The sequence below is a fragment of the Pipistrellus kuhlii genome, unplaced genomic scaffold, assembly GCF_014108245.1.
Source record: "Pipistrellus kuhlii isolate mPipKuh1 unplaced genomic scaffold, mPipKuh1.p scaffold_m20_p_1, whole genome shotgun sequence".
Taxonomy (NCBI): Eukaryota; Metazoa; Chordata; class Mammalia; order Chiroptera; family Vespertilionidae; genus Pipistrellus; species Pipistrellus kuhlii.
Genome location: NW_023425404.1, coordinates 146,065,499 through 146,187,394, shown reverse-complemented (window position 1 = coordinate 146,187,394; position 121,896 = coordinate 146,065,499). Strand labels below are relative to the sequence as shown.

Below are 121,896 nucleotides of genomic sequence, written 5' to 3'. Positions count from 1 at the left end.
AAAAGCAGTTATAATAGCTAGTAGCGCTGTGATTTTTAAAATCGGAGATTGGTTAGGCAAGACCGGACAGCTATAAAACTCCTTAGCTCAGCACAGAATTTGTTGCCAAGGTAAACTATCTCTGTACACATCCAAAAAATCTTTATTTGCTATCCTGAAATTTTGTCCTCGTCAGAGATTTTGGACAGCAGACAACCTGAGGTGGCAGTCAACCACTCCACGTGGGAGTGTTTCTTGCAGCATCTGCGGAGGCTGAGCTTTCCTGGTAGGATCTGACCAGAGGAGTTTGGACGCTGGGCTCTCCGGGCCCCACATATCTACCCGGAGCCCCAGCAAGTCTCTTCTTCCGGTGACCGGGGCCTGATGACTGGTCCTCAGACGGGACCTCTGAGTAATTACAGGGTTGGCCTTGTGGCTGTCTTCCAGGAAATGGCAAATACCACTTGCCCTAGTGTGTCCCCGCAGACTGCACTCGGGGACAACAGGAAACAAATGCCATGTAAGGACATCCTGTAGCAGCTGTGGACAACTGAAAGGTGGACATGTTCTCTGTCACCATCGCCATTTCCCCTTTCTCAGTCAATCTGAGGATTATCATGAAGTGAAACTTGTGTTTCTACAGTGATCTTCAAAAGGACCTATGAGAACTTTCACACCAGAATTGGGAAGACTTGATTTTGACCTTCCTCTTACTTACAGTGACTCTGAGAATGTTTTTGCAGCTTTTTCAACACTATTATCTGACTGCCAAGGCTCCTGGAAACTTCTTCAAAGAGTTCCTCTGCTTTCACCATTTATTTGAGAGAACATTAGCTTGTGGCCAAAAACAAATTTTAAAAATATAACTAGGGTTAAACTTATCAATTGCAGAAACCAACTTCTCTCTGAATTGTTAAATTTGGATGTGTAATGTGAAATCGGAGCAGGAGAACAGGAAGTCTGTTGTTTGTGGGGAGACAAGTCAGACAGGATCTTCTCAGGTGTCCGCACCGTCTATTGCTCTTGGCTACTTGTCCTGTTTTCCTACCACAGGAGAGAACGTGGGGGAGTTGCAATGTGAAAAGAGGCCATAGCAGGAAAAGCTTCGGGACGCCCTGGAATACTATGTGGCCATTAACAATGAATTAGAGCTAATCCGGATGATTTTCAGGGATTTCCACACATTATTGTTGAGGAAAGAAAAACAAAATGCAGGAGAATGGGTGCTTTATGGAGCACTCAGCATTGGTCTCTCTTGCGGGTTGAACATTAGGCAGGAGTAGTAGCTAAATCAGCATTGGTGAATAGGAGCATAGGCTGGGCACATGCATTGCCTCTCTCCCTGACACAAAGCTACTTCCTCCATTCTCCCATTGTGCTAGCAGTGGGTGGCTGATGACAGAGGGTTGCTGATATCCACTGGCCAAGTCACATTTGCCTACATGGTTGTTTGGTACCCCTTTCACGTTGGTGCTCTTGGATGCTGTTTGCATGCATCACATATATTATGAAGCATCTCAGACCTCATGCTCAATCTCTAATGTTCACTATATACCTGTTTCCCAGACTTCCTTTTCCCTGATATTCTAATTTTTCTCTTTTTAGAATGAGTTGAACAGTGTCTCTCCAAAATGTAACTTTATTTGGAAATATTGTTTTTTGTAGATGTAATTAGTTAAAAACTTTGAGATAAAATTATGACAGATTTAGAGTGGGCCCTAAGTCAAAGTCTGGTGCTCTTACGTAAGAGGAGAGGACATGGAGGGACACAGAGGGAAGAAGGCAGTGTGATAATAGAGGCAGAGATTGGAGCAGTGAATCTATAAACCTCCTGGAGACATAGCCACTCAACCTAATACATAGAAACAAGTACAAGGGAAACAGCCAAAATGCAGAGACAAAGAAACATGTCACAAATGAGAGAAATAGAAGCAAGCAAACTACTGGATACAGAGTTCAAAACAATGGTTATGAATTGCTCAAGAATCTTAATGAGAGCTTCAATGGACTTAATGAGAGTTTCAAGAGACTTAGTGAAACTTTTAAGAATCTTACTGAGAATTTCAAGGACATAAAAAAGGACCAGTCAGAAATTAAGCATACACTAACTGAAATAAATAATAATTTAGCCCAGTTAGTGTGGCTCAGTGGTTGAGCATCAATCTATGAACCAAGAGGTCATGGGCTCGATTCCTGGTCAGGGCACATACCAGATTGCAGGCTTAATCCCCAGTAGGGGGTGTGCAGGAGGCAGCCAATCAATGATTCTCTCATTGATGTTTCTATCATTCTCTCCTTCTCACTTCCTCTCTGAAATCAATAAAAAATATATATTTTTTAAAAGGATAATTTACAGGGATTCAACAGTAGAGTAGAAGGTTCTGAGAATCAAATCAATGATTTGGAATATGAGGAAGAAAAAGCATTTAGAAAAGTAAAAAGAAAAAAGAATTAAAAAAATATGAAGATAGTGTAGGAGCCTCTGGGAGAAATTCAAGCATACCAACATTCATATTATGGAGGTGCTAAAAGGAGAAAAGAGAGAGCAAGATATTGAAAACCTACTTGAAGAAATAATGACAGAAAACTTCCCCTACCTGATGAAAGGAACAGACTTACAAGTCCAAGAAGCACAGAGAGCCCTAAACAAGAGGAGCCCAAAGAGGCCACATCAAGACACATCATAATTAAAATGCCAAAGGTTAAAGACAAATAGAGAATCTTAAAAGCAGCAAGAAAAAAGCAGCTAGTTACCTTTTTTCTTGACTGTCAGCTGATTTCTCATCAGAATCTTTGCAGGCCAGAGGGATTAGCAAGAAATATTCAAAGTGATGAGTAGTAAGAATCTACAACCAAGATTACTCTACCCAGCACAGCTCTCATTTAGAATTGAAGGTCAGATAAAGAGCTTCACAGACAAGAAAAAGCTAAAGGAGTTCATCATCTCCAAACTAACATTACATAAAACACTGAAGTATATTCTTGAAGAAGAAGAGGAAGAAGAAGAAGAAGAAGAAGAAGAAGAAGAAGAAGAAGAAGAAGAAGAGAAATAAAAACATGAACCACGAAATGGCAATAAATACATATCTCTCCACAATTGTATCTAAAAATAAAAATAAATAAGGAATCTAATGGACACAATAAAGAGATGAATAAAATAGAATAAGAGGTATGGAAAAATGGAATACACTGATGAATTTCAGAGGGAAGAGAGGAGGGGGGTGGGAAGCATTGAACCAAAGATATAATATGCATATATGCATTATCTATGGACACAGATAATAGGGTGGTGAAGGCATGGGGCGAGGTGGGAACCATGTGGAAAGAGGCAAAGAGGAGAAAATGGGGCACATCTTTAATATTCTAACAATAAAGATTAAAATAATAATATTGCTCAATGAAATGCCAAGGATCATCAATGCCTCAACTTAAGAATCATTGAATTAGAGTCTGTTATAAATATCATTATTTAACCCTCTTTAATAATAGTTCCATTTTGCTGACATTGTTTCCAATATATTGAAATTGAAACTGAATAAAAATAATTAGAAAAAAATGTTTAGCACAAAAGTATCTTCTTTGATCTTTCTGTGTATATTTTTAAACATTTTGTTGAATTTTCAATAGTTTTTCAATTTATTTAATGCTTTCTATATGCCAGGAATTATTTTAAGCATGTTGTATGTATTATTCATTTAATGTTCACAGAATCCTCACGATGTATTCATTAGTATTTCCACTTATTAACGGGGAAACTAGGGCATAGTTTTCTGCAACTAATAAGTACAGTGTTGGGTTGTCAAAGTTGTCTAATTTTTTAGCTCATGGCTTTACTTCATTTGCAATATTGTCTTCAGTAAATACCAACACAGTTAATGGAATAATGTCCTAATATTGTCCTACAATAATGAAACTAGAACACAGAACACAGAAAACACTTTTTTTCTCTCACTAAAAAGTGCAGAAGTTCTTATTGACCCATATTTGAAAGTTTTTTGTCAAAATACTTTGGAAAAACTTGCTGCCTTGAATATTCAAGGTCTTCCAAGTTCATGATTATCTGCTCATAAATGCTAGGAGGAAAGATGATTCATTGCTGCTTAAATTAAAGTGCAGCAGCTTCTTAGCAAAAACAGCCCCCGGTTAGTTGATGACTAAATCTAAATGCCATATAGAATATGACTTTTTATTTTTAGGGGTCCCAGGAAGCAAATATATCTAGGTACAAGCACATTACCAACTCTCATTGGGATTTGCCAGACAGCATAACTTAAGCATCTTATTTTGAGTTTAAAGAACTTGGTCTTTTTTCCCTACAAATGTCACACCGCTTGCTTTCATACCATGCCTTTTTGTCTGTGGTTATTAATTTCTTCTAAAGTACATGGATAGAAACTTTTGCTTGAGTGAAGGAAGCTTTTCCAAACTCCTATTTCCTTTCCTTACCATATTCCATAGTAAAACAATAATTTTTGAAAAAAAAATCTCAAGTTGCCTTTCCTCTTTCTACAGCTATTTTAGTATTTCCAGGACTTGAACACACCCACACCCACACACACACACACACACACACATACACACCCCACAATCACCATCTCTTAAAAAACAGTCTTGTGAGCTTATACAGTAATTTCTCTATTCGACAGTTTTTCCCTTCAAGTGCTGTAATAAATTTACCTGTCAGGGCATAAGCAAGATAGGCTGTTTACTATTAGTTAAACTCCAGGTCATCCTTTTTTGTCTTGAAACAGTTTCTGTTTTCCCTCTCATTGGTGCTGTGAAATTTGCAATGCCTGGACATTAAGAAGTGGGTTCCAGGCCATGTACATATTGCAGATTTTGTTTTGAAACAACAGTTTGGCAAAAACCACTAACCTTGTGACACATGCTCACCTATTCCATCTTGTTAAAACAATGCTGGGGACCCTGTCAAGTGATTTCACAACCCATAGTTGGGGATGGCCCACCCACTCTTTGTAAGGTAATGGGGCACCCCTAGCATCTCAGGATGGGGGCTTTCCACTGGTCTGAACATCAGAACTACTCGTGGAACCTTTCAAAAGCACAAATGCTGAGCCACATGTAGGACCCACTAAGTCAGAATATCCAAGGAGTCATGAGGCAAGTTTAAGGAACTTTTCACTGGACAGCTATAGGAGTGCAATTGGACTGGGGGAGTGGCTAGAATGGGTTCATTTGTCACTGAGAAGTGAAATAAGTGAAGTGCAGGGGTGGGTTCAGATTTTGTGATGCCTGAAGCTTATATAATTTTGGAATTCTTTTAAAGAAAAATAATACAAAATTAGGTAAGAAAAATAAGAGTTTTTGTAGAATGAGAAAATAATCACAACAAATTACAAAATTTAAAAAGCATACACATTTCACAAACAGAAAATTCCTCAGAATATTTTTTATTAATTAATGCCTTACATGCCTCTTAAATTCTTTTTTATTTTACATTTATTCAATTTATAGTCTGACTTATCTGTAGAGAGAAGAAAACAACTATATGGTCTTTCATTTGGCATAGTTGATTGAAGTTTATTATTTATTGATGATAGTTGAGAAAACATTCTTCTAGCTTCCCAACTTGCTATTGAAATATCATGTAAAAATTTTAGATTGCTGTCTGTATTACTTTTCCAGGGCTCACCTAACAAAATAGCACAGACTGTGTGGCTTAAACAACAAACATTTATTTTCTCACTGGAGGCTGAAAGTCCAAGAACAAGATGCAAGCAGGTTTGGTTTCTCCTGAGGCCTCTCCCCTTGACTCATAGATGGTCACTTTCTTGCTATGAACACATATGGCTGCACCTCTGTCTTTGTTGTTTGTGTCCTAATTTCCTTTCCTTATTGACACACCGGTCAGGTTGGATTAGGCCCATCCCAAGGACCCCACTTTAACCCTATTACTTCTTTAAAGGCCATATCTCCAAATGCAGTCGCATACAGTGGTACTGAGGATTAGGATTTCAACATATGAATTTTGAAGGGTCTCAAATCAGCCAATAACATTGTCAAATTTGGAAAAAAGATCTCTCAAATTTCTTTCATTCATGAATATAAAGAGGTCAGTATATTAAACTTTCCCCCATGTAATGATTAATTGTAAATACTCTGAGTTGGTGACACATTAAACTAGTTGGTGTCTATGTCTTAATTATATTGATTTATTGTTATATCTTTGTAGATGTCAAATCAGCAAAGAGAAAGTTGAAAACATTTTTCAATGATTTACTTTTTCTCATTACTTAGTTTTTCAGGCCATCTAAGTGTCTACTAGTTACTTATATTTGAAATTTATCACTTTCTCTTAATTAATTTTTGCTTTTGGTATAATGAGAAAAGGAAATTACAGTTCACTTCTCAACATTGGATTTATTTCAATGTATTTCATTCTCATCTTTACTGCTTTTGTGTTATAGTCAATTAATTTTTATTTTATACTTTCCTTTAGTTATAGATCAAATGCATTTAAATTATAAAAGAAGTTATGCCTTATATAAAAACCAAATTAGAAGATTTAATTTCTCACTGTTTTAAAAAATCAAGCTAAATTTCTTGCCATTTTCATTAAAAAAAAAAAAAAAATGACACCGGGTGGCTCAGCTTGTTGGTGTATTGTCCTGTGCACCAAAAGGTTGTGAATTTGATTCACTGTCAGGGCACATTCCTAGGCTACAGGTTCAATCCCAGGTCAGGGCATCTTTGGGAGGCAACTGATCTATGTTTCTCATTCACACAGGTGTGTTTCTCTCTCTAAAAATCAATAAAAACATATCCTCAGGTAAGGATTTGACATAAATAATGTATGGTGTTTTTTTTAAAATTGTATATACTGCATCATTGAGTATATAATCTTGACAGGAAAGAACTGCTTTGAGAAGATATAGATGAGACCTGAATCCCCCACTACCGTTTTGCATGTCTGATGTTAAAAGCCCTTTTCCAGACTAATTTCTGTCTCCTTACATTTCAACCCTTGCTTCTCAATGCCGACCCACATGCCTCTGGGGCTGTCTCTTAACTGGCTCTGACTCTGCAGCCTCCAGAGGCCAGGTGAGCTGGCTCCGTGGTGTTAGCGGTATTTCTGGAGCCATTTCTCCACAGGAACAGCTAACAATAACTCCACTCTTCACAGAAACCAGTGTGAACCACATGAATATCCCACTCAGCTCCAAATGAATGTATCCCCATTTCACCTTTTATTTTAATTAGACTCCAAAAGTTCCTGTGGCCACACAGCGTCAGCGCACATCAGGGAAGTCAGAGGGGAAATTAAAAATGAAGTCTTCACTGATTGTGGTTAAAGCCTCTCACTTTTGCATATTTCAGAAAATCATATGACCACATGGACTTACTGTTAGGGCCCCTTCCAGGGCTCCAAATTTTAAGCTCTATTGTCTTCATGGAAATCAACGCCATTTGCGATTTCCACCTAATACCATGGTTCCCAAGCACCTGTCTTCAAGTTTGTGCCAGTCCATGACATAGGTTTCAATGCTATAAGATGAAATAAAAAGGATAGAGACAGTCACACACACACACACACACACACACACAAACACTGAGTGGTCAGATTATTATGCATTCAGAGATCATAATAATCTGGCTAGATTATATATATATATATATATATATATATATATATATATATATATAATCACTAGGGTTGTCAACTGTTCTCTTTTGAGAAAGACTGTAATTTTTAAATAAGAGTATATTCTTCCTATTAATTTGGTGTTAAAATATGCTTCCTTATTTGAAATATGTGGTGATAATAGAGAGTAAAATGTAAGGTTTGTAAAGTTATGTCAGTCCTTTTGCCTCTCAGGTAGATGGCTTCACTTTCTGCATGTGTGATCAAGGGGAGGGAGAGAAATGGAAGCCTGCACAGGGCAATTTAAGGGCAAGCTTAGATGTGCAGTTGTCTCTTTTGCACACATTCTTTTAACCAGAGCTCAGTCCATGGACCTACTCCAGACGAATGAACAGCTGAGAACCGTGTGCTCAGGAAGAGGATGCATTGGTGGAGATAGCATTTTCTCTATCACACCATCGTTTCTCAAATTCTAATAAAGTTTTAAGCAGAAGTAAGAAGTGATCATGTTTTTAGGTCTCTTGTCTGATTCATTACCTTTGACCACATACAGTGAAAACCTCAACAACTAGTGTATCTGTCTTCTACTGTAATCTACCAAATTATCACAAATAATGGCTTAACACAACACTAAGTTATTATCTCTCAGTTCTATGGCATGTCTGAATTCTCTGTTCAGGGTTCTACAAACCAAAATTAAGTGTTGGCAGGAATGTGTGCTTTTCTGGAGGTTCTGAGGAAGAACTTACTTCTTTTTTAAATTTAACAAATCGTATTGTTCAGATTATTACAATTGTTCCTCTTTTCCCTCCCACAGCTCCCCTCCACCCAGTTCACACCCCACCCTTCGCCTTATTTCCCTATTCCCCGCCCCCCCCCCACTGTCCTCATCCATTGGTGTATGATTTTTGTCCAGTCTTTTCCTTACCCCCACATACACCTTTCCCCCTGAGAATTGTCAATCCACTCCCTTTCTATGCCCTTGATTCTATTATATTCACCAGTTTATTCTGTTCATCAGATTTTTTTTATTCACTTGATTTTTAGATTCACTTGTTGATAGATATGTATTTATTGTCCATAATTTTTATCTTTAGTTTTTTCTTCTTCCTCTTAAAGAATATCTTTCAGCATTTCATATAATACTGGTTTGGTGGTGATGAACTCCTTTAGCTTTTTCTTATCTATGAAGCTCTTTATCTGCCCTTCAATTCTGAATGATAGCTTTGCTGGATAGAGTAATCTTGGTTGTAGGTTTTTATCACTTTGTTTTTCTCTTGCTGCTTTTAAGATTCTCTCGTTGTCTTTTGCTCTTGGCATTTTAATTATGATGTGTTTTGGTGTGGTCCTCTTTGGATTCCTTTTGTTTAGGGTTCTCTGCGCTTTCTGGATTTGTAAGTCTATTTCTTTCACCAGGTTGGGGAAGTTTTCTGTCATTATATCTTCAAATAGGTTTTCAGTATCTTGCTCTATCTCTTCTTCTGGCACCCCCAAAATTCTGATGTTGGTACACTTGAAGTTGTCCCAGAGGTCCCTTACACTATCTTCATATTTTTGGATTATTTTTTCTTTTCCAGTTGAGTGTTTTTTCTTCTTTGAATTTCAAATCTTTGACTTGATCCCTGAGATTCTGTAGTCTGCTGTTAGATCTCTGTATAATATTTTTTATTTCAGTCAGTGCATGCTTAATTTTTAGTTGGTCGTTTTTCATATCCTCGAGGGTCTTGCTAAATTTATTGGCCTTTTCTAGAAAATTCTTTAAAAACCTTATAGCCGTGGTTTCGAACTCTATATCCAGTTGTTTGCTTTCCTCCATTTCTTTCATTTGTGATCTGTTTCTTGGTCTCAACATTTTGGCTGCTTCCCTGAGTTGATAGAGTGGCTTTGTGTGCTAGGTGACCTACAGGGCCCAGTAGCTCAGCCTCCCCAGTTACCTGATGTGGACACTCTTGGTGTACCCTTTGTAGGCTGTGTGCATAGTCTTATTGTAGTTAAACTTTGATTGTTGTTGGTAACACTGGGAGGAATTGACCTCCAGGTCAATTGGCTGTGAGGATTAGCTATGTCTATGCTGGGGGAACTTCTGTGCTGAAGACACCCTATGAGACAAGACTTGCAAAAGCCTCTGTGCTCAGCTTGGATGGGACAGAGCATACAGCATTGGTTTCCCATCAGCCTTGCCCTAATAGGCCCTTGTGTCTCAGTGTTCTGTGGTAATCCCTGCAAGCACCTCTGAGAGAAAACCTCCCTTGAGTTCCACCCACTCCCCGAATGAGTCTGGGTCCCCAGAGTCTCACCTGGAACTGGAGTTCAGCACAGTCGCGAGCTTTTGTCTCCCTCCTGCTTGAGAAAGCCAGTTGTGCACTCAGTTGCCAGTCTTCTCCGCGTGTGCAAATGCATGCGAGCCTCACTACCACTGCCTTCTATAGCTCCTCTTAGTCTCAGTGTGCTTTTCTCTTTCCTTCGAGTTGTATAATTCCCACTCAGCCAGCCTTCCTGTGGTTCTGGATGATGTCCGTTTTGTCTTTTAGTAGTAGTTTTGAAATTGTTGTGTGAGGCAGTAGTTTAGGTGTCCTCTCTGACTCTTAAGTGCTCAGGTAGTTACCTTGGGCCCACCCAAATTATCTAGATAATTTCTCTACTTTAAGGTCAACTGAGTTGTATCCTTAATTATGCATGCAAAGTCATTTTTTTTTTTTTTTTTTGCCATGTAAGGTAACCTATTCGTGGGTGTATCACTAGGTGTCAAAGGTCATAGGGGCCACTATTTTACCTTTCATATTTAGTATCCCCCACGGATAGCCTTCCTTCTCTTTTTACTTATTTTTCAAATACACTAGATACCAACACCACCTTCCCCCGCTTCAAGCACCTTGACAGCCTTGCAGCCTGAGGTTCCGAATGTTACCAGGATTTATCCTCTGTGCAATTACAGGTGCATGCAGAGGAGTGGGCTGGTGTGTCTCACCATGGTCGTGTGGGGACTGAAGGGAGGAGTCTAGTGCTGAAATGGTGGTGCTGAGATTGATTCTTCCAATGCAGAGCTTGATTCTTCCCTATTTTAAAACACAAACTGGCCATGCTATGGAGCGGGTATATTTTCAATTTCACTCTCATTCTTATCCTAACCCATGGGACCATGAAAGTAAGTAAAAAGAAAAGGTCCCAAGATAAAAATGATTTTTCTAATACTAGAAAAGATTATTTCTGGAATTCCTAAAAAAATAAAAAATAAAATAACAAACTTATGTTTCATATACTTCCATATCCCAGGAGGTCTCCAGAAACCTGCAAACCTCAGTCCAAAGTATACAATAGCACTGGCTTTTCTCCTCTGTCCAAGTGATGGCGTATGCATAAGTACACTAGGTACGCATTTCTGGCATACCTCGAAGCAAGCTGATTGCCAATATATGGGGCTTGTAGGCAAGAACAACCTGTTACATGCTCCTTTGTAACTCTCAGGGAGCTTTTCAAGTTGCTATGAACATATTAAAATTGGATAAGGTGTAGTGTTACCATCGCAAATTATAAGCATATAAAATAGAAAAAAAAAATCATAAAATGAGGCCTGTGTGTGTTAGAAAAGCTATCAAGACCAGAAAAATAGCAGATTCATGCCACGTATTTGGACAGTTGCTTTACTTGTTATGTCTACACTCCAGCATGACTGGTTGTAAAAGGGTCTTTTCTTGTTCTATGCCACTAGTTTATATGTTTTAAGAAAGCATCATGTAAACTGCTTCCCATAAAAACAGTATTTTCATAGAAAAACAGTGTTTTTATAGACAGATGATTATAATTTTTGCATTGTCTTTCAAAACTAGACACACCATTTGACTCAAAGTTAGAGATTTATCTTAAGGCAAACACACAAAACTAGCAGGAGAATCTGAGTGCTACTGATATAGTCAAATGGGCACATCCTGTAGAGAAATATTTGTTATAATCGTGTTGCGTGGCAGTGTATCTTTCTGAGATTTTTGCTTTTCATTAAATTGGTTTAAGATTCTATCTATATAATGAAGATGCTTACTTTTAACTTTTTAAATAAGTTATTGTGAAATAGTCCCAAACTTACAGGACAGTTGCCAGAACAGATAAAAGAGTCCCTATAACCCTTTCACCCAGATTTCTCGAACATTATTATTTTACTTCATGTCCTGCATCACTCACACTCAATATCATTAGTCAGTTTCTTAATCTTTGCAGATTAACTGCAGAAATGATGTCCATCACCCCTGGATACATGTGTATTTTATAAATTAATGACATCCACATATAAAACAACCCACAGTTCTCCAAATAATCATGTCAACATTGGTAAAATACAGCTGTCTAACCCTAAGACCTCATTCACATTTTGCCAAGTGATTCTTTTCCTTTTTGATTCAGGATCCTATCCAGGAAAATGAGTTGTACTCAGCTGTCTTGTCTTTTAAGACACCTTCAATTTGGAATAGTTCCCACTCCTTTTATAAAAAAAATTTGTTTAAAATTGATTTCAGAGAGGGGAAGGAGAGGGGGAGAGAGAGAGAGAGAGAGAGAGAGAGAGAGAGAGAGAGAGAGAGAGAGAGAGAGAGAGAGAAACATTAAAGATGAGAGAGAATCATCGATTGGTTGCCTCCTGCACACCCATTACTGGAGATCAAGCCCTTCACCAGGCATGTGCCCTGACCAGAAATCAAACTGTAATCTCCTGGTTTATGGGTTGATGCTTGCCATTGAGCCACACTGGCTATGTAATTTCCTCTCCATATCTGCCTTTCACATGTCTGACAGTTTTAAAAAGCAGAAGCCTTACATTCCATAGGAAATGATAATTTTCTAGAGAGACATCAAAAATGCTTTATTCAAAGTAATGTCCATCACTAGCTACACATTTCCCCATCTTTCAGGTAATTTGTGGATCCCGTCCCAACAGAACTATTCTTGTTTTGAGGTAAACTATTCAGAGACCCAATTTTCCACTTCTTCATTTGTTTTGAAGTGCTGCTCAGAAAGTGCATGTGCCATCAATCAGAACAAGTGGTAATCTGAAAAAGCAAGGTCTGGTGAATACAGCAGGTGGGTTAATACATCCCAGGCAAGATCTTTTAACGTGTCTTTAACTGGTTTTGAAGTGTGTGATGGTGAAGCAAAATTACTTTGCCTTGTCTTCAGGAACATTCTGGTTGTTTTACAATCAAAAAATGGTTCAAATTGATCATTTGTTGTCAGTAGTAATCAATATTAAGGGTTTCACCTGGTTTTAGAAGCTCATAATACACCACACCTTCCTGATCACACCAAACGCAGAGCATTATCTTCTTTACAAAGCGATTTGGTCTTGCGATGTTGATCGTTGACCTTGATCAACCCATGATTTTGTGCATTTTGGATTCTCAAAATATATCCACTTTTCATCGCCAGTCATAATTTGATGCCAAAATGACTTTCTTTCATGCCATGAAGCAACATTTTACTGATGACTTTTTGGTTTTCCATTTGTTTTTCATTCAGTTAATGTGGCACCCATTTTTCTTTAAAATCTTTCCCATTGCTTGCAAATGATTGGAAATTGTTTGCTAAACAATGTTTAATCTTTCTGCAAGTTGTTTTTGAGTTTGACACACATCTTCATCCAATAATGCTTGTATTTGTTGGTCTTGAAACTTTTTCGGGTGACCTGGATATTCTTTGTCTTTCACATAGAAATCATCAGTTTTAAAGCGTTTAAAACTTGTTCATCATAAGCTTCCCGTAGTATTCAGCAGCACTTTTCTTCAAAATAAAATTATGAATTAAAACTTCCCGCAAATGCTCTTTTTTTTGGGGGGGGGGGATGGAATTCGACATTTTTAAGCATAAAAATTTCTATGATGTTAACATCTTCAGCAAATTTGACATATGAAGTTTTGAAGCTTGCTATCAATACAACAAAATATAATAGCATGCGTATCAAATCGCATATATATCAACATACGTGCAACTCCATCTATTGAAAAAATCTGCATTATTAACTGGTACACCTAGTATATCTGTAGGGACTCATGGATTCCTAATTTATTATTGGTTGTAATTTGTTACTGCCATTATTTTGATGTTCAAACAGGTTCCCACCAGTGGAAGTCCTTCCAGGCTGGTCCCTGTGGCCCTGTGGCATGACCCCATCATTCTTTGAGTATTTATGTGCTTTCTGACACAGAAAGACATTGCAGGCTTATTTTATATTTTACTAGGGGCCCAGTGACAGAATTGTGCACCCTGAAAGGAGCTGTGGGATGTGAGGCTCTGGTGGGCATAGTGGCAGGTCTTGGCCCATCCTCCACGCCCCCCTGCCCAGCTCCTTCCATCATGGCTTCGGGACGTTTGTCTGCGGCAATCCTGCTCCCACTGCCACTGTTCCCATGTGCTGATGGCACCAGTGCTGGCAGCAGGTGCAAGGGCCAGATGGGACCACTGCATGCAGGAACAAAGAATTTTCAATAACCACCAGAGGCTCGCCCGGATGACAGAGACCGGCGCCTTGCCTTGGTCTGGCACCCCTGCTCACCTGCTCCACCATCCTGCCACAGCCGATGCCCACCATGTTCTGTGCGCATCCCCTGGTGGTCAGCACATATCATAACAACCAGTTGTTTGGTTGTTCCACCTTTTGGTCTATTTGCATATTAGAGTTTTATATATATATTGACTTGCCTCAGTCCTAGAATCAGCCATTTTTCAAGGATATTTGATATTTTCCCCCCAGAGGAGAATGGTATTTACAACTCAAAATCTGGATATTTGGTATACTCATTACTTTTGGGGTATCATTGCTTCTGGGCTTTCTTAGTAGACAGAGTTAGGATTATATAACTATGCATATAAATACACATATACATCTATAAGTACTTCTATTCCTGTCTTTATATCTACATATATAAAAGCCTAAGTGATCTTTACAACTGGAATGACTGAACCAATCAGTTGACCAGTTGCTATAATGCTCACTGACCACTAGAGGGCAGGTGCTTAATACAGGAACTGCCCCTGGTGGTCAATGTGTACCCATAGCCAACCTCCCATGGCCGGCCAACTTCTCCGGAGTTCCTCCCCCTGCTAGACCTCGATTGCTGTCCAGGCCAAGGGACCCCACCCATGCACAAATTCATGCACCAGGCCTCTAGTATGTACTATAAAATCATTACCTCACATTGTCACCTCTGATTCTAATCCCATATGTAAATACAATATCTCCTAACCAGCTGGTGTCCTGCAATTGAATTAAATTATGACACTATTTATCTGAAGTTAGCATCTGATCCCACAAGCTAAAGGCTCAATTTCATAAGACTGCCCCCATCTCAAGGTCAAGGCCTTCCATACTTCTGGCTGACTGACTATAAATCAGGGTTCCTCATGTCTCCTTACTTAGGTTTGATAATGTGCTATCACTGCTCACAGAACTTGGGAAGTCATTTTACTTACTGGTTTATTATAAAGGATACAACACAGAAGCAGCAAAATGTAAGAGATGCAGTCATTGAGCAAGGTATGGGGAGGAGGGTAGGGGAATGGAGCCTCCATGCCCACTGGATGCACCACCCTCCAAACAATTGGGATTTACAAAACATTTCAATGAAAATCCCTCTCATTCGATAATAGAATGACCATTTCAATTAAGCCAGGCAATTGTAGAGCAGGCACCTCATTCATCTAGTTCAGCTCTTCTATTTCAAAATATGAAAACTGAGGCCAAGGGCCCTGAAATGACTGTTGCTGTGGTCCTTGCATCTATTCATGTAGATGAGACATTAAGTGGAAAAGAGAAGAAAACTGACATTTAAGTTACTGTTTGGGGGCAGACACCATGCCGAAAGAGTTTATATTCATGATCCTGTTTTACTTCCTAAGAATTTTTGCAGGTATTATCTCCATTTCACATCCAAAGAAATTAAAGCTTGTCACAAGCCATAAAATTAGTAAGTAATAGAGTAAGTAATAGGTTCAAACTCTGTGATTCCAGGAGCAATCAGCTTTCTACAATTCACTATAAACAGTAAATATTACACTGTAACCCAAATATGCATGCAAAGTGAATCAAACCTTTAAATATATATATATATATATTTACTGTGTGTGGTGTCCTATTCTATTCTTTCATCACAAAAACACTGATGTTGGTTCTATAATCTATTAATGGGTTGTGACCTGCACTGAGTGGCCAGATTATTATTATCTCTGAACGCATAATAATCTGGCCACTCAGTATATATATTAGGGGCCCAGTGCATGAATTTGTGTATGGGTGGGGTCCTGCCAGCCTGGCCATGGGGAGGGGACATGAGCAGTTCACTGGCCTGCCTGCTGGTCGAACTCCTGGTTGAGGGGACAATTTGCACATTAGCCTTTTATTATATAGGATATACACTGAATGCATAATAATCTCTGAACGCATAATAATCTGGCCACTCAGTATAAAATTCAAAAACACAGCATGGTATTTTTCCTTCCCTATCAATTATATTAATATTTTGGAAGCCCTTTCTCTTCAAAGCTTTATCAGATCTTACATACGAAAAGTAAAAGAAATACTATCTTAGCTAGTCTTTGCTTATTTAAATTCATAATAGCTCATGCAAAACATTGTATAGCTTAATTCTTCCTGTGGCTTTAGACATTTTAACTTTTTTCTCTCTCTTTCCTTCCCTTCTTTCTTCCCTTCCGCCCCCTCCCCCGCTTAACACATTTCTGTGAAGGGGAAGATACAACATTAAAATTAAACCCTGTTATTTCCTGAACTGACGGGTGGTTTGTTATTTGAGGAGAGTCTAAGCCCATGTCTATAACAGGCAATCGTAGGCAAGTTATCCACTGATTTACATTTGGCTTAAAACCCTCCCTGAGTGGGTGTTTGGGTGGTAGAAGTGGTGGAGTTGGGCTGTGTATCACTTACCCTGGCAATACTCCATGGGATAGAGTGTGCTTGGGTGGCCTGGCATTCCTAACCCATTTCCTGGTGGGTGCCATAATGTGCCCATTGGAGTCACCTATATCATCTATTCACCATTCTTCCTTGAGTGATGGGAATTAGGGACTTCAATTTCTTGGCCCACTGTGGGATTGCTTTTAGAACCCGGTAACACCATGGGTCTGTCAGTACTTATGCTAGGTTTTAATTATGATTGGCATCGATAATCATCTGTGTTTCAGGAACTGCATCAAACACTTCACACCCATCATCATTTTTGAATTCTCATAGCAGCCCTGTGTTGAGGGTGTAGTGATATCATTGCACATTAGCAAAGACTAGGTTGGCAGGTGACTTTTTCAGTAGGCACTTAGAAGGGTAGGGGAGAGTTGAATCAGAAAATGCAATGAGGAAGGAAGTGGTAGAGATGACGTTTATACATACACACACACACACACACACACACACACACACACACACCAAAATAAAAATTTTGCTGTCCAAGTTAAGCCTGCCTTGCTTTCTTCCTTTTCTGACCTTGTTTGTCTGCAAGAGGATAAAGTATTGCATTGTAAAAATCTTTATTTGTGGAGGAATGATTTTCAGTTAGTGTTGCCAAATAAAAGATCTAAGCACCAATTACTGTGGTAGAAAACTAGCATAAATTGCCAACTTTTTGTGATGATTGAGAAGAGGTGTGAGTACAGGACATTTAAGTCATCTGCACAAAGTCAATACGGAAAGCAGAAAAAAATAATTATAATTCAGGATATGCCCTCTGTATCCAGGACATCTGGCAACCTGATCCCAACCATGTCTCTGGCCCTGCTTCTCCGTGACCTTCCCCGTCAGGCTCAGGGCTTCAGGGTTTTCAAAGTGGATTTGCCCCAGGTGAGGCTTGATAGTGGAAGAAGTTTCAAGGCAGATGAAAGAGTTACTCAGAGGTTTGCATCTAGTCCCAGCTGAGCAGTTCTGCTGGCTGCAGCATCGTCCTACACACCAAAAAGGTTGGGGTTTGATCCCAGGTCAGGGTGTGTATGGGAGGCAATGATCAATATCTCTCTCTCTCTCTCTCTCTCTCTCTCTCTCTCTCTCTCTCTCATCAGTAAAAACATATCCTTGGGTGAGGAATTTTTAAAAAGTTTGAATCTAAGTAGTGGCATGATGAGATGTACATTTTAGAAAGATCACTCAGGCATCGGTGTAAGGGGTTTGGGAGCAGTGCCCAGAGACTGCAAGCAGGTGCATCTGTTAGGAGTCATAACACTCAGTTGGAGAGAAAGAATGAGAGCCATTATACTTTTGTTTTCACTAAAGATTAGTAAGTTACTTATAGTATTGAATAAAATACCTGTCAAAGTTTGGGGGTCTTATTTAAAAGGCATCACTTTGCCAATAATCCTAGGATAATTTGATCAGTGACAAAGGACTCAGACTTAGTGAAAAAACATGAAATTAATAATAGCTGCCACTGTAAGGAGTTATGTGTGTGTGCTGGGCACTGAGCGGTGTTCCATGTATTACCATCACAGTGTCATTAAGAATTAAGCAGTTAATTCAGCGTAGTGGCTCAGAGTCAGGTTCTAAGGTCAGAATTCTGGGTTTCAAATCTGGGTCTGTGCCACTTTGGGATGCAGTTTCTTTATTTCTATGATGTAGATATCTGTGTTATCATGTGTGATCATTTTAAGGATGGTGAGATAAGAAGCTCAGGTTGTTGTGTATATATTAGTGCTCAATAAGTTAACTATTATAACACAATTATACAGATACAGATGAGAACTGAATCTTAGATGAGGTCACACAGTAAGTGACAGGTAGGGGCTGACCCAGATAGATTTGACTTCAAAGCCACTAATCTTAATTATTACTCCCCAATAGCTCTCAATATCAAAGACACAGTTTTCAAATATATATATATGCAAATGAAAAGAGAACAGTTGAAGTATTCCTTTTTTTTCAAAGGAAGAAAACATTATGTGGTCTAGTAACTGTTGTATTTTCAGTCATAATAAGACAATAGAAGCTAAGACTGCCCCAAAGATATGTCTGTTACTTGAGGTTCAATCATAATGTCTTTTTAAAATAAAGAGATTTCAAAGACGTTATGCCAACTGTAGACTTGAGGGAAATGGAATAAGAAAATATAGAAGAAATGGTTGCCATTTAAAAACAACAACGATGGTTGCTTTTCTACAAAAAATTAATATATCTGTTTTCCCAATTGCACTGGCATTAGTTCAATAGTGGACAATTAAATTGAAGGTGTTTTTTTTTTCCCCTCATTTTTTTTTTAAATCCTCACCAGAGGTTATTTTTTATTTTATTTTTTTTAAAGAGAGTGGAAGGGAGAGTGAGAGACAGAGAGAGAAGCATTGATGTGAGAGAGCCAAACCAGCTAGGACTGAGTTGAAGGTTTTTGCCTTTTAAGCTCTCACCAATCAAAGATGCTCGGCTGGGATGTTATACGTCTGCCCCCACAGAGAAGCACGTACCTTCTGATGATTTGTGAACTAATTTGAGTCAACTTGAAATCTCTGAGTTGGAACATTCTCTCAGGATCTGCACTGCTATTGTTATTCTTGCCTTAGTTTTCGCATTTGGCTCAGCTACTGTTTTTCCAAATTTAAGAAAACAGGAAGGCAGATAGTTCAAAGTCATGGTAATAGAGTAGCCACTAGGTTGAGTTCCTTTCCAAATTCTTTCCTTAAGGACAGAATAACAATCCCAATTGAGGGTTTTTAGATAACTTGTTTAGTTGCTAAATGGATATAGATATTTGAATACAGATCTTAAATTTTGGTTTCCATAATCCATTGAGGTCTAGGTTTCCTTTTGGGGAGCCCTTATTAAAGCCATAGTTTTAACTTATCAATTTACAGGATTTGAAATGATTTAGTTACATTTTCTCTGTAACAGCTTTATTGAGGTGTAATTGACAATAGACTGTATAGATTTAAAGTGTACAATTTGATGTTTTGACATATATATATATATATATATATATATATATATGAAACCATAACTAAAATTAAGATAATGACAAGTAACTATAAAAATTTCCTTATAACCCTTTATAATCTCTTCCTTTCATATATCCCCCGACCCAGGCCCCATGAAGCCACTGACCTATTTTCTTTACTATAGATTAAAATGCATAGCAGGTAGAATTTTCTTTTATCCTCATTTGAGGATATGTTTTTATTTATGTATTTTTTAGAGAAAGAAGAAAGAGAGAGAAGAGGAAAAGAGAAAGAGAAAGAAAAAAGAGAAAGAGGAAGAGGAAGAGGAAGAGAGAAACATCAATCGGTTGCTTCCAGCACAAGCTCTGACTGGGATAAAATCCAAAACCTGGGTATGAACCCTGACTGAGAATTGAACCCCCTTTTGGTGTATGGAACGATGCTCCAACCAACTGCCATCCAAGTAGCCCCCCCCCCTTTTTTTTTAGTGAACTTTGGTGGTTTTACACAATTTATCCATTTCATATGAGTTATTGAATTTATTGGTATAATGTTCTTCATAGTATTCTCTTTTTATCCTTTTAATGTTTATAAAACCTGTAGTATTTTCATCTCTTATTCTTTATATTAATAACTATGTCTTCTCTCTTATTTATCTGATTAACGAGGCCAGAGTATTATAAATTTTATTGAGCTTCTCAAAACATCAACAACCAATAAAACAGGCACAGTTCACTAACCTCCATTGGTGTCTGTGTGAGAGTGAAGGTGTTGCACATTAGCAAAAGACTAGGTTGGCAGGTGACTTAACTCCAACAATAACCTAAGACTACTTAAAACTTGGTTAGATCTTTTAAGCCACTCACATAAACTTGCTGTCTAAATAAAAACAAAATACTTGCTATGAAAACACAGTTTCAAGGCAGATCCTCTTTCAATTCTCCCCTCCAACTTTACTCCTTTCCCTATAATAGTCTTCTATTTCATCCTGTAGTTATTCTGTACTACTGTTGGGTAGTAATATATTAGTGGCCTAACATGGTTCATATCTTTTGATGTTATAACGTACAGAAATATCAGATTATCCATGAAAATTTTGAACAAATTCATGGAAAGACATAGATTGTCAAGCTTCTAAACTCACAGATTGGAGAAATGGTTTAGAGATTACAGTACCTGCATCATAGCACATGTCAGGGGCTCAAGACAATGCTGAGTTCAAGTACCAAAACTTTCTGCTAGGAATATGGCCTGTTTTTCTATTTTGTCTTCCACAGCTGACAGAAAACAGCTCATGGAGAGCTCAATCTTTTGTCTGAACATCCTTTTGCACGTCTAAGTACCTCACAATAAATTTCGGTATTTTAAATAATCTATTTTTAAAAACTTAGTTTGAATAATAAATTGATGCATTTTAAAACTTCACATCAGTGTCTGGGTCAGAGAGAATTTATGGAGTTACTATTTATAGATTGTTAAAGACACCTCTTAGAGCAATATCCAGGCTGTTGTATGTGGACATTTCTGGGATTATAGCACAGAAACTTTAATACCCACCTCAGGAATGATAGGGATCTTAAATAGGCAGTCATATTTACTAAAGAAACCTGGAGTTTTCTTAGATTGCCAACCTTAGTAAGACAAGAAATGTCAGGGTGACAGAGCTTAAGTGGCTCTTTTCAGATATGTTACACTGATTCTCTATATTTAAAATGCAAAACAGCCTCCCAAAGCTATTTAATTAAGTCAAAGTAAGTCTAGTCCCTTTGGAACCAAATGGTTCAGTGAGCAAATGCCTATCAGCAACTGGAGGGAGCGGAGGAAGTTATTATGTGCTTCACAGTCATGGTGACATGCTATAACCCTATATCAGGGATCCGAAACAGTGATTGGTGGAGAAAATTATCAAACTGAGTTTAAATTTCGGCAGGTACAAAATTATCATGCAAAAGTCTAGGACAGTGTGCCACTCAGTCTCCAAAGAAAAAGATAAGAAACCCTGGATTTCCAAAGTCCCTTTGAAGGCTTTTAAGGTAAGGTGAAACATCCTCTTTACTCAGAATTGACAGGTACCTTTAGAAAGAAATTTGAATTTCAGAGAAGCCAACTAGATTTTAAGATGTGAATAACCCTGTATGACTAGATTTCCCCCCTCCTCTTTTGACTTGTCAAATCAAGAGTTTGTATGAAAAGATCTTGAGAAATTATGTGGTAAGGAATACTGATTCCATCTAGCAAAATATTGCATTACTGAAGAGCAGGTTTTTTTGTTTTTTTTGTTGTTGTTTGTTTTTAAATAGCCAGTGTTAAAATATCAGTTGCGAACAGAAAGAATATATGTAAGATGAAGCAAATATTTGAAATCCAAAATCTTAACAACAGAATGAGTGATTAGAATATTTTATGTATATCTCACTAAAGTGTCATTACTGTTATTTTTATTCAGAAAACCCAGTTTTGAGAACCATGAGCCTAGTTAAATTAATTTTTTTTTTAGTCTCAATGCAATGTAAGATGTGATGGAATTGAATGAAAAAGAAAAGAAACAACCTCTGCCTTTTTTATTTATTATTATTTTTTAAATTATTGTTTTTTTAAATCCTCACTCAATGATATGTTTTTATTGATTTTCAGAGAGAAAGGAGGGGAGAGAGTTAGAAACATTGATGCGAAAAGCATCTATCACTCATCTCCTGCATGAGCCCTGACTGGGGATCAAACCTGCAACCTAGGTATGTGCCCTGACTGGGAATAGAACCCACAAACTTTTAGTGTATGGAACAATACTCCAACCAACTGAGCCACCTGGCCAGGGGCTCTTTCTCTTTTAAATAGTAACAATATTTAAATACTGACTATGTTAAAAAATAAACATGAATTTGATGTAACACATTATGTTATATTTATTTCAAATTTTGTCCAATAAACTCAGTGATAGGGCCCATGTCTGTCTTTTAGGGCTCCATATCTGGCTCACATTAGATCTTCAAATGCTTGTTGAATTAATGAATGGATCTCAGTTTACATATAACTTCTTGGTCCCTAAAAAAGCTATTTAATTAAGTGAAAGTAAGTCTAGTCCCTTTGGAGCTAAATGGATCAGTGAGCAAATGCATATCAGCAAAAATTAATTAATTAATTTTTTACCAGTTGAGTTTAGGGCTTTAAGAGCTACACTAAAAACACTTCTACTCTGAATAGCTAGAGATGCTGACCTCTGTCAGACTTCTACAAAATGGTAGGTTTGAAAAAAGAAAGATGCATTACTAACAAACTGGCAAACTGAGGTGGAAAATTGATCATCTGGTGCTTTGGTTAGTTTTGATAAGAAATTAGATAAGGCAGGTTTTAAAAATCCAGCTTGGACTTCCACACAAGGCTTTAATTAGGCTTTGCTTTTCACTTAAAAAAATTGTCCAAAAAAACTAGATAAAATTTCTAAATCTCATTTAACTTGTGACATGAAATAATCTGGAGGGGGTTCACATACTTTTATTTATTTCAGGGAGGAAGGGAGAGGGGGAGAGATAGAAACATCAGTGATGAGAGAGAATCATCGATCGGCTGTCTCTTGCATGTCCCTTACTGGGGATTGAGCCTGCAACCTGAGTATGCGTCCTTGACCGGAATTGAACCAGGGACCCTTTAGTCCCCAGGCCGACACTCTATCCACTGAGCCAAACTGGCTAGAGCGAGGCCATTTCTACAGGAATCTTTCAAGCCATTGCCCTACCTGTGGAAACAGCTGAACACCAGCATGCATCATTCAATTGTTTGGAGTCGATATGAAAAGGAGCTGATGTGGTCAGCTTTCTGGGTTGCAGTTTAGAAACGGGCTGCATATAACCCTGGCCTTCACTACCGGTACCTTTCCAGGACACCATGGCCCCTCCAAATCACAGTGTAGACTGGCCTTCGGCAGACTCTCTGTAATAATTAGGGGTGAGACTGCAAAGGAGAGTGTAACTCCTGCTTACTAAACAGCTGCCCTTCCACATCCAAGACCAGAGCTCTGCAGTATACTTGTCCTGAGCTCACCTCGGCCCCGCTTTTCATCTGCAGCATTCTGGAAGGAGGTCTTGGCTTTCTGCTGAGTGGTCACCAGAGTCAGCACTTTCTTTCCCTCTCTCAGTAGCTCTGAAACGGTGCCCTCTCTCCTGTGAAGAAATGCCAATGACTCTATGGCAGTTGATGTTCACTGATGCTTTATGATGTTTCCACTATCAATATTAAGTCCAATAAAGGCCGTTTTATAACATGCAGCATTAGAAACTATAAACCCAGTGGAAGGTCATGAAATAGGAGTAAAACTCTCCTTTACTTTTTTACAGTAATGGAATCATTACATCAAGCAATCAATTCGCAATATATGGGAATTTAAATTTTTTATTCACATGGACTATCCAGTGCCTATTCCAATGTATCAAAATGTATAGTCAACCATTTTTGAATGTAAATTCTATCAGGAATAAAGGGTCATATGTTTACAAGTCCCTCATAATAATTGCTATCATTTATTAAGAGATTGCTCCATACCCAGGGCAGTGCCAGGTATTCTTATTTTAGTATCTATTCATCAACAATATTCAGAAAAGGTCTTTTTATGTGCTCTGTGTTGGACTACAATGATTACAATGATTCTCCTGGGTCTCGGGAGCTCTCAGTAGGGCAGGGGAAGGTGCAAGGAGCCAGGCTATTTTAAAACAGCACAATGAACACTGAGAGGCTCTCTGTATACTTTTCTTAATTGTCTGGCTGAAGGTTTTTTTTTTTTATTCACCTCCAGTTTTGAAAATCTGACAATTTCTGTAATTATGTTTTCTGTGTACTTCATCTGGAACGCCTCATCTACAGAAATTGGATCTCTGTGATCATTTTCTGAATTCATTAACTGTTTTAATAAATTTAGGTTTTTAGCTTTGGGAGAAAAAAAAAAACCCACCAAAAACAGTACAATAGGCTGCCTACCAGTGAGATGTGCAGAAGCTGCTGTTGGTAGAAAAGAGACACTAAGCATCCTCAGAAAGGAGCCAGAGAAGGCTTCTCAGAGAAGATTTTTCTGCTAAGATGGCTGGAGCAATCCTGGGGCAGGCATTATTATTATCCCAGATGGAGGAAACAAGGCTGAGTAAAGTGCTTACATTTGTCAAACTCACACAGTAAGTAGCAAAGGTAGAATTTAACCCAGGTCTCTAAATCCAAACTCTATGTTCTTTCCATGAGCCTAGGCCCCCTCATGCCTGTCCCTTACAGTCTAGCAGAATCCAAATGTATGAATCAAGAGAGGGGACGACAAGTGCTTCATCTTTTAAACACCATCTTAGTACAATTAGTTAATACTTGATTAAAACTATTCAGAAGAGACAGATAATCCTTACTATTAAGAACAGCAGAAGGACATAGATTATGGTTATGACTTTGTGGCTCTGTGGCTGTTTCCCTTCGCTGGCAGAGGCAAACAAGTCTAGATGGTTCCATCGGTGATGGGCCTGAGGAGCCCAAACATCTCCACGGCCACACCAGGGATGTTCCGAACACGGAGTCCTGGCAGCCACCTTCTCGGGCTTGATAAATACTCCTTGCCCGAGAAAAAGGCAAATGCTTACAAACCAAGTGAGACATTACTGTGGTTATTACCTTTTGTTCTGTAAATAATGTTGTGCTATTCTCTTTTTTAAACAGCCATTAACGAATATTTCTGAAGAAAATGAAGATAATCATATGTTTTTGCATTTGGGCAGCAGCATGGGCCATTCCGGTAAGGATACCATCCTCAGGAAACCTCCGTACTTGGTTATCTCTTTTAACCTAACATAAATATAGAAGACTTTGCAGATAAGTTGAGCCTAAACATTTAGATTTGCATGAAAGACTTGACAGGATAACTCTGGGGGGGGGGGGGTGTCTCAACAAAACCAAACATGACTCCAAGTTCATGCCCCTATTCCTCCAATCAAAACTCATGCTGCTCAGAAGGATTCTCATTTATTTATTTATTTTTTAAAATATATTTTATTGATTTTGTACAGAGAGGAAGGGAGAGAGATAGAGAGTTAGAAACATCGGTGAGAGAGAGTCATCGATCAGCTGCCTCTTGCACACCCCCCACTGGGGATGTGCCCGCAACCAAGGTACATGCCCTTGACTGGAATCAAACCCGGGACCCTTCAGTCCCCAAGCCGATGCTCTATTCATTGAGCCAAACCGGTTTCGGCAGGATTCTCATTTAAAAATTCATTCCGATCAATTTACATTCAATCCCCATAAATCATGAAGATTTTGTTCATCTTTGCTCATGTGCTCTGAATTGCACTCTAATATCAATGAAATCTGTATTGTTTAGAAAGTTTTCAAGAAAGAAAAATAGCATTTTTTTAATATGGGGAAAAATTAACATTTTACTCAGAGTTATTTTTTATATGTTCACTGTAGAAAATTTGGAATATATAAACCACACCAACAAAGAAAAATTAAGAAAATTCAACCATTTGTAATTTTATTAGCTAGCTGCTATGTTAACATTTTTTATATGCTTTCAAATACCAAATGCTTTGGTATTGATGTGATTGAGAATTTTCTCAATTATTTCAAATGTGCTTCTGAGGACACATAGTCTACTACTTTTTTATTTTTATTTTTTTATGAACTGGCTCTGGTCATACCAACTATCCTCCTGGGGGTTTTGGCCAGGATTATACTTAGGGTAGGTCTTGTACTTTGAAAGAGGCTTATTGAAAGGAAATACCCAAGATCTATCTTTTCATCTTTAGAAGAGACTGTTTCTCTTCTATAGTTGAGACGAATGGCTTAATTCTTCAATAAGATTGGTAACACCATTGTGAAAACTACCTTTATGCCAGTTTAAATTCCACATAAACCCTGTAAAAAGTCATTTCTCTTTTCCACTTGATTAGAGCATATGTTGGCCTTTGTGTTATATCTCTCCCCTTTCCCCTTCCCCCACACTTCATTTAGGGGAAAATGTGTGTGTCTGTGTATGGGAATGCATGCAAAATAAGAATGTTTTTGATTTTCATAGGTTCCTCAAATCAGGCCATTGGAGAGACATGCTGTTGGCCAATCTGTGAATTTAAGTCTTCCAGAAAAATTAAAAGTGCCGATACAGGTATAGGGTATAAAATGTGTTCCTAAAATGTTTTTAGATTCCATTATCTTCCAAAAAATTGATGCTCAGCTTGTTAGTTTCACAATGATATTCACAATTTATTTTGAATTGTTTCTTTTTCAGGATGAGTTATATGCTAATGATGCCACCAAAGAAAGTGGTGCCCCCATGCATGAAAATGAATTGGGAAGGCAACAGTCTACCAAAGATGGTTACCAAGTATCAGGAGATGGCTCTGAGTGGGCAGGAGTAGGAGGGAAAAGTTCTTCTACACATTCCATGTCAGTAAATGGAGAGGGGCATCCTGAGGATCAGAATGGGGGTGAAGAAAACCCAGAAACATATGGTCATGATGGAATACATTGTATTAGGGGACAAGCAAGCACTATTGACATGACTGGAGCAGCAAATGGGAGCAATGTTAATGGAAATACTGATGAGAATTCTGAAAATGGGGGTGTTGGAGATGCAAGTCAGAGTGAGAATGGCACTGTTGTCGAAGATGAACATCAAGCGTCTGGAAGCAGTAATAGTACAGGTCATGAGGATGGCATAAATGGGAATTCCTGTACGAATGAGGGTGATACAAGTGCGATGACACCTCAGAAAGGAGGTGAGAGAAATGGTCATGAGGAGGCAGGGGTAACACCAGGGGGAAGCGGAGCTGGCAATAGAGAAGATGCTGGCCTCGATAATTCTGATGGGAGTCCCAGTGGAGATGGAACAGATGAGGGTGAAGACAAGGGCTCTGGTGATAATGAAGGTGAAGAAACAGGAAATGGAAAAGATGGCACTGATAACAGCCAGGGCCAGGAGGGTCAGGGTCCTGGAAAAGAAGATGACAATGATAATAGCTTAGGTGAAAATTCAATTAGCAGTGAAGATGATGACCCTGGAGACAATGAAGATCCACATGACATGGATGGAGACAATGCCTCTGAGAGTGAGGAGAATTCCCATAGTATTCTAGAAAAAGATGATAGCCAAAGAATAGAAGGCATCCAAAAAACCAATCACAGAGAAAAAAATGGTGTGGATAATGGAATTAGCAAAGAATCAGAGACGAGTACCAATGGGAAGAGCCAGGATAAGGTTAGTTTATGAAGTTAATTTTTTAAATAGCAATTTAAATTTTCTCTTCCACCCAACTAAGGGTAGCACAAAACACAATCATGACAAGCATTCATGTATTTTAGTACCCAAATTACTTGAATATCTGATAGGAAAGCCAGAGTTCTTACTACAATAGATTTTGATATACAACAATTTAAAAAATATTTTATTGAGTTTTTACAGAGAGGAAGGGAGAGGGATAGAGAGTTAGGAATGTTGATGAGAGAGAAACATTGATCAGCTGCCTCCTGCACACCTCCCACTGAGGATGTGCCCACAACCAAGGAATCAAACCCTGGACCTTTCAGTCCGCAGGTCAATGCTCTATTGAGCCAAACTGGTTAAGCAATATACAACAGTTTAAAAAAATGAAACATTTCTGAAAATTTGGTTAAAATTCTAGAATAGTCTTAAGTTAAATAATGTCTGCACCATAAAAGATCCTACTAGGTGAAATATGTGGGTGGGTTGTTATATAACTCAAACACTAGAGCACTTTCAAGCACTGAATCTAGCACATTTTCACAAAAAATGTTTCTGAATCACTGGAAGCTGACCTTCTGTTTCACTGGTCACTTTTCTCAGTGTTCCTCAGAGCAATGCAATTTTGCAGTATACCATTCATTAATCACCCATTCTTTTATCCATTCTTCCATAGCGAATAGAAATTGAAGGTCCTAGCAGTGGCAATAGAAACAATATTACCAAAGAATCTGGGAAAATCATCGGCGATAAAGAGAGTAAAGGACAACATGGAGTGATTGTGGGCAACGGAAATGTCCAGACACAAGGGGAGACTGACAACAGGCAAGAACCTGGCCAGAAGTCAGAACCTGGGAACAAGGTTGAACATGGCCAAACAGGTAGTGAGAGTAACAGTGATGGCTATGATAGTTATGAGTTTGATGATGAATCCATGCAAGGAGATGATCCCAACAGCAGTGATGAATCTAATGGCAATGATGATGCCAATTCTGAAGGTGACAATGACAGCAGTAGCCGAGGAGATGCATCTTATAACTCTGATGAATCAAAAGATAATGAGAATGACAGTGATTCAAAAGGAGAAGGAGATGAGGACAGTGACAACACATCAGATGCTAGTGATAGTGACAGTAATGGCATTGGTAATAATGGGAGTGATGATAGCGAATCAGACAGCAGCAAAGGTAAATCAGACAGCAGTGACAGCAGCGACAGTAGTGACAGCAGTGACAGCAGTGATAGCAGTGACAGCAGCGATAGTAGTGACAGCAGTGACAGTAGCAATAGTAGTGACAGCAGTGACAGCAGTGACAGCAGTGACAGTAGCAATAGTAGTGACAGCAGTGACAGCAGTGACAGTAGCGACAGTAGCAATAGTAGTGACAGCAGTGATAGCAGCAACAGTAGTGACAGTAGTGACAGCAGTGACAGCAGCGACAGTAGTGACAGCAAATCAGATAGCAGTGACAGCAGTGACAGCAGTGACAGCAGCGACAGCAGTGACAGTAGTGACAGCAGTGACAGCAGCGACAGCAGTGACAGCAAATCAGATAGTAGTGACAGTAGTGACAGCAGTGACAGTAGTGACAGCAGTGACAGCAAATCAGATAGTAGTGACAGCAGTGATAGCAGTGACAGCAGTGACAGCAGCGACAGCAGTGACAGCAGTGACAGCAGCGACAGCAGCGACAGCAGTGACAGCACTGATAGCAGCGACAGTAGTGACAGTAGTGACAGCAGTGACAGCAGCGACAGCAAATCAGATAGCAGTGACAGCAGTGATAGTAGTGACAATAGTGACAGCAGTGACAGCAGTGACAGTAGTGACAGCAGTGACAGCAGTGACAGCAAATCAGATAGCAGTGATAGCAGTGACAGTAGCGACAGCAGTGACAGTAGTGACAGCAGTGACAGCAGTGACAGCAGCGACAGTAGTAACAGCAAATCAGATAGTAGTGACAGTAGTGACAGCAGTGACAGCAGTGACAGCAGCGACAGCAAATCAGATAGCAGTGACAGCAGTGATAGTAGTGACAGTAGTGACAGCAGTGACAGCAGTGACAGCAGTGATAGTAGTGACAGCAGTGACAGCAGTGACAGCAGTGACAGTAGCGATAGTAGTGACAGCAGTGACAGTAGTGACAGCAGTGATAGCAGTGACAGCAGTGACAGCAGTGATAGCAGTGACAGTAGCGATAGTAGTGACAGCAGCGACAGTAGTGACAGCAGTGACAGTAGTGACAGTAGTGACAGTAGCGATAGCAGTGACAGCAGTGACAGTAGTGACAGTAGTGACAGCAGTGAAAGCAATGAAAGCAGTGACAGTAGTGATGAGAGTGACAGCAAGAGCAAGTCTCCTAATGGCAACGACCATAGAAGTGATAGTGACAGTGATAGTGAGAGTGAAGGCAGTGACAGTAATCACTCAACCAGTGATGATTAGAATAAACAAAAACCCCACAAGATTTCTTGTGTGAACAGTTTGGTGAGTGGTAGGAAATAAAGATTTCCAAGAAAATAAGGAGAAGGGAGAAAGAAACAGGAGACATGTAAACAACCACAGAATTAAGCCAAAGGGATGGATTCGGTCCAACTCCCAACTCCCTCAGAGAATCTGAATGTGTGACCTTTGGTACATGTGTGTTAAAATATATCCTGAAAAGATTTTGCTAAAGGTGTACATCTAAACATAAAATAACAATCAAAGTATTTAATACTTCATACAGAAACCTCAAGTAATCACATACTACAGGATAACTTCAATTCAAATGCCAAGTGCTTTAGAATGTGGCAAGTAAACATTTCTTATAAACAGCTTGTGACTTTGCCTTACTCTTTTGAGTAATTATATTTTCTGAATAGATGGTCTGCTCACTGCTGAGTAAAGAATGCTGTTACTATATCCACCTTGACTACTAATTCTTTACTTGTTCTAAGAAATGTAACTGTAACATGAAAAAAAACCAGCAATATTTTAATCTTTTGGAGAACAATCTTTGTAATTATTGAATAGAGTAATTGTAAGTCAGGGAAATTCTAAAGAGTGTTAGAGAGGAATCAAAAAGCTGATTTAAATAAGACCTGGTGGAGGAGAGCAAGAGGGGGGAGAAGAGGAACATTTGTAATAATATGAACAATACAGATTTATTTTAAAAAAATAAACGAATAAATAAATAAAACCTGATACTTAGTATTACATTCCTGCAAACCACTGGAAATTGAGCACAAAGTCCCTAAAACTATTGACAAAACTGGAGCTGTGCTTAGAACAGTGTCTTGCCTCCAGTAGCTACTTTCCAAATAGCAATAAATAAATGAAGCCAAGAATGGACGTTGGGTGGGGTGGAGTGGGGAGGACAGTGGTGTTCAGTTTTGAACTCTATTAAGTGAAATCAGTTGTCTTCTTCCTCAATCTCACAAAGTCAAACTTGGTTCACATTTCCCTTTTAAACCCCCACAAACCAAAACTTCTAGATCAGACCTTGAGACTCTCTTCTCACTTTTAATCTCTTTAATAAAGCCAATAGTTGCTGGTGGGTAGTGTTTGGAAACTACTCTTTTATTATTTGAGTCTTATATGTAGCTAAAATATGAGCATGGATCTTCAGCCTTTTCATGAGTGAGGGTAATTTTTAGTTTTGGGATGAAGCCCAAATGCTAGAGCGTGAGGATCTTAAAAATGTATGAGCCTACACTGTCATATTTCATAGGGTGGAGGTATACTTTATTACTCAAACTAGGACACTTTTGAGAGTAAAAGAGGTGCTATCAATAATTACTTGGGGACAGGGGGTATAAATTGGATTGTTCAGGGACACTGGAGATCCAAAGAACATAGCCATAAAACTTTAGGGTTTATTTTCAAGATTTAGTAGCGGTGATTTTTCATTTCCCTCTTTTTCCACGTAGGCAATTATTTTAGGTTTGCTTTACTTCAAAGTTAAACTTCTATATAGGGAAGTGTCAGATGCAACCTTTTAAATGTTAATTTTCAACAGACACTAGTAATTGACAATTTATGCTCTAAGATTAGGCTTATTTTACACAGAGTTTCTATAGGCTGTTTTTTCTGCCTCCTTCCTCCCATATGCAAGAGTTTCTTAGTTAAGAGATCAATTCAGCAAGGAATATTTCTGAAGGCTTTAAAACACTGCTACTCATAAACTACTTATAGCTCAAAAAATTTGAAATTTTAGTGTTCAATATATGCCAATCATGCAAGTCACTTCCAACTTCATTTGTGAAAGTATGCTCTAGGTTTTGATTTCCTTTAAACTTCAGGTTATTTTTAAAAAGTGTATGAAGTGCAGCTTCCAGTGTTTGTCCCACCTATTTCAAAAGGTTCTGATGAGCACTCAGTCAGGCAATGGATATGAAACCCTTTGTAAGCTGTATAAGATATGTAAATGACAGATAATGAATTTTGGTGTTACAATAAACATCTGTTTATATGATTGTCCTCAAGGAAATCTTCCTTTATCTTAATAAGTTTGTGTAACATGTTTAAAAATTAACTTTAAAATAAACATATATCTTTCTTGATTTCAGAAAGGGGAGAAGGAGAGAGAGAAACATCAATGACGAGAGAAAATTATTGACTGGGAATTGAACTGTGACCTCCCTGATTATTGGTCAACACTCAACCACTGAGCCACAGTAGGCAGGCAAAAATGAACTACTTTTAATTGAAAAGTGAATTTTTATATATAAAAATTCAAACACTATGAAAAGGTATACAAAAATATTAAATCTACACAGTCCTAGACTCCTAGTCCTCTATTTCTCCTCCCTAGAGGCAATTCCCATTACTAATATCCTATTGAACTCTCCAAAAATATTTTACACATATAAGCATATATGTCCCTTTTAAAAACACATGGAAGTCTACTATGCATAATGTATTTTTTAACCTAAGAATGTACCTTGAATAAAACACAGATTGATAATCTGTATTGCATTTCATTCTATGAACTGCCATAAGTATTTAATCTCTGCCTATTTTCCCATTACTTTCTGAGCCATTCATGGAGTGAATTCTGCAGGCGTTACTGGAGTCAGTCTAATAGTCCAAGTTGGATCAATTTTCAGCCAGTTTTAATAAAGATTTCATCTTAAGAAGTGTTTCTGGGGGTGGAAGGTGTTCAGAACTTAAAGCTGATGCCAGAAACAGTGAAGGAAGACTATGATCCTGATTTTCTTATGTGATAATATTGGCATCAGCCTCTGGATTTTTGAGGCAAAAGTAGAGACACTTTAAAAGAATGTCTCAAGAGTAGATCCTCGGTACACAGGAAGTCTGGTGTTAGAAAACACAATTGGTTTGGGGTCATTTTCTAGAATAAAATTTAATAAGCTATCTGCTAATATTGTCCATGAGAGTAATTTTTTAAATTGCAGGTTGTCACTAATTTTTTAAAAATAAATTTTTATTGATTTCAGAGGGTAAAGGAGAGGGAAAAAGAAAGATAGAAACATCAATGATGAGAGAGAATCATTGATCAGCAACCTTCTGCACAGCCCCTACTGGGGTTTGAGTTCACAACCCATGCATGTGCCCTTGACCAGAATCAAACCTGGGAACCTCAGTCTGAAGGGCTACACTCTATACACTGAACCAAACCAGCTAGGGCTTGTCACTCATTTAGTAAGTACTGATATCAGTTTAGTGACTTATCACCAACATTTTATAAAATGAAATAATAAAACAGAAGAATCATAGTGTATCAGATGTAATGCTTTGTGAAACTTGACATTTATCTCTATATAGTACATACTAGAGGCCCATGAAATTCATACCAGATAAAGGAAGCTCAACACAGCAACCTCTGCCTGGGGGTCAGCATGAAATTCATACGGGGAGGGGGGGAATCCTCCTCATCCCAGCCTGCACCCTCTCCAACCCAGGACCTCTTGAGGGATGTCCAATTGCCAGTTTAGTCTCAATCCCGGGGATCGAGCCTAAATTGGCAGTAGGATATCCCTCTCACAATTGCGGACCACAGGATCCTAATCACTCACCTGCCTGGCTGCCTGGTCACCCCTAACTGTTCCCCCCCCCCCCCCCCCCCCCCCGCTGGCCTGGTCACCCTATGCAGCCTGCTGTTTAGTCGTTTGGTTGTCCCTCACTGACCCCCTTCCCCCACTGCCAGCCTGGCTGTAGGCAGCCATCTTGTGAGGACATGATGGTCAATTTGCATATTACCTATTTATTATATAGGCTATACACACATATGTCTAAGTATGCTTATACTAGGACATGATGTAAAATGTCATTCTGATTGTTGGTTGTCTTAAAAAGATTTGATTGCCATTGGTTGGGTAAAGCATTATTATTGCTAGTAATCATTTCATATTTACTTTTCACATGTACATTTCTTCATACAGCTAAGTTTCTTTCCCTCTTTGAAGCAGTGTTTAAAAAACAAAAGGAACATAGGAGTAGTGGTGTATTTATAGAGAGTGAGGCAAGAGTGGTAGTGGTATGGGTTTCTGGACTGATTTGTGCTGCAGTAAAGGAGGTAAGGTAACATGGTCATTTTTGAGCTGGTTCTCAGAGGTCATCTTGACCCTGACCCTGAAGTTTCTTCCACACCTGCTTATACCACAAATAAGGAAAGGTAGTAAGGGTGTGTGTTTTGTTTTGTTTGTATAAAATCTATTTCTTAAAACAGATTATAAAAAGATAACCTTAGGAGAGTCATAACTCACTATAAAATACATGTAAAATTATTAACTGGGATGGAATTTCCCAGAATTCAAACTTGCTTTATGGTGTGTAATGGAAGTTTTGAAAAACCTTAGACTAAAATAAGCTGGAACAATTTTCCTCTCCCTAAAAGGAGCAGGAACAAAATGGAATAGTTCGGTCATAGATGAAAATATCGTGTCCTCACAGGGATCCTTTGACTGCTGCTCACAGGCAAATCCTCTAGAGAAAGAAACAAGTCAACAATACAATGTTCCCAAACCCTCTGCTCTGAATAGAGATCTTGGGTTCACATGCTAAAAAAGGGAGAAAAAAAGTAAAAAAAAAAAAAAAAAAAAAAGTAATTCCTATGGGGCACTCACGTAGTTCAGGAAAATGGTCTAGTCCAGTGGTCGGCAAACTCATTAGTCAACAGAGCCAAATACCAACAGTACAACGATTGAAATTTCTTTTGAGAGCCAAATTTTTAAAACTTAAACTTCTTCTAATGCCACTTCTTCAAAATAGACTCACTCAGGCATGGTATTTTGTGGAAGAGCCACACTCACGGGGCCAAAGAGCTGCATGTGGCTTGCGAGCCACAGTTTGCTGAACACAGGTCTGGTCTAAAGATCACTAACACATTAGACTTCATGTGTTTTCCATTAGTTGGCAAGTCTACTCTAGCACGAAGCACTGCATTTACAGAGTGCTGTATCCCAGCCCCCTCCTTCACTTCCAAGTCCATTATTCTGGGCATTGCCATTGGATATACCCCTTCTTCCTTGACTCTTTTCTTATTTTTCTCCCTAGTATTTTTTCTCTTTGAGGAGATGAAGAAATGTCTGGGAGGAAATGCTTTTTCCTTTGTAAAATTTACTTCCCAGGCATCTCCCTGGGTGAGGCCCAGGCAGACCTCTGAGGCAGAGGTTGCTGTGTTGAGCTTCCTTTTTCCAGCTCCTATATTGCAGACAACCAGCTGGGTCCCAGCTCCTGCCTCCCTAGTACTTTCCTGAATTGAAACTACTGAATGTTTCCTTGCCACTCTAGTTCCACCTCCCTGTCCTCAGACCAATCTGAGCTGGAGGCAGATACTCAGGCTCTCACAGAGCAGCACTTAGTCTTGACACCAGAGCCCATTTACTTCTTGTCTTATTCTAATAGCCTGATTCTAGAAGGTGGACTCTTACCTTGTTCCCACATGACAATCCCCGTTGATCTTTCTAATGGCTTCCACATGGCTTCCTCGTCTCTCAGTAGTATGCTGATTATAATTTTTCCCAGCCCAGCCAGCCTGCCAGGACCAGGTACAAACCTATTGTCTGACACAGTCAGGCTTATTGATCCAACCCAAGGAAGGAGATTGTGCATCAGAGCAACCTTGGGCATCTCAACAAACAAAGGAAAAGACACAACTACTACAGGGTTTGGGGAAAGGGTGGAATTTAGATAATATTTAAAAGTGTGTGAGAGGCTCAAAACAAAGCAAGCTGTGGCTAAAGGGGTCAACCTCAGGTTTGGACTATGGAGTAGATGCAGGTTCTCGCGTCCTTGGAGAGTACCAAGTGAAGATGGATGTGGACTGTTGTAGCCCCAGACCCCATATCTGACTCTCTGCTCCTAGGTTATACGTTGAGAATGGTTCTCTGTGCCAAACTATCTTAGACCCTCCAAGCAAATGTGAGGTGTTTTATGTTTACTGATATTTTAAAAAGCAAAATATTGGATAATCTATAGTTTCAGAGAATACAGCTTCCAATAATTTATAAATCAGGAATCATTTATAGTAGGGGGTTGTTATGACACTTTACAGCTTCAGTATCCTTGGGAGAGATATCTTCTGTTAAGTTTGCAGCTGACTATGTGTCCACTCTGATTTTTGGGGAGATTTTTACATTCTCAGTCTGAGCTCATTTTTACTTTCTCAAGAACTATGTTTCTGCTAAAACCAAGACTGCTTATCTTGCTAGTCTTTACCCCCCATTCCTCCAAGCAGAATTCCCAGATGTCCAGCTGCTCTTTGAATATTGCCCATTCCAGCATCTGTTGGACTTTGCATTACTCCCATAAACTGTGTTTCTATTTTGCTGATTACTAGACCATGAAAACACATTGCCATTTCCTCTTAGTGCCAGTGTTCTGAACACAGATTTCCCTCTGTTTAAATCTGAGTGTGGCATAACTTTTCCACTGCCATTTCTCATCTGTCTCATGTAGTCCAGGAGGTCCATGTTCTGTCTCTGTTCTGTCTATTCCATTCTGCTACTAGGAGCTCATCACTAATAGGTCAAGTTCTGGTGTTTAACAGTTCCCATCTCTAAGGTGAATTCGAGTCCTCTTCTAAATTTCCAGGTTGTTGTGCACTGATTTCATAGATTTTTCCACCCCTCATGAGTCTCTCTGACTGTGGGTTTCTGATTTATTGAGATATTTCTCCTCACCTTTTGTGGTTTGTCTGAAGGACAGTTAAGAGCCTGATGTTTATAATGGGTTCTGGGCTTTATCTTTTGGTAAAATTCAAATATCCACCTCTCACTCTCTGCCAATTGTTGGGACTGAATTTCATTTTGAAGAAGGTAAATGAGTAATGTAGCCAGTGTGTTCAACCAAAGAATCTTATCCCAGTCTTCTTCTTCATTTGTACTAGACCTAAGACAAACAAAATAAGAACATTCTCCCCCCACCCCAAAAAAAGAACAATCAGAAACAGAAAAATAAATCCACAATAGTCTTCATGGATCTATGTTTTAGACAGTGAAAGTCTGATATGTAGAGTCAAAATTGTCATTGATAAGTAAAGTTTATCTTAGACTTATCAGTTAAGTAAACAACAGCTCAATAATATTGGGGCTGTGTATAGATAACTTTGGTCACACGTTTTCTTCCTTGTTTTAATTACCTATCTTCAGAGTAGTGTTTGATGGAGCAATGTTTGATGGTGGCTAGAGCTTTGCAACATGATTGCTAATTCTAACTTATTAGAGCCTTTGAAACATTTTTTTCAACCTGCATATGTCTTTAATATTGGTATCAATGCTAATCAAAGTGTGACCAATGGAATAGTTACAGCCTATAAACAATTTGTTAGAGCTCAGAAATAGAGAAATTGAGAGTAAACATTTATAATCCTTATAGCAACTTGACACTGCATGAAATTCAAGCATGATATTTTTTCTAGTAATTCATTTTCATTGTATTTTTATAAGCAGAAATTCAGGAAATGTATGGGAATGGATACTTAGGGTGGGGAGTAATGGTAGAATAAACATAAACTTGGATCAGACCGAATTTATTGTTATGTGCTCACTAAGTAGATAATCTCATCTAATGTTGCAGCTTGATGGTTAGGAAGGGCTCTAAGGGCTTGGTTGATTGGTTGACTGAAACATGGACCAAAGGTGGCTGTTAGTGAGTGAGATGGAAATGTTTGGCTCCCCTTGGTTTGATGTAGTGACAAGGATTCAGAAACTTAGGGAGATTGGGATGCTGTAGTGGTGTCATTTAAAAAGTATTTACCTACTCCGGGAGGGTCCAGCAGACACAGCTTTCATCACTACTCTGAGAAAGAAACTTGTTCTTTGAAGGCCAGACCTTACATGAGAACCAGAGCCATTCAATTTGAAAACTTAAATGCAATAAGGGTAATGGATCTTGGAGGCAAGGTCCAAGTGACAGTCCTCAACTGCCAAAGACAAGTTGGTGTGGTTACTATAACTGACAGCAGAGTCAACATAGTAATCAGAATAGTTTGACTTGCACAGACTGGTGGCATTGACTAGTTAATCATGGTGTTCCTAGAACTGAAATAGATGGTGAGCTTACTAAATTATTACTTCCTAGATACATGCAGAAAAGTTCTACATCAAGTGAACAAAAGTCTAACTCAAATAAAAACAGAGACGTGTATACAGTCCCTCAATCAATTCCCAGACTTGAGACACTGTGTGTAGGTCCCAAACCTCTTGAATGAAGGGGAGACCAGATTCCTTTTAGGTCTTAAAAAAAACCCAGAATACTACCAAAAATTTACACCACTTTCTCCCAAAGATATCTATGACATTTCATGAAGGAAACCATACATCAATGCAGGAAAGGAAATAATTGGACCTGTAGGGACCACTCGACACTGGCTCCAAATGGACACTAATTCTAGGAGACCCGGGATGTCACTGTGGCCCATCAGACAGAGCAGGGGCTTATGGGAGTCAAATGATCAATGGACTTTTAGCTCAGTTCCATCTCATGGTGGGTCCACTGGGTCCTTAAACCCATCCTGCGGTTATTTCCTCAGTTGCAGAATGCATAATTGGAGTAGACGTACTTAATAGTTGGTAGTATAAGCACAGTGATTTCCTTACCTGTGGAGTGAGGGCTATGATGGTGAGAAAGGTCAAGCAGAAGCATTAAAATGGACTCTACCTAGGAAAATACTAAATAAAAAATGAGGCTGCATTCCTGGAGGGTTTACAGAGATTAATACAATCATCAGGGACTTGAAAGAGTCAAGGGTGATGATTCTCATCACATCCCCATCCCAACTCTCCTATTTGTCCTGAACAGAAAATAGATGGATATTGAAGAATGACAGTGGATTGCTGTATATTTAATGAGGTGGTGACTTCTGCAGCAGCTGCTATACCAGATGTGGTTTAATACTTGACCAAATTAACATATCAACTGGTATCTGGTATGCAGCATTGCTCTATCCAAAAAGATGACCAGAAGCAGTTTCCTTGCATCTGGTGAGGCCAGCAATAAACCTACCTTCACTGTATCTATAAACTCTCCAGCCCAATGTCATAATGTAGTTTTCAGGGATCTTGATTTTTTTGACATTTCAGAAGGTATCATACTGGTCCATGGCTTTGATGCATGGATGACTCTGTGCTGACTGGGCAAGGTGAGCAAGAAGAAGCAATTCAGTGTTTCCCAAAGTGGGGTACACGTACCCCCAGGGGTACGGGAAGAGTTTGGTGGGGATCGCTGAGTTTGGTGCTTATTTATTTCTACTTTCTCATGAGTATGAGGGGTACTCAGCGTTACAAAATTTATAGAAGGGGTACACATATGTCAAAAGTTTGGGAAACACTAGATTATAGAGTCTAAATTATTGGAAAGACATTTGTGTATCAGAGGGTGGGAAATAAAGCTTACTAAAATTCAGGGACCTTATAAAAATTCAAGACCTCAGTGGAATTTCTAGGGGTTCTGTGGTGTGGGGCATGGTGAAATGTCCCTTCTAAGATGAAAGATAAGCTGTTTCAACTGGTGCTTATAATCAAGAAAGAGGCATAATGGCTAGTGGGCCTCTTAGTATTTTGGAGGAAATATACTCCTCATTGAGTGTGTTCCTCTGGCCCATTTACTGCCTGACCCAAAAAGCTGCTATTAATAGTTTTGAATGGGGCTGAGAAGAAGAGGAACTCTTCAACAGGTCCATGTTATTTTGCAAGTTGCTCTCCCACTTGGACCATCTGATCCAGCAGATCCATTGGAGATTAAAGTGTCAGTAACAGATAGGGATGCTGTTTGGTGCCTTTGCAGGCTCCTATAGGAGAATTGCAGTATAGGCCTTTAGGACATCATCTGAAGATAATTACCTTCTTTTGACAATGAACTCTAGGCCTGTTACTGAGCCTTTATAGAGACTGAAAACTTGACCATCAGTTACCAAGTGCCCTGAGCACACCTGAGCTCAGAAAACATGAACTGAATGTTTTCTAAACCATGAAACCATAAAGTTAGGTATGCATAAAGTAAGGCAATACTCCATCATCAAATGGGAGTGGTGTATATGTGATTAAGCCTGAGCCCTGAAGGAATAAGTAAGTTACATAAAGGAGTGGTCCAAATTTCCATGATCCCCACTCCCACTACATTACCTCCTCTCTCCCAGCCTATACCTGTCCTCATGGTCAGTTAACAGAGGAGGAGAAGACTCAGGGCTAGTTCACAATGGGACAATGGTTCCATTGAATTGGATGTTCTACAGCTTATACAGGTACCACCCAAAAGTGGGCAGCTGCCTGCCTTCAGTCTCTTACTGGGATGTCCCTTATGGAGAGGGGTGAAGATAAATCCTCCAATGGGCAGGACTTTGGGCAGTGCACCTTGTTGTCCACTTTGTTTTATTTTGACTCTTTTCTTTTTTTTTTTTTTAACCTAAAACAGCAATTTCAAATGGTTCTACTTAATTAATAATATATATGAGGTTGGGCAAACCTATTCGCTTCTTAAAAATTACACAAAGAAAGAAATATATTTTTACAAAGGTTATCAAAGGAGTCTGTCTGGCCCTAATGATATTATTAGACAATAAACAGAGAAGTTATTAGGGCCACCTAGAGAAAGAAGAGAGAAGGAAGTTGAAGAGAAGAACAAAATGTAAAATTTTTAAAAGTTAAAATGTATTCATTAGGGTAGAAGTAGCATTAGAAAAGATTATTGAAAATAGGATTAGGAAATATTGTAAAATGAGCACATAGATCACAACTGATTTTTATGTATGCATTTTTTATGTGTTCAGGAAAAGAACCTAGTAGACTAATAGATATTCTATTTGTAAAAGAAGGAAGATTTTTGGCCTACTTTCAATGAAAATAGAGAAAAGCTTTGAAAGGGTTAACAATTTTCATATCTGTATTTAAGTAGATATCTCTAATTTGGTTCAGGTGGATTCTTAAACATACAGATCAAATAAAAAACTGAGGACATGATAATATCATATAAAAGTTAATGCATATCTAAGTGAAGTGCTTACCCATCTATGTAATAATTATTGTCGTCAAAGGTGTTAGTGATTATTATGCTCCCTCTCATCAAATTCAGATACCCCAGTGTGGCAAAACACAGTTGATGTAACTGCTATGTGAGTAAAAACAAAAATCCATTTACCACTAGCTTTCTTATTATCCTTTGTCATATTGATGATGAATTTGTGAATATTTTGTACATATATAAATTAAAATTAGAGAAATATAATACATCATAGGCTAGTTTGCCAAAATTACATTCTTTTAAAAAATATATTTTTATTGATTTCAGAGAAGAAGGGAGAGGAAGAGAGAGGTAGAAACACCAATGATGAGAGAGAATCATTAATTAGCTGCCCCCTGCATGCCCCACACTGGGGATTGAACCTGCAATCAATGTGCCTGACCAGGAATTGAACTGTGATCTCCTGGTTCATAGGTCAACATTCAACCACCGAGCCATGCCAGCCAGGCCAAAATTACATTCTTTATTAACAAATAAATATTTATTAATAAAAGTAAGAATAAAGTATTTAAAGGCAATATGCTCTACATACACGTTTGTGTCCAGAACCAACACTATATGTCTGTCATTTCATGGTATCTAAGATGCTTTGATACCATAACTTTATTGATCTTATTAAATATTAACAAAGGTTTTCACACATCTCTGTCATGATTGCCACTAGTCTATCACAGATAGTCAGATGCATCTTAAGAGACTTTAATATATCAATATATATATATATATATATATATATATATATATATATATATATTGATTATGGTATCACATAATTGTCCTCATTCCCCCATTCCCATCCCAAACCCCTCCCCACATATGCCCCCACCCTCTTGTTGTCCATGGCCATTGGTTAGGCTTATATACATGCACATGCACACAAGTCCTTTGGTTGATCTCTCCCTCTTACCCCCACCCTCCCCTACCTTCCCTCTGAGGTTTGAGAGTCTGATCACTGCTTCTCTTTCTCTGGGTCTGTTTTTGTTCATCAGTTTATGTTGTTCATTATTTCCTCTAGATGTAAGAGATCATGTGATCCAAGATATACCCTTGTAAGAACCGAATCTGAAACAAGCCATAATGGTTATGCTGAGAGGCAAATGAATCAGTCTGTAGTGAGTTCCTTTCTGGGCCAACAGTTCTTTTGAGTCCCAATTTCAATGTTAAGCAGTTCCTTATGTGTACATGTCAGCCATGATATTTCAGATCTGGTTGGTCTATAAATGGTGGTGATGCAGGTCCGACCGTCTCTGGTTTGGTCCTGGGCATCCTTCAGCTACACGCAGCTGCTGTCTGCTAGTATGGTGAGGCGTTGTCAACGTCTTCCATCTCTGAACTGTTTCTCTTCTGTCTTCATGGCTGGAGCACTTCTGTCTATTCCTCTCTGTTGCAGGAATCCAGATAGTCTCGGAGTTGTTTTCTGAAAATATACAAATAGCCAAAATCTGTTTGGCTCAGTGGATAGAGTGTTGGCCTGCGGACTGAGGGGTCCCAGGTTCAATTCCCATCAAGGGCATGTACGTCGGTTGCAGGCACATCCCCAGTGAGGGGTGTGCAGGAGGCAGCTGATTGATGTTTCTAACTCTCTATCCCTCTCTCTTTCTCTCTGTAAAAAATTTAATAAAATATATTTTTTAAAAAAGGAAATGTACAAACATATTCTTGACAAAAAGTTAATAAAGGGATATTTTCTATAAATTTGACTTGGGATCCTTTCCTTCCCTTCCCTTCCCTTCCCTTCCCTTCCCTTCCCTTCCCTTCCCTTCCCTTCCCTTCCCTTCCCTTCCCTTTTCCTTTCCTTTTCATTTTCATTTTCTTTTCTCTTTCCCCCCCCAAATGATTTTCCTCTGGCTTGTTTTGACACCATGTATGTATTTTCATGGGTATCTTGCTGTTAGCGGTTTGAATGAAGGTTTATTTTCTAAAGTACAAATTTTTTAGATGTAATTTACTCGCAGGATATTTTTCCTTACATGATATTTTCCCACTGTCACCCCTTTTAAAATTGAGCTACTCTTTTCCAGACTAATCTTTTTCATTTTACAAATTGAGAGTTGACTCTTTTGGAATCCTTTCTTTGGCTCATGGAAGTCTTTAGAAAGGAAGGCTCAAGTAGGACAACTTGGAGAATTGATGCTATAAGTCATTATTTTAGATTGGCAAAGAAAAACAATGGACATGATGTATTCAGAATTATTCTTTTTTATTCTAGTACCAATTTTATCCAAGGTCAGAACATCCTGAGGTTTCCAGATTGGAAAAGATTCAATTCCTGTGGTACACTGAAATCAATCTTTTTCAAATAACTAAGTTCAAGAATTGTAAATTCCCAATCTCCAAATAGCGAGTTTCAATTTTTAAATGTTCTTACAAATAGGAAAGCTAAAAATATTTTTATCCACTCCCAAACTTCAAAACAAAGAATTAATTATCTTCCATTGTAAAGAAAGTATTTATAAAAACTAAAAAAAAATTCTGAAATAAAAATATTTACAATTACTTGTTGGCTTAAGATTAGAATGGTAAAATTACTTTACTAGTATAAGCTCACAGAAGAGCTATTTTTAATGGTCATATTCAATGTTAATGTCCTAAAAACAGAAAATTCATCTTAAAGACTTTTTATTATGAAATATAACATACATACCCCAAAGCATTAAACAATTGCACAACTTTAACAAACCATATAAAGCAAATGCTTGTGTAGGCGCTAATTAGCAGTTTTACATATTATTTTGGTTTTGGTATCATGAATGCATAAACTCATGGATTTAAACATACTTGATATGTGACTTGTTTTTTAAAAATCATATTTTAAAACTTTTATTGTATGCTGAAACCGGTTTGGTCAGTGGATAGAGCGTCGGCCTGTGGACTGAAAGGTCACAGATTCGATTCCAGTCAGGGGCATATACCTTGGTTGTGGGCACATCCCCGGTGGGGGTTGTGCAGGAGGCAGCTAATAGATGTCTCTCTCTCATCGATGTTTCTAACTCTCTTCCCTCTACCTTCCTCTCTGTAAAAAATCAATAAAAATATATTTAAAAAAACCTTTTATTGTAAAAATAACTGCAGAGACAAAATTTCTCAAAATGAATCTATAGCTTAATGAATTATTATAAGGTGAATAATTTTGTAATTATCATCCAGCTCAAGAAGTAGAACATTGCCAGTCACCCTAGAAACCCTTCATGTGCTCCATCCAACTAAACCATTTTTATGTCCCCAAAAGTAATAACTGAATTGTACAGAAATCACTTCCCTGATTTTTAAAGAGTTTTATCTCCAAGCGTGCAAACCTAAAACAATAACCTAGTCTTGCCCATTGAAAAACAATTTCTATGTATTTTAAGTCTGAAAAATCATTTGCTACACTTCTATTTCTTCTCTTTCTTTCCTAAAAATTAATCTGTTGAAGACTCTTCAGTATTTGAATTGTAGAGCTTCCCACAATCTATATTTTACTGATTGCACACATGGTGCAATTCCAAATACTTCTCTGTTATCTGTATTTCCTTCAAGTTGGCAGCTGGATCCAGACATTTAATTGCCTTGGATTTGCTCTGTTTGGCCATCTATAGGTGATATTGTGTTGTTTTGTCAAGAAGCATACAGTTTGGTTGTCTCTCTTTTTTTGTGAGTCAATGATGTACAATACCCAGATTGGTTAATTAGTTAGGAGTTGCAAAATGGTGAACTCTATTATTTTCTTTTAATATGTTAATTGGAACTTTATGAAGATTTGTTTTCTTTCATCTCTAACTTGGTTCAGTTCTTATGGGACTGGACATATGCCTCATTGTTTTCCATTACTTACAATATTTATATGTAATATGAATTGGACCCTGTGATATCCTAAGATGACCAATTATTGTTTTATTTTTTATTTTATTATTATAAACTTATGGATTTAAAATAATTTGATATTTGATTTAAAGATTAATTAACAGAAACCTCATGTAAATTGGAGTTGGGAGGGCTTTATGGGAGCTCTCATGCTCTATTGCTCATCATCAATTACTCCAAACATGAGGAGATACATTTTCCACCTCCAACAGCAAGATGTTTTCTACTCTACTACTTAAGCAGCTAAAAGGATCTTCTACAACTCAGCCAATGAAAATCCATTACACTTCCAATGGTCTTTTTGTTTATAATAGCCCATCTATCTGGGCTTCCCCTTTTCTCCATAAAAGAACATTTATCTCCTTTGTTCTTAGGACTTGTGTGTAGTTTGCCATTTGATCACATATTTAAAATAGCAATTCTTTGTTGTTCCCAAATAAAACCATTTTAGTGGAGAAATACTTGGATGTACAGGTATTTGTGTAAGGTCAGCTACAGGTTTCAGTCTATTGTAACTAGAATAAGTCCTTGCTTAACATCTGTCAGTAGGTTCTTCAACTTTAAATGAAATGACATATAATGAAACCAATTTTACCATAGGCTAATTGATATAAACAGAAGTTACATTCACACACCACCCCATCAACATCATAATGAATTAATGTTGAATGAAATATTGTTCAAGGATCTGCTGTATTATCTATTTTAAAGATTACATTGTTCCATCTTTGGTAGTGGAGGCCTATTTAGGTTGGCTGCTGAGTCTCTAATAGTCTTTGATAGCTTTCCTGTAATCTGGTATATGAGGATGTGCCAGACTTACCTTGTACATTTCTTGCCACAAACCTGGAATCAACTAAATCCCCCAAAGACCCTAGGCACTAGGGTGCTAGGGACACCAACTACTATTGTGTTTGTCATTGTTTTTACATGTCTATAGGTTCAGAGTTAAGAAATACATGGTGTGTATGTGTGTATTATTTATATAATTCCTGTGAAATTTCTTATTTTTTCCATTTCAATTCAGGATTACAGGATTTTTTACTTTCTCTCTACTGTATCAAATCTGTATTTCCTTTCTTTCACATTGAGAATTCTAATCCTCAAGGACACATTGGTTAAAAGGTAAAAATATAATTTATAATTACTAATTTACTTTATCCCACAAATAACACAAAAACCATTTTTAAAATAATATTATCATCATTGGGAAATTTGAAGTTCTTTATTAATATGTGTTTTTTAATCTCCTCATCTTTTAAAAAAGTTGTACTATATCTATGTTAAATATATGCCATTAAATGTTATACTCTCTCTTTTTTTAGCATAATTTTATTTTATTTCTACAAGTAAGTCTGTTTAATGCTTACTACCTATTCTTATGACAATTTCTTTCTCATCATTTTGGTTGTTTGAAGCTTATTCTCTAGTAGATTCTCCAGAAAGTTTTGAGAAAACTATATTCCCTGAGTACTTCATGTTGGTTATAGTCTCTTTGAGTTCTTAATACTTAAAAATTAGTTTTTCTGACTATAAAAACGTTGATTTACATTTTTTACCTTGAATGTCTTAAATATGCTATTCCATATTCTCATGGCATAAAACATTGTTGTCAAGAGGTCTTATGGTAATTTACTTTCTTTTCCTCATAAGTCACTTGCTCCTCTTGCCTAGAAGCCAAAAGGATTATTTTCTTTATCTTTAATTGAATTATGTTTTGGAGTTTATGGGTATAACTGTCATGTAGTGTAATAACCAGTCTTCAAAATGGCCTCAACATTTCCTCTGCTCCTTATACTGTGTACTAGAGGCCCAGTGCATGAAACTTGTGCAGGGGGTAGGGGAGTGTCCTTCAGCCCAGCCTGCATCCTCTCCAATCTGGGATATCCCTCTCACAATCCAGGACTGCTGGCTTCCAACTGCTCGCCTACCTGCCTGCCTGATTGCCCCTAACCCTTCTGCCTTCCACCCTGATCACCCCCTAACCACTCCCCTGCCAGCCTGATCTACACCTAACTGCTCCTCTACCAGCCTGATTGCCCCTAACTGCCCTCCCCTGACAGCCTGGTCACCCCTAACTTACCTCCCCTGCCAGCCTGGTTCCCCCCTTTCCCTAACTGCCCTCCTTTGCAGGCCTGGTCCTCCCCAACTGCCTTTCCTTGCTGGCCATCTTGTGGTGGCCATCTTCTGTCCACATGGGGGTGGACATCCTTGACCACATGGGGGCAGCCATCTTGTGTGTTGAAGTGATGGCAATTTGCATATTACCTCTTTATTAGATAGGATTGTTCTTTTCATCACATCAAAAGGTCGGCAGTATTTTTCCTTCTGAATTTGGGATGCTGTGACTGATTTGACCAGTTGAATGTGGAGAAAGTGACATTCTCAGTCACCTAGTGAGAAAACCAAGCTACAGAAGAAGCCGTATGAAGGAGAACAGAAATGCTCAGAATAACAGCTCCCACTGAACCCCCAGATAACAATCATGTGAGAGAGCTATCTTGAATATACTACTTCAGTTGAGTCTCCCGACATATAGCTCCAGTTATAAGAGATAATAAAATGATTGTTGTTTTAGGATACAAAGTATAGGAATGGTTTTTAATGCAGCATTAGATAAATAAACATTTAGTTTGCTGTAAATGTTGTCCATAGTTTTTAATTTTGTTATCTAATTGCTTTATCTATTTGTATTTGGCGATTTGGAGAGATTCTAAAACCATGTCCTGTTTTAGCCTCTGCCAAAATCTTCCCAGAATCTGCTCTGACATAAGATTATAAGGTTCTTCCAGGATAGACCTCAGTCAAGGCCTATGAAACCACGAGGAAGTGTAATTCAGAGCCAGAACAGAACATAGGGAATTTATAGCTTCCCCATGTGAGCTTTGTCTTCTAATCAGCTTTAGGAGGAAATAAACTCATTTCTCCTCAGTTTCTGCCCCCTAATGCCTTGCAGTTCGAATTGAATGAATTAAGAATCATTGTAGCACTGGCCAGTGTGCTTGATGGCTGGAGCATCAGCCTGAGCACCAAAGGGGTGCAGGTTCAGTTCCCCATCAAGAGCTCGTGCCTGGGTTTCAGGTTTGATCTCCAGCCTGGTGGGGGCGGATGTCGGAGGAAACTGATCAACATGCCTCTCTCAAGTCGATGTTTCTCTCTCTCCCTTCCTTTTTTCCACTCTTTCTAAACATCAATGAAAAAATATCTTCTGGTAAGAATTAACCAACAACAAAAGAATTCATATGTTTATATTAGATTTCTGGATAAAATTGGGTGCCCAATTCTCTAGAACCAGATTGGTAAGAATATCAGATAAAATTTCCAACAATCAAAAAACTTTCCAAAAAAAAAAAAAAAAAATCAGAGTGAGTCTCGTGGGTACTACATAATTTGACCCATAATTTTTAAAGCCAATCAGTTCAGTCCTTTATAAAAGTATTTATGGAGCAATTATGACCCAGAAACTAGGTATTAGGGTACTGGGTATGCACCAGTAAGCAAAACAAATATCCCCAATCTTGAGGAACTTAAATTCTAGTGACTTACAGTCTTTAAATATTTGTTCACTGATTGTCCTCTTGTATCTTTAGCAGACTCCTTTGAAGTGCCAACTCCACTTTCAGATTCCTACAACAAATACATTCCCTGAAGAGTGTTGATAAGTAGCATTTTATCATTTTCATTACATTTTCAGTGATGATAGAGAGTCCATTGGAAATTGGTTTCTCTATCAGGGGTGGAGAACATCTGGCCCATATGCTCTAATAGGCCCACAAAATCATTTGGTCTGGCCCTGCCAAAGCATTAGGAGTTAATTAAATGTTTGACTAAATATAGCAGGCTAATTATATATATATATTTTATAATTTATTTTAAAATTATTTTAAATAATTTTAAAATATATTATATATATATATATTTTAAAATATATTTTATAATATATATATATTTTAAAATATATTTTATTGATTTTTTACAGAGAGGAAGAGAGAGGGATAGAGAGTTAGAAATATCCATGAGAGAGAACATCGATCAGCTGCCTCTTGCACACCCCCCACTGGGGATGTGCCCGCAACCAAGGCACATGCCCTTGACCGGAATCGACCGGGACCTTTCAGTCCACAGGCTGACGCTCTATCCATTGAGCCAAACCGGTTATAAATACTCAATTGGCTGTTGGCAGAGAAAAGGTTCCCCTCTCCTGCTTTAGAAGCTACCCAGTTAGTCTTCTCCTTAAGCCAATTCTGATTTCAAAGAGTCATCAGAATTAAAACCAAAATATAGCAAGCAGATAGGGGAAATAATGAGTTATTTAGATTTAAATTACTTTTGGTTAACAACAAAAGTTACTTAGGGTGGTACTTTAACATTTCTAGTCAGCGCAGCATTCTGTAACTGGATACTTCATTAATTAGTGAAAAATTTGGCCGAAACCGGTTTGGCTCAGTGATAGAGCATCGGTCTGCAGACTGAAAGGTCCCAGCTCTCTATCTCTCTTCCTTCCTCTCTGTAGAAAAATCAATAAAAATATATTTTAAAAAAATAGTGAAAAATTTGGATCTGTATGTATATATGGGGGAAGGGAAATGAGAGAAAAAAAACAGATGAGTAATAGAGGTGGTTAAAAGGAAAAGAAGGAAATGAATGAAAGCCCATATTTTCAACACCGACAATTTAGGCAAATCTAGTATTTTAGTAGGTTCTCCTTGTACAACCTGGTAATGTACATTAACAGGAAACTTTCTACCCACTCCTTGACTCTCCTTTTCCCATCCTTGCGTCTGCTGGGATCTACCAGTGGGTGGAAGATATTGTCATTGTTTATAATGTTCATAAGGCTGCATGGATGTGAATGACATATATTTAGAAATCAAAATAAAGCTTTAGGAAGATCTTCAATTTAATGGAAACTAGTATAGTCATTTGGGAACCACAAAAGTTTTTTAGGGAAAATCTGCCTCTGCAGGCTGGAGGAAGTGTGGGTGTGCTAGAGTCCCAGGGACACCTTGTGATGTCAGTCACCCCCAGCCCTAGGTTGATTGGCTAGGAAGAGCTGAAGCAGTGTTTAAATTCCTGCACCATGGGAGAAGTGTTCAGAACGTCAACAGAAGAGTGGTTTTGTTGGGTATCAATTTCCTTTGTGAGAACTTCAGCCTGATCATCAAGATTTTTTGGGACAAATCTTTGTGAACTGAAGATGGTAAGACATTTTCATGGTTTAATTTTTTAAAAATAATTTCTGCTGTGTTGTTTGAAAATTATTAAGTGTGTGTACATGTTGAGAGGCATGTCATGTGGAAAAAGATGGGTAAGACTGTGCCTTGGGTAAAAATGACTCTCATTTTGTGTGTGCCTGTTGTGTATGCCATAGTAAATGATGATATTAAAATGACATAAGTCAATAGAACCAGGTGTTTTTCTCAGTGTACTTTAAAAAGATCTCCGCATAGTACTTTTGAAAAGGAAAGTTTATAGAACAGGAGGGCAGGTGGAAAGTAATTCAGAAGTTTAGCTTTAATTAACAAAACAGATCAAACTTTTACATTTAGGTTTCATGGATATAGTAAGGTTTATTACCTATAAGACATTATGAAAGAATCTAAAGTAGACTGGCAGGATTTTAAAAATATGGTGTTTGAAGTGAAAAACATTTAATGCTATTCATCTACAGAGCATCCAATAAAATTCATTATGAACTGAGTAACTAAAAAAAGATACTAAGACCACTGAAATAAACCCAGAGTGTGATAATTATAATGTTTTTGTATTGTTTAGCTGGGTATTTATAGTAACACGATGCCTTGCATACTATCAGAATTCAGTAAATGTTGAATGCTATTGTCTTTAAAACATTTTCTAACCAAAGGATTTGTATGCATGCATATGAGCATAACCAATGGACACAGACAGTAGGGTGTTCACAGCATGTGCTGGGAGGGTGGGAGTGGCCATGGAAAGGTAAATGAGGGGAAAAGGAGACTCACATAAAAATAGACAATAAAGAATTTCAATTAAAAATAAAAATAAATGACAGCTTTTAACTGGTGAAAAAAAAACCATTTTCTAGTGTAGAATACATATTTTTTAAAATATATTTTTATTGAGTTCAGAAAGGAAGTAAAAAGAGAGAGAGAGAAATAGAAACATCAATGATCATTGATCCACTGCTTCCTGCATACCCCCTACTGGGGATCGAGCTCCCAACCTGGGCATTTGCCTTTGATCAGAATTGAACCTGGGACCCTTCAGTCCACAGGCTGATGCTCTATCCACTGAGCCAAACCAGGTAGGGCTCCATATGTATTTTTATTTGCTGCATTTAATCCACTCAATCTGTGTTGGAAGTGTCTGTCTTCTATGGTGAGGCAATGCATTCTAGATGACATATAGAAGATTCCATGTGTCATAGCAACACTTCTAGAAACCTGTCTTTTTCAAGAGCATTAACATCAGGTAAACTATACATTCTGTTTAATTGATGGCCAAGTAGACTATTTTACTTTGATATGGTTGGTTACAACATGTGGACAGTTTTCTAAAGGGCATTAGTCAGTCTACTTGCCTAACTCAAAATGGTGATGTGGACCAATGGGCCTCAGATGCTTAGAGGTCTTCTAAATCTATCTGATTTGGGGAACCTAAAAGTTATTAAACTGTGGTTGAAGGTATATGACATGGGATTGATTATAATTGATCTCAAGACAATTATAATTAGCGAGATGGGACATTTTTATTGATTTATTGGTTTGTTTTTCTGAATTTCTGATAGAATTAATGTCCTGGTCAAACTGCACTTTATTTTCAAAGAGTAATAATCAAACGAATTCTAGCTAATGTTCTAGTTAGTTGTGTTCTGGGTAATTTTCCTCTTATAAGACCAGCTCATTATTGTTATTACATTCTATTGCACTCTCAGCATAGTGTTTGGCACATAAGAGGTACCCACAAATATTTGTTGACTACCAATGAAGGGATAAAGTGTTCATTAGTATTACTAAGAACAATCATGCTAAGCCAAAACCAAGCTAAAATAAGCTTGATAGATAGAGTCAAAGATTTTTCCAAGCTCTTTGTTCCTTCTTTTGGCCTATCTCTTCATTGTAAATTCAGTGAATTAAGATATATACTTTAGAAGTGAACATTAACTTTGAGGAAATTCAAGAACAAGTTTCCTTACTTGAGAGCACAAAGAAGTTTAGGCTATCCTTGAGGGTAGCCAGAGGGAGAAGGAACTAGTATTGCCCTCTCCAGATCCTAATTATTTTCTATCTTTTCAGCTCTGGGAAAACAATTAATGAAGGTTGAAAGTCTCTAATACGTACACTGCCTTCCAAACAGGTGGAACTCAAATTGAGGTTGTTGATTTCCTTTTGTTCCATGCGCTTATGATAGAATAATAGGGATGTAGGAGTGACATTTACCAATAACTGAAGAAGAACTTGAGGTTCTGGATTTATATCTTTCAGGCTTGCAGCTATTTTTCTAATTTATTACTCAAAATAGGACTATTGCAGATGAGATTGTAGTCTGTGTAGGGTGGTAACAAAAAAGTTTATAAAAGTCTGGAACTCTCATTTGAAAATACATTTCACAAAAGTAATATTTTAAAATATAAACAACAGTAATTAAAGAATATATTTCTTTTTAAAAATATATTTTTATTGATTTCAGAGAGAAAGGGAGAGGGAGAGAGAGATAGAAACAGCAATAATGAGAGAGAATCACTGATGGGCTGCCTCCTGCACTCTCCTGACTGGGGATTAAGCCCACAACCCAGGCAAGTGCTCTGACTAGAATTGAACCATGACCTCCTGGTTCATAGGTTAATGCTCAGCCATTGAGTCATACCAGCTGAGTAAAATCTGACTTTCTTTAATCCTTGATGGCAGGTGATACTCTTTGGGAGGTAATGTCAGATCTCTCAGGACCCAGGGCTATATTTTATTCTTATCAGACCTCCATTTGGGAAATTATTACTTTAAGTCAGGATGTTAACAGTATTTCTAGAAGCATAAGCATATTAGTGCATCTTGTGTTTCATGATAGTCCATTCCTGAGGAACTTGACCACTGGAAGCATATATTTCCTTTATTTAAAAAAAAAAAAAAAAAAAAGAACATCTGTAACATTCATTGGTGTAGACCACCTCCTCATTTTTTTGTTGGTTTTGATTTGTTATTTGGATAAGAGAGAAAAGAAAACACAAGAACAAGAAGAGAACTTAGTATTCATTGGCCTTTTATCAAGGCTGGAATATTTTCTAGTTTTCAGAGCATCAGGAGATCACTACCCTATTCAAATTTCACTTTGAAAATTAAAATGGTGAGCAGCTTACTTTTCATTTGACCTATGAAGCCAAAACCATTGGCATGCAGTTATTTTGAGAGTATCATATTTAGGGAAAACTTTCCTTTCCTTAAGAAATAAACCTAAGAACTTAAAAAAAATGTTTTGAGTGTGGAAACCAAAGGGAAGTGTAGAGGAGGGAAATTCTACTCTCTTAGGACTTCAGCCGGGCCTAAGAATTTAATTGACTTTAGACAGAGTGTCAGGCAAAAGCATATAAGTTTTACTAAATTCTTACATGGACATGGGAGCCCTCAAAAGAGAATGAAAACCTGAAGTGACCATCACAGAAAGCTATTATACTTTTTAGACAAAGAAACAGCACATTTGTGAAGAATTAACAAGAAAGGGTTTGGGGGCTTTGGGCAATAAATTGTGCAGAAGTGAAGGGAAAATAAAGGTTAGTTTAACTAGGCTTGTTTGTGCCTTGAGGCTCATCTCTGGAGGTAAGATGCCTTCTTTCCTTATGGTTCAGAGAAGTCTTGCTCACATGGGAGTTTGAGCTCCTATTTTCAGGGAGAAGAAGGTGGATCAGTGTGCTTTTATTGCATCTGCTGTTTCTCAAGTGCCTTTAGCTCAAAATAAGTTTCATGTCAAAGAGGCATATTTGGGGATGAGATTTTCTGCTTTTCTTCAGAAGTAATATCTTGCTGAATTAGGCTAGTTTTAGGTGCAGTTTTATTAGGCAAAGGATTTTAAAAATTTAAATAATATCAAAATGCAAGGACTAATATGACCTATATGGAATTAGGATAAAGAAAATTGCAGACAATAAGGATGACAATGTTCAAGAGGGATACTGCTTGTGACAGAAAATAAGGGGCACTGCTGGACCGCTTAAGCATATAAATATAGAAATGAGGGATATGCTCAGCCTCCTATTTTAGGATTTCTATTGTTTTCTTGAATAAATTGAAAAAGAAGATGAAATGACTTCTCAAGCCCAATGCTTCAGACATTATTTAGCATATCCAGACATTTTTGAGCAGTGTACACTTATTTTCTCAGATCAAGGGTTAAAATCACCTAGAGTACCTTAGAAATAAGCTCCATGCCTATTCCACCCCCAGTAAAGTGATTACTTACTCAGCTGGGATTTGTGCATTGATATACCTTCAAATCTCCTCAGAGAAACGAATGAACAGACAAGGTTGAGAATCTCTGCCTTTGATCTTTTGTCACTAGTATGGCATGTATTTAATACTTGAAAAAACAAATAGACAATAGTGAAGTCTGCAATACACTTGCAGGATTTTTTCCCCCCAACATGTATGGAAGTCTGACTAACTGGTTTGTTAGGGCCAATGACTTTCCTTTTAAATCATTTCAATAACTCTTTAGCATCTAATACTTTTATTTTAGAGATAGAACAAGTTGCTTTCCAACTTACCAGTGCTTGAGGTGTGAAATGAAGCCTCCAGAAAAAGGCAGTTTGATTTGGCCTGTTTCATTGGCCCTAACAAACCTAACTGGTTTGTTAGGGCCAATGACTTTCCTTTTAAATCATTTCAATAACTCTTTAGCATCTAATACTTTTATTTTAGAGATAGAACAAATTGCTTTCCAACTTACCAGTGCTTGAGGTGTGAAATGAAGCCTCCAGAAAAAGGCAGTTTGATTTGGCCTGTTTCTTGGAACATGGTTCACAAGCACAACCAAGCCTCTCGTCTTCCTGAAAGCCTGCAGTACTGTGAATGACACTAAAAAAAATTGAGCGTATTCATGAAGAATGTGTGACTAAATGTAGCATAGGAGATATTATGAGCTTCCTAGAGCTGTGATACGAAGCCTGACATAGTGCACTTCTTGCAGATCGCGAGGAGGAAAAAAAAAAAAAAAGGCAAAACTGATATATTTTGTGTAGACATTATTATGAGGTTATATGTGACTGAAAAGCCACTGTGTGTGTGTGTGTGTGTGTGTGTGTGTCTGTGTGTGCGGGCACGCGTGCGCATGTGATGAGTTATGTCTTAAATAGGAAAAAATTGTTAAAAAGTTGAAGCTCCTATATTTTTGTACTCTGGAGAAAAACATCTGTCTTTCATCACAGGTGAAGGTGTCACATCCAGCTATGAAGACCAGCATCCTGCTTATGTTCCTTTGGGGGCTGTCCTGTGCTATTCCAGTAAGTATCAGAACAGGGATATCTGACACACACACACACACACACACACACACACACCTTTTATACCTAAAACTTCACAATTTTCACTGGCTATGAGCCAAGGTATGTTCCAGTCAGATGAAGACAGTAGTTTCTTAGGAAGTGCTTTCTTTGAAATATCATCTGAGTTATTCCTTATGAGCTGCCATTCATATAGCCACAAGTCTCAATTTTCTTCCTCATAAGCAGTGGCTTTCAATGTGCATCCCTAGACCAGCAGCATCAGCATCAACTAGAACGTTGTTAGAAAGGTACATTCTTGGTTCCTACCATAGACCTGCTGAGCCCGAGTCCAATGATGGGCCACAGCAATGTGTTTTAGCAGGTCTTCAGATGATTCAGTGTTTGCTAAAATTTGACTACCACTGTTCCTAATTAAGTAAAGTGTTAATAGCTGCTGCCTTGGAAATTTCTCTGTGGGCTGACCATGTGAACTAAATTTTCTAGGTAGCCAGGTATCAACATCTTGAATCTGAGAGCTCTGAAGAACGGAAGGTGAGTAGAAATACGATTTTTTGAAATATTTTTATTTTAATATATTATTAGTATAAGCAAAATCATCTCCACTGTAAATGTTGAAACTGTTAATAATTTAATGAACACATCAATAACTTCCGACATAGGTAGTAAGAGCTATAATTTCTAGTTCACATAAGGAAATTTAGTTCATATAATGCTTCAATTATACTAGTATAATTTGTTAAGGAAGCATTTTTTTTCCTTTGGCTTTATTTTCATAATGGATGTGTATCATAATGCAAGGGGATGGTGAACCAAGACTGCCCTTGTAGGACTAGAAATGTGTCTTACCAGATGTCTGGATAGGAAGAGGATCAAGTCCTAGAAAGTGAAAAAAGAAAGAATGAGCGGGTACTAGAGTCTTTGGAAGGAAAACTAATGTTAGTTGAGTGTTGACTTTGAGCAACCTGATCGCTATTAACTCTCAGTAACTTAAGAACCACTTCCAGGCATGGTTCTGTGTGCTTTGCATATATTAACTTCCTCAATCTTCACAGCACCCAATAAACTAGGGGTTGTATTTTATTCTCATTTTACAGATGGGAGCCCTGAGACATAGAGACTCACCTCATCTGTCTGGGCTATACAGTTACTAAGTGTGTAGAGCCAGACTTTGAACCCAGATCACTCTGGCTCCAGAATCCACATTCTTCACCAGGGTGTCCCATCCCTCTCAGGAAGGTGTAGGCCTAGGAGGGCAGTAGTTTCTCAAGATTGGAACTATGAGTAAGAGCTAAGACTTGATGCTTATTAGGAGTGTTTTGTTCATTATCGTGTTTCCCGCTGTATATGATGCAGCTTGGGCACAATGCTATTGGTGGTAGGAAGATAATGTCAGAGATCTGAGATGCGGCCCTGCTCTTCCCTGAGGCTGGAAAGGACATTGCAGGATCCTTTCTGGTAATTTACCTCAGACCTGTCTGTAGGCTGGTTAATTTAAAAGCAGCCACTATAGTTCCTGGCACTCCTTCAATCAGACACTCCACGAGTACAACAAACATGCTGTGTTCTCAAGCCCAGTCTTGGTATGAGAAGAACTCCAATGTCTGGCTCCTTTCATCCCTTAGTTCCAAATAACGAGTAGAGTCTGTCATTGTGCCTGCCTGCAGTGTCACAGGGCAAAGACTTACTAGTAAATGAGTGCCGCTCTTTCTTCCAAAAAGCTACCAGTATCTCCAGCTTAGCACTGCTGGGAGGCTTGTTGAAAACCTGTTGATAGCTCCTCCCTGCTCTACTTTGTCTTCACACCCATCTCTCAGCAGCTTTGAGCCTCATGGGACTTTGGGATTTTGCCTTGATCAAGGGGAAGGAGGAGAATAGGTGGAGAAAGGGTATCAGAAGTGACTCAGGCATTTTTAGAGTTCTTAGAAGATTAGAGAAAGTGAAATAAATCAGCCGAACCGGTTTGGCTCAGTGGATAGAGCGTCTGCCTGCGAATTGAAAGGTCCCAGGTTCGATTCCGGTCAAGGGCATGTAACTTGGTTGCGGGCTCATCCTGGTAGGGGATGTGCAAGAGGCAGCTGATTGATGACTCTCTCTCATCGATGTTTCTAACTCTCTATCCCTCTCTCTTCCTCTCTGTAAAAAATCAATAAAATATATATATTTTTTTTTTTAAAAAAAGAAAGTGAAATAAATCAGAACTATACGTAATTTTCAGATTTAGAATTTGTGTTTTATTTTGTGACCTTATGTGATGAGAAAGATTTAATGGCTTTCTCTGTTCAGTTTTGTCTATTACTGAATTTTATAAAGTAGGTATTTTCAATGGATCATTAGTTTATAACATATTGAACAGTTCTCACTATGTTTCTACAGGCACTAGCTGAATTCATCCTCATAGAAATCATGTGGAGTAAGCACAGTGGTTGCTAATATTCTTAATTTATGAATAAGAAATGATATCAAACATAGGAAGTGAATTGTCCAAATTCACATAGAGTGGACAACCAATGAAATTTACCTGAGACTTAGGGGTTTCCTGGGACACAAGAATTTCAGTGCTAACACCAAGATGTTGGTTTTCAGAGCTAAAACCCAAACCAAGGCACTAATTGAGACTTAAATCTGGGTCCTGAATTCCTGCGGTGTTTTTCCTATCTTACATTTCCTCTAGGTTGTCCAAACACCCCATTTCCAAGAAAGTAAAATTTTCTCTAAGTACCAGATATACAGAAACCTTCCAGGTCTTTTACATCATAAGATTTTTCTCAGGCCATCAGTCATCTCACATTCATATTTAGCTATTTCTTCATAAAATGTCATTATTAATCATGCAAATTCAAAATATATACAGAGAAACTTTAAAAAAAATTACATAGAAGTATTCTAAATATTTGTGATGGCATGAATCATTTGTGAAGGTATAACTTGTTTTCCTTCCCTTTTTTACAGGGTAATTTGGCTCAGACACAAACACCACAATGGGTAACTATCTCATTTATTTGTTGTTGTAAACATCTCATAAAGTAACTTTAACACTCTTCCCATCACCTCAGGCCATTTGGAAAGTTGTAAACCCAAACCACAAGCAATTTATGTGCATCATATTTTTTCCTTTCCTCAGGAATTACTAAACAACTTTTGTTTTTTTCCTTTTAGAAGAGTAGTGAGTCATCAGAAGAAAGTAAAGTTAGCTCAGAGGAGCAGGTAATTAAACAGACCTTTCTTAACTTTTCAGACTGTTTAGGAATGGAAGGAAATGATGTTAGATTAAATTACCTGGCAACTGTTCTAAATATAATATTTTCTAACTATTGGTTATGCTGACTAAAAAGACCCATAAAATAAGAAGGGAAAAATGAGTGGGAGGATTCAGATGTGCACATGCTGTTCATTCCATATTTGTCACTGGAGCCAGATTATAGACATTGTGGCCCTAAATATCCCTCTAGTTAAAAAGCACGCGCACTCGCACACACATACACACACACAGAAAATGTTCAGAGACTCTGTTAGACAAGCAATAGTTCACTTGTTGATTAAAAATGCTGCTTTTACAATTAGAGCAGTTCAGATCAGGTAGAGAAAAGTGTTCTGGCTAACATGACATGAAGTGTCTGCTGGGCCTGGAGACCTCCTTCATGTCAGGACTCTGTTAAGGAGAGAATAGGAGAGCCCTGAAGAAAACAGAATGAAGAGGGGCTCAGAAATGACTTTCTCTTTAAAATAGTTTGTGGTCCTGGGGTTGAGAAAAATTGACTTAGCTCATATCTCTAATAAAAAACACACCTGTCTTTCTTCTTCTTTCCCTCCTCTCCCTTCATTTCCCTAAGACTAAATGTCATTACTTTCTTAGCTGTCCTATTATTTCTGACCAAACTGAACCCAATGGGGCTCCAGAGATTCCAGGAACCAGGTTTTTCTCTGCAGTTTTGACCCATGTTTCATTTTACACTCGACCGCAGTAGCAAGATGAATTATTAGGCTTTGCACCACTATTGACTAAAGGTTTTTCAGAGGAACATTCAAGAAATGTGTAAGCACAGAGCTGCGAAATTGCTCTTTTCTGCAGATGCAGTGACTTATTACCCCAGTGGTCTCTGTGCTCACACTAGGGTAACAGTCTCTGTTTGAGGAGGGTGCTATAGGTGCCTGATGAGGTATGGAAAGCTAAACTGATATTTGGTTCCAGCATATCAGTGTAAACTAGTGACGGGAAGAGATCCCATCATTTTGTACTCCCGATTGGAAACTCAGACATTGATCAGTAGGAACATGTAGAAAAAAGGAAAAATGTTGGCAAGAAAGTTCTAAAATAGGATATGACAAAGAGCAGATTTTCCAGACCTCAATGATGATGACTCACTATCCTTCCTTCTCTGTGTAGAGCACCCCATTGTTTTATTTATGGGGATAATCTGTGTGAGCTCTTAGAACCAAGCTGCCTGGACAGTCATGCTATGGCAGTCTTCTAGCTGAACCTTTCACGGGCATAATAAGATATAAACATGGTTTGAATGAGATAGATACCTTATTGCAATACTTTACTTTCATTTTAGCTAAAGGTTTCATCCTCCTGCCTTAATATATCCACCCTCTTCCCCCAATTAATTAGAAAAAAAAAAAATTGGGGTCTTTTAAAAATCATTCAGTATTTTTAAAAATTTTGTCTTAAACCAAATATTTTGGTGAGTGAGCATTATAAACCAACTCTTTGCAACAAAAAATTCTCTGAGAGTTTTATTTAAGAAATCATACTCACAATATAATTTGAGGTTTATAAATGTGATTCAATAAAGTTTTTCGAGAACTTTTTGCAGCATGAGTGAATTATCTTACCTAATAATAGACAAATATGTAAATTGACTGTACCTTCACTATGCCCACAGCCAATCAGAGTAATTATGCAAATTAACCCAACAAAGATGGTGGGTTAATTTGCATATGCAGGTGCAGAGGGGGGGAGGGGTGGGACGCCTACTATGAGGGGGTGAGGGGGATGGTGGAGGGAGTTACAGGAGTGGTGCTCCTGACAGAAGTAAGGACTTGCTGACTCCCAGGCAGCTAGGAGTGAAGCCAGGGGAAGGAAGGCCAATTCTTGCACAAATATCGTGCAATGGGCCTCTAGTGATAAAATGGAAGGACTTGATTTTTACCTCTTCTTCCTTGCTTTTGAACCTTTGGTAGAGATGTTATGGATCAGTAAAATTGACCATGGTTTAGATGAGGGATACAGGAGGAAGAAAACAGAAAGAACCTAGATGGATACTAGACAACACAAACCCTCTATATCACCTCCTAAAGTACTGACCATGTCTGTTAACCTCAAACTCCAGGTAAATGAAGACCCAAGTGACAGTGTCAAATCAGAGGAAGGCCTGCACCTTGCGGATCATCCATATGCTCATAGGCCAGCTGGTGGATTTTCTAGGAATGGAGGAAAAGAAGGAGCTGATAAAGATGATGATGAAGATGACAGTGGAGATGACACCTTTGGTGATGAGGACAATGGCCCAGAACCTGAAGAGACACAAGAGGAAAATACTAGACTCGATAGTAATGAAGACTCAGCAGATGCCACACAGTCCAGGGAAGATAGTTCCTCTCACGGAGAAGACAGTGGCCAAGATACCACCAGTGAGAGCAGGGATGTTGACAAGGAGAGTGAGAGTGAGGAGCACTGGATGGGAGGTGGCAGTGAGGGAGATAGCAGCCATGGGGATGGATCTGAGTTTGATGGTGAAGGAATGCAGAGCGATGATCCAGACACCATCAGGAGTGAGAGAAGTCACTCCAGAATGAGCAGCGCCAGTGTCAAATCAAAAGAATCAAAAGGAAATAGTGATGAGCAAGCCAACACTCAGGATTCAGGTGAGAGCCAATCAATGGAGAGTCCCAGTAGGAAATTTTTCAGAAAGTCCCGCATTTCTGCGGAAGATGACAGAGGTGATCTTGGCAATAGCCGAGAAGTCAAAAGTGACTCCATGGAAAACACCAACTCCAGAGAAGCTGGCCTCAGACGATCCAGGAAAAACAGCAGGAGTGAATCTCAAGAAGATAGTGAGGAAAATCAGTCCCAGAAAGACAGTCAAAATGAACAAGACCCCAGTAGTGAGTCTAGTCAAGAGGTTGACCTCCCATCTCAAGAAACCAGTAGTGAATCTCAGGAAGAGTTATTGAGTAAGTCCAGGGGTGACAACCCAGATAATACCTCCAGTCACTCAGAGGACCACAGTGACTCCACTGAAGAGGACAGCTTGAGCACACCCTCCAGTTCAGAAAGCACATCCACAGAGGAGCAAGCTGATAGTGAATCCAGTGAGAGCCGCCAATCCTCGGAGGAGAGCCCAGAGTCCACCGAGGATGAGAACAGCTCTAGCCAGGAGGGCCTCCAGTCTCACAGTGCCTCCACAGAGAGCCAGAGCCAGGAGAGCCAGAGCGACGAGAGCCAGTCTGAGGAAGATGGCGGCAGTGATTCTCAGAACAGCAGCAAATCACAAGAAGACAGCAACTCCACTGAGAGCAAGTCAAGCAGTGAGGAAGATGGCCAGTCAAAAAACACTGAGATAGAAAGCAGAAAACTAACAGTTGATGCTTATCACAACAAACCCATTGGGGATCAGGACGACAATGACTGCCAAGATGGCTATTAGCACCAGCTTTCCTAAGAAGTGGCTCTCAGGTTAAGGAGTTTGGAGAGTAGGGGAAGAATTATAACTATAACTTATTGACGCTTATATCAGAGGGATAACTGAAGGCCACTTCTTTCTGAAAGGAATTGCTGGACATTGTATTTGTTTCTAGGGTGTCACCAACCATAAAGGTTTACATAAGTTGGAATGACACCAGAACACACTCAAATGAAACTGGAAGCAAGGAAAGATGTACATTATAGCTCCACAGCTGAAATAGTTCCTAACTCATGAACCTAACAAACAGTTATTGAAATTCTATTATGTACCAAGCACTGTGCGAGGTGCTAGGGATATTAAGAAGCTCAAGGCTTGTTTCTTGCTCCTGAGGAGCTTATAGGAGGATAAATAAAGCTAAAAAGCTCTAGAGGAATACATATGAGGGAAACAAAAATGATTGCAATACTATGTGGTGAGTGCTGTAACAGAGGTATGAACAAAATTTATGAGAGCATAGAAGAGGCCAACCAACTTTGCCTTGGAGAATCAGGGAAGGGAGGGCTTTGTAGCAGAGAAGAGCCTGGACCAGATAATTTCATAGGATTTCTTCATTGAAGATGAGAGAATTTCATTTATTCTTGAGATAAGCAATAGTAAATCCTATATGGTGGAATGTTTAGTTTGTGAAAGCACTTTCAAGTTATGAAGCAGTGTGAGATATTTGGATTAACAAAACTTTTTTCCAACTAATTTATAATTTTTGATACCTTTTGTATGGCACTCCCATAAACATCACCTCATTGACTACTGCTGGTGATGTGGAGGACTGGATGGGGAGAGTGGGAGAAGAAGAGTCCTCTTTAAAAAGATAACTTTTAGCTTTATTTTTTCTAAAATCAGTCCATGTGCAATGCTAGAAAAGCTGTCTTCTGAGTGCTTTACATATGTTGCACATAACAAAATTGTATCTCTAGAATTCAATTGATTTTTGCCAAATTCCCTTTGAAATGTTACCTCAACATAAAATATTTGTTTTGTAATAAAGATGATAATATTCCAAAGTATGTGCTTATTTTTTTTATAGTGATATTATCAGGCTGTCTTTATACTAAACAACTCTTCCTTTAAAGCATCACAAAAAAGTTTATTTTTTTCTTCCATTAAAATGAAAAATTTCCTTAAATTATTTTAAAATTATATTTTATTAATAATTCAGATAGCATTTTGATAAAATTACTTTACATGTTTTGTTTATGCCCTGAATATACAATACCTGTTATAGACCAGGAGAAAGAAAACACATTCTCAACTTTTTATGAGGCCATGCCAAAGGGTTGCAGTGTTTGAATATAAAATTAGTTCTTGCTGGTCTTTTAGATTTGACTTTTATATAAACTCTGGGAATTATAGGGACACATTCCTTATATTTTTATTTCTTTGGAGGAACCCACTTAACTTCAGCACTTCTACTTTCTGAGTGTGCTTTCAGCCACATTTCTACTTAGAGTACATGGACATTTCTTTTCAAATTTATTAAAAGAGTCAAGAAGACTTCATAACTTTGAGTCTGACCCTTCTCATTTTTCACTGTCCCCTCACAATGTCAAAGCAATGGAGCAGTGGTCACTTGGGGAGATCATATATGTATACACACACACACACACACACACACACACACATACATACACAGGATGGGGCAAAAGTAGATATACAGTTATTTGTCTCAAAAATAATATAATAAAAGATAATGCTAATAATAATAATACAATAAACTTCTGTGTTTCATGTACTCACAAATATATGTGTGTGTGTATATATATACACACACACACACACACACACACACACACACACACACATATATATATATATATATATATATATATATATATATATATATATATATATACAGGGTGTCCCAAAAAATGTATAACCACATTTTTCTAATAACTCAATTGATGTTTCTTTTCAGATATAACCCATTAGAATCAATAATTATTCAAAGTGTTAACAAAAACAAACTCATTGAAACCTGTAAAGAATTTTATAAGTTTATTTGAGCCAAACTTTCAACATATGCCGGGAAGCAAAACCTCAATGAATTGAGATAATGCTCCGGAGAATGGTGGGTTACATTTGTATTTATACATTGCAATCAAAGGAGGGACATAGGTGGGTTACATGAAATTCATTGGTAATGGATTAAGGAGGTGGGATAAAGCAAAGTGGTGGGAAACCCCTGGGATTGGATAAAAAGTAAAATGATGGACACATACTTAAGTGAGGACTGGAACAATTAACGTGACAATGAAGGAATTTGTTGTATCTGTCCTGGTGCCCAGAACATCTGCTTGTGCCCCAGGGGCTCCAGAAAAAGCGAAGTTACAAGTTACTCAGACATCTCATGGTATGTTATCTGAGAGGCAAAAAGGCAAATGGCTCAGAAAAGATCTAAGTTGATCTTTGTCAGGGAAAATATTGGCCTAGGACATGACTGCCCACTATAACCTGTTATTAGTTAAGTATTTACTTTTCTGACCATCTTTTGTGGTTATTTTAGGTCTCTGAGTTTGCAAAACTGCCACACAGGCCTCCTCTGAGCTTGTGGCTCCTTTCGTCCACAAAAGTGTGTATACATTTTTTGAGACATCCTGTATATAGAATTTAATTCAGCACATCTGGAGTGAAACTCAGAATTCTGTATTTTTTAAATGGATCCGGGAAGATTCTGATGTAGCCCATTCACCTACCTACATTTGGATACACTATGAACTAATTACTGTATCTGGTTCTATTAATATTAACCCACAGGTTCTTCTCAGGAGACCTGCTTCATGCTCAGACTTCTGGGTGCCTGAGGCCAGATTCTAACCACTCAAACGCCTTACCTCACCCAGGTGGTTGTATGGAATGAACACCTAATTAAAAAGGAATTACCCTCTAGGCTGGCCAGCAACATCAGAACAGGCATGTTGCAAAGTCCCTACCGAAACACAAATGATAGTGGATTGAGGTCTAATCTGATCTTCCCTCTCTGGAAATTTGGATGTTGAGAGAGAGAGAAGTTAGAAAGTGGTCTGAACAAAAAAACAGGAGGAAAAACACCAAGAGACAAAATAACGAGAAAACACAGGAGAGCAAAACTGAAAATCATTGAGTTCTGGATGCTGAAGGGCAAAATCATAATACTGTTATTCTCATGCTTGGTTCTTGACTCTCTTATTGCTCCAGACTTTCCAGACTTCCTGTGACTTCCTTCTTCATAAGTGCTAATTGTATCCTTATAACACATCCAACTTGGTTAAGGCAGCCTGTGTCAGTCTTTGGTCCCTGCAACAAAAAGCCCAATGAACTTAGACTCATAAACTTAGCTAGTGCTTTGAAGTTATATAACTCCTTAACCAAATTAACTCACAGGACTTTTAGAAGGAAAAACAATGATAAGAATTTCAGCTATGATCATGATAATCTTAAGCAGATGTAGGAAGTTTTAAGTTTTTATCAACCCATTTTATGTACTAGGTATAGATTTTGGTCCATTTTACATTAGAAGTGGTATAAAAATATTATCCCAAGGAAAGCTAGCTGGCTGGGCTTGGTCTAGAGCTTTGAAGATGTAGAAGTTTCCTCATGGAGGCCCTCATTGAAGTCTACAGTCCGTGAGTCTATTTGGGAAGACAAATCACAATCAGAAACCAAATTTTAATTTGTAATGGAAAATAATAAGAATTATAAGACTATAAGATGAGCATAAGTGAGAACAGGGAGAATTATGTGACATGAATGCTTACTAGCACTGGGCTAAATAAAATAGTGAATCTATGATACTCCATGGGAAATCTCACAGTTGGAGCGTAAATGCTAGAAACCAGTCTCCTCCTCTCTTAGAAAGTGCTCACAAAATCTATCATCAAGTCTTGGCTTAGTGACCTTTAGTTTTCAAGCTAATTAGGGCTAATTCACTCTCAGTTTGGTTTTTGTGGAGTCCTGTTGGCCTGGAAGCCATTGTTTCTTTTCCAGGTTATTTTGCATATATATGTAGATCTTAAAATGTAGTTTCTAAATAATAATTAGTTTGTTTCTTCTAGTATTTGGGTAAGTTGGGCAGTCTCTGCAGCTTCCAAATAAATACAAATTGGTAGGTTTGCAATATATGATCTTTCTTATGTTGAGGTATATTGAATCTATTTCCACTGTTATTTTTTCATAAGTAGGTGCTGGGTTTTTTTAAAAATGTTTTTTTCTAAATCTATTGATATGATCCCATGGCTTTTACCTTTCCTTTTGTTTAGGTGGTATATCACATTAATTAATTTGCAGATATTGTACCAAACTTGCAACCTAAGAATAATTCCCATTTGATAAATGGTGTGTAATTTTTTAATGTATTGCTAAATTCAGTTTAATAATATTTTTTAGAATATTTTTGGATCTGTGTCCATCAGGGATATTGGTCTATAATTTTCTTTCTTTGTAGAGTCTTTATCTGGTTTTAGAATTTAGATAATGCTAAACTCATTAAATGAGGTTAGAAGTCTTTCCTCCTTTTGAATTTTTTGGACCAGAGAATAGATGTTAGTTCTTTGAATGTTTGCTAAAATTCATCCATGAAGCCATCTGCTCTAGCACTTTTGTTGGTTGGAAATTTTTAGATTACTGCTTTGATTTCATTGGTCATAACTGGTCTGTTCAGATTTTCTGTTTCTTCTTGATTCAGTTTTGGTAGATTGTATGTTTCTAGGAATTCATCCATTTCATCTAGTTTATCCAATTAATTGGCATATGGTTGTTCATAATATTTTCATACTCTCCCTTATATTTCTGTGGTATCAGTTATTATTTTTCCTCTTTCACTTCTGATTTTACTTCTTTGGATCTTATCTCTTTTTTTTCCCTCTTCTTTTTCTTGATGAACCGATCTAGTTTATCTTTTTCAAAGAACCAGTTCTTGGTTTCATTGAACCTTTGTATTATTTTTTTAGAATCTATTTTATTTCTACTGTGAACTTTATTATTTCCTTTTTTTCTACTCACTTTGGGCTTTGTTTACTATTCTTTAGGTGTAAGTTTAGAATGTTTATTGAGGAATTTCTTATTCCTTAAGGTAGGCCTGTATAGCATGCTATGAATTTCCCTCTTTGGATTGCTTTTGCTTTGTCCCATGGATTTGGGGTTGTTGTGCATAAACTTGTAATTTAGTGGAGAAATTTATTCTTAATTCCCTCAAAGCTTCCAATGATGATATATATATGACAAAAGATTACTATAAGCAATTAAAAAAAAAAGAAATACCATGGTGATGTTGAAAAAACTAGCAATACTGATGTCCAAAAAAGGGAAGCTTATACTAAAGCCTTTAGCAAACATGACTTAAGGTACAGCAAAACTGATTCAGTCACTGATATTGCCACAAAGCAATAAACACTGTGGCTGTTACTACTGATCCCATTGGTAATTACTCTAGATTCTATCAATAATACTAGTACTACAATAATACTGGTTCTACTGATCCTAGTTGTCACTGCTGCCAGAGACCATTCTCTATGTAGCTTGCTTCACTGTATCACGGTTCTCAATTCAAAGTCTGTGGTAGATGCATAAAGTTGGCAGAGCTTGTAGTATGTACCCATGCACTAGTTATAAAGGATACTAGAAAATATATTTTCAGCTTCTATATCACAAGATAAATTTTGTCTCTCACCCAAACATATAAGGTGGTAATATATGTACCACATGTGGGAAGGAAGTTCAGATGCTGGGTGAGCAAAATGATTAAAAAGTGTCCCACTTATGTGAAGAAAATCCATGTCCGTGCCAAAAAAAGGAGCAGCATTGATACCATAGGAATGATGAAGTCAACTTCCATGGCTGTGGGTGTGATCCTTGTTGGTGAAGATGAAAGAAGTAATATCAAGGGCATGCATGGAATACCAAGCAATTCTCACAGGGAGCAGAGGGGCCTTGGAATAAGAGAGCTAATATTTATTAAGCAATCAGCCTGCTCCAGATCCTGTGCTACATGTCTCACCTTGGCCAGAGTTCTACGAATTCCACTGATGGAGATAGAGGTTAGAGATTTCATCTATATGTTCCCAGGCTGCTGTGGAAGACAGGGAGAAAACCTCTCATTAAATAGAGTCAAGGCGCTCCAAAACTAAGCTTAATGAGGAAAGGTATATGTAACCCCCTGAAAAATTATTTGTTCAATTTTTGATATAGAGAAGCCCAAATATATTTCCATCAGATTCTCAAAGAAGTCCATGACTAGGCTTCTGGAATCTATTCAATTAAATAAAGGAAATAATACAGATAATCATAATATCTGTCTACCTTGTTTGGTGGAACTATTGCATTTGGGGAAAACCCAGGTCAGTGTGGATGAATAGACTTGGAAACAGCATGTTTCATATTATATGCATTTCTTGCATATTATATTAAAGCTATATACAAAGGAAGAGGGTTAATCATAGACTGTTTTTGAACAAATGAATATAAATTTTAAACTTTTCAAATGTTAATAGGACACATAACGAAAATAAATGTTTTGAAAATAAAAATTTAAACCTATAGTTCCTTTGTATTCTAAGTATATTTAGATTTTGGGTTGTATGTAGATGTTATAGAGAATGATCCCTAATATTTATTCTACTGTTATTTGTATTAGTGATATAAATCTTTGGGTAGGGCCCATGACTGGCCAGATGCAGACTTCATTTCCCAGGCTTCCTTGCAATAAATAGGCACACATATAAGCTGAAGTGACATGCTCTGCCTCTTTCTTTTCCTCTTTCCATTGACAGGAAAGTAGCAACAATTGTACCAAAAGTACCCTTCTCTTGGCTATTTCATGAGAGAGAAATGAACTTCAATTTTATTTAATTCACCGGGATATTTTTCTTACAGCAACTTAATCTACATTATCATTAACACATGCATGCATGTGCATATTAAGTCTGTATAAGTATAATTTAGAGTTCTTACCATAAACACTGAGTAATGTTTTCTTTATTTATTAATTGAGGGAAATGCGTTCTTCAATTTGCTCTCACATAATTTTTGCATACTCAGTAGTCTTTAGTTATCTAGATGAAGTTGATTTTCAGACTGTGAATTACTAATGAGGAATACCAAAAAGACACAAAAGAATCAGCCAAAATGAATGAAATATTTAGCCTTTGCAAATATGGGACTTGGAGAGAATTCCCCAGCATATGTATTATTCTTTGGGAAAAAGGATGTTGTGCCAACTGCTAGATACCATTTAGGAAATTTCTATATTGAGGACTAAAATTGTTGGTCAGAATTTCAAGTTGTGATGATTATTTAAGTACAATATGCAAATCTGCCTGCTATAAATGAATGCAATGAAAATGAAATACGAATGTTAGCTTGCTTTCATTCCATTGTAAGCAGTTGACTAGCACCGGTTCCCAGCTTCGGCTGCACATCCCCTAAGAAGTTTTTGTTTTGTTTTGTTTTTTAAAGTCTTCGCCCAGGCTGCCTCAGAGATTCTGATTTAACTGGTCTGGGTTTGGGCTTCGGCACTGGTAGTTTTTAAAAGGCCTGGGTAATCCTGAAGGGTAGCCAGCATCGAGAACTCCTGCTTATAATAGAACAGTTCGTTCTAGAAATGTTGGGCCATGCTTGAGTCCAAGGTCTGGCTTCAATTTCGGAGATAAAGCACTAAGCGAACTCTGATCCCATTTTGTATGATGAGTTGAATTCTGTCAGGCACACAGGCTGGTTGCTTCCTCTGCCAGCACGTAAATAGGGCCAGTGTTTGAGTAACTGTAGCATTTAGCTCTCATCATCTCCTGGATGGTGACGAGTTAAGACATAACAAGTCATCAAAAAAATATGCAAAGATATTTTTGCTGTTTGGTAAAAAGGTCAGTCAGAATATAGCATCTCTGAGTTTTGCTCTCACTAGCTTTCTCTCAGCATCTGTCTTGTCCTCAAAATAAACCTTACTTAAGCTCGTGGATGGTTTCCCTCTGTCCTTGCACTGCGATCCAACAGATGGAAGAAATTATAGCAGGAGCAACAGCTACAGACTGTAGAGCCCATGGCCAGACACACAATACAGAAAGCCTGGCTTCCCTTTGTCAGGAGATCAGAACTATTATTTTAAGCAACTGCATATAAATGCAGTGTTTGGTCAGAGACTTTATTGTGTAACTGATATGAAAGAGACCATTACCATCCTTTTCTGTAACACAAGCCACCCTTAGAAATTGTAGGTCTAGCAGATTGTCTGGATGTCCCCTGTGGGGTAGGGAGTGTGCAGGAAGTCTGACTGCGACCTTGATGTTGGGCCCACATCCACTCCCACCCCATAAAGAACTTCAAAGCTCCCTCATCTCCTTCCTGAGGTGGGTGTTTCTTTACCCTGTCTTGCCCTCTACACTCCCCAGTCAATACCAAACTATGACAATAAATAGAGCATTTACATAGGTGGAGAAAGGGCAAAACTTGCTCTGCTTTAAAATGGCAACACTATTAGTATTGGAAGTTTTTTGTTTTTGTTTTTTAAATATATTTTATTCATTTTTTACAGAAAGGAAGGGAGAGGGATAGAGAGTTAGAAAATCAATGAGAGAGAAACATCAATCAGCTGCCTCTTGCACACCCCCTACTGGAGATGTGCCCAAAACTAAGGTACATGCCCTTGACCGGAATGGAACCTGGGACCTTTCACTCCGCAGGCCGATGCTCTATCCACTGAGGCAGAGCTTCCAGTAATAGGTCAGGGCAGCAAGAGAAAGTTTTATTTGTCCTTTAGATGTTTCACTCTGAGAGTGTCAAAATGCCATTGTCCTTTATCCTGCTTTATTTAGGACTTAAAGATATGAATTACCCTCTATATTTTTTCTGCTGCAACTTCACTAAGGGGATTATGCAATGGAACTGGTGACCCCAAGGGATGAAAAAGGACTCAAATAATGGAGGGGATAAAAGAAGGGAAGGAAGAGGAAGGCCAGAGAGAAGGGACCCCCTCATGCCCATGGGAATTGGGTTCCATATAGGCTAATCATTGTTTTGAGGGACAAAGTGAAGAGCTATTTGTATTTTTCCATGGAAATTGTACGTGTGTGTTTGAAGGGGTAGGGTTAAGATTTTCTTTCCGGGAGCAGATCATACCTTCCCATCTTCTCAGATTTTAAGGAGAAGATTGAGGTGGGGGCATGGGGTCACAGCAAGTCTGAGCGATTTTTGGCAAATTAACACCTGATACACATAAGATAAGAGGCTAAGGGAAGGTCCTATACAAGAAAGTGGGGCAGGATGCTTCAAACTTTGGCTCAAACTAGATTCATGAGGTTCAGAATCTGATACAGAGCAAGGGCACCACAGAGAAAAGATGAGTGTTCGCCATGCCCCAGTTCACCCTGACAGGATTTAGCATGAAGAGTTCCAGCTGTGGATGCAGCACAGCGTGACCTCAGGCCACCACTTTGTTTCCATGCATATTTTTCTATAATTGCAATGATAGTGATTTTTAATTTTCTCATCTAATTTACACATTTATTTTGTTAATCCTCACCCAAGGATATTTTTGCATTGATTTTTTTAGAGAGAGGAAAAGACAGAGAGAAACATCAATGTGAGAGAAACATATTGATTGGTTGCCTCCTGCATGTACCCAGGCTAAGGTTGGGGCTGGAGAGGAGCCTGCAACCAAAGTACACGGTCTTGACCAGAATCGAACCCAGGACCCTTTGGTCAGCAGGCTGATGCTCTAGCCACTGAGTCAAACTGGCTAGGGCTAACTTACACATTTCTTACATTTTACAACTTCAAAGATATAATAAATTATTAAATTACTTCCACATATTCTTTTTCCTTTTATTATTTAAAATGAAGCAAAAAGGAACATTATGCAAATATTGTTTTGCTACTTAGCAACCTTAGATTATTCACTTAAATTTACTCAAGAAGAGACCATCCATTATCAAGAACAGCAACAACAAATCGTCCCTTAGGCAAAACGCCTTTTAATTTAACTTACATGCATTTTCCCAACAAGTCTGAATGGAGAATCAAATGTGTCTTTTTAACCTCTTCTATTGCAAAACACATTTAAGTAGGCTAGAATTGCTTGATATAATGTTGGTAATTTTTAAAAATATATTTTATTGATTTTTTTTTTTACAGAGAGAAAGGGAGAGAGATAGAGTTAAAAACATCAATCTGAGGGAAATATCGATCAGCTGCCTCCTGCACATCCCCCACTGGGGATGTGTCTGCAACCAAGGTACATGCCCTTGACCAGTACGGAACCTGGGACCCTTGAGTCTGCAGGCCAACACTCTAGCCATTGAGCCAAACCGGTTTCAGCTAATGTTGGTAATTTAATGGTACTGGCTAGAATAAAAATGTAAATAACTCAGAGAACAGTAATACGATCACTGCAGCATTTTAAAAGCTATAATTCAGTAATATCATTATGATCTAAAAGATGAGTCATCATTTAGCACAACTGTAATTTACGTACATTTGTTTTTAAAAAGCAGGATTCTTTCCTTTTTCATTGAGAAATTCACATGTTATTAGTGTTTTTTTTAATTATTGTTTAAAAAGTATTACATAAACTATTACATATGTCTCCTTTCTCTTCCATTGACCTTTCCCAGGGCCACCCCATTCCCTGGCACATGCCCTCACCCCCCTAGTGTCTGTGAGTTTATGTGATATTTATCTTTCTCTGACTGGTTTATTTTCACTTAGCATAATGCTCTTCAAGTCCATCCATGCTGTTGTGAATGGTATAATTTCTTTCTTTTTTACAGAAGCTTAGTATTTCATTGTGAAGATGTACCACAGCTTTTTATTTTACTCCACTCATCTGCTAATACGCACCTTAGACTGTTTCCAAATCTTAACTATTGTGAATTGTGCTTCTATGAACATAGGGGTGCATATGTTCTTCCTGATTGGTGTTTCTGGTTTCTTGGGTATATTCTTAGAAGTGGGATGACTGGGTCAAATGGCAGTTCCATTTTTAATTTTTAATTTTTTTTTCATTTTTAAAATTAAGGTTTTATATATGTACATATCTTACCATACTGTTCTCCACAGTGGCTGCACCAGTCTGTGTTCCCACCAGCAGTGTCGAGGGTTCCTTTTCTCCACATCCTCACCAGCACTTGTCCTTTGTTGATTTGTTGATGATAGCTATTTTGACAGGTGTGAGATGGTATCTCATTGTCGTTTGACTTGCATCTCTAGGGTAATTGGAGACTTAGAGCATGTTTTTATATGTCTCTTGGCCTTGTGTATGTCAACCTTCAAAAGGTGTTTATTTAAGACCTTTACCCAATTTTTTATTAGATTGTTTATCTTCTTTTTGTTAAGATGTATAAGTTCCCAATAAATTTTGGAGATTAGGCCCTTACCAGAAATAACATTGACAAATATGTTCTTCCATGAAGTGAGCTTTCTTGTTGTTTTGTTGTGGTTTCTTTTGCTGTGCAAAAGAAAAAGTAGGATTCTAAAAGATGGCTTTGAACCCTGAAGTTTCAGAATATTTTAATAGAAAATCCAGCTCTGTTACTTTTCTAATCCCCAGCAGGTGGCAATGTTGCTTGCTGTTGAGGTTCCTGAGAGACTGGAAGAGTCTGGAATTCAGAGCACAGTGGGCTGGTCAACCTGATAGAAATGTGGCCAGCTATTGAGTTAGAGAGATGCAGCCACTTGTTTGCCACTAATAATCTTTCAAATTATTTCTTACAGTTCAGTTAGCTTTACTTATGGAAAACTTAATCTCCCCTGCCCCCAACCCATGTCACCTCTCCCTACAGCTGTACATTGATTCTTTTTGATTATTGAAGAAATCTTTGTTCCTTAAATTGAAAATGTACCTGTCAGTGACATGTGGGATGGATAAGAATAGTGAGAGATGAGAAGCAGAGACAACAGTTAGGAGGATCCCATAGTGTTTTAGGTAGGGCGATTTAAATTACTTAAGGAATTTAAAAGACAATCATAGGGAAACCAAAGGATTGGAGTGAGGAGCAGAGGCCTAAGGAACAAGGTAACCAAGGAAGATGGCCAGGAACCAGATCTCTGCTTCTGATTTTGTCTCTTCTCCTGCCATGTACTTGATTCTCTCTCCCTCTTTGAAGGCAGCACTCTCACTTTCTTCAGTGCATGTGGGAGATGCATGGCCTACCCCTAGGTTTTCTGCCACAGAAACTATTTTTTTTTTTTTAATCAGTTCTCGGGAAAGATTTGATCGGCCTGGTTTGGACCACCACCTGGTCCAAATGGAATAGGAATAAGTTGTGTAACATGGACGTGCCCTGTGCATGCAGACAGGAGAAGCAGGTAAGTTCCTGGAATATGGGGGTTAGGGGCAAAGGCTGCACAGACCTGAAAGAGTACATAGGGAGGTCTAGGCATAGGTAATGGTGTACTGTGCCATGGTGACATTAAGGAAATAATGAAAAGGGGCACAGATAGGAGAGGTTTGGGGGAAATAATTTGTAGGACATGGAGAATGATTAGATAGAAGATGAAAGGAAGCATACAAAACCCTTAAACTGAAATAATTGGAAACAAGAAAATAGCAAAGGTGGAGATAGGGGGGAGGTGATGAACACAATGACTTGATGATCAGATCAGTGGTTCTCAACCTTTCTAAATGCCGCGACCCTTTAATACAGTTCCTCATAATGTGGTGACCCCCAACCATAAAATTATTTTCATTGCTACTTCATGACTGTAATTTTGCTATTGTTATGAATCATAATGTAAATATCTGTGTTTTCCGATGGTCTTAGGCTCTACAGCAGTGGTTCTCAACCTGAGAATTTCTACCATATTCCAGAAACTGACCTGCTTCTCCTGTCTGCATGCACAGGGCATGTCCATATTGCACAAATTATACCTAACCCATTGGGACTAGCTTTGGCTAGTGCCTTCTCTCACCACACCCCTTTACAACCATGCTTTCTGAAACAATTGTTGATTTTCTTTTTCCTTATTTTTTAAACTTTCAATTCCTCTTTAACTCACTGCAATATGCTCTGTGCCTGTCTCCCATCTTTGAAAAACATTTATATTTTTATTGATTTCAGAGAGGAAGAGAGAGGGAAGGAGAGATAGAAACATCAATGATGAGAGAGAATCATTGATTGGCTGCCTACTGTACATTCCCCACTGGGGATCAAACTCTCAACCTAGGTATGTGCCCTGACCAGGAATCAAACTGTAACCTCCTGGTTCATAGGTCGATGCTCAGCCACTGAGCCATGCTGGCTAGGCACATCTCCCATCTTTAAGAAGAACAAAATGACTTTATTGCTCCCACGTACTCTGCCAACTAACCATTTCTTTGCTCCTCCTTGTAACAAAATACAATTTCAAATTTGCCTTTTAAACTCACCTTAAATGAGGTGTTGCCTCTCACCCATAGTGAATGACATTAAATCTGATGGCCAAATCTCATTCCTCAGCCTGCTAGACTTGATGGTAGCATTTGACAGGGTTGATCATTAGCTCCCTCATGATCCATTTTCTTTACTTGATTTTAAGGATACCACAATCACTGTTTTTTTTCCTACCTCATGGACCACTTTGCCCAAGTGCTTCTGTTGATTCTTCCTCTTTTCCCCAGACCCTATCTTTGGAGGTTCCCAGGGCCCAGTCCATTTGTAGTCATTTTCTCGTCCACATCCACACTCACTTCCTTGATGAGCTCCCTCTGTCTTATGGCTGTAAATACCAGGGGTGTGATTGTAGCTTTTGCATTATATCGATATCTATAGTCCAGATCTCTCCCCTCGATCTATATTTATGTACCAACTGCCTAGTCACCTCCTCCACTAGGACATTTGACAGCTTATCACACTGTGAGTGAACACCATATTTCTGCTCCTCCCAAACTTGTTTTACCCACATTCTCCCTAACTCAACTGATGGCATGTCCATATTTCTAGTTCCTCAGGCCAAAAGCATTGACTCCTCTTTTTCTCTCACTCTCTCTTCTGATTCATCAGAAAATCCTGCTGGAAATTTGAGAAAGTATCTAGGAGCCACTCTCTCACTCCTCACACCTTTGCCACCTGGTCTCACCAGCATCTCTTACCTGGATGATTGTAGTAGCCTCCTAATTTGACATCCTTCTTTCCACTCTGCACCTATCGTCCCCTCCCCCAAAAGTTTATTCTCCAGTGTAAACCCTTGAAACAAGGATCAGATCATGTCATTCCTCTTTTCAAAACCCTCCACTGGCTTGCCATTTTGCATAAAGTGAAAGTCAGAATCCTTACAATAACCCACAAGGTCTTAGATGACCTGAAATGTTTGACCTCATCTCCTATTTATTGCTTTCTCCTTGCCTGCACTGCTCCAGCCATTCTGGCTTTCTTGCTACTTCTTATATATGCCAGGCATGTTTAGAGCCTTTCCATGAGTTATTCCTTCTGTCTGAAATGCTCTTCCAAAATCTTCATTGCTTCCCCCCTTATCGCTTTCTAGTGTTTGTTTAAATGTCACCTGACAATGAGACATACCTGGACCATCCAACTCCACGCCCTCCTGTTGCCAACCCTCCTTCTTGTCCTACTTATTTTTTCCATAACACTTTTATCAAATTTACTTCTTACTTGGTTAACACATTTATTGTTTATTGCTGAGAGTGCAAGCTTCATGATGATAGTGCCTCAGGGTAGGGAAGGTGTTCATTAAATGCACTTTGAATGCATGTTATTTAACATGGTCACCAAAAATCTAATTTACAAAGCCAATTGCCCATTTCATTTTTAATTTTACTACTTAAAATTAAGATGATGGACCTCTCCTTATTTTATGACATTTTCCCCTCTCTAATAACTATTTTTTTTTTCCTACCTGACTAGTCCTCACTATTCTTTTATGGGCTTTTCAATACGGATGTTGTCCTTGATTCTATACACCCCCCACCCGCTTCGCAATCTTATCCACTCATCTATGCTTCAATTATGATTACATTTCTTCGGCCTTGCTATTTCTCCAATGTCCTACAAGGCATCATTTCTTGAATCTTTCACAACCATCTCATCCTTAATAAACCCAATCTGAACTTATCACTGAGACCTACCTGCTCGTTCTCTCTCTTTTTTTTTTTTTTTTTTTTTTTGTCTCTGTGAATAGCATCATCATTCACACAGTTGTCCAAGCTGGAAACCTGAAAATTGTTCTCTATTACTTTTTTTCTTTACACTCCCTATCAAATCTAATTGATCACATAGTCATGCCAGTTGTACATTCTAAATATTATGTAGTATGTCCTTCCACCATTGCAATAGTGTTCAAACTATGCAATGATGAAACTTTCTTGTGCCCTGTCCTCTGAGCTGCTGCCAGAGAGGTCTTCCTAACAGCCAAGTCTGATGGTGCTTTTCTTTACTTAACATCCTTGAATGGCTTAATTTACATAGCCTACCAGGCCCCTGCCTTCAGTCCCTCTTCTTTCCTTACCTGTCCTTGAATATCCTTTTTTGATGAATTAACCTGTTATCACTCAAATTTGCCATATGTTTCTCAGTTTTGTGCCTTTCCACAGGCTATGTTCTGTGCTGGAAGCATGTTTCTCACTTTGTGGTTTTCCATGGACTATTTTCTGATCTTGAGGCACACTTCCTCCTCCTCTTGTCTTAGCAAAGTCTCCCACATCTTTCAAAAGTCATCTTAGTCATCTCTTCCTCTATGAAGTTTTCTTTGAATTTCTTTTTCAAGTAAAGCTAAGTGCTCTATTTTTTTTTATTCCTATAGTATTGTAGTCTTTATGAGAATTGCTGTTTACATATATGTCTGTACTTAGAGGCTTTTACAGCTGTAATTATGTGTCCCTCATCATTGTATTCCCACATACAGTAGATGATTAATCAATATCAAAGTAAAGAAAGAAGGAAAGAAACACCACACACTTTGAAAAATTATTGTACTAGTTCAGCCTCCATGCAGAAAGCTTCTTAAAGAGTATAAGTTGAAAATTAATGGAAAAGAGCAAAAGAATATTTGTAGCAATTATTTCATTACAAGATTTCTTATGATAAATCATGTTCTTGTAAATCCTACTCTACTTCTTTTAAAGTTAAGATGGTCAATTGGTCTGCTATACGGGATAGCTGAACTCTTTCTTAAATGTGTGTAAACTTCTCCCCAACCTTTAGTTAATCATCAAAACATATGTATCTGTCTTTAGTTCAGCAACATCAAATCTCTACCCTCCAAGTTATTAGATTAGATAACAAAAATATTGACTTGAAATTTCTGCTAATTCTTAACAGTGGGTATGTAGTTCATTATTTTTTTTCTAGATCTTCTACTTTACTCTCCTCCCAAACAAGATCATACCTATCCTATGAACTTTGATTGCATAGTTTGACCTTCAGAGACTAACTTTTACTGAATGCATGTAGAAAAGTTACATGAGATAGTTATGTGATTTGACACTCACTATTATATCTATTGTAGAGAATTTTTGAAGGAAGTAACCTCCAATAGTCCCTCTTCTGATGATCCACAGAGAAATTGCTTTGTTTTATTACTTGCAAATGTTTGTCTCTTGGGAAACCACTTTATTTTAATCTCATCCACTCTATGAATCCTGTAACCAATAACATTTTATCCTCTTTTCTGCTACCAGAATGTTTAGACATACCTGAGGCCCAACTTTAATAAGTACGTAATAACTTATGACTTAGATTTTTTAATATACTAATCTTATAATTGGTTCATTTTCCTATTCTTATTTCCTCCACACTCAGATTTTCTCATCCATTTAGTTTCTCCCCACTTGTATATTTTTCTAAACTGACTCAAACCCTTTTATACTAATAAAATAGGGCTAAAATAGATAAAATAAAAATACAACTATCTCATTAGGACTTCATGATTCTTTTAGGGAAAAATAATTCACTACAGAATTCAAGTGAATATAGATTTTTTTTTCAGCAGCCAGGAATCGCAAGACACCTGGGGTAGAAATTTATTTATCTAGGCCCTATTTTCTAGGGTATCATCTCAATTAAATATTCCCAGCATTTTGGTATTTCATTTCCCTGAACAATCATCATAAAATGACTTGGTAGAACATATAAAAAACAGCCCTGTTCTTTACAAACTCTCTTGCAAGTCATGCTGTACCAGCCAGATTACCAACATGTCACTGAACCCACCCACTGTGATTTTTCTTTTTCTTTTTTTTTAAATCTAAGTTTTTTCTTGTTTTTGTTTTTTTTGTTTCTTTTTTACAAACTCTATGTTGAGGGCTGACTTTTAATAGATTGCAGTGAGGGAGTCTACTGTGATTTTTCTCAGTGCTGTGAGGACTGTGGATTGTAATACTGGATGCTCCTTTGCATTCTGGCAGATAGTCACTGTTATTATATGAGATGAACCATGACAACTTGTTCTTCTGTTATTGGACTGTTATGATCAAGAAAAGGAAAGAATGCTCATAGAATGAAGGCTTTGACAAAAATTCCATAGTTTGGATGATTCTAGTGGTTAGATTCCTGGATAAGTGATCCTCTATTGTACTTCCACCAATTAATGAAATAACATTTATTGCAAATGCAGTATTCTAGGTGCTTTACATGTCCTTACACATTTTTAAATTTAATTATTACAGTTAATTAGTGAAATACTATTATTTTCGTTGTTATGGGTTAAGAAATTGAAGTTCAAAGGGGAAAGAAATATATTTTCCTTTTACCCATTAATCAAAGGATAATGACTTTGGGTATCGAATTTCAAATTATGTAATCCCCAAATCATCTTCTTTCCACAATACACTATTTCTTTTGATTCATTAATCCCAGCAGGTAGCAGATAACCACTCACTCAAGAGTGTAACTGAAAAGAAGGAGATCAGGCGATTACCTACAGAGATATGGACAGGGCTAGGGACCCTAAAAAGATGGTGAGGTACCTAGGAACTAGTGATAGTGGCACACTTAGGTCTGAAAGCTTCCGGGGAGAGAATTGTGTTACCAGAGCCCAGTGAGATGCTGAGCAACCTGCTAATATGTTTTATTTGTTCTTTATGTACTTGCTTATACACACCTGGTCTCATATGCCATGTTCATGTAATAACATAATGATGCTATACAAGTCCAACTTTATGATTTGTGAGATAAATAACACGTCCTTTTTATTGCCACATGAGACAAGGATTTTCTTTAAGGACATCCTAGAGACATTCTGATTCTTCCCCAAACCTTTTGGTCAATGGGTAAAACTATAAATTTATCTTAAAAAAAAAATCGAAGCTCTCCCCGGCAGTCAGAAGTAGCTGTATCACCCTCATAGATAAGTCATTATCATGGAAGCTACTTGCTCTCCCAAGCCTTGTTTTCTACTGGTATTCTGACCCATGCTACAACCCATGGCAATTGGAGTTAATAAATACCTCTGCATGTCATAGGTTACCTATGGCATATTTCTTCTCGTTAAGGAGATTATCTGCAGCGCATGGCAACCAATCCAGAATATTTTTTGAAGGTCTATTTCCTGGGATCATGCCAGTACCAATCACTATATCAGGCAGAGTTCAAGGAAGACGCAGATAGCACCATAAGAAAGATGAAAATGAAGACCACATACTGAAAGGATTGTTTACAAAGGTATGGGCAGGGAATAAATACAAGGAATGGTGAGTTAGGTTTTTGCGACAGTGAGAAGTTGTAACAGTGCAGAGACCTGAAGGGTTAAAACAAGTGCTGGAGAGGATGTGGAGAAAAGAGAACCCTCGTGCACTGCTGGTGGAAATGTAGACTGGTGCAGCCACTGTAGAAAAGAGTACGGAGTTTCCTCAAAAATTTAAAAATGGAACTCCCATTTGACCCAGTAATTCCACTTCCAATATCCCCCAAAAAATCAGAAATACTAATCAGAAAGGATATCTGCAGCCCTATGTTCATAGCAGCACAATTTACAATAGCTAGGATTTGGAGGTGGCCTATGTGCCCATCAATAGATGAGTGATTAAAAAACGGTGGTACATCTACACAATGGAATACTAAGTTGTTCTAAAAAAGAAAAAAGTCTTACCATTCACAACAGCATAGATGAACATGGAGAGCATTATGCTAAGCGAAATAAGCCAGTCAGAGAAAGATAAATATCAGATGAGTGCACTCATTTGTGGAATATAAATAGACTCAGAACAAAAATAGATCCAGAGACATAGAAGCATCAAACAGACCATGACTTAGACTCGCAGGCATCTTCAAACTACGGCCCTCGGGCCACATGCGGCCCGCAGAGGAGTCTGATCCAGCCCGCCAGGATTTTTGGGCATTGAGCGCAGCCGAGGTGTTACAGTAGGAATTAGTAGTTCATATGGTCCGGCCCTCCAGCTCTCTGAGGGACCGTGATCTGGCCTCCACTTTAAAAAGTTTGAGGATGCCTGATAGAGGGAAGGCAGGGAGGCGGGATAAGAGATTAACCAAAGGACTTGCATGCATGCATATAAGCATAACCAATAGACAGACACTAGGGGAGTGAGGGCATGTGCTGGGGGGTGGGAGGGCCAGTGAGGGGTCAATGGGGGGAAAAGGAGACATATGTAATACTTTAAACAATACAAAGAAAAGAAAAGAAAAGAAAAGAAAAGAAAAGAAAAGAAAAGAAAAGAAAAGAAAAGAAAAGAAAAGAAAAGAGTATAGTGTTAAGCGTTGGGAAAAGAGACTGTCTGACATGGTATGCTAACAGGTTTTGGCGACCACTGCTGAAACCACAGAAGACAGAGAAGGAGTGGGCAGATTAACACCCTGACCTCTTCCTCCTCCCATCTGATCTCTTGATTGGTCAAACCCAGAGGGAGGGAGATAAGATGATATAGAAACTATGTCAATTATAGGTAACTCATCCAGGTAAAAGGGAATGGAGAATATGGCTGCCTGAAATATTTTGCTAAGGTACAACTTACATTTATATGTTACATATTAATTATATACTAGTATAAAAATGATGTGAATTATATTTTAGTCATATTCTCAAACTATTAAACCTCTTCATACCTTCATCAAAATCTATTAAACTTTTTTGGTTAAAAATCTGCAATATTGATATAGTAATGCAATCTTTAAGGATAATACAGAATGAAAAGATGGGGGAAAAGAAATATATATTCTTAAGCTCTAGGGAAATATATATTTTAAAATGATATTTGATCAAGTTAGAACTCTGAATTAAATAGTCTGACTACAGTTTGACCTTTTTACTTTAACTTCCTTAAGGGGAAATCTTAGGAGAACATTTGCATTTTTGTAATTATGTGAAAGTAATGCTTTGACAAGCATAAATGAATATAAAACAACTTGGAAGGTTTCACATTGCACTTAAAATGCTCATATGTTTAAGGTAGTCTGATATACTAGTTGGGGTAAAAACATGTTTTGAATTTAATTTCTGTTTAGAAAACACTTCAAGAAGGTCTTCCTCTGTAATCCAACAAAACCACTTGAAACAATAATAGTTATAACAGCTTATTGCAAGTATCTCTTTAAGTCTCTCATCTAAATATAGAACCATGTTGTTTTCCTTTAACCTTGACTGATACTTTTTGATGAGGTGGAGAGAAAGATTAATTTGGAAAAGATTAAAGAGAAAATGGATGTCTGGGGTAGCCACGAGTCTCAAATAGATGAAGAGAGAGCATGAATTTCTTTTTCCTATTTCCATTTTGTATTTACATTTTATAAATATAAAGATTATTTTCATATCTATAAAATAATGTATATAAAAAGAATAGATCAATTGGGAAATTTCTGAATTGCATTTTATCATCCAGTACTTCAGTATTTGTGGCATAACTTGAAACACAGATGTTATCTTACCCAGCCATAAACTAAAAATACTGAGCATAAAAAAAGTATGCTATTAGAATCTATGGCAAACCTGTTCTTACTCCCCCTTCTTTTAAGATAACTAAGCCCAAAAACTCTCCAAATCAATTTAAACATTTTACATATTCCAACTGCCTTACTATCGATACTTCCAATGTTATATCCAAAGCTAGTCCTTTGTGTTTTTAGTTTACTTACATTTTCACATATTATTAACTGTCCCCAGACATATTTTTATAATTTTTAATGAAAATCTTGTTTGAGAAAGGATAACAAATATAAAACTTAAGAGTAAAAATGACTTTATTAAAGTGTACATTACATAGAGTAAATCAAATTTATTTTGTACACCTTTTCTATGTATATTGACCAGCAAATATAATCTTTTGTCAGCTTTCTGTGTAAGTCCTTTGCCCATTAATTTTATTGGGTTGCTTATGTTATTGAGCTGTAAGAAATATATACAATACATATGGGGGATAAATGGTGATGGGAAAAAAAAAGAAATAATATATAATACATTATCATTTATATTCTGAATACAAATTTTTATCTGATATATGTCTTGTGAATATTTTCTTATCTTTTTATATTTTAACACTATCTTTTAATAATAATAAGTCTCAAAATCAAGTAATGTAAGTTCTTCAATTTTGCTCTTTTATTACAAGATTGTTTAAATTATTCCAGATAATTTATATTTCCATATGTAGTTTAGAATCAGCTGGAGCTTTGATTGGGATTGCATTGATTAATTTGGGGAGATTTAACACCAGTATCTTATGTCTGATTTTTATAATCCATTAACATGAAATATCTTTTTTATCTTTAAGAACTTTAGTTCTTAAATTTTCTTCTCTTCTGGCTGGCTTATTATCTCATTGCTTTATTTCTGTGGTAGTTTCTTCAGAGGTTATAAAATGCACCCTTAATCTATTACAGTATACATTGAATTAACGTAACTTCACATATAATGTGAAACCATATATAAATATACTTCCATTTGCCTTCTCCTAAGTCTTGGGTTTAAGCTTTGTTAGAGTAGGTCTAGAGTATTCCTCATGTTTGGGCTAAAGTAGTACCACTCCTAAATCCTGACTTTGCTGGGGCTTCAACCCCGGTTGTTGTCATTCCATTGTCTCCATCACTGTGCATTCTCTGGCATTTCCATTCACTTCATAGTCCCAAAATAGCTGCTTTTTATTAGATCTCTCAGTTTTTCTTGATGTTGTTTTTATTTTAATTCTCACCTGAGGACATGCTTAGAGAGAGGAAGGGGAAGAGGGAGGGGGAGAGAGAGAGAGATCTGTTGCCTTTTGTAGGTGCCCAAACTGGGGATTGAACCTGCCACCCAGATACATGCCTTGAATAGAACCAGCAAACTTTGGATGCACAGGTCAAGACTCCAACCAACTGAGCCAGTGTGGCCTGGTAGGCCGCTCAGCTTTACCACATGCATACACAGATGTTTGTCAGACTGAAGAGGACACTGATGCCAATTTCTGTGGCTTCTTCTCTGCTAAGCTCCCTTATATCTGGCACCCCGAAATACAAATCCCAGCCCCACACCTCAATCCCCCTTTCACATGCTGACAAGACTACTGACTGAGTTTTTCTTGGGCGTTATTGCCTGGGCCACAGTTGGATAGTGCTCTTAGGTAGCAAACCAGGGTGAACATGGTGTTCACCTGTGCGTCATGGCTCTGAGTGTCACAGCACTGAGCTGCCTGTTGACCAAAACATGAAAAGAACCGCTTCACCATTTTTTCCAGGTTCATAGTTGTTAATAATGGGAAAATAAGTATAATACCTATTCCTTCAATCATGGCTACAGCCAGAGTCAGGAGTTTCAAAACTCAGTTTCTTTCTTGCTTAGTAAGTGGTGAATGTCCTCCAAGCCTCCAAAACATATTATTTAGTGACTGGATAATATCCTTCAATCACAGAAACATAATGTATTGAGCAGTTTCTTATGCCAGGCCTTAGTTATATACTTTACATACAATTTCTCATTTAATATTGCCAATAAATCAATGCTGTATGGGTATTCGTATTAACTCCATTTTAGAATCCATATTTTAAGAGCCTATATCCGATGAATGGTAAAGCCAGGAATTAAACCCAGGATGGTAACTCCAGAGCAAATTCTTAAAAACCATGCCAGCTTAATTGCTCTACTCCTACAAACTGTTTATATAACTAAAGCTGTTCTTCCAATGAAAGTTGCTTATTTATTTCCTATAATGGGAAATCCAGCAATTTCCATGGTTAATGTATATAATAGTTCCAAAAACACTTTAAAAAAACACAAATCTTTATTGCTGAAAGTATTACGTATGTATTATAAAACATCTTTTTTTTTTTTTTTACTTCAAGTATCCAAGAGTAAGAAAACTAAAAGACCTGCATTTGTTTTATTTAAAAGTAAAATAAATTTATTTCCTTAAACTGGAATAGGAATTAAAATAAGTATTGTTTCTTATTTGTCAAAAAAGTACTAATATGTATTTTTTAAACATAAGTGGTTTCATATTTCTCTCTCTCTCTCTCTCTCTCTCTCTCTCTCTCTCTCTCTCTCTCTCTCTCTCTCTTTCTCTCTGCCATTTTCTAAGAAGCACCCTCCCCAAATCCTATCCTCTCTCCAAACCTTCCTTGAGACAAGAAAGATGTGAGCCTTTTATTTTGAATAGAGAAAGAGAAAATGGAAATTATGGTTAAAATTTAAATTAATAATTGAAATAAAAGCCCTTCCAGTGTTATTTTGGTAAAATGAACTTGGATCATGTCTTCACAATGAATATAACTCTCCACTGTCTCCCACTCCATCTCCCAGCCCCCTAATCTTTTAATGAGTATTGTAATCCCCCTTCACTGCAGCAGGGTACACGCTGGTTACAACTTGGATTTAACAAATGCATTTACAGACTCATTGTGGGATGATGGGGCAAAGGTGAAATGGCCATTGTAACCAAAAGGCATCCCACAAACTAAGCAGGCAACACCACATAATTTAACAGAGTTTATTATAGAGAGACTAGTAGCCCTGTGCACAAATCCATGTGTGAGCAGCTTACTGCCACATGCCTCAGCTGGCCACCCGCTTATCCCACTGGTAGCTCTCCGCTGCTCATAGCTCACTGCGCCGCACTCCTGGAGCTCCCCTCATCCCCTCCTCATAGCTTGCTGCCCTGCCCCCTCCTGTAGCTCTCCACTGCCCGCTTGTAGTTCGCTGCCCCATCCTCCTGCAGATCCGTGATCTGGTGGTTACACACTGATCATTATGCTTCAGGCTGTAATGGATAATTAGCATATTCCTCTCATTATATAGGATTGGGTTGGAGTGGAAGAGACCACCTAGCAATTCTGCCCAGATTGTTCTCCTCTAATAGACCCCTGCTACAGCACAGTTTATCTAGTATAAACTCAAGTACCAATGACTAACAGAACAAAGGGACCAAGAATGCAGTAGGTAAAGGGGCCACACCTCCTGATGGTCTTGTGACAGATGATCATTTATAATCGATACTATTAACAGTTTGATATTTATCATGCCATTTTGTTACTAACAAAAATATTTATAAAAAGAAAGAAAAATATATTTATGGCTTCATTTTAAAGAACAGAAATAATCATCAGCCAGAAGGCTTTGATATGCTTGTTGGAGATGTGAGATTGGTCAAAGGTCACAGCATGAAACTTAAAACTGAAATGAAATCTGGTACACAGAGAAGGAGGTTTTTCTCCCCCCACCCCCTTTTTAAGTATATTTTTATTGATTTCAGAGAGGAAGGGAGAGGGAGAGAGAGAGATAGAAACATCAATAATGAGAATCATTGATAGGCTGCCTCCTGAACGCCCCCTGCTGGGAATCGAGCCTGCAACTGGGACATGTGCTCTGACCAGGAATCCAACTGTGACCTCCTGGTTCATAGGTCAGTGCTCAACCACTGAGCAATACTGGCCAGGCAGGAGTTTTATTCACATCTACATCTATACATCTATAGATTAATACCAGGGTGAAACTTTCTATTTGGCCTTAACACATTTTGGGACTTTTATACTTCGATTCCTTCCGTTTGATATCTCCTACATGGCCTGCTTCGATATCTCCTATATGGCCTGCTTTGATATCTCCTATATGGCCTGCTTTCCAACCTTTCATCATGAAAATTCTGCCTACTCGTTAAGACTGGCTAAACTGCTGTTTCCTCTGGGAAGTTTCCTCTAGAGCCCCAAGCATGTTGGGGTACTTCATAGGTTTCCTGAGCCTCAACAGTGTGCTCATGCACAACAACAGCCTTTCAGTAACTGAGACCCCACTCCACAGCCCCACTGTCTTTTGATCTAAACAAAACTTAGAGTTACACATTTCTACTAATAAATGTTTCCCATGATTCCCTCCTTTAGGGCAAGGTGATATCTTATCCACAGGTGTACTAGTATATTTGCCTAACAATGTACTTGGCACAAGAAAGGTGTTCAAAGATGCTGTGTTAGATTTTTAGGGCTTTCAACAGATTATCAGAAAGTGGATATAAACAGAAATTTATTTTGTCAAATTTCTGGAGGCCAGAAATCTGAAATGAAGGCTCCAGGGGAGAATCCTTGCTTGCCTCTTCCAGCTTCTGGCCCATGGACCTCCTGGGTGCAATCTCTGCTTCCATCTTCACATGGCTTCTGCTCTTCTCTCTGTGTGTCTTTGGTTCTGTTCCTGATGAGGACACTTGTCATTGAATTTAGGGCCCACCAGAGCAATTCAGGATGATCTCATCTCAAGATCCTTACCTACACTTGCAAAGACCTTTTTTCTTTAAAAAAAAAAAAAAAAAGATTTATCTTTACTGTTGGAAGTATATTACAGATGTCCCCTTCTTTCTCCAATGACCCCCTCTACCCTTCCCTGTCCCTGCCCCACCCCAGGCCTTCACCATATTATTGTGAGCCCATATATGCATATGAGTTCTTTGCTTAATCTCTTTCTACTCTGCCTCCCTCTTTCCCTCAGAGATTGCTTAGTTTGTTTCATGCTTCTATATCTCTGGATCTATTTTGTTCATCAGTTTATTTTGTTCATTAGATTCCACATATGAGTGAGATCATGTGATACTTGTCTTTCTCCAAGTGGCTTATTCCCCCAAGCAGTCTCAAAGAGTAAGGAATCCTTTTTATTTTTTTTATTTATTTATTTATTTATTTATTTATTTATTTATTCATTTTTCTTTCCTCTCACAGCTACACTGTATGCCATTGTATAAATATACTATAGTTTTTTATCCACTCATCTACTGATGGGCACTTGGGCTGTTTCTAGATCTTAGCTACTGCAAATAGAACTTCCATGAACATGGGGTGCATATATTCTTTCTGATTGGCGTTTCAGGATTCTTAGGATATATTCTTAGAATTAAAAAAGTTCCATTTTTAATTCTTTTTTTTTTAAACGAACATCACAAAGTTCGCCATTTTATATTTTATTTTATTGATTTTTTACAGAGAGGAAGGGAGAGAGATAGAGAGCTAGAAACCTTGATGAGAGAGAATCATCGATCAGCTGCCTCTTGCACACCTCCTACTGGGGATGTGCCTGCAACCAACGTACATGCCCCTGACGGGAATCGAACCCAGGAACCTTTCAGTCCGAATACCGACGCTTCACCGCTGAGCCAAACTGGTTTTGGCCCATTTTTAATTCTTTAAGGAAACTCCCAAAATGAAGCTACATTCACAGGTTCTGGATAGACATATATTTTATCTTTTACCTTCTATTTTTAAGTTCACTTTGTAAATAACATGCCATGCTTATTGCTCTTTTAGTGTTAAATAATAAAGCAATTCAGGAACTGTTAAATTTTTTATTGAGAAAAAAAGAGAGAACTCATGAACATGGACAATAATATGGTGATGGCAGCTGGGAGGGAAGAAGGTGGAGGTGGAGAGGATATAGAGGGAATAAATGGTGTTAAAAAATTGTTATTTTTTTTAAAGATTGTTAAATCAAAAGATACATTTAGGAAAATTATGCAATTATTCTAACTGTGCGTATTTCTTTTCTGATATGACTTAGTTTGCCTAAATTTAGTATGTTTAACAAATCTGTTTCATACGTGGCCTTTTTCTCTCTCCCAGAGTTAAGACATAGGTTGAAAAGTTACCACACAAATAGAACAAATGTTTTCAAATAGGCATTTCTACATATAGTCACATTACTCTTACCCTCAAAACACAGTCTACTTTAAGAAACAGGACTTGTAAGATTGAAAGCTGTTTCTTTTTGTAGACTTATATTTGTATATTTTCATAAACAGAACAGGTTGGGAAGTTAGAGGCCTAGAAAAATATAATAAAAAAATCCAGATTTATTTTGTGTTTGGTTTTAATACGGTCATTTTCTCTTTCCACTTTCAATGACTGAAAGATTTAATTTGAGTAATGCCACAGGAATGTGGTTTCAGAGAGAAAAAAATGTTCAAATATCCACCTCCTTATTCCTCACATTAAAAAAAGAATAATTTGCTATAGTATATATTGAAATGTTTCTTCTTCTTCTTCTTGCTGGCATTTGTGTTGTTTCTCATTTAAATAAATAGAAACTTATATATAGTTCTCAAAGGAGAATTCTAAGCAAAAAAAAAAAATTGTTCTTTTGATGTCTCAAAATAATAGCACCACCACATTTTGTTTTGAAAATAATAATAAATTAATGTGTTAAGGTTCTTTGTGTCTGTCAATACATAATTTTTCAATATCATTATTTCTTGAGAATTCATATTGGATTTTTCCTGAGAAGTTCATGGATCTCTATAAATAGCAAATTGGAAACACTGGGGCACCTAACTCCAAGCCTTTGGTTTGGGGTCACTTGAGCAGCTGGGGCTTTAGAATGCTCCTAAGAAGGCAACAGACAGGGAACGGAGGTGTACACAAATGCCGTAGGCATACTCTCTCTATTAAGTTCTGAGCAAGAGTGATGGGCCACAGATCACCTTCTTTCTTTCCCTGTATCCCCTAAAAGTTGTACATGGTCTCTTTGTAATAGTCCCTTTTTGTTGTTGTTAATCCTCACCTGAGGATACTTTTTTCATTTGATTTTTAGAGAGGTTGGAAAGGAGGGAGGGGAGGGAGAGAGGGAGGGAGAGAGAGAGAGAGAGAGAGAGAGGAGAGAGAAACATTGATCTGAGACATTGCCTCCCACCTGGGATCAAACCTGCAACCTAGGTATGCGCCCTTGACAGAGAATCAATCCTGGGACCCTTTGGTGTGTGGCCAATGCTCTAATCACTAAACAATGCCAGCCAGGGCTCTAACAGTCACTTTTTATGTATTCACCCTTTATTCTTAAGGTTGCTCTGGTTCATCTATTAAACCCAAAAGTGACACCCAGTCTGTTGCCACTTGTACCTCTTGTGTTTGTGGCAGACATCACTGATTGATCATGATATTCTGTATTGCTGAGCTTAGTGTAAGTTTAGTCTCAAACACGAGGCTTCATATAACCATTTACTTGTTTAGAAGTTGTACAAGAGACAAAACCGTTGCCATTCCTGCCCTATTCCGTGCAAAGGGGTCCTTATAGCCTGCCTAGCTCTTGCCAAACTGCTCCTCCTCTTCCTTCTTATATTTTCCTGCTACTAATTAGGGTCCTGCTAGAATCACAGTGCCACCAACTGTCTGGCATTAAGTAGTGCCTGCTGCCTGGACTGGAGTCCCTAATACAGAACTACTTGGATCAGATATGAGATTACCACATCTTTTTAGCTACTGTATCCTGATTCCATGTCAGGGAAAGCCTCTGCATTGTACTGTCCCTGGCCTCCCTGGCCTGGCTTCTGCTACATTTCCAGTGACTGGGATTCCTGAGATGCAACTTTTTTGTTCCAATGGGATTCCTGCTAAAATACTCAAAGATCAGGTCCATTTATTTTATTTATAACTAGAAGCCTGGTGCACAAAATTCATTCATTTGGGATGGGAGGGTTCCTCAGCCCGGCCTGCCCCCTCTCACAGGAGCTCTCATGAGCCTGGCTTCTAGCTGAGTGGTGCTCCCCCTGTGGGATCAAGCTGAAATCAGATCTAGATTGCAAAAGGGCATAGGCCAAGCCCAGGGATTCCACCAGTGCATGATCAGGGCTGGGGAGAGATGTGAAAGGTTGGCCAGCTAGGGTGGGACTTTGGGAGGATTCCAGGGCTTGTCTGGCCCATCTCATGCAGTCCCAATCATCCGAACTCAGCACCAAACTAATCAGTTGGAGTGTCTGCCCTCAGATGATCAGTGCACCTCATAGCAACTGGTTGACCGGTCAACTGTCTGGCCCCTGGTAGTCAGTGCATGTCATAGCCAGCAGTTGAACTGCCTTAACATATCATTAGCATATTATGCTTTGATTGGCTGAAGGGTCAGCTGGTCGACTGAACACTTAGCATATTAGGCTTTTATTATATTAGGGTACTAGAGGCACAGTGCATGAAATTCGTGCATCCGGGGGGGGGGTGTTCCTAAGCCTGGCCTGCACCCTCTCTAATCTGGTATCCTTTGGGGGATGTCTGACTGCTGGTTTAGGCCCAATAGGAATCGAGCCTAAACCAGCAGTCAGACATGCCTTTCATTATTCAGAACCATTGGCTCCTAACTGCTTGCCTGCCTGACAGTCTGATTGCCTGCTAACCACTCCTCTTCCAGCCTGATTGACACCTAACTGCTCTCCCCTACTGGCCTGATCACCCACAACTGCCCTCCCCTGCCAGTCCAATGACTCCTAGCTGCTCTCCCCTGCTGGCCCAATGGCTCCCAAATGCCCTCCTCTGCTGGAACAATTGCCCACAACTGCCCTCCCCTATGCTGTGACCTGCCTCCTCCACCAGGAACCACCTCCTCTATGCTGCACAGAGCCACAGGACCCCCAGGGCTCACCAGATGGAGCGGCCACCGCGCCACATCTCCACTGTGCATGCAGCCTTCTTGTGGTGGCCATCTTGTGACAATGTCATGCACAAGGGCCCGAGGACCACCTAGGCTTTTATTAGTATAGACTAGAGAGCTGGTGCACAAATTCATGCATGGGTGGGGTTCCTTGACCTGGCCAGCGATCAGGGCTGATTGAAGCTATCTTGTCCAGTCCCAGTCCCTCCCCCAAGCTTGTCAACCCTGATTGGGCTAATCATTCCAGCTGGACACAGGGAGGGACTATGGGGGGTTGGCCAGCTACGGGGAGGGACCATGGGAGGTTGGCCAGTGTGGGAGGTTGGCTGTGGGAATGCACTGACCACCAGGGGCAGCTCCTGTATTGAGCATCTACTCCCTGGTGGTCTGTGCCTGTCATAATAGCCTCTTAGGCTTTTATATAGAGAGACTAGAGGTCCGATACATGAAATTTGTGCAAGAGTAGGCCTTCCTTCCCCCAGCTGCCAGCACCAGCTTCCCTCCAACACCTGGGACCCAAGATTCTCTCCAGCTGCCCGCACCTGGAACCCAGACTTCCCTCTGGCTTCTGGCACCCAGGATCTGGGCTTCCCTCACAGAGGGAGACCCCACCCATCTGCCCAGCCTCCTGGTCAGTGGCTTGGGCTTCCCTCTGGTGGGCAATCATGGGGTGATGATCAGGCCCCTGACCAATTGCATTGGACCCACCTTAGCTGGCCTGGCACCAGTGGGTGTCTTAGATGGTCGTCTGGATGGTTGTTCCGCTGTTCAGCTGTTAGTCAATTTGCATATTATACTTTTATTACATAGGATGAGTTTTTGCTAGGATTAAATGCAATAATCTTTATAAAATGCTTGCCATAGTTCCTAGCATATGATAATCACTCAATAAATATTAGCTACTGTGTTATAAACATCATAATCATCATAACTTCTATTGGGATCTCCATCTCAATTCCAGAAAGACTTCTGAAATAATTAAGAACATGTTTCAAGTCTCAGAAACTCCCTGGCCACAAATGGATCCAGGGACAACCATACTGAACAGTTATTCAGTTTGGAGCCTGTAGCAAATAATAATGAGAGCTGCCATTCACTGAGTTTTTTTTTCTAAACACCAAGCACTTTTTACCTGTTGTCTTACTCAACCACCACAGCAACCCATTTAGGTGGGAATTATAATTCCCATTTTATTGATGAGAAAATGGAGGGTTGTAGAATCTTATGCCCAACAAAAGCAATAGATGGTAAAAGTGAATTCAAACCCAGCCCTTCTTAACTCAAAACCCATTCTGCTGCCCCTGAGTAAGTTATTTCTCTACAAACAGCTCGTGTCTGAAAGCGGAGGTTAATTTCAGGAATTCCAGCTAATCAGGTCTTATCTTGAAGCCTGTGTATTTCCTGCTCAGCCTTACATTAGGTAATTCCTGAAACTTTCATCTTCCAGCCTTATCTTTGATTCATTTCTTCTCCTCCTCTAACCTGTCAGCCAGACTCCTAGTCCTGGCTTTCTTAGCTATTCTTATTCCATTATTTGACATGACCACCCCTAAAGGTCCAAATGAGGTTGAAATCCTCCATTTAATCTTTCAGACTGTTCCAGCCCACATTAAAGCTATTTTATTCTCTCCTCCAAATTCCTTTTACTCTCCTATTACTCTGCATCCGTTGACACACTATTATTATCATTACTTATTTCCTAATTGTTTCAAGTACTCATTCATTCACGTATTCAACTAGTGTATGTTTGAATATACATTATAAGCTAAACACTGAGTTAGGCAGTGTACATGGAGATATGGAAATAAGCAAGCTATTTGAAATACCTTAAGGTAATTTTGGTAAAGCAAATATGAAATATACACAAATATCTAAGGTACTGTGTTAAATCAGAGAAGCACCATGAGAAACAGAGCTAAAATAATTTAGACAAGGGAATAACTACTTGTACTTAGAAGGAAATGAGGAGGAGCTAAAAACTGTTCAATACAGGTAAAGATTTTGAAGGAGAATATTGAGAAAAAGAGGATTTATCTGGTATGTGCTGCCTGAACACAGACCAGAGTTTGGTGAGGAAACGGTCAAAGAGAAACAAGGGGCTATGGCTTGACTGGCCTTTAGAGTGTATAAGGAAGGGTTGTTGGGATAGGTACATGATGGAGGTCCTTTAATACTGTAGGAGGGCATAATGGTGTCATTGGGTAATGAAGAGAAGAATCACAGGAGGTTTTTGAAATAATATAATCAGAACTGTGTCTTGTATCTACTCTTCCCTTTAATTACACAGCAAGTCCATTGAATTTTAAATCATGTTTGTTTACTTCTTCCATATCTCCTCAGATTTCAGCACAAACCTGGACACAAAGAGGATTTGATAAATAGACAAATGATGAGTAAGAAGCAAACTATACATAAGAGTTCTGTTATATATTTTGCTATTTATGAACTTTCATGTCCATTAGAATTAAATTTTTTTATTTTTATTTTTTTATTTTTTTATTTTTCTAATATATTTTATTGTTTTTGTACAGAGAAGAAGGGAGAGAGATAGAGAGCTAGAAACATCGATGAGAGAGAGTCATCGATCAGCTGTCTCTTGCACACCCCCCACTGGGGATATGCCCGCAACCAAGGTACATGCCCTTGACCGGAATCGAACCCGGGTCCCTTCAGTCCCCAAGCCGACGCTCTATTCATTGAGCCAAACTGGTTTCGGCTAGAATTAAATTTTTTTAAATGGCAGTCTAATTAGATAGCATGATATTTAAAAAAAAATAGCCCATTTTCTCTCTCAATCACTATTGCTCTGAAGATAATGTAACAAGTGTTAATGTCATCTTCAAAAATTTATTTTAAAGGTCTAAATGAACCACATGTAAAAATGCAACTTTAATATTTATTATATTAACTTCGTTTTTCCATCATAGATTTAAAAATTTGGAGTTTACGGAAACATTTTTTCTCAAATTTTGTCAAGTATCTAAAAAATCAATTGCTAAAGAGTCATTATTCTGTTTTCCTTTTCTTTAAAATGTGTGACACATTCACTTTTAATGTTATTTAAAAAAGGTCAGTGAGAGAAGATGTTTTCATAAAGCCAAATCACCAGAACTGGCAGTTTGGATATAACCAGAAAGACCAGGAAAATTAACAATTCATACTCTGAACTCCTGGCATGAATGCCTGATGAAGCACTCAGGCTATTCAAAGACCATGAAAACAAACTAACAGAAAAGCCCTCTCCAATTCCCTCCCTGATTCTCTCGCTGGAACTACATGCATCTTCCCAAGATCAAGAATGAAGAGCTGAAAGTCAGAAAAGGTGTAGGTATTATTGTCTACAAACGAGTTTCTTTGTGAAAGACACTTTTGTGTATGTGTGTGGGAAGGGTCCTTTCATTGGAGATTTTTGTGTGGTGAAGGGAGTAGAAGTCATGTATTTGACCCATGATCCTATGGTCAGCCTCTGATTGCTCCAATGCAAAGGAAGGAATTGAGGGAAGTGCTCCACCATAGAAGTGGGTGGTGTGTCTATTTTTTTTTTTTTAACTGAAGTAAAAATGTGCCTTTCTTGGACTAACGTTCTTACTACTGGTTAGTTGTAAAATATGCATCAGGTAAATGGAATTTCCACCCAGATAATACTTTAGATGCAACACATAATTATAGAGATGTTTGGAACATTTATTTATGACTATGGAACTCTTCTTCAATAAAACGCAAAGTTCGCTCAGGGGAGGTCAATGGGATGTTTGGCTCTACACTATTGACCAGCAAGATTTAGCAGGTTGTGCTGTTTGTGAGTTTATTCTTTTTTAAGGAAACCTATGAGTTTATTCTTAAAATGCTGTCAATATTTTTTGCTTCTTTTCGTTTGTTCAACTATGCTTGGTGCTTGTACAGGAGAGTATTGTGTATACAGGGAGTTTTCTCTACTTGAGAAATTGTTTGGTCAAGTCTTCTGGAAAAATAATTACAGTGTCCAATACAGATATTAACATTGGCGACATCGAGCCCTGTAGCAACGCAGGGTCAGGAGAGATTTGTTTGAGCTGAACTCATTGCATAAAAGACTATTTAGCTTTTTTTCCAACGCTCAGTAAGAACTATAGTTGTAAAATGAGTCAACATCCTGCAACATCCCACAATATATCAGACGGAGACATTATATTTTCTTTCTCGCATGTGGTGCTGTCTATAGTGTTTCCCTTCTTTCTAAATCTGCTCTTCCCAGACAGAGTTGGTCTAAAAGTTGTTTGTACTGAGTGGTTTTGAGGAGGGTTTTAAGAATAGCAAGTGCAAGTACATTATTATTATTTTCATCCCTCTCTTCAAAAAAAAAAAAAAATTCCCCATACTGTAGGCATTTGCTTTTATGAAGTAAAAATGGTAATTCCCGGTAGAACTGCATGGTGGAGGATGGGAAACAGATGCTTTGGTCAGGCTCAGGGGCTGACTATAGCATAACATGGGAACACAAAAGAACCAGAAAGCAATTGCATCACACTCTGACGTTAATGAGCTGATTGACCAGATGGTGTGTGCACACCTTGCTTTGCTATCACAAAGCTGACCACATCTCCTACTGCTACAAAGAGTGAGGGAACATTTTAATCGAACTGATTTACCTTGTCCTTGTGTTTTGACTCTACACTTTGGTATGGAGATTGGTATCATGGGGAGGTACCCGTTCATTTAGGTAGAGAAAGGGAAGTCTGAAAGGAATGACTGAATAATACCCAATTGTCAGATTGTAACTATGTCCCTACAGCCAAGCCCTCTCTTAATTGCCACCACTCCCTGCCTCACCCCACCCTGCCCTTTAGGACTAGCTTCTTTCCACAGTTGCTTAAGATCCTAACCAAACGACTCAATAAATTTGAGACATGTTCTTGACTCAATAGCCCATGACTTGTCACTCAACAATCTTAGGGAAACTATAGATAATATCTTAACACAGTGTCTGTTCTTCCTGATAGAAAAAAGTAAAAAGAAAATGATCCCGAGGCAATGCTGTACAGAAAATGTTTGCAGAAAAGAATGAGACCATCCCCGGATGCATGTGATCATTTCATGGCATCTTCGAGTCTGCGTTTTGAAATCTCATCAAGAGACTGGAAAGTATGGGCATTTATTCTAACTCCCACTCCCATTCCTGGTTTGGTGCTTAAAAACCCCCAACTCAGTCCAATGAGCAAGTTGGATTTGAAGCATCTTGAAGCCACCATCTTTTCTATTAGCATTTTCTTGGTCAATAAACCTTTCTTTGCTCCAAATTCTGATATTTGGAATGTTGGTTTTGTGAAGTGTTGGGCTCACGAACTGGAGTTTGGTGTCAAGATCATGACTTTGTTTCAGATACGGCAAAATCTCTTTAAAGTTTTCGTGGTGTGGGAATGTCGTGTGTCTTAGGATGAATGCATCCAGAGCAGATCTAGAGAAAAGGATTTGAGTGCAAGTGGCTTATTGGGAAGTGACCCCAGGAAGCAGAGGTAGGAAAATAGAAAATTTAGACAGGAAAGGGAAGGGAGCCAATAATAAGGTACAGACGCAGGCGATCTGGTTCAGTTCCTCTGAGGAACTCTGGGAAACAATGTAGAATATGCTGAGTTATCCAAGAAGCCAGGAAGAAGAGGTGAAGGGGGATTTACCAATAAGCTTTACCCTTCCCTAATTGAGGTCTACCTTCAGGAACATTAACTCCCTAGTACTTCTGGCTTTCCTCGAGCATGCATTGAATGTGCTCCTGAAGCCCAAAGACCCCCAGGAAGAGAGTTGCATTGCCTTCGGCTTCTATGAGAATCAGAAACATTATGGCTTATGAACAGATAGTGCCTATCACAGAATGCTAATAACTTATTTACCCAAAGATTATTTAAAAAGCAAGTGGATATACTGATATAAATAAATGAACTAGTAAATTGAAGTTTTGTTGAGGGATGTTATATTACATACTTTTGATATAGCTTATTAACAAATACCTGTTTATTACAAAAGAAAAAAGAGTAATGCTGCAGTGCAGAAACCTAGCAAACCACCTGAATCAAGTGATCAAAGTTACTATGATGAGTTATGAGACAAATCAAAACCTTATGCCACTTGATAAATGCAATGAGAATACAGCATCACTTCTATGATGTTGCTGCTGAAGAAGTAAGAACTGACTCTTACTTTGAAGGAACATCAGACAAAGTCAACTTGAAAGATATTGTAAATGGAACCTGCTCTGTAACCTTTAACATTGTTAAGGTCATGAAAGTCAAGGAAAGAACTGTTCCAGATGAAAGGTATCTACAGAAGTATGACAACTAAGTTTAACATTTACCCACTCCCCTTCCCTTTTAAAAGATGTTCCTTGATGGTGGGAAGTCCCATTTAGAGCATCATTATAAAATTAGGTAAGTAATCGCTTTTGAGCCAAATTGGGTACCAGATATTAGTGCTCCAGCTGAACACACTTTGGTGACAGAAAAATTCCAGATGCTACTAATCATGTTGAGAATGAATTCTCTTACCAAGTGTCTGTGTATAACAGCTGAGAGAATTCATGCCTATTCTTTTTTTTTTTTTAATATATTTTATTGATTTTTTACAGAGAGGAAGGGAGAGAGATAGAGAGCTAGAAACGTCGATGAGAGAGAAACATTGACCAGCTGCCTCTTGCACACCCCCTACTAGGGATGTGCCCGCAACCAACATACATGCCCTTGACCGGAATTGAACCTGGGATCTTTCAGTCCGCAGACCGATGCTCTAACATTGAGCCAAGCTGGTTTCGACTTCATGCCTATTTTTTTTTAAATTAAATTATTATCTGTGTACATATTTTTAAAGCAGGTTGGAAGAATGAAAAGTAGAGATTATGGGGAACACCATAGTAGATTCTTGAATTTAAAGGTGCAAGAATTTGTCAACATCTTTTGAAAAAACAACAAATAAACAAACACCGCACTTTCTTTCCTCCCCCCCTCAAATCACCACATCCTACAATTGTCCTTTTATACTAAGGACATTAATATGTGAGGAGGGTTCTTAATATAGCTAATAACAAGGGGACATTCCTTAATTTTCTTACAGAAACAATAGTACTGCCAGTGCCTAGTATGATGCTTTTTTTTTTTTTTTTTTTGCAAATATGTAGTTGAGCCAACTAGAGCAAGAAAGCAACAAATAGTAATTATAATCCATTAAGATGAAGAGAAATGCCCTCCAATGAGTCCCAATTGTTGGAACACAAATTCAGATCTGTGGTTTCTGAGGAGAATGAAATTCTGAGAGAATCTTTAAGATCCTTCTTGCTTCTGACAATTAAATAGTCTTAGTAGACTAGAGTGCTTTAAAATTAATTTTCTCTGCTGAATTGACAAGACCTCTATTAATTAACTTTTAATTGATTAAATAAGTATTTATGAATTGCCATCCATATCTGCCTACTACCATAAGAAGCTACACCATTATTGAATGTACAAGTTAAATGGAGGATGACTATATAAAATTCCTCTACCTGTTCTGATAACACTGGCTACAACATTACTACAACAATTTAACAACTGAGCACATGTAATTTTGTCTACTTAGCATCTCTTTTCTAAGCATTCACATGATTGCTATCCCATTCCTGCACTATGACTCTTGGCCATAATTGATTAGTTTATTGAGAGTCATGCGACCCTATCTGTCTCTTCCTCAGCAACTGCAAGAGTAAAAGGAAGGTGGTTAGATCTATAACTTATAAAACTCAGTGGTGTCACTGGCTACATTTTTTTTTTGAAATGTAGATTGGGAAACAGAAAGTGGGATGGAGAGGGAAAGACAAATGAACCTCACTTACAGAGATAGACAGAAAAAATAGAGAAAGAATTTGAACAATTTTGAATTCTTACCTTTGGCTTGTTCTTGAAACCCAGTTGCATTTCGGTCTTTGAGCTTTATCAGTTCAAATCAACATTACTTTAATCAATCTCTCATTTGCTATTTAAAGAGTTAGCTAGATTTGGTGAACTTATTTGCAACTGAAAAGTACCAGTTAGGAACTGATAAAAACTGCAGGTGCCACCCAGGAATCTGCAGAATTCTGGTCTTCCTAGGGATGTTATTAGGTGGTTCACCCAGCAAACATTTGTCACATCATTTTGAAACCTGCCATTTACTTTCTCCCTTTTGGAGTTTCATGATAAAATATTAGCATATTAAAGACACTAAATAGTCCTACAATCAAGAATCCAGTAATTTTATTTTGTTGTTTACCAAATTTAGCTGACCACATTTTACTTTTTATAAAAAACACATACTTGGGAATGGTGCTCCAGACAATACTACAACAATTTTTCATATTTCAATAAGATCTAGGAAAAAAGTAAATTGATAATTATATGTAGAGCATGTAATGAGAAAAACCTTGGATAATTTGGAATAGTGTTTGATTGTTAATCTTAATAATGTACAATTTCTGGGTTAAAATAATGCACAATTTATGGGTTAATAATGCACAATTTCTGGGTTTAGCTCATAATGTATATTTCTGGGTTAAAATAAGCATATCCTATATAATTAAGAACTGATATGCAAATGGTTATCATGCTGTCATGCAATAACGTCTCAGACACGCAACACTGGGAAGAGAGGAATGGGAACCAGCCAGGCACAAATGAGCCAGGTGCCAGCAGCTGTGCCCCATGGTCCCAGTCACCAGTGCCTGCACCTGTGCTTGCAGCCTGGGAGAGGAACAAGCCACATGCTTCTTAGGCCTGGGCATCAGTATCAGAGTTAGTGCTGCACCTGCAGCCCGGGAAAGAGATAATCTGCACCCCCAACAGTCCTACTACCTACTACCAGAGGCTGCGCCTGGTAGTCCTGGGCACCAGCGGCTGTGCCTGTGGCATGGAAGAGGGACAGGCCGCCTGCCCAGCGGTCCTAGGTGCCAGTACCTGTGGCTGGGGCCTGGGTGAAGCCACCTACCTACTATTACCTGTGGCTACAGCAGGCCTGGGTGAAGCCGGTCTGAGTCCTGGGTGCCTGCAGCTGGCCAGAGGGAGGGAAGCCCAGGTCCCAGGTGCTTGTGACTGGCAGGAAAAGGGAATCCTGGGTCTCAGGGTGCAAGGCAAGGCAGAGGGGTTAGGGGTGATCAGGCAGGCAGGCAAGTGGTTAGGAGCCAGCGGTCCCAGATTGTGAGAGGCAGTTGGACATTCCCTGAGGGGTCCCGAATTGGAGAGGGTTCAGGTGGGTTGAGGGACTCATGCCCTTCACACACACACCCCCCCCCCCCCCCCGTGCACAAATTTCATGCACCAGGCCTCTAGTTAGTAATATAAATGACAATTCATGAGACATATTGGATGTTACTTAACTGTTCAAGCTATGCTTTTTGGATGTGTCTTAATTGTTCAAGCTAACAATGGACCCCACAGCCCCCTCAAATATCTAATGAATTTCAAAATCTGCAATCATTTATTCACTTTGGCCTGGAAAGTCCTCATCATGCATCTTTCAAAGCTCCACCCAAATATAACTTTCCCTCTGATCTCCTTTTCAAACCACTAATAGCCCTTATCACACATTATTAAACTGGTACAAATCATTCTCCCCCACTAAATTGTGAATTCAAGAAGTTGACAACTAAGCCATATTTGCTTGAGTAACAAGGTGTAGTGAATTTTCTACTGTAATCAAATTTAGAGTATTCCGTATTCAATCTTTTTTCTAATTAAAATTGGCATCCTCCTGTGGTTTGAGTTAATGAGCTCTGGTGAAAGGCATCAAATAAAAGTCTGATCCTCACAAAGGTCCTTCATCTAAAGTTTGAGGCCATTTGGAAATCTGATTTACAATAGTTTGTAATAGCCTGACCATAAAACATTGAGGACACTCAATATATAAATCTTCTAGACACAATAGGGTTGCTTAGGAATGCAGAGGTTTGGTCTTACAATCATACTTTTTTGTCATTGATGTAGAACCTAAAATTTGACAACAATATAACAGTAACAACACAGTACCGTGGCAGGTACTATGTTAAAAGACTTACATGTGTTCATTCATACAAACTCAAAACTAATCCATGAGATAATCACTATTATTATCCTTCCTATTTAAAGGAGAGGAAACTGAGGCATACAGAGGTTTAGTGGTATGTCCAATGTTACACATATTATGAGTAGCAGAGCCAGAATTCATCTTCTAGATTCATCTTGATGGTCAAAATAGGGCCAGTAAATGCCATGGTGTGGGGGTTTGAGAATTAGAAGACCTGTGCCCAATTCTAAGAGCTTCATGGTTTTGGGTAATTTATTATTTTCTTTTTGTGTTCTCATCTCTAAAAATATCTTGTAGCAGTTTTCAGAGTAGAGATTACTTTTAGGTTGAGAAAGCCATGTCCTGTATGCAAGGCTTGAGTTTTTTTTTTAAATACGGATCCTTTAAAACTGTAGTCAGCTGCTTGTTTATCTTATTTTCAGGACACAGACCAGCATTCTGCAGACTCCTTGATGGGTAAACTATCACATGATGCGGGTCAAAGATCAGCCGCAACAGTGAGCACACTGGCAGCCATGCACATAGCTGAGTGGTGACAATGAATTCCTTTCATTGCAAACCCTCCTTTAGGACGGCTTGCAGAACAATAATTAATTTTATTATAGCTTGGATTCTTCCTCTAAACCATTATTTTTTTCAATAAAATAGACTGCCTCAGGTGCTCATTTTTATAACAACTACCTCTTTTATTTCCAGGTGTTTCTGTACCTGGCAATTATATCTTTCTTTTAGTCAGAAAAGTTCAAGACTACTAGGGAAATGGAAGGTATTTTCTGTCTTCAACCACTGTACCTCCAAGTTCAAGAAATAAGCTGAGCCTTATTTTCTTTTATTTAAAAAAAAATATGTGTAACTTGACATGGTGAGGGGTGAAGGTGTTAGGAAGAAGAAGTTTCCAAAACTGGTGAAATGTTAGATTTGGGAAGCTTTTAAATATACTTAGACTGTAGCCTCATAAAAGACCTCCTAAAACAAAACATACAGGCAAGGGGCTTGGAATGTCTCTCTTTAAAAAAATTTTTTTAAATGTACTTTATTGATTTTTTACAGAGAGGAAGAGAGAGGCATAGAGAGTTAGAAACATCGATGAGAGAGGAACATCGATCAGCTGCCTCTTGCACACCCCCTACTGGGGATGTGCCTACAACCAAGGTACATGCCCTTGACCAGAATCAAACCCGGGACCTTTCAGTCCCACACTCTATCCACTGAGCCAAACCAGTTTTGGCTGGAATGTCTTTATTTAAAAAGCATCTCATCAGCCTTAGATATGAGATCTGGCAACTCCCTGGAGGAGACCCTAAAGCACAACAGCCTGTTCCAGCAGAGCGGTGAGCCAGGCCCCATGGGATGGCGCACAGACCGTGGACCACTGTGAGCGGGGACTGCGCTGCTAAGAGGCCACAGCTCCGGCCACTGTGCCCCACAAGGCTAGGATCAGACTCGCTAGGCAGCCCTGCTTTTTACAGATATTTTGATAGAAGTATGCTCAGGGATACCAATTTATTGTTGGGTGGCTTTAGGAATTGAGTGGATTGGAAAGAAAAAGAAACGAAGAACACAGAGAAAGAGACAGAATATAAGAAAAACGATTCTTTGAAGAGAACCTATTTATTTCAGACAATTGCCAGAGAGTAAAGGTGAGAATTGTGGTTGCAATTAACTAAAGAAGCACGTAGGTGGCAGGAAAGAAACACTGTGTAGACTGTTTCCAAAGAACAGTACCCTCTGGTCATTTTCCAGCAGAGGGGAGAGATGCATTAGATACAAAGCACTGAAAATTTTGCTTATTTGAAGTGTGTGTGTGTGTGTGTGTGTGTGTGTGTGTGTGTGTGTGTTTACCCATGCGTGCACTACCCAGATGTTTACAATTAGGCAAGAATGCCTATGTTTATGTTTCTGGTTGGCAGAGGGGGGGCTCTATAGCAGAATTCTCTCTCTCTCTCTCTCTCTCTCTCTCTCTCTCTCTCTCTCTCTCTCTCTCTCTCATATTATATCACTGAAGAGCATTTTTATGAAATGACTATAGTAAGGTTGAAAAAATTTATGCTTAACAGTGTGGAATGATGTTTTTGATTCTTTATCTCGTTAAAATTGCCAGTAAACCCCGGAAGCTAGGAGAAAGGCATAGAGCAGATTCTCCTTCATATTCCTCAGAAGGAACCAGCTCTGTGGACACTTTGATCTTGGACTTCCAACCTCCAAAATAATCCCAGCCTCTGCCACAATAAATTCTGTTGTTTAAGCCTCAGTTCATGGTATTTTGTTCTCGCAGCCCTATCAGGCAATCTGGGCTATGGAAAAATAGAGGAGAAAAGGGGTATTAGAAATCCTCAACGTGGGCCTACCTCACACCATTTTTCACAGCGGGAATCCAAGAGGTGAAAAGTTATGTCTTAACCATCCCACCCCTCCTAGGAAACACTAAGCTTTGTCCTCTCTGCCTTCCCTCAGCACTTTGTACACTTCTCCACAATAGCTCCCACCACATTGTACTGACCGATTTGTTTCCGTCTCCATTTATCTCACCAGCCTGGGAACATCCTAAGGGCAAAGACCATCCATTCTCCTTTATATTTATTAATTTCTAGCACAAATTCCAGCACAGAAATACTCAAAAGGCACTGTACAAGTAAATGAAGAATGTGTATAATTCAGTAAGAATTCGATGTATTCAAGCTTTCTATGGTCTTATAATTAATATCATTTGATGTGGGTGATATCCATAATTTCCCACGAAACAGGCTGTCAGCAGCTGCCTCTTAGGTGGGCATGGCACTCACCATGAGACAGACTTCCTGGGCAGTACAGGCTGGCTGTGGGGAACACAGTCTCTGAGCCTCTATTGCCAGCCATGTGAGGCTTGTGCCTGTTTCCCAGTCTGAAAGCCAGCGTTGACAATAGCACTGCCTACCCCACAGAATTGTTTTGGGAGTTAAATGTGCTAGTAATACATGCAACAAATGCTTCTAATGGTGTCACACATAGAGTAAGCACTCCAAGAGGCACAACTATTGTTACTGTAGTAAAGACGCACTTTACACTTCTAAATACTTTATTGAATGTCTACTATGTGTCTAAGCCACTGTGGATAAAATAGGAATACAGATTTGTTCTCACTGCTCATTGAGCTGACAGCCTAATGCAGAAAGCAGAGGATAACAAATAATCACAAAATAACTAAATAGTTCAATAATTATCATTGCTGTGAAGGGGAGGTGCTTGTTATTCTGAGACCATGAATGAGAGATATGATTGGTTGGCAGGGATAGGAGTAAGGAACTAAGATCTGTGGTTTAACTGGGAATTGGCTAGTGAAGATGTGAAGAATAGCATTCCAGGCTGAAAGAGCAGACTGCGATAGCCCTGAGGCAGTAGGGGCTTTGCTGGCTTAAGTAAGGGAAAGGGGGACAGTGTACCTGGGGAACAGAAAGTGAGAGAAGCATGGTTTAAGACGAGGTTGTGGACAATCACAGCAGCCAGCTCCCTCCTGGAGAACTGGCACAATGGAACCTGTGTAAGGCGATGGGGGTGAGTTGTAGGGAACAACATGGTCCGTTTCATTTTGAAAATCATTCAGGTGCGGTGCAGAGAATGATGAAGGGGGAGGGGGTGCTGAGTGAATGCAGTAGATCCCCTTCCAGGGGAGAGATGATGGCAGCTGTGTGGGCTAACGTGGTTGTAGTAGAAAGGGAGAGAAGCAACGGTCGGAGGTGGGTGCTGGCGGAGGGGCTGTCCGGGACCAGCAGCAGGATGCTGGCTTGTACTGTGATTAGAAAGGGTTCTGCTTTCTGAGACAGGGCACACTGCAGAGGGCTGGGGGAAGGTTATGAGTATGGTTTTGAACATACTGAGTATTAAGTGTTTTGAGGCACTCAAGTGAAAATGTCTCATGGTCTGCTGGGCATACGGGCTCATGGTGCAGAAATGAGTAATGTAAACATGAGGCGATCAGACATCCATTGTCCTGAGGGAAAGATGCAACAGAGTGAGCATTTTGTGGCCTGCCCAAACCCCGTGGAATGCAGATGTAGTCCCCGGGAAAAGATGGACCAACGGGCCTAGTGCAACACTTTCTTCCTTTACAGTTTCTATTTTGAGTCCCCAATCTACGGGGTGGCCTGGAGTTAACCACAGCCAGTCATACACCTAAAGATTTCTCCAGATCTGGGTCAAAATGGGAACCTGAGTGGTGCCAGGTACCTTGCTGGAGGCACATAATCCTCCATATCATCTGTCCCAAGCATGTCAAACTCAAAGGCTAACACGGGCCAAACAAATGAGGCATATGACCCACCAGCTGCGAGTTTGACATGCTTGGTCTATACAGTTGCCCACTAACACATTGCTTCTCTCTGTAGTCCTCAGTCGTCAGTCCATCAGGTAGGGATGAGACATCCCTCATACTGTTCACATGATATCTTTGGGTATAGTAATTCTTTTTGTTTCTTTTTCAAACTTGAGAGACAAGAATTCCTCTGCTGCTTGGTCTGCAGCACAGGAATCTCAGTCTTTGGCTCAGTGGACCTGAACTCAACAGGCAGCCCTTCCCTCTTGCCACCTCATCAGGACTCTACTATGGAAAAGAGGGAGCACCGGCCCTCTCTCCCAGGTGCCTCAAATTTCTGGAGTCTTCCACCTCACAGAGTTTCTCACTTAGGCTCTTCAAAGTTTCTCTAGAACCATGTCATCTTTCAGAGACTCTAACCCATAAAAATGGATGGAAAAAAGGCTCAGCTCTCCATTTCCAACCACAAGTTCATTTCCCTTAATAGAACTCCAGCTCTCTTCCTTCCATGTGGCTTGTGGAATAGTCTTCAAATATACCATTGTCTATACCAGAATTACTCTTGTTTCTTCTTAGGGTTTTGGTTTTTTGAAAACCAAAGCAAAAAGACTCCTTCTCCCCCCACCTTGTACCTCATGTCCCTTTTCCCAAGGAAAAACAAGTTCAGAACTTAGCTCCTCAAAAAGAAGTAAAAGAAGGAAAATATGAAACACAAGATAAATATATATTTTTTTAAATCTTCAAGCCACACTTGGGTGAGAGTTCCCTTTCACTAGATGATTTTATAATCAGATTAAATTGTATAGGTCAGTGGTTGGCAAGCCTCGGTTCGCGAGCCATATGCGGCTCTTTGGCCCCTTGAGTGTGGCCTGGCGTTAGGACCACTTCTTCAAAATAGACTGGCATGGGCCATGAAGTTTCAATCGCACTGTAAGTGTGCGCCCGCACGTAGTATTTTGTGGAAGAGCCATACTTCAAGGTACCAGAAAGCCACAAGTGGCTCTCGAGCCATGGTTTGCCGACCACTGGTACAGATTATAATGGGAAATGTGTTATGTAATTAATCATATGACTAGAAAAATACTACATTTACAAATCCTTAGGACTCTTCCATTATTTGCATAGATCTCTTGTGGGCTGAATGATGTCTCCTTAAAATTCATATGTTGAAGGCCTAATCCTGATGTGATAGTATTCAGAGATTGGGAAGTAACTAGATTCAGAAGAGTCCATGAGGGTGGGGCCCATGATAGGATTAGTGCCCTTATAAGAAAAGACACTGGAGAGTTTACTGCCTTTCTCTTTTTTCTCCCCCTGTGTGCACTGTGAAAGCTCCTGTGAGGTCACAGTGAGGAGGTGGCGCTCTACAACCCCAGGAGAGAGTTCTCACCAGACACTGACCCTGCTGACAGATGGATCATAGACTTCCAATCCCTATAATCTGAGAAATAAATTCCTGTTGTTTAAGTCACCCAGTCTATGGTCATTTGGTATGAAGTTTTCATTGTATTTAATTTGATGGGATTCTATGAGGCAAATAACAAAAACGGCAAAATTCTCTAAAATTAATGGCATTAAAATTATTGTTTTCTTGCCCAAAAAGGCCTATAAGACTGTATTCCAGTCATATTTTATAATATATATTGTGTGTGTGTTTCCATTCCAAGAGCCAGCAGGAGCTATTTACTGCTTTTCAACATTGATATGGGAGATAAAGTTTGAACGTAATAAAGAAGAATTAAAACATCACCACATGTTAGTTATGCTCTTGGAAGATGAATAAAGATTATAAGGGAGAAAACAGTTTGAGTTTTCATGATGCTAAGAAATATTTACCCCTTATGCTATCTAACCCACTAAAATATATATTTCCCTAAGTACATAAAAGAAAAACAAACTGATCATCAGAGGTTTAAGATCATAAGAGTTTAACTATTATAGAACACATCAATATTCTTAGTTCAGGGGGATAGCCCTCCTGAAATTACCCATCAGAACTTGGGATATGATGGACTGTTAACAATATGAAACTAAGTTGAAGGTGATTTAGTTAATCATATAGGTACATAGTGAAGGTGTCTACAGGAAAAAAAAAAATAAGGGAATAATGTAAATATTTGATTGTGGCCTAACTTCTTTGGAGTCTTTTAACATACCTAGGATTGATAATCTAACTACAATGCTCACTATTCAATGCTCTGAACTTAGGTGGAAAACTGGCTTTTGATGTCACCACGTGCTAGTATGTAAAGTAAAAATGAATTTGTTCATTAAAAGAGTGTATGAACAATATTCATGATGTTTTCTATTATTAACTATAATATTTTTCCAAAATAAAAACTTTAATTCAAAGTAGATGGGAACTGATATTCTAGTGTTCTGTAAGTTCTTTTCCAGAAGTAACATATCCTTAACTATTTGATTTTATGAAAAAACTCAATATAGGTTTTATAAAATTTATAAAACACCCTAATAGTTAATTGAACAAAAGAAAATTCTCAGATTCTTAATTAATTGGCATCTGCATCTTTGCATTCTTTAGTGGATTTACATTACTTCCATCATCAAACATCTCTAATTGATTTTTCTAAAATTCTTCCTAACATCTAAACATATTTTGACATAATGTTACTGACCACACCTATAGGTCAATCATTACTCTAATCTATATCAATAAGAGACATGGGCCTTAAAAATAATTCTAGCTAAAAATCCAGTGCCCAACCGTGGAAAAGAAAATATATTTATTATTGGCTAACTAAGATCATAGACATCTTTAGCTCTTGGTTTTTAGGCTTATTACTTTTTCCTTTTATTGGGTCAAATATATAAATTTTTTAGCCAATAAGAAAACCATGTTTTGATTTTTTTTTTAACTCAGAAATAAGTTCCCACGAAGATAAAGATAACTCATTAACTTTGTGGCATTCTATGGAAAAGAGACTGTGGGTTCCCCAAACTTTGTCGTGAATCTCTGGCCAGCCACAAAGTCAATCTTGGCAAATGGATAAAACATGCATTTCCAAGTGTTCCAAATAAAGACAGCTGGTGCCTTGAGTTTTAAAGACCACTGGGTATATTTCTAAAGAAAAAAACAAAAACACTAAAGCAATTTAAAAAAAAAAAAACTAACTTGAATTTAATTACAGCAGCTGTCAAATTCAAAGATGTATACTGGCATGTTCTTTTCTTCAGTGTATGTATTATAACTTTTAACTACTCTATTTAGGTAACTACTATTAATTTTTAAAATCTCTATAATTAAAATATAAGCTTAACAAAACAATGTCTGTCTAGATCAATATTTTATTTCCAGTGTTAGTAAAGTTGCTATACATAACTCCATGTCCTGCTTTTATCCTCACCTGATGGAACTGTCATTTTATAAAATGCTCCAGGAAAATTAAAGCACAAGGAATTTCAAATTTGAACATTGACATGAAATCAGCATATCCAAAAATAATTCAAAAGAAACAAAGTGAACAGTAAGCAATATCACAAAGGAGGAAATTAGGAGAAGATAATACAATGAGAGAACTAATTGATGATAGGATCCATATAGACTTCAGAAGAAAAAAAACCTGCATATTTTACACTTTGCAAAATTGTTCTGAGCACACATGTGCAAAAACAATATCCCTTGCTTGCAAGGATGCAGGGGGTCTCTTGGGAGGTACAAAGTCAGCCTTTGTTGTGTCATGTTCAGGGCTATCCAGCATGAATTACAAAGCAATCTGAAGATGGCTGCTATTTGTGTTGAGCTTAGAGATTCCCAGGAGAGGCCAAGAAGTGAATGAGGGTAAGCTTGTTGCTAGTTCTGGGCCTGGGGCCACTTTTTGAGAGGTACGGGGCATGCAGATACCAGCTGTTGCTTGTTTGAGAGATTTTAGCAAAGTCTAAAACATGAATCAAGAGAGGGTACTTGTATGGAAAAGCCACTGGAAATGGCTTGGATGAGCCTGCAATAGGGAGGGCATGGTCTCAGGGTATCACCAGGACCAGTCAGAAAGTGTGAACCAGGTTGATGGAGATTCAGATATGGTGCAGCCCATCAGCTCTGTGTTGGAGAGAGCTCAACAAATGAACATTGGCCTCTTCCAGAACTTCTGTGTGGGAGAAAGCTACCCTCCAGCTCTCATCCTGGTTCCAGACAAGTTTGTTCCTCCCCAAATGTCCCAGATTCTTTTCAAGCTGTTCCCAGAGCTAGAATTCAAAGGGAGTGAGTCCAAGTAAGTCTCTGTGGGGTCCCTTTAAGGGGAACTGCCTGAGACTTCACCTGCCTCCATGTCACTCAGCCTCATTCCCTGCTGGTTTTTACAGCCAGAAGTTGTGGGGATTTCTCTTCCTGTCATTGGAACCCTGGGCTGGGGGGCCTGGTGTGGGGCAGGGACCCCATACTCCTCAGGGAAACCTCCACAGTCAAGATATCCCTCTCAATTTTAAACTGCCATATATGGGTGTGTGACCAGCCTGTTCTGAGATTCTGCCCCTTGTATCCACTCCTCCTACTAGCTTTTAATTCCTTAGCTGTAGGACTTTCATTCAGCTAGGTTTCAGGAGTTCTGAATGATAGTGGTCCTGTTTTTAGTTGCAAATTTTGTTGTGATTGTGGGAGGCAGTGAGTACCATGTTTACCTGCATGCCCATCATGACCAGAAGCCAGAGCTCCTTTATGCATATGCAAATATACACAGAACATTACTGTTATTTTTATCCTTCCTTTTTACACAAAAGGTAGCACTTATGCAAGAGTATTCTGCTCTTTGCCTTTTTTTTATTGAAAAAATATATCTTGTTTTATCTATACTAATAAAAGGGTTATAGGCTAAGTAGACCAGACATTTTCTGGACATCCTTCCAGACAAAGCCACAGTGGCAGGGGCAAACAGAGGTGGTTAGGGGCAACCAGGCCAGCAAGGGAGAGCAATTAGGGGGATGAGGCTGGCAGGGAAGAGAAGTTAGGCAGTTAAGGGGATCAGGCCAGCAGGGAAAAGCAGTTAGGCAGTTAGGGGGATCCAGCTGGCAGAAGAGAACAGTTAGGCAGTTAGGAGGATCAGGCCAGCAGGGGAGAGCAATTAGGCAATTAGAGGTATTAGGTTGGCAGGGGAGAGAAGTTAGAGGGATCAGGCAAGCAGGCAAAGTGGTTAGGGGCTATCAGGCAGGCAGGCAGGTGAGCATTTAGGAGCCAGTGGTCCCAGATTGTGAGAGGGACGTCCAATTGATGGTTTAGGCTAGATCCTGCAGGGGTCCCCAGGGGTCTTGGATTGGAGAGGGTCCAGGCCAGGCTGAAGCCACCCCTCCCCTTTATGCACGAATTTCATGCACCAAGTCTCTTGTATAAAATAACCAAAAATTGCTGAAACCGGTTTGGCTCAGTGGATAGAGCATCGGCCTGCAGACTGAGGGGTCCCGGGTTTGATTCTGGTCAAGGGCATGTACCTTGGTTGTGGGCGCATCCCCAGTGGGGGGTGTGCAGGAGGCAGCTGATCGATGTTTCTCTTTCATCAATGTTTCTGGCTTACTATCCCTCTCCCTTCCTCTCAGTAAAAAGTCAAGCAAATATATTTTACAAAAATTAAATTAAAAAATAATAAAATAACCAAAAATCTACATGTCAGCACGCAGAGTTAAAGGTGAATTCTCAAGGAACACATGGATCTAACTTATCTAACTGATATTCTATTGATGGTCATTTACAAACAGTAATGCACTAAGAAATGTGTACAACATCATTCCAAAGTGTGAAGTGTACCTGCAAGACAAACTTGCAGAAGTGAAATTGCTTAGTTAAAGGGCAAGTTCATTTGTTACTTTGTTAGATTCTGCTAAGTTGTAATAATTTAGACTTTCACCATCAACGAATAAGGTTGACTATGATCTCACAGCCTCGGCCACCTCAAAATATTGTTTTAATGGTAACAGCTTTTTTTGTGTGTGTGTGTCAAAAGCAGCTGTAAGCAAGTTACACAAATTTACATATTTAATCCTTAAAATATTCCCATTATGAGATAGGTAAGTTATGATTCCTGTTTTACTCATGAGGAAACTAAGGGACAGAGAGTCAAGAAATGTTTTCAAAACCTCCCAATTAGTAGGGTGCAGACTCATGTAGTTGGGCTTCAAACAAATACTTAACAGAGATTAATTAATAACATTTTACACTTTTGCCAATATGAGAGGTGAAAATTGTACCTGTTTGTTTTTTAATTTCTCTTAAGAATCCGTTTATATGCTTAAGAGTGAAATTATAATCTACTTCCCTCTGAACTTCTCATTCATATCATTTACCAATGTTTTAATGTGACTTTATTAATTTACAGAGGCTTTTTAATAATGGAGATAGACATTTGTCTGTGATACTAGTGGCAAATATTTCCCACAAGTTGTCCCTTATTTTTAATTTACTTTTATTCACACATAAGCTTCTGATTTATATGTCATCAGTATGATGTCAGAGAGAAGTTTTTTGAAATAGTATGGGGAAAATGCTTGTGTATGTATTATTGGGGATAATACATTAGAGCAAGAAATTTTTGAATTAGGAGACAGTGAGGATCTCTGGAGTGGGTTACTTGAATAGGTAAGAGCAGGTGGATTTTAATGCATATCACAGAAAGTTCATCTATAGTGACATATAGATGCAGAATACCTGGGGGCCTGCTAATATGTGGGCTGGGAAGGGTGCTGGAAGTCTATACCAGTTTTCTTTTAAATGTTTATTTTTTCTTAGTTAATTGGCTAAGCAGTTAATCACCTGAGAGTGTGGATCAGGAAAGACATAATCTAGTAACTAGTGGAGACAGAGGGGACAAATAATCAGACAAACATAGTATGGCTGAGAGGCAGCATTAGCAAGCCCCTTGAAATTCATGGTCATGATGATGAGGCCAGACCAGTGTGATTTTTCTCTGACCATGCTTAGTTGAACAGATCCATGGGCAGAATAGGCAGAAAGGTGGATTTAATCAGAGTTGTGGTTCCATATACTAGTTCAACTAGGCAGTGGTGGGGGGCAATTATATACAACATGTAGAGCTGTGTAAGGAGGAACAGTATAAAGACAGATTTAAAGAATTGTTGAGATGGGGTTATTGGAGAAAATGAGCTGAAAATCTAAGGAATGATGGTCAAATAATGGGATCCATAAAATAGGGCTTATCAAGGAACTGTAGTTAGTGAGGATGAATAATAATAAGACATGCACACTGACCATAGGAGTGTCTGAGGCAGATATGAACAAAAGCTTTGACTTTCCCTCCCCCCCACTAAATCTCATGAAGAAGGGAAAGGCAAATCAAATAGAACAGATAACAGTACATGAAATACATCAACAAAAATTTGGCACACAGAAAGCAAATGGATCAGATGGGGAAATGTATACAGAACAACCAGCACAAAAAGAAACCAAAATGGAAACAAAACAAAACAAAAATTATGAGACTTATAAGAGGCATACCTAAAGCAGAGGGATACCAAATTGTTGGAAAATAAAAATTGAAAAGTATTTACAATGCCAACATAATCCAGAAAGAAAGCTGGTAAAACAGTACTAATATCAGACAAAGTAAATTAAGCTGAAAATCTTTACCAGACATAAAGAAGGTTATCATAATAAAAATACTGCCTATTATGAAGATGCAACAGCTCTAATGTGAATGAATCTAGTAACATAATCTGAAATAAAACAATTTTTAAATGACCAAATTTAAAAATAAATGAATTTATATTTTAGTAGATTATAACACAATTATCTCAGTAACTGATAAAATAGACAAAAAATAAGGATTTAGAAATATTTGAATAACATGATTAAGAAATGTTGCCTAATTGAAATATTTACTTTATAATTATATATATATATATATATATATATATATATATATATATATATATATAATACAACACTGTACCAAATAACCCTAGAAGAGATTATCTTATCAAGTGTACAAGGATCATTTATAAAAAACAACCAAATGTGAAACATAAAGTAATTCTCAACACATTTCAAAGGATTGAAGTTAAAGTACTATTTCTGATCATGGTGGAAATTAGGTGAAAATAAAAAGAAAAAGAAAATTTGGAAACATCTATATCTTTGAAATTAAGCAAAGTATTTCTAAATAATCTATCAAAGAAAATATCATAATAAAACTAATAAAATATTAACTGGAAATAATGAAGATACTATTTTTTAGAACTTATGAGATACAGCTAAAGCTGTGCTTAGGGAGAAAGTTATAGCCTTAGGTTTATTTTACAGAAAACAAGGAAGACTAAAAATTAATGATCTAATTATCCATCTCAAGAAGGTGAAAAATGACTATGAAATGTAAGCTAATTGAAATAAAAAAAGAAATAACAAAAATAAGGACAGAAATCAAGAAAATAGAAAGCAAGTATAAAATTCAAATGATCAATTACCAACAAGTTTTCTTTACATTAAATTACAAGGCTGATGTATTGCTTTAGAAGTCTCTTAAACTTTATATAATAAATATCTAGAATGACAAATACATTCATTCCTTAATCCAAAGCATGATTAATTATCTTTATAATTTCTATGCTTAATGTTAAATTTTCCCAAGTTTAAAATATGCATATTCCCTAAAAATGATCAATTAGGTCACTCCAAATAACTTTTGAGTTTTTTTTCTATGAAAATATTGTTAGGTTTTCTCTCAGCACTCTGGTTTGAGTGTTTTTAAAGTACCAGGAATATTAATCAGAATGCTACTAGATCCTTGTTTGAGAAACTGGTGGATGAACCCTTTTACAGTTGCTATGTCAGTGACTCTACACATGAAGGAAAAGCTGGGTACATTACCTATTCCCTCAGATTTGAATAATTTTATTCCCAATTTTCAAGTAAAGTTAATATTAAATCTTCATTTAGTGGCTACACACTTAATTAAAATTTACATTTCGTTGATTATTAAGATATGTAAATGTATTTATATTCACTGGCTAAAAACCATTAGTGGAATTCTGAATTATTTCCATTTTTTTCTTGACTTTTTTTTTTTTTTGCGAGATCGGTCCTAAACAAATCTCTTAATATTAGAATGTCTGATTGGATTATGCAAATCTTTAAGCTGTGTCTGAATCTATTCTTAGCACACAGCAACTAGCAATTTATTCAGGGTGAGGAATTGGAATGTTTTGTGCACAATGGTGGCTTACCTAACAGTATTTTATTTCTTTGTGACATGCCATATTCTCAGCAAGTCATGAAAACCCTTACTTTTTTAGTTCTTACTCTTCTAGGACAGCAACAACTAAAAAGAATTAAACCATTGGGTGGTCGCTCAAGTACTGACCTCAGAATTCGACCCAGAAGTTGGGTGTCACAGCATGAAAAAGTAAACACACCCCATCGTTGTTGACACTAATTGTGTCCTTCATTTCTGTTTTCTCAGAAGTAAAGCCAAGAGTGAAATTGCTATGAAGAACAAGCTCCTTCTCATCACTGGGGTGGCCTCTTTAGTACAGGGTTGAAGGCCAGTTCTAGTCTGGTGTGGGATAAGTGCACATGGCCAAAGTCTGTGCTATTCCTAGTGTGTGGAGAAGGAGGGGAGGTAATCTCCTGGGACATCTAGCATCTATGACTCAGCAGCAAATCTGCAAAAGTTAAGAGAACATAGAATATGCAAAAAAATAGGCAAGAGGAGACTCGATGGCATTACTCAGAATTTTCTTTGATGACACCGTCATCTATCATGTCATCACCTAACAGTTTTGTATAGTTCCAGATTTATATTAGTAAACTAGAGGTCCAGTGCATAAAATTTGTGCATGGGGCAGATGCAGTGTGTCCCTCAGCCCAACCTGCACCTTCTCCAATCTGGGACCCCTCAAGGGATGTTCGACTACCCCTTTAGGCCCAATCTCGGTGGGATCTAGTAGCATCCTGGTTGATATCCCTGGTACTTTAAAAACACTCAGACAACAAACCAGAGTGCTGAGAGAAAACCTAGCAATATTTTCATAGGAAAAAAAAAAAACCTCAAAAATTATTTGGAGTGACATAATTGTTCACTTTTAGGGTATGCATATTTTAAACTTGGGAAAATTCAACATTAAGCATAGAAATTATAAAGATAATTAATCATGTTTTGAATTAAGGAATCAACTCTTCTGGACAACCTTCCAGATGAAGCCACAATGGCTGAGGCAGAGGCAGCCATAGTAGTGGCAGAGACTGAGGCAGCAGCAGCGATGGCGGGGGGCAGAGCCCCTTGCATGAATTTTGTGTATCGGGCCTCTAGTAAATAAATAAATTGAAACATAGTGAATGACTGTTAATTATAGTATAAATTATATTATAATCACACCATGTGATATTTACTTTAAAGTTTATTTCAAATATGTTTTTATTGATGAGAGAGAGAGAGAGAGAGAGAGAGAGAGAGAGAGAGAGAGAGAGAGAAGAAAAAGGAAGAGAGAGAGAAACATTGATTTGCCAGGCATGCACCCTGACCAAGAATCCAATCGACCTCTTGGTTCATGGATCAGTGCTCAACCACTGAACAACAGCAGCCAGGCATAACAAAATAAATCAGAGGTAAACAATTGACTTGAAGGGATAGATATTCATGAGGTGTTTGTTGTTGAGTAAAATGTATAAAATATGTGTTTATACAAGTATTCATTGTATGACAATTTTAAAGGAAAAATAATAAGAAAAATTTATGTGCATTCTATAGTAGATAAATGTCAGTATATAATTCTGTGACTATGTGAAAAAATGGAAGTATATATGCTAGTTGTTATGAAAGAGAATGATATGTTTGGGAGAGGGACTAGCAGGTTATGAGTATGAGGAAAAGGAAAAAGGAGAACAAAAAGTGCAAAATAAAATGAAAACCAAACAACTTACTCAAGCAGCTTTTATAATACAATATCCATTGATGTAAGATGAGCGGTTAGGTGCCAGTGGTCCCAGATTACAAGAGGGATGTCTGACTACCGGGCCTACATCTCCCGAGGGGTCCCAGTTTGGAGAGGGTGCAGGCTAAGCTAAGAGGACTGCTCCCCGCTCCCACCCCATGCACGAAATTTATATTATATATGCTAGTTAAGTAAGTTGTTTGTTTTTGTTTTATTTTGCATTTTTTGTTCTTTTTCCTTTTCCTCACTCCCACAACCTGCTAACTCCTCTGTGATACAAACTCCTCACTCATCTTTTTCTGAAAAGCCATTCTTTAGCACAATTGCCTTGAACCCAGAAGCACCTTTTTCTGGCACTTAACTTGGCCCTCTAGTTCAAGACATATCCGGGCACTTCTGGTGATCAGATATCCAGAGAGACCTATGGGAATAAGTACAGATTTGAGAGAGAGAGAGAGAGAGAGAGAGAGAGAGAGAGAGAGAGAGAGGTCTGTGACTACTGATATTTTTTAAAAAATGACCTTGTTCCTACTTTACTAGGGAATCAACTCAGCACAGCAGCTATAGAAATTTATGCTCAGAATTGATATCTTCCACCTATAGACTCTTCTGCTATCTTATGTTAGTCCAAAATCCATAGTTTCATTTACAAACTTTTTTACCCACTAGATTAAAATTCAATGTCGTTAGCTCACCATTATTAAACCAATAGTCAGACAAAAAAGATAATTTCTCTCAGAATAATGCCTTCAGTGCTACTCACATTAAAGCCAACTGGATACTGTTGCCCCCAACACTGCATTAACTTAAAATAAGTCCGTCTACTATTACACAAGCACCACAGTTGTCCATTTGACACTTCCTGGATCCCACTCTACCCCCTTGTCTCAAACACAGATAATTTCTCTGTAATTTTTTTACACAACTATCTACAGTAAATCAGCAACAAACTGTAGCTAATGCAAATAAAAAACAAATGCTATTTATTGATTCAACATCTCTAATCTGGGTTCCTGGGTTTCCCTTTTTTCCCTAATGGTTTTGTCCCTTTGAGTTTCCAAATTCAGTTTTGATTCCATTAGTTAAACCCATCTCGTACCATATTTGCAATGTACTTGCATCCATTTGCTTTCACCCCTGTCATCCTGCCTATCCTAAGCCCAATTTTACTATTTCACTTCTCCATAGAAGTCTTTGTTTTGACTGCTACTGGAAAAGGTAGCGCAAAAGCATAGATTGGCCTCCTTGAAACTCAAGAATCTATGTTAGGTGCCTGTCCAGTGTTGGAACTGGAGTTGGGTTTGGACAAACATGGTACATGAAAGCCAAACATAAGAAAGAATAGCAACTAAGAATCTTTTGGAGCAAGATGGTTTGCAGTGAGGAGGGCATAACTGACAGAAGAAAAGAAATCACTTTTTATGGGAAAAGAGAAAAGATTGAGTCAGAGAGACAGGGAGGCTGCCCCCAACATTTCAGTTTTTTTCTATATTGTTCTACAGCTCCCTTTTTAAAGTAGTTTGAGAGGATTTTTGTTCCTTGGAAACAAATGTTGTATACCCTTACAGACACATTGTTTTCTACAGCTGTCAGACAGACTATGCAAGTTCAGCCTGTTGGACAATATTGGCCAACACTTTCTCAACTAAATTTATGTTATACTAGAGGCCCAGTACACAAATTCACGCACAGGTGGGGTCCAGCTGGCCTGCCCTGATAGGGGCTGATTGGAGTTAGGCTGGGGAGGAGGGTGTGGGAAGTTGGCCAGCTTGCCCCACCCCCTGGTCAAACTCCTGGTCAAGGGGACAATTTGTATATTAGCCTTTTATTATATAAGATAACTTTTGAAATGTGTCTATTTAGTATTTTTTATCTAGATTCTAAGTTCCAGAGGGCATCCTTTATTTCTTTATAAATCCTTGAATGTCAACCTAGTACTTTCTGACCATATTCATAGTAGATTATCTCTAGACTAGAGGCCAGGTGCACAAATTTGTGCATCAATGGGGTCCCTCAGCCTGGCCTGTGGGATTGAGCCAAAACTGGCTCTCAAACATCCCCCAAGGGGCCCTGGATTGTGAAAGAGCACAGATCAGGCCAATTTGGGCAGGGGAGGAATGTGGGAGATTGGCCAGCCTGGGAGGAACCATCGGAGGGCTCCAGGGCATGTCCGGCCTATCTTGCTCAGTCCTGATTGGCCAGACCCCAGCAGTAAGCTAACCTACCAGTCTAAGCATCTGCTCTCTGGTGGTCAGTGTACATCATAGAGAGCAGTTGAACATCCTTGGCATTTCATTAGCATATTATGCTTTGATTGATTGAACAGACAACTAGATGACTGGACACTTAGCATATTAGGCTTTTATTATATAGGATACTTGTTGAATGAATAAACACATGAATGCATCTTTATTAGTCTTCAGAAACATAAGAGCAAGAAGCTCTAGAGTCTTTAGGCACTCAGAAAGGATAAGAAATGAGAGAGGAGGAAGTCCAAATATTGCTGTTATTTCTGCCAAGATTCAAAGAAGAACCAGGAGAATGGGAAAACAGAATGAATTACCCCTGAGACCCAAGAGACAAGAGACAAGCAGGAGTGGTCTTCCAGTACTCCATGTCTCCTCATTCAATCCCCCCTTTTGACCTGCCATTGACATTGAGAGGGCACCAAAATAAAAACGAGCAGAAATATCTAATTATATTTACATTTTAAAGGCAGGGGAAAATATCTTTGCAGAGCCAAACATTGTTTACTGGTAACCTTACTACCTGCAATCTAAAAGACATAACATTAGTTTATTTTGTTTTGTTTGCTTTGCTTATTTCTGGAACTGTGGTTTCTCTTTAGTATAGCTCCAGGGTGGAAACATGTGAATATCCTGAGTTATTAAAACAACCACCACAGGCTTCACATTCAAGTGTGGAAAATATAAAAGATGACTCCTATTTCATCAAACTAGGAAAATAATATTTGGGGAAAGAAAATAGAAGAAAGAAGTCTCTACACATTTGTAAGAAATGCCTAAGAATGACCCAGCCCTCTGCTCTTCAAAGTTTGGGCATCTGAAGGGAAGCAACATGGGGGCCACACCTTCATTTGGATAAATATATGGTTTTAAGACACTAAGCTACTCATTTACAGGTTTCTGCTTAAAATTTCAACCACAGTTTAAGCACAAAACTTTGTGGTTTATGAGTTAACAAGATGCTACCAGGAAAACATTGGTCCATGGGGTGTTGCTCTTGAGATCCTTGGAAACGTCAGAATGTAGTGTCCCCCCTTCTGCACACAGTGACCCTTTGGGTTTGAAAGCCACTGGTTTGCTAATGGTTGGTTTCAGGCTGCAGTATTCCACAAGCTGGTTTGTTCTTTTTCTATGGTCTGTGAATGATATGCCTCAGGAATGGTGCCTGATACTCTTTACATTTTCGTCCCTAATTTTCTCACTAAAATGTTTAATTAGTGAAAAGGCAATATATTTATAGATATAATAAAGCAGTAAAGGACAGACTGTTTTAAATATATGCACACTATATTTAGATACACACATATATATATTTAAAGGATACTTTACATTCACATACATGTCATTCAAAATAAACTGTTGCATTTCCTTATTGTATGATGAAAGTGAAGTGATATATGAAAAACAAACTATTTGAGATGGTTCAAGATAAAAGGAATACATTATGCCAAAATCATAAAGTAATGTTTAATGTTACATTTAGGTAATTTAAGATCTAAGAAGTAAGATTTATTGTAGAATTACAATAGCAGGCACTCTCTATGCTCTACCTTATTCCTCATAAGGACTTTAAAATAGGTATTAAGATCCCTTTATTAAAAAAATTGGGAACTGAGGCTCAGAGAAACTAAAATGAATTTTAGTTTTAATAAAATATATATAAATGGTTATGTCAACAATTTATAAATTCATTATTTGCTCTTACAACATTATTTAAAGATGACAATGCTGTAAACATTAGTGGAAGACTTTAGTTTAGTTTCCAAAATTCTTAATAGAAAATCCTGTCAGGAGTAAATGGAGGCTGAAATGAAAGGTTCTGGAGTCAGGAGAACAAAGGAAAAGGTAATGTACTTCAATGGGCTATAAAGCTATGAAAATAACTATGAAATGATTATTAATGTAAAAAAGTAATTCAATAAAAAAGTTCATTTAAATTGAGAAAAGAACTGTTTTACTATCAATATATTACACAAGATCTAATTAATAGGCGTTACCAGTACTGTGCAAGTTAATATGTAATCAATAATTTTTTATTACTCCTGAAATGCTTTATACATTTCCCATGCTGTCAACATTAAAACAAGAAATGAAATCTTCATTCCCGTACAAATTTTCAGGAGATATATTTTCCAAGCCCAGACTATAGTGCCAGCAGTGTTTTTTGGATCTTGATACACATGCAAAGAAAATTTTCATATTTCAACATTCATTTAATAACAAAAATTCATTCAACTGGATTTTAATGGAAGCAATTGAGAAGCATTCATTTACTTTTCAATTGAAAGTGATTAATCTGCAATGACAGGCTAAAATGCAAATATAAAGAGATAAATCTAATAGAATTCTATAAATGCCTTCCAAGTGATAAATATGCTCAATTTAATTTACATGCTTTTGGATTGATATCAGTACTTGGTAGGATCTATGTGTATAAAAAGACATTTTCAAAGATGAAATATGCAAAACCTCATTTTATTAACAGATGAAGCTTTGCAATCAAATTCAATGATCAAGACTCCTAAAGTTGACCATTTTACAACTTCTAAAAGAAAGATGTGTAATTTTACTGCA

General features: G+C 38.3%; 2 protein-coding genes across 2 annotated transcripts; both read left to right on the top strand.

Moving 5' to 3' along the window:
- The first annotated feature begins 24,768 nt into the window (after positions 1-24,768).
- On the top strand, positions 24,769-30,240 carry LOC118728126 (dentin sialophosphoprotein). The gene is made up of 5 exons (XM_036454433.2): positions 24,769-25,238; positions 26,520-26,606; positions 26,730-27,698; positions 28,378-29,443; positions 29,654-30,240. Exons 1-5 carry the CDS (start codon positions 25,188-25,190, stop codon positions 30,145-30,147), a joined length of 2,667 nt encoding a protein of 888 aa, XP_036310326.1. The 5' UTR covers positions 24,769-25,187; the 3' UTR covers positions 30,148-30,240.
- A 19,881-nt stretch (positions 30,241-50,121) lies between these two features.
- DMP1 (dentin matrix acidic phosphoprotein 1) lies at positions 50,122-62,191 on the top strand. The gene is made up of 6 exons (XM_045570873.1): positions 50,122-50,209; positions 55,406-55,484; positions 55,971-56,014; positions 58,433-58,465; positions 58,640-58,687; positions 60,817-62,191. The coding sequence occupies exons 1-6, from the start codon at positions 50,207-50,209 to the stop codon at positions 62,131-62,133; spliced, it is 1,524 nt and encodes a 507-aa protein (XP_045426829.1). The 5' UTR covers positions 50,122-50,206; the 3' UTR covers positions 62,134-62,191.
- The last annotated feature ends 59,705 nt before the right edge of the window (positions 62,192-121,896 follow it).

Bases quoted from the DNA above. Each gene is read 5' to 3' on its own strand.
- DMP1 (XM_045570873.1), top strand. The intron at 58,466-58,639 runs GTAACTATCTCA...TTTTCCTTTTAG, and splicing joins AGACACAAACACCACAATGG to AAGAGTAGTGAGTCATCAGA. The intron at 58,688-60,816 runs GTAATTAAACAG...CTCAAACTCCAG, and splicing joins AAGTTAGCTCAGAGGAGCAG to GTAAATGAAGACCCAAGTGA.
- LOC118728126 (XM_036454433.2), top strand. From the start codon at position 25,188: ATGAAGATAATCATATGTTTTTGCATTTGGGCAGCAGCATGGGCCATT. The intron at 25,239-26,519 runs GTAAGGATACCA...TGATTTTCATAG, and splicing joins CAGCAGCATGGGCCATTCCG to GTTCCTCAAATCAGGCCATT. The intron at 26,607-26,729 runs GTATAGGGTATA...TTTCTTTTTCAG, and splicing joins AATTAAAAGTGCCGATACAG to GATGAGTTATATGCTAATGA.